This window comes from Phocoena sinus, chromosome 7 (assembly GCF_008692025.1).
Source record: "Phocoena sinus isolate mPhoSin1 chromosome 7, mPhoSin1.pri, whole genome shotgun sequence".
Lineage (NCBI taxonomy): Eukaryota > Metazoa > Chordata > Mammalia > Artiodactyla > Phocoenidae > Phocoena > Phocoena sinus.
In genome coordinates, this window is record NC_045769.1 from 53,992,807 (window position 1) to 54,136,985 (window position 144,179).

Sequence of the window (144,179 nt, forward strand, 5' to 3'; positions counted from 1 at the left end):
AAAAATTGACAATAGCTTAAGGTACTTATGCGACACCATCAAGTGGACCAACGTTCACATTATAGTGGTCACAGAAGGAGAAGGGGGAGAGATAAAGGGGCAGAAAGCTTATTCAAGGAAATAATGGCCAAAAACTTCCCTAATCTGGGGAAAGAAACAGACATTCAGATCCAGGAAGCTCAGAGAGTTCAAAATAAGAAGAATCCAAAGAGATCCACACTGAGACACATTAGAATTAAAATGTCAAAAGTTAAACAGAAGGAGAGAATCTTAAAAGCAGCAAGAGAAAAGTAAATTGTTATGTACAGGGGACCCCCCCCCCCCCGACCATATGACAATCGGCAGATTTTTCAGCAGAAACTTTACAGGTCAGAACAGAGTGAGATGATATATTCAAAGTACTGGAAAAGAAAAAAAACTGTCAACCAAGAATACTCTACCTGGCAAAGTTGTCCTGTAGAATTGAAGGAGAGATAAATGAGTTCCCCAGACTAACAAAAGGTGACAGAGTTTATCACCACTAGACCAGCCTTACAAGAAATGCTAAAGTGACTTCCTCAAGCTGAAACAAACAGATGCTAATTAGTTACATGAAAACATGAAAGATTAAAGTCAATGGTAAGGATATTATTTAGTTATTACAATATTCTAATATTGTAATAGGTAGGTAAATCATTTATAACTCTAGTATGAAGGTTACAGGACAAAAGTATTTAAAAATGACTGCAACTACAATTAGTTGTTAATGGATACAGAATATAAAAAGATCAAAAACATAAAATGGGTGGGTGTAAAAATGTAGAGCTTTCATATGCATTCGAAGCTAAGTTGTTATCAGCTTAAAATAGACTGTTAAAAATATAATATTTTAATGTAAGCCTTATGGTAAGCACAAAGCAAAAGTCATAGTAAATACACAAAAGAGAAAGAAATCAAAGCATACCATTAGAGAAAATCATCAATCCACAAAGGAAGAGAGGAAGAAAAAACCAAAGGATTTACAAAACAACCAGAAAACAACAACATGGAAATAGTAAGCCCATACCTGTCAAATAAAAATGGACTAATATTCTCCAAGAAAAATATATAGAGTGGCTGAATGAATTGAAAAAAATAAAATAAGATCCAACTATACGCTGTCTACAAGAGATTCACTTCAGGTTTAAGGACATTCAGAGCCTGAAACTGAAAGGATGGAAAAAGATATTTCAAAAGAAAGCAGGGGTAGCTATTCTCATATCAGACAAACTAGACTTTAAGCCAAAGACTGCAACAAGAGACAAAGAAGGTCATCATATACAGATAAAAGGGTCAATTCATTAGTAAGTATTTATGTACCCAACATAGAAGCATCTAAATATATTAAGCATATATTAACAGATATTAAGGGAGAAATAGACAGTAATAAAATAATAGCAAGGGACATCAATACTCCACTTTCTATAATGGATAGATCATCCAAACAAAAAATCAACAAGTAAACATTAGAGTTAAACTACACATTAGATCAGATGAACCTAACACACATACACAGAACATTCCAACCACTAACAGTACAATATACCTTCTCTCAAGCACATTTGGAATATTACCCAGGATGGATCATAGGTTAGGCCTATCTAAAAGGTAGACTTACCAAGAAAAAAAGAAAGAGGATTCAAATACATACAATTAGAAATGAAACAGGACAAATCACAACCAACAACCACAGAAATACAAAGTATCAGAGGAGTATCAGAAGAGACTACTATGAAAAATTATACACCAACAAATTAGACAACACATTGGAAATGGATTAACTCCAGAATTTACAACCTACCAAGACTGAATCATGAAGAAATAGAAAAACTGAATAAACTGATTACCAGGAAAAAGATTGGATCAGTAATCAAAAACCTCCCAACAAAGACAAATCCAGCACCAGGTGGCTTCACTGAGTGAATTCTACCACATATTTAAAGAACAGCAACAAAGACCCAACACAGCCAAAAATGAATGAATAAATAAATAAATATATATATATATACACACACACACACACACACACACACATATATATATAATATAAAGGAAACAAAAGAGACATGACAACTGAAAGCAATGTGTGATCTAGGATTTCCTTTTGCCACTGAGGACTCGTAAATTGGCAAAATTTGCCTAAGGTCTGTAGATTAGGTCATAGTATTCCGTCAGTGTTAATTTCCTGATTTTAACTGTGCTGTGGTTATGTAAGAGAATGTCTTTGCTTTTAGAAAATAAATGTTAAAGTATTTAAAGGTAAGGAGACTTTTTTTTTTTTTTTAAACATCTTTATTGGGGTATAATTGCTTTACAATGGTGTGTTAGTTTCTGCTTTATAACAAAGTGAATCAGCTATACATATACATATGTTCCCATATGTCTTCCCTCTTGCGTCTCCCTCCCTCCCACTCTCCCCATCCCACACTTCCAGGCTGTCACAAAGCACCGAGCTAATATCCCTGTGCCTTGCGGCTGCTTCCCCCCAGCTATCTACCTTACTACGTTTGTTAGTGTGTATATGTCCATGACTCTCTCTCGCCCTGTCAAAACTCACCCTTCCCCCTCCCCATATCCTCAAGTCCGTTCTCCGGTAGGTCTGCGTCTTTATTCCTATCTTACCCCTAGGTTCTTCATGACATTTTTTTCCCTTAAATTCCATATATATGTGTTAGCATACGGTATTTGTCTTTTTCTTTCTGACTTACTTCACTCTGTATGACAGACTCTAGGTCTATCCATCTCATTACAAATAGCTCAATTTCATTTCTTTTTAAGGCTGAGTAATATTTAAGGAGACATTTTTACAGCTTCCTTACAATCTTGTATGTGTGTATATGTGTGTGTATATATATATATATTATATATTATATATATATATACACACACACACTCATGTATGAGAGTGGATATGTGGGGGGAGATTGAGGGGGAGGAAGAGACAGAGACAGAGAAAGCAAGAGAAAGAGAATGATAAAGCAGATGTGGTAAAATGTTAAATTCAGGAACTCTTGCTTAAGGGTATAAGAATTCATTGTGTATTCTTATAATTTTCCTGTAAGCCTGAAAGTATATTTACTTAAAATTAAAGTAAAATAAAATTTCAGAATCCATAAATAGCAGCAATAATGAAGATGTTTCTATTAAAATATTCAATTTGCTTAAAATGCAAATGTCATTTTTTGGCTACTGCTTCAAGGTTTAATTATTATTTTTGGAATGCATGATTTGATATCTTATAAATATGTGCATGTAAGAAGAACATCAACTATTTAAAATACAAATGCTCTTTTTTTTCCTCAGGAAGCCAGAAAAACAGATACATAGACACAGTCGTAGAGTGTGAAAAGTGAAAATTTTGTGCTTAATGCATGAAGTCTGAGGTTTTTAAAAATTCCACCCATACTTCCAGAAAATCAACTGAAAGCTTTTTAGAGATAATGTAGACAATTTTAAGAAACCAATCCATTAAAAAAAAATTCAAATTTCCTAGGACCTAGGGCCCTGCAAATGTGCAAGAGTCTTACCCAGAGCATATTTCCTGGAGGAAATAGTAAGTATAGGGGGAAAAAAACCCAAAAAACTTGAGACATCATTTCACATTCAGGAGAGAAGAATCTCTTTTGTTGAAGAGAAAAAAGGAATATTTGTTTAGTAATTTTCCTGATACAGTGTCCTAATTTTGTAACTAGTTGGCCATTTTTAGTTAGCACTGGAATGGAATAGTGCCAGCTACTGTTTTAGGTGGTTGTAGTGAACACTGTTGATAACTTGACCATATCCCCTAGTCTCTGCAGAGGTTACCTGCAGTTTGATGGACACTTCCCCTAATGGCTCTCTAGCATAAGGATTCTTTGCCTGAAAACTTCCTCTGGCTGTAGGCGCAAGCTTGGCTGGAATGCCAGGCTGGCCAGAAGAAGTCAACTTCCCCAGGAGCAGCTCCCAGTCAACGAAGGACCACTGTCCTGTTAGGGGCAATTCCTAGGTATGCTCTCCATGCTGTCCAATATGGCTACTAGAAAATGTAACTATTGAGCACCTGAAAGTAGCTGGTCCAAACAGATATGCATCTTAAGTGAAACATACACATTGCACTTCAAAAACATAGCATGAAAAAAAGGATAAACTATCTCATTAATATTTTTATTGATTATATATTGAAATTATAATATTTTAGACATATTTTGTTAAGTAAAATATAACATCAAAATTAATTTTACTTAATTTTACTTATTAGAAAGTTTAAAATTATATATGTGGCTTGCATTACATTTCTGTGGGACAACATTGTATATAGTTTATTAAAGGATCTCCAGCAGAAATGAGCTGCAATTGCCCCCAGGAACAGCCTGATCATTTTGATTCAATATTTTCCTCATTTTCCTCCATCCTAAAAACATTAATTTAGGAATTGTGAGAGAGATTCTAAAGAGGATTTTTTGGATGGAATTTGGTGAAGGTAAAATCAGATTGAAATTTGTGCCTGTTGTTCTAGGGGTGGCAGAAAATTTATATTTGGGAAAAGGCAGGTCTTTGGTAAAATACATTTTTATGGCCTTTGTGTTGTACAAAGCAAAGGAGAAAGTGGAAACGGAGATACTTGAAACAACGAGAAAGGAAGTGCTCTGTTTTCTTTGTGGGCATGTTGTTTTCTCTGCAGAGATTATGATGTGTTGGCTGGTTTTTGCTTTCTCTTGAGAAAGTTAGAGATAGAGTGGGTGTAGGCCCCGGACTCTGAGAAGAAGGGCAAGATTGAGGGGATATCCACCTGGAGAAAATGAGTCAAGCCCCAGATCATGGTAGCAAGGCAGAGTAAAGGACAGAGTCAGCTTGCCAAGGAGCCCCTTTGGAAGGGCATGACTAACAGATTCCAGGAGAAATGGCACTCAATGCTTTGTCTTAGGCTTTCCTTTTCTAATTGTATTATCTACCCATATATGCGTCAGTGAAGTTTTACAAAATGCCACAGCTGTGCTTTGAACAATTAAGGATTAGGAGCCATGTCTGTCTTTGGGGCATAACTAGAATGGGAAGAAAATAGCAACTAGATGAAGTGCTTATAAGATGGCAATCGCCAGTGAGCAGAAAAGCCTGAAGCAGTCATTTCATGGAGAAAGGTGAACAACCACCACCTAGTAAGAACATGCTCATGTTTATTGAGCCAGACACACTTGGACTAACACGTTCTAAGTGTTTTCACATATTATCTCATTTTGTTCTCACGATAACCATATGACATGAGTCACATTATTACTGCTTTATAGGTAGGAAAACTGAGGTACAGAGATGCTTAAGTAACTTGATTGAGATCCAACAGCTACCAAGTGGCAGAGCCAAGGTACAAATTCTGGCAGTCACCTTTGCTTCAGGGCCAGTCACCTTAACCACTATGATATCCTGTCCCTTGTGACAGGTTTATGGAACAAGGACCTATTCTCTGGGGATTTCTGAAAGTCGGATGGGAAACCTGATAAAAGACACTGTATGTCAGGCCTTTTGCAGAGGTTCTCAACTAGCTTTTAAAAACTCAGCTTTGACAAAAGCTCTCAACAAGATAGAAAATTTGAAAGTAGAGAAAATATTTCACAAACTTCCTATTTCTCACAGTACCTCTTACTGTCACCTGTGCTTGGTAATAATTCCTATTTATTGATCAAACATACCAATATGAGAAATGTCCTTTATTTCTTTTTATCCCTAAATGTCTCAATATATTGAACACTGACTTTTCAGCCATCCAGTCAGCATTTTCCTTAGCACAGGTTTGATTGTATGATAGAATATTTATAGCATTCAAAAATAGTGTTAACTAATTTGCTGACTACAGATATGCAACTTGTAAAATACTGCCAAGTGGTATTAAATACTAACTCAGTCTAAACCTAAACTCCAGGCAGTGAAATCCCCATTATTGCTTTTTCAGGGTACTGTCATTTTATTTAATCCAAGGATTACAGAACACATACTGCAGGATTCAATAAGATTGTAGAGGCCTTCCCTCTGCATAAAATAGTCTGGTCATTTTCCTTCACTGAATTGCTTATTCAAATGTCCATAATTTTCACCAGATTGCTTATTCAAAGAATTAGAAAACAAAGACCTATCGATAACATGTGACGCCTGACTGAAGAAAGAGAAAGCTCAGCACTCGCTCCATTCTTCCTTCCCAGGACCTGCTCTTTCCCTAATGATTTTCCCAGTTATTTGGTCTCCACCCCAAACTTTCTGTTTCCATAAGGTTCTAGGCTTTTGGAAACCAAATTGGGAAGACCTGCAGGCCTCAGCTTCCCATGTGGCCGTATCTCCCTCTGGAGGAATGAGCAAAGGAAACCAATTACTTGCATGGGAGAAAGGAAAAGGAAATCCCTAGGAGGAAACATGGTCACTATTTCAAAAGTAAGTGTGTAAGGCACCACCTTTGGCATTTTACATACATTATCTTAGTCCATTCTCAAATAACGTAGGCCAAATATATGTTCTTTATTGTATTGTTTAATGTTGTAAATGCTATTATTCATCCTCATTTTAGAGTGAAGGAAACTGAAGGTAGGTTGGGTTACTTAGCAGTAAGATAAACCAGCCTCTCAGATGACCTCCTGGTCTTCATGTCCTTGGGTCATCCCCTCCCCCTGAGTGTGGAATGATCCTAGTGACTTGATTCTAACAAAAGGAATAGACAAAATGATGAGATGTCACTTTCAAGATTAGACTGTGCCCTCTCTGATGCCTTCTCACTTGTTCGCTCTGATGGAAGCCAGGTGCCATATTGTGAGCTGCCCTATGGAGAGGTCCACATCAGTGGCAAGGAACTGATGTCTCCGGCCAATGGACAGCAAGGACATGAGGCCACCAACAGCTATGTGAGTGAGCATGGAAGTGGATCCTCTCCCAGTTGGCCTCTGAGATGACTGAAGCCCTGACCAGCACCTTGACTGAAACCTTGTGAGGGACCCTGAACCCCAGGACTAGGCTAAGCTGCCCTTGATTCCTAACTCCCAGAAAATGTGAGATAATAAGTGTACTTTTTAAGCACTAAGCTTTAGAGTAATTTGTTATGTGACAATAAATAATACATCCGGTAAATTTAAACTTGGCCGATCTGGCTCTGGACATCATGTTTTAGCCAGTATGCTCTACTGCTCCCTGGTACTTGGGATTGGTTATCTCAGCATCCCTCTCAGAGGCCAGCATTTGCAGCCAGGCTCAGTGTGCTCCTTCCTGCTGCCCAATGGCCCCCAGGTAGTGCTGAGATTCCAGCACAAAGCACAGGCCATAATCAACTCCTTCTCTTACACTAAAGAAGAGTCTGTGTCCTCTCGCTTGCACCACAAAGTCATTATCGATCAGTCCTGTTGGATTATGACTCAAAAATACCCACTCTTATTACCATTTCATGAATTTCTCTGCGTTTCTCTACTTTCTCTTTTTTCACTGCTTCTATGCTACTTTTTGTTCTTCTTTACTCTTAGAACCAATTTTCCTCTGCATCTCCACTTTCTCCTGTAAACAGTTTCCTCCTGCCTCTGCTTTCACTTACAGAAAAAGGCACAATTTGCCTTCTGGAAACTTTAACATTTGTCTAAAAAGGACAGCTTTCTGGAAGCATCATCAGAAAGAAAAACACAGGTGGGGGGGGTGGGCAAGGGAACCCTCTTCTTTAGTGGATTTTTGTTCCCACCCACTTCCCATATCAAAACATCCCCTGTGGCAGTTAAAAGCTGTTGGTCACCCCAATTAAAGTGTTTTTGTAGAAACTGTCAGAAATAGTTCCAAGAGCACTTTTAAGTTATTACATGTGGGTTACATAAGCACAAGAGGCTTATTAAAACTTTCAGAATATGATATGAATTGAGTCACACAACAGTGGTTCAAAGCTTTGGCTTTTTAGTGTGACTAACATGATCATTTGAGAATGAGGCACTCTGGACAAAAACATATCTTAAAGAAAATCAATTAAAGAATATCTTTTGTTCCTTCCACGAATCTATACTCCCACCTTTTAAAAATATGACTATAATTACTTTGCATTTGGATTAACTCTGTTTTAAGTAGAGCTGTAACAGGACCAATCACGTTGTAAATATGGGAAGGAAAAGTAATTCTTTATTTGCTTCAAACTAATCCTACCTTCCTCAAGAGCTCTCCCCACTGGATTGTGTGCAGAAACCAAACCAGACCAAACTCTTAAGCCACTCCTCTAAACCCAAACGGATAGTATGATTTAACCTCCCCCTCTCTCTGTTTCTCATGATAACTCAAGTGGTATGCTGGGGAGACAGTTCTTCCTAGAGCTCTGCAAACATTTAGCACCCCTGCCCCTCTTCATCCCTACTTCCTTCTTCTACAGAATGCCAAAGCAGCCTTTCCTGGCACGATGACAAACTTCACCACCCTTACACATTTCCAAACAGCCCCTTGCAGGTAAGTATGGCCCACGTCCCTAAAAAAGAAAGAAAAAAACCAAAGAAACCTAAGTAATGCTCGTGTATTTAGGTAAATCTTTTAGCATGCCAGATCCATCCCTCCCCCACCTCCTCTCCAAGGTGGCATCTGGTCTTTATAGGAAAAAGTATTAGTGACGATCCTTAGATTAGTGCAATGTTCCCAGGTTCTCTGGTCTCCAAGACAATGGTCATTACTCAGCTGGCTGGCCTTCACAGCTAAAGTCAACAGCTGGTGCCATTCATGAGCTGATCTTGACATATAAAATTAACCCTGGTTGATACACAATTAAATGAGACTTATTCTCAAATGTGACACTTCAGGTGTGACTTTTGCACCACTGATTTGTCCAATTACACCCTGGTAAAAAGGAGAAAATATTCTTATTGAAAAAAAGTTATGAAAGTAAGGAGCCTCAGTGAAAATATCTGTTTCTCAATGTATATGTATCAGTAAGAATCAAATCCCAAAGGCAGAGTTCATTAAATTGAAGATCTGAAATAGCTTCAGAAGAAAAGGAAAAGGCTTTTTCATATATCTACAAAAAATAGAACATTAAAATAATACCAAAAATATTCTGAATAAACTACCACATTAAAATTTCCCTTAATAGTTTCTTAACTCCACTGAAATTAATTCGTATTTCATTGGGCCTTGGATCAAGTAGTTAGTTTTGTTGAAGTATGTCTGCTTTTGGACAGAAAAGAGTCCTGGGAATCCTGACTTGGTACACTGTACAGTCTAAAAGTTTCCTAAGCAATTTTACCTTGGAAGATTGTACCCAAGACTCTATTCTTTGGAATAACCATAGTTCAGAGTACCTAGTGCAATCTTGAGGGCTCTGAGACAGTTTTTTTTGTTAATGACACAATCACTAGCCTGTTGCCTAAACTAGAGTCTCAGGCAAGCTTCAGAGAGAAGCAGAAACCTGTTTAATAATGAGACTGAATTGCTGTGGTCAATTTAGTACAGTACCAATAATATCAAAATGAAGGAGAGTAAAATTCTCTATTAGCTATTTTGTAAGGTTTTAATCAATGTTCCCATGAACTAAGAACCTACTATGGACAGTGAGGGCAAATTTCCAGGTCTTTCCCTTAAAACCTACAATCTCTGAAATGCTTACATGAACTTAACTCAGGGAAGGCTGAGACCTCTTCTGATTTGTCAGTTCCTCCAATGCAATTCTTATAATAGCAGTGAGCTAATTAAGAAATATAGAACATACCAAACAAACCTAATTATTTCTAGTGCTAGTACCTATTGTGGCAGATACAGAAATGCAACCTTCAGATGTTCAGATCCTTCTTCAAGAAAGGACTTATAGCCTCCAGCTATTAACTCTTTCAGGTCCAACTGGCCTCAGCTTCTGAGTCCAGGTCATGCTCTTCTTTAGGTGGCCTCAGCCAAAGACCAAGCAAGATGTGCTACAAGGGTCTAGACTTTCATCCAATGCAAGACTCTTCTAAGAGCTAATCCTCACTCTGGGCCTCTCTGTTGGGCTTTCAGGTACTTTGTCAGATCTGCATTATGGTCTGTTGACTCTTTCTGCTCAATCTTTTTTCCTGCCCTTTCCTTTCACAGGTGTTACTCCCCAACAAACCTTTATTCTCCTGTCTCCATCTCAGAGGCCACTTCTCAGAGGACCCAACTGACACAGTGGTTCCAGGAAAGACCCAAAAAAGCAAGTGATAAGTTGGGAGCTTAAAACTGGATCCCTCACTTCCTGACTGGCAAAGAAAAGCCCATCTCAGGTGGTATATGGGGAACAATTAGTACGTGGCACAATATGGCAGTGTGATTGCTAAAACTTTTCACTGATAGAGAGCACTGGCATATAATACTAGATAGGTAGAGTTTATTGACTTTGGGGCACTCTCTTGGAATATAGAATTAAACGCTCTGGAAAGAATCTGAGTGGGCAGAGCGAATGTGCTGGTAGGGTGATTCCCAGACATCTGGAGAAAGTAATGGCTCATGGCGAGAGAAATGAAATGCGTGAATTGCCATAGCTGACCCTGGAGAAAAGACACAAAAAGCTCAGGAAAGTGGACATTCTGGAGTAAATATATTATGTGAGGCCAGAAAACCTACCACAAATTTATTTTGCACAAGAAGACCAGAGGACATATCATTCTTCAAGGCCAACAGGAATGTGCTAGTAAGAGGGGCACCAGCATCACAAAGAAAGACATCCGATGCTGACTCCTCAAGGGCTGACTACAGGAGAGCCTGCCATGGAGCTTGGTTTATTAGTAGCAGTGAGGATAATGGGGCCCTGAAGCAATAGAGGATGAGCAACACTTAACCCCCAGAAGCTAGGAGGTCATAATTATAGTGACCAGAATATAGGAGCAGCAGCCCAGAGGGAGTTGTGAAGAGGGCTGACAGAATAAGGTGTCACTAGGGGCAAAATATATGGGCAGCCAATGAGACTGTTGCTCACTATACATGATTAAAAGAAGAAGGAATGGATGAGCAGGAGGCTGAAGGTGGTTGCCCCAATAAAAAGTCACCATCTCTTGCCCAGTGCCTGAACCTGGACCAGTTTTCAAACCATTGGCTGAAGACTTAGCTGGGTCTCAGGAAGAAGCACCCTGAAACACCATATCAAGTATATATTGTAGAGATTCCCCGGACCCTTTCCCAAAGGGACCCACTTGTACTTAGTTGAATGACTGTACACAGGGAAAGGGGAGTATCCACATATTTGAGCACTATTAGATGCAAGTCAGAGTTGACATTGATACCTGAAGATCTGAAGCAACATCATGGCTCTGCTATTGGAACGGAGGTATACGGAGGCCAGGTAATAAATGGAGTTATGGCCAGAGTCTGGCCCACAATGGTCCCCTGGATTAACAGATCCTTTACCCAGTCCTTTACCCAGTCTCAAGTGTATAATAGTCCTTTACCCAGTCTCAAGTGTATAATAGTCCTTTACCCAGTCTCAAGTGTATAATTGGGATTGACAGACTTCACAGTTGGAGCCATTTCCATATATTGTCCTTGGCCTGTGGAGTGAGAGGCACCATAGTGGGGGAAAGTCAAGCAGAAGTCTTTGAACCTGTCTCTCCCAGACAAGAGAGCAAATCTAAAGCATTAAATCACAATGCCTGGGGTATGGTGGAGATAAAGGATCCAGGAATAGTTCCCAGCATATCTCCATTTAATTTGACAGTCTGGCACCTGCAGAAACCAGATGAATTAGCAGAATGACTGTAGACTACTGCAAGTTCAACCAAGAAGCAGCCCCAGTTGCAGCTGCCATGCCAAGCATAGTATCATGGCTAAAGCAGGATAATAGGACCTCAGGTACATGGTATGCAGCCATTGATTTGGAGTAAGCATTCTTTTCTATCCCAGTCAAGAAAGACAATTAGAAATAGTTAATGTCCATATGAAATAAACTGACAACAACATGCACTGACACTCTAGCCCCAGGGCTATGTTAACTCTCCTCTTTCATAATACAGTCCATAGAGATCTAGTTCATCTGGAAATTTTGTCGAAGGTCATATAGATCCATTATAACAATGACATCATGCTGATCAAACAGGTTGAGCAAGAGGCGGATTGCATGCTGGAGGAAATAACCCTATGAAGGATCAGGGACCTGTTCCCTCGCTAAAGGTTTTAGAGTGCAGTGTTCTGGGAAATGATAGAACATCCTCTTCAAAGTAAAAGACAAATTGCTGCCTCTTGCATCCCCTACAAGAAGGAAGAAAGCACACGGCCAAGAGGATGCTTTGGGTTCTGTAAACAACGTACTCCAGACCTAGGAATATATCTGGCCTATAATACCAGGTGCAACCTGGCACAAGAAAGGGCTCTGCACCAGGTATGAGCTATAGTGCAAGCAGCCTTGATACTTGGGCTAAAGGATCTGGCAGATCCTATGGTGTTAGAGTTGTCAGTTTTGGGAAAAGATGCAGTATGGAGTTTATGGAAATCTTAGTAGGAGGATCACAGTTCAGGTTCATAGAGTTCTGGATCAAGGTTGTACAACTTTTGAAAAATAGCTCTCGGCATGCTACTGCTAAAAAGGGAACGATTGATCACGAGACACTTAGTGGTACAAAATGAAACGTGCCTTACTGAACCCACCATGTCATAAATTCTGGGGGCCCAGTCACAAGATGAAAGCATTATATTTGGGATAAAGCATGAAGAAGACCAGACATAGTGCAGACCTTGACATCACCCATCACAGTTTTATCGATACTCTTCTCTCAGCTCATATTAATGGCCATGTGGGGTAGGAGGTGGGGTCTTGAACAACAAGCTGAAGGAAGAAAAAAGGGCCAAACGTAGTTCACAGGTGGGTTGGCTAAGTATGTGGATGAAGGCTTAAACTGGACAACAGCTACATTAAAGCCTTAGTCAGGAAGAGCCCTGAAGACAGAGGAGAGGGAAAATCTTCCTAATGGGCAGAGCTTTGGGTGGTACACATGGTATGGAGGGAAAAGTGGCCTGACTTTCGAATATTATCTAATAGGCAATGGCAAATAGCCTGGCTGGCTGGTCAGAGGTCTGAAAAGAAAGAGATTTAGAAGGTTGCAGACAAGGAGGTCTTAGAGGCTTAGAGATATGTGGATATAAATACTGGTGTGGGCAAAAAGTGTGAAGATCTTTTTGTCGCATGTCAATGTCCACCAGAAAGTATACATTATAGAAGAAGAACTAAACAGCCAAGTAGACAAAATTACTCAGCTAGTTGATGTTAGCCTGTCTTTGTTAGCGGCCACCCCAGTGCTGGCATAATGGACACATGAATGAAATGGCCACGGTGACAAGAATGGAGTCTATGAAATGGGCCTATCAGCATGGAGCCCACTTACCAGAGCTGAGCTGCCTACTGCCTCATCTGAAAATTCAACCTGCCAGCAGGAGAGACCAATGCTGAGCTCCTAATATGTCATCACTCCTACTCAAGTAGCCCTTGGCAGCAAGTTGACTACATTGAGGTCATTGCATCCTGGAAGGTGCAGCATAGGAATAGATTACTTATTTTGGGTATGCATTTGCAGCCCACCAATCTTCACCGAGCACAACCATCTGGGGACTTACACAATGCCTGATCCACAGGGACGGAATACAATACAATATAGCATCCAAACAGGGCAATCAGTTTACAGGAACTGATTTACAGTTTTCAGGTGCAGGAAGGTGCCTGTGGCCATGGGTTCCACTGGTTGCACCACATGCTGCACGTCCCAGAATCTGGTGGCCTAGTATAGCACTGGAATGGTCTGCTCAGGGTGAAGTTCAAGTACTTTCTAAAAGACAATACTCTGCAAGAATGAGGTACTGTTCCCCAGGATGCAGTAGACCTCGATATGGCTCAGGATCCCAGATAGAAACGTAAGTGAGGCCATAAACAATGGCTTCAAACAGGAATAGCCCCATTTACCATCATTCCCAATGACCCACTAAGGGACATAGTACTTCCCATTCCTGCAACTCTGAACTTTGTGAATTAGAGGTTCTAGTCCCCAAAGGTGTTATATTCTTGCTAGGGGACACAGGAAGGGTCCCACTGAACTAAGCTTCATCTGCTGCCTAGGAACTTTGGAATTCTTGAGTTCAGGGACAAGTAGGCAAGGAGTCAACACCCTGTCAGGGAAGCTAACTCATCACCAGGAGGAGACAGGCTTGATGTTATTCGACAGAGGCAAGTAGGAATACACTTGGTACTCAGGTGATCCACTTGTACACCTCTACCTTCTCCAATAGTGACTGTAAACGGACAAGTGCAGCAACACCTGCCTGAGAAGGGGATTGTTACCAGGGGCTCAAATTTCTCAGGAATCAGGGTTTTCACACCACAAGTTTAATTATTGAGACCAGCAGAAGTGGTAGCTGAGAGAGAGAGGAAAATTTAGGATGAATAGTGGAGGAGAGAGTCAATGAGTTCAGTTGTGGCTCAAGACCAACTGCAAAGATGGGGACTGTAGTTTGTCCCACTAACTTCTGTCTTTGAAGTTTCTCTTCAGGAAGACAACAGTTCCCTGAATGTGTAGGGAGAGTGAATCTACATGGTGCAATGGGTGGACTGTGACAGACACAGAGATGTGCTGCTCAGATACCTCTTCAATAAATGGCTTTTTGCCTGATTACAAGGAGTGCGGTTAGGTGACAGCCTTTAACTGTTATCACTTTCAAGTTCACCTCAGGTTTTGAGTTGAGGCCACACTCTTCTCGGGGAGGCTCTGGCCAATGACCAAGCAAGACAGTGTTGTAAAGGCCTCGCCATTGTATTCCAGGGAGGGACTTCATCTTTGCTCTGGAGCTACCCCTACCCCATCTAGTTTTCTCCCTTTTCCTTTCATCTTTTTTACATTCTTAATTTTATCACTGTTTACTTCCTTGAGGACTCAAAAGACAAACCTAGTCTCTCCCAGTTCCACCCAGCCCCGCTAGGTTCAACTCCAACTTTCCTATTTCTGTTGACAATTGTAGAGGTGGTATTGTGCTTTTTTTCAGGTATGGATACAAATGCTTACCAGATTCATCTCCTATTATTGCAACTAAAATCTATCCACTTAAATATTTTAAGACACCAAAATGCACCTTAAGCTATGGCCAAATATCTTACATATGAAAAAGGATAGATAATACTATCATATGGTAGGAATTATCACAAATGCATCAAGCGTATCAAAACTAATTCAGTCTTAAAACTATTCTGTGGGGTGGGTACTATTATCAGTCCCATCTAACGAATTAGGAAATGGGCACACAGTGTGAAGTAACCTGCCTAAGGTCAATCGTGCATGAGTATATCAATAGATTCATGATTTAAACATAAGTTGTGCTCCAGTGTCTTTATCCGTAATCACTTGACTCTTCTGACTCTAGGAAGGGTTTAGCAGTACCCTAACATTGTAATAAATCAGTGTTTGGAGAAAGCAGGACTGGTTTATACACTTGTTTTGAGGAACATAAAGAAAGATACAGCTGTTTTAGGAAAAGAGTTTCCAAAACAGTAACAAGCAGTTAACTTTTAGGTTTTGTTACTGTTGAAAAGTAATGTTTAAGAAAATACTTCGACGGATTACCTCTGATTTGCGTACAGACTGTTGTTTCCAAGTCGGTCAGGCAATCTCCTTCTCCTCAGCATATCTCGCCAGCTGGTACCTTAACCTAAAATAGAGGCACCATCTTCTCTACAGAATTAGTTTCTCCTCATTACTTCACTCTGTGGCCCAATATTCTCCCATTCACTTGGGCTGGAAATCTTGGAATTTAGTAGGCACTTAACATTTGGTAACATTTTTGCTTTTTTTGGTTCCTGGTTTAAATATTGTAAAAAGTCTGAAGAAGGTGTCTGCTCTCCTTAAGATTTTCACGGAAAAGTGACTACACTAAGGTCTACTTTCCTGCCAACTGCAGAGAAATAATTATAGATTAAAGTAATTTTAAAAACTCTTAAACACAACCAGGTTTCTCGCGGGCCTCCAGCACGCTCTCTCTGGCGCTTATCCGGAAGAACTACAATTCCCGTCGTGCTTTGCTGCCTTCTCAGCCTACAATTGCAACGTAATTTCCGTCCTCATTGGCGGTGGGTGCTGGATTTTGTAGTTTGTGTCATCTTCTCTTTTTTCGGCGTCTTGGGACGGGAAAAATGTGGCCGGGTCGACGGCTCTGTATCTGGTATTACAAGGTGCTACTTTAAATAAATTAATAGGATAAGGTATCAAAGTCAGTTTAGCGTCAGGTTTTTATGTATTTCACGTTCCGCCTTCCTCTTACCGCCGGGCCGGGAAGGGGAAGTGACGTACGTCCGGTGTAATGGCGGCGCGGTGGAGCGCCAGGTAATTACCGAACTCCGTAGACTAGCTACAGGCAGCGAACTGAAGTGGGGGTGGTGGGTTGCCAGACCGGGTGGGAAGTGAAGGGGAACCAGGAGTGGGTGCGGACTCGCTGGTACGGCCGTGGGCGACTCTGGGGTGCGCTTGGGTTTCCCGCCGCGCGCTGGCCCGTGAGGTTGGGCTGTGAGTGTCTGTCGGGCCGAGGAGTCCCAGCGGGTGGGGTGGGGAGGGGGCGGCGGTGAACTCCCGCCCCGCCTGCGCGAACAGAGTAGCTTCCTCGAGAGGTTCCTGGGCCTGTCTCTCCGCAGTGGCTTTATTGTGGAATCCAGCACCAGTGCTGGTACTCTCGCCTTTCGTGTGCATGTGTTTTGGGCGCGGATCACTTAGAGCCTCCCGAGTCGTTTGGGCTTCCCAAGGCCCTTTTCTTAGTGCCCCGGCCTCGGGCCACGATTGTGGGGTCCATGAATGGTAGTTAATTAAAGAACAGTGGAAGTTTCACTCTCATTCCTCTTTGCGGCGTAATGTGACTGATTCTTTAAAATTTCATTAGTCGTTTCTTTTTCATTCATTTGCCGCGTAATTTTTGACGCTTACTAGTATTTATTACTGTAGACTGTTCGTTCCTCGTTACATGTGTTCTTTCTCTGTCATCCTTTATCCTTCCATAACCTGAACTACCACCAATAAGGTGATAACTCCCAAACTTGGGTCTCCAGTCTCCACATCTCTATCGAGCTCCAGTCCTATAGTACGTACATTTGCACGTAACGGTAATATAATATCATAGTTAATTTTACTGACTCCAACTGCAATCATCAGTTTACCGATTTTCGCTTAATTCTTAAAACAATTCTTTGAGATAAATGGAGAACGAAAAAAATGGGGAAAGCCTATTCCAGATGCAAGAATTAAGTGATTGAAAGTGTGGTAAGAGTTTGCTTTTTTAGGTTTCCACAGACTAGGAATTGCAGATAGAGAAACAAGCAAACTTGGGCTTCAGAAAACCAGTTAACTGGCCTCCTCCTTATCTGTATTTAAACTTGTTTTAGGATTGCCAGTTCACCTCAGTTAACATCCTACTGTGGAAAAGTGGATTTAGAATTGGCATTAAAAGTGTGATCTTGATTACAAGAAGCGTCTAGTATCTGTAGGAGGAGGAGGCCTACTTGAATTGGTACTGGATGAAAGACTAGTAAACCAAAGATTCCAGTCTTGTTTCAGAACTTATTAGGTCTGTCACTTGGGGCAGATTACCTAACATCTCTAGTCTCAGCTTCCTCGTCTAAAAATTACAGGTGGTTTTGAAGTTGAAGAAAAATAATGCATGTAAGGCACTGAGACTTCAGAGGCCAAGAACCTTTAATATCCTGCCTGACCCAGTGGTTCTGAAAATGTGGTGTTCTGAATCAGGAGAATTAGTAGCGTCAGTATCTCCATGGAACTTGTTAGAAATGTAAATTACTGAGCTTCACCCCAATCCTGTTGAATCAGAAGCTGGGGAATGAGGGACCCTTCACTCTCTTTTTTGCCAGAGCATCCCCGAGATTCTCATGCCGGTTAGTTTGAGAGCCACTGTTCTAGCCCATCTGCTAGGTATCGGCTGTGGTTCACCCCTACTCCCAGAATCAGGTTTGCTGCCTTCTTTGCTCCAAAGTGTTTGATCTGTGGCCAGCCAGTATTTTCCTTATTATGCCGCCACATCCTTCGTCATGTTGCATAGCTTAGTTCCAATCACTTCTGGAGTTCTGACACTTCCTAGATTGCTCAACTGTCTTTCCTAAACCAGTCTTCTTAGCTCTGTCCTTTTTCCCAGCTGCTGCATTGTTAGAGGTTAAGTCTCCTCCCTGATGATTGTGCATTGCCAAGAGTTCTGCAGTGGCTCCTTGTATCTGAGACCACCTAAGAGTGTACAGAGTGATACATTGTGTATTTATAATGCCCATGCCTTAACTTGAACATTATTTTTTTTTTATGGTTTACTTGTATTTGGACTGAATCTTGTACTACCTGGTATATCCTTAACTTGATATAAGTCATGACTGGCCTAGAGCTAGTTCAAGAAAGAAGTGGCTCTTGGTAATATAGCTGATCCCACTAATGACTTGGAGGGCTTCCTTGCTGCAGTTCTCTACTTCTCTGTTTAAATCTGAGAATCCTAGCATGGGAGGATAATGGAACAAAAAGGCCTCTGGCGTATTAGCTTTAGCAAACTTCCAGACGTAATAAACCTGTAGCCTGAATATTTTATCTCAATATATACATTTCCCAAGTGGACATTGGAAGAGACATTTCAAGGCCTACAACAGAGTACAAACTTTCAAAGCATTTTCTTCAGAAATAATATATCTGGAGAGGAAGCAATGATTAAAGCAAGCGTTTGCTATTTGTAGCTAAGTTAATAAATCTTTCCCAGTGAACGGATACCAAAAAGATGGTGTGAGCTGCCTTGACCTGGGGACATAAGGGCTCCTGGAATTATCGAATAGTTTGGCTAATGGGAGGGAGAGACCCAGTGGAGGTTCATGTTTAACTTGACTTTGATCCTAACTCATAAATGGATCAGACTAGAATTCAGTACTTCCATCTCAAAAGCTACTCTCTGAGTCCTTTCCTGAATTAGTTTACCAGGACAGCTTTCTTCTAAACCTGGGGACAGGAGCCTCTGGAGTAGAATGTAGTGCTGTGTGTCTAGGGGATAGTTCATAAACTTCTCTGTGGAGGGCACGGCATCCAAGTTTTCTTTAAAACTTAGAATGTGATTTCCTAAATGGCGCTTTCATTAAATCTTCAGCAAGCCCACTTATAAAGCTGTGCAGTGAGAGTTGGTGAACACATCCGGCCCATATACTTAGTTAGGCAAGCTGATGAACAGATTTGGAGTGAGGGGAGACAAAGTGGTATGAATGTGTGAAAGCATGCAGCATCCTCAATAATCAGACTTGTTTTGGTAAGTTGAAGTAACTGCACCTCCAGGATCAGATTTCCTCTTGCAGTGCCTTCAAAGGAACTGGGTTTTTTTGTTTTGTTTTATTTTTTGTTCTTGTTTCTTTTTTTCATGGCAATAGGGAGGTATATTCAAGCTGCTCTCCAGGTTAATGTGAGATGAAGACAGATAAGGAATGGCACCTGATAGGACTGTCATGATGCAATTGATGACATATAGCTTGGCTGTTCCTAGAAATAGGGGTTGATATGTGGGACAAGGCTGCTGTGGTATTCCTTGGTAAAGAAGTTGTCAAAATATCATTATAGGGATTTAAGAAACAGGAGCAATAATCAAAAGTCCACATACCTCTTTTTATATTTGATATTAGAATTGGAACCTATTAAGTAGCAGGCACTGTCCTAAGTTCTGGATATATAACAGTGACCAAGAACTTCAAGGATCCAGTGTTCTTCTACAAGGTCTTTCATCTCTCTGAGTCCTTACTGATGCTGTCTCATTGCTGGAATGACCTTTTCTCCCTTTCCTACTAGTCCTTCAAAATTCAGCTTCTAAACCCATTTCTTTGTATATGCCCCAGACCCATCTAGTTGCACTTCCTTTTTTCCAGTAGTATTGAGTTTATAACCTTTCTATAGCACTTCTCTGCTCTGCCTGATGATAGGAACTCTCATCTCTCAGACCTCAATGCCTCCTGTGCAGCTTAACATATATCTCCCCTCACTATACAACAGACAATGCCTTTAACCCTCTATTCTTAATTTGTTTCCGAAGAATAGGGGGTAAGGTAAGAAAGTAGAAAAAGACCATCTGGCTTTTTCTCTTAACCTTATACTTCCTCATTTTCTCAGCAAGTGCTTTTCTGAACCACTTTTTTTTTTTTTTAGGAGTGTGTAAGCTTTTTGTCTTTTTTAACTTTTACTGGAGTATAGTTGATTTACAGTGTTGTGTTAGTTTCTGCTGTACAGCAAAGTGAATCAGTTATACATATATCCACTCTTTATAGATTCTGTTCCCATATAGGTCATTACAGAGTGAACCACTTTTTAATATAATTATCAATTATGGTACCAGCCTCATTATTATTATTTTTTTAGTTCTGTTTTCTCATCTGTACAAAATTTTTCAGTTTTTATGACCTCACAAAGGAGACTCCCCTGCACAAATACAAACTTTAAGACAAAATGAAAAAGGAGCTATTCAGTGGGTGATTAGAAGCACTAGAGCTACTTCTTTGCCATAAGATATATATTAAGTAAAGTGGTGAGGGTTGTGATATAGGTTTGAAATGTAAGGTTTTATCTCTTTGTTATCTTGAAAATGGGTATAAATCGAGCTTAATCGCAGACCAGTAAAACCCATAATGGTGATATTTGTCCAGTGAATGAGGTGCTAGGGTTAATGAGGAGAGTTAAATTCTCTTGCCAGCCAGTTGAGCTGTGAACCAAGTGAAGTGTGGGGAAACTGAGGCGAGACGAGGTGGGCTTGTGGGAGGTGGGGTCAAGTACAAGTGATTGAGGGTACAGGAGCAGTAACGATGTCCCTTAGGGTTTATTTTATTCAGCAATTAGAGGGATTGCTACCCCAAGAACTCTTTTCTGTCGAAGAGTAATATAAGGATATAGATTGTTGATACATTGAGACAGAATTTTCATTTTTGAAGTATAGAAGGAAATTTAGAAAGTGTGGAATGATTGAATATATCGTAGTGAGATGTTTCTTTTTTTAACATCTTTTTTTTTTTGCGGTACGCGGGCCTCTCACTGTTGTGGCCTCTCCCGTTGTGGAGCACAGGCTCCGGACGCGCAGGCTCAGCGGCCATGGCTCACGGGCCTAGCCGCTCCGCGGCATGTGGGATCTTCCTGGACCGGGGCACGAACCCGTGTCCCCTGCATTGGCAGGCGGACTCTCAACCACTGCACCACTGAAGCCCTTTTTTTAACATCTTGATTAGAGTATAATTGCTTTAAAGTGTTGTATTAGTTTCTGCTGTATAACAAAGTGAATCAGCTATATGCATACGTATATCGCCATATCCCCTCCCTCTTGCGTCTCCCTCCCACCCTCCCTATGCCACCCTGCTAGGTGGTCAAAAAGCACCAAACTGATCTCCCTGTGCTATGCAGCTGCTTCCCACTAGCTATCTATTTGACCTTTGGTAGTGTATATATGTCAGTGCTACTCTCTTACTTCATCCCAGCTTACCCTTCCCCCTCCCCGTGTCCTCCGTGTCCTCAAGTCCATTCTCTACGTCTGTGTCTTTATTCCTTTCCTGCCCCAGGTTCATCAGACGCTTTTTTTTTAGATTCCATATATATGTGTTACCCTACAGTATTTGTTTTTCTCTTTCTGACTTACTTCACTCTGTATGACAGACTCTAGGTCCATCCACCTCACTACAAATAACTCAATTTCGTTTCTTTTGATGGCTGAGTAATATTCCATTGTATATATGTGCCACATCTTCTTTATCCATTCATCTGTCGATGGAAACTTAGGTTGCTTCCGTGTCCTGGCTGTTGTAAAGAGAGCTGCAGTGAACATTGTGATACATGACTCTTTTTGCATTATGGTTTTCTTAGGGTATATGCCCAGTAATGGGATTGCTGGGTCGTATGGTAGTTCTATTTTTAGTCTTTTAAGGACCCTCCATACTGTTCTCCGTAGTGGCTGTATCAATTTACATCCCCACCAACGGGGCAAGAGGGTTCCCTTTTCTCCACACCCTCTCCAGCATTTATTGTTTGTAGATTTTTTGATGATGGCCATTCTGACCAGTGTGAGGTGATACCTCATTGTAGTTTTGATTTGCATTTCTCTAGTGATTGGTGATGTTGAGCATCTTTTCATGTGTTTGTTGGCAATCTGTATATCTTCTTTGGAGAAATATCTATTTAGGTCTTCTGCCCATTTTTGGATTGGGTTGTTTGTTTTTCTGATATTGAGCTGTATGAGCTGCTTGTATATTTTGGAGATTAATCCCTTGTCCATTGCTTCGTTTGCAAATATTTTCTCCAATTCTGAGGGTTGTCCTTTCGACTTGTTTATGGTTTCCTTTGCTGTGCAAAAACTTTTAAGTTTCATTAGGCCCCATTTGTTTATTTTTGTTTTTACTTCCATTTCTCTAGGAGGTGGGTCAAAAAGGATCTTGCTGTGATTTATGTCATAGAGTGTTCTGCCTATGTTTTCTTCTAAGAGTCTTATAGTGTCTGGCCTTACATTTAGGTCTTTAATCCATTTTGAGTTTATTTTTGTGTATTATGTTAGGGAGTGTTCTAATTTCATTCTTTTACATGTAGCTGTCCAGTTTTCCCAGCACCACTTATTGAAGAGGCTGTCTTTTCTCCATTGTATACTTTTGCCTCCTTTATCAAAGATAAGGTGACCATATGTGCGTGGGTTTATCTCTGGGCTTTCTGTCCTGTTCCATTGATCTATATTTCTGTTTTTGTGCCAGTACCATACTGTCATGATTACTGTAGCTTTGTAGTATAGTCTGACGTCTGGGAGCCTGATTCCTACAGTTCTGGTTTTCTTTCTCAAGATTGCTTTGGCTATTTGGGATTTTTTTGTGTTTCCATACAAATTGTTGTAGTTCTGTGAAAAATGTCGTTGGTAGTTTGATAGGGATTGCACTGAATCTGTAGATTGCTTTGGGTAGTATAGTCATTTTCACAAAGTTGATTCTTCCAGTCCAAGAACATAGTATATCTCTCCATCTGTTTGTATCATCTTTAATTTCTTTCATCAGTGTCTTATAATTTTCTGCATACAGGTCTTTTGTTCCCTTAGGTAGGTTTATTCCTAGGTATTTTATTCTTTTTGTTGCAGTGGTAAATGGGAGTGTTTCCTTAATTTCTCTGTCGGATTTTTCATCATTAGAGTATAGGAATGCAAGAGATTTCTGTGCATTAATTTTGTATCCTGCTACTTTACCAAATTCATTGATTAGCTCTGGTAGTTTTCTGGTAGCATCTTTAGGATTCTCTATGTATGGTATCATGTCATCTGCAAACAGTGACAGTTTTACTTCTTCTTTTCAGATTTAGATTCCTTTTATTTCTTTTTCTTCTCTGATTGCCATGGCTAAAACTTACAAAACTATGTTGAATAATAGTGGTGAGAGTGGGCAACCTTGTTCATGATCTGAGGGGAAATGGTTTCAGTTTTTCACCATTGAGAATGATGTTGGCTGTGGGTTTTTCATATTATGTTGAGGTAGATTCCCTCTATGCCAACTTTCTGAGAGAGTTTTTATCATAAATGGGTGTTGAAGTTTGTCAAAAGCTTTTTCTGCATCTGTTGAGATTATCATATGGTTTTTCTCCTTCAGTTTGTTAATATGGTGTATCACATTGATTGATTTGCGTATATTGAAGAATCCTTGCATTCCTGTGATAAACCCCACTTTGTCATGGTGTATGATCCTTTTAATGTGCTGTTGGATTCTGTTTACTAGTATTTTGTTGAGGATTTTTGCATCTATGTTTATCAGAGATATTGGCCTATAGTTTTCCTTTTTTGTGACATCTTTGTTTCGTTTCGGTATCGAGATGATGGTGGCCTCGTAGAATGAGTTAGGGAGTGTTCCTCCTTCTGCTATATTTTGGAAGAGTTTGAGAAGGATAGGTGTTAGCTCTTCTCTAAATGTTTGATAGTATTTGTCTGTGAAGCCATCTGGTCCTGGGCTTTTGTTTGCTGGAAGATTTTTAATCACAGTTTCAATTTCAGTGCTTGTGATTGGTCTATTTATATTTTCTGTTTCTTCCTGGTTCAGTCTGGGAAGATTGTGCTTTTCTAAGAATTTGTCCATTTCTTCCAGGTTGTCCATTTTGTTGGCATATAGTTGCTTGTAGTGATCTCTCATGACCCTTTGTATTTCTGCAGTGTCCGTTGTTACTTCTCCTTTTTCATTTCTAATTCTGTTGATTTGAGTCTTCTCCCTTTTTTTCCTTGATGAGTCTGACTAATGATTTATCAATTTTGTTTATCTTCTCAAAATACCAACTTTTAGTTTTATTGATCTTGCTATTGTTTCTTTCATATATTTTTCTATTTCTGTTCTGATCTTTATGATTTCTTTCCTTCTGCTAACTTTGGGGTTCTTTTGTTCTTCTTTCTCTGATTGCTTTAGGTGTAAGGTTAGGTTGTTTATTTGAGATGTTTCTTGTTTCTTGACATAGGATTGTATTGCTATAAACTTACTTCTTAGAACTGCTTTTGCTACATCCCATAGGTTTTATATCATCATATTTTCATTGTCATTTGTTTGTAGGTATATTTTGATTTCCTCTTTGATTTCTTCAGTGAGCTCTTGGTTATTTAGTAGTGTATTGTTTAGCCCTCATGTGTTTGTATTTTTTACAGTTTTTATCATAGTGAGATGTGCTTTTAATTTAAGGCCTGATTTCTCTGTGGGTAGCTTTGCAGATATTTAAATGATCTTTTTACCCTGCTTGGGTAGAATGCAGTGGAACCCTACAGGTTAGTAGTATGCATATATTTTTTAGAGGCAAGTTGGGCAAGTTCTTATAGCCAAGAGATGAAGACCTTGTGAGAAACCTTGTTAGGTCAAAACCGACTTGCCTTCTTCTAAAATGAAATGAGGATTATCTTATTATGGGATCTTCCCTAAATAGAGCCTTCCCCCTAACTTTCTCTTGTATACAGTGGCAGAGAGAATGGGGAGATTTGATTTTATCTCCTATTAACTGAGAAAGCAAAATCAGTGGGATTTGATGACTGACTGGTAGTGAGGAAAAGGAAACTGTCACTTGGCTAGCTTTACAGGTAATATCTTAGAGGAAGGGCTGGTTTGAGGAGAGGAGGAAATGAGTTCCAGTTTGGACTCCCCTAGTTCAGAGGGCCTTTGGGACATCCACATGGAGGTTTCTATAGGCATTTGGCGATAAAGATTTGGAACACTGTAGAAAAGATTGAGCTGAAATAAAGTCATTCTTATGAATATGAGTTGAAGATGTGAGGGTGGAGATGGTCTTCCAGAAAGAATATGGAGAAAGAAAAGATAAGCACTATTCATTTGTTCATTTAACAAATATTGAGACTTCTATTTTGGGATTACAGCAATGAACAAAACAGATAAAAATCCATGAGCAAAGATTAAACTCTATGGGATAGTAAAATGTTAGAGGGGTGGACAGAAGAAGAGACAAGAGCAACACCAGATGAACTTGGCACCCCCGTAAGCTGAGAAGTGAGAACTTCAAGAAGTACCAAGTAGCAGTACCAAGTGCTAGAAACAACGTCATAAAATAAGGAAGTGGCCCCTGGATTTAGCAACAAGGAGGTCATTATGTAACCTTGACAAGTACTACGTAATAGTGGGAGTGGAAAACCAGATTGTGGTGCGTAAGAGGGCTTAACGGGAGATTAAGAATTAGAGGCAGCCAGTGTGGACTCATCTACCAAAGATGAGAAAGAGACTGGAAGTAGAAAGGGGGTAGGATCCAGGGCATTTGCCCCATAAATGACATAATTTATATTTAAATGAATCAGTAAAGAAGTTCAACATATAGAATTTTTCTTTAAAACCAATTCATGTGGAAATCAATACTATAAATCAAGAAATAGCTGATAGAAATTTGGAAACAAACAAAAATTGACAACTTCCCTGCTGTCATAGAGCCTGCATTCTGGTGAAAAGCAGCACATTACAGGATGGATCTTCCTATGTACCAACAGAAGAATGCTACTTAAAAAATGTTTAAGTAGCATATCCAAATGATCATATCACTTTAATTTCTTTGGTAACTTAAACACAGACTAATTTGGACTGGTTTCATTGTGTAGGAAATGAATGGGGGGGTAATACCTCCTCCCAGTTTATAATGAGTAATTTTCAATATGAATGTTGGTATTACTGATTCCTTAAAATGATAAGAACTTTTAGATTTTTGTCATTTTTTTAACTCATCTGAGTCTCACTGTCTTAAGATGTCCCCAAGTTGGTCCTGTCTCCCCTACATAGGGTCAGAGGCCAGTCAAAGGTTTTTATATTGTTTATTCCTCATCACTTAAAAACCCAAACAATATCCAATACTATCTGCACAGTTTTTAACCCTGTACTTCAACATGGTAACCTTCAGTTATTCAAATGTTTATGCATCAGAGCGCATACCTGATGTACAGTGGTGTACCAGGAAGCAAACAGGGAGGACAGGTCTGCAGTTCTTTATTTGTAATTCTGATTTGACGTTCAGAATTTTGTTCAGATTATAGAGAAGAAATACAGTGCAGATATATTTATTAAGTAGTTCCCCTTTGGGGATCCAGGGCAACATCCTGTAATCAAATACATGTAATATTTCCACAGTGCATCAAGTGAAGAATCACATTAAGTCTCAAGTTAGTGCATGTCAGATTTTGCTGCCAAATGAGTTTGGCACAAGCTAAAGAAAAATCTGAATTTCAAGGCTTTTCAGATTTCAGAATTGCAGATAAGGGATTGTCACCCTGGTGACTTTTCCTAAAAAGTTTTGGCCCTTTTATTTTCTTGAAATTGTGAACCTGTGCTGAATTCAAATTACAGTATCATTTTTTTCTTATGTGGCATATCATGGGGCAAATTTCTCACTAATATGTATATATTCAAAAAACAGCAAGAAAAACTAAGGAATCACTTTTCTTAAACAATGGAGTTTTCCTTCAGTACAAATAGGGAAAAGCCATATCAATTTTGTCATTAATGCTTAAGGACTATGGCCAGGGAATTCCCTGGTGGTCCAGTGGTTAGGACTCTGCACTTTCACTGTGGAGGGCGTGGGTTCAGTCCCTGGTCGGGAAACTAATATCCCACAAGCTATGCTGTGCGGCCAAAAAAAAAACAAGAACAAAGAACTGTGGCCCATCTGTTACTCCTATCTGTTCCCTGAACAGGAAAATCACTATTTGGAAGGGTCAGGAGCTTGGGTCCTATTAGTAGATTTTCCCGAGGATACCATCGCCTTTTTTTATTAAGAACAGATTTAAACTAGCTTTTATTTTGAATACTATTTAATATTCTGTCTTCCCCACTGGGCAACTAAAGTTTGTTTTTAACTCTGTTATAATTGTTTGGAGTTTGCCACACCTACTGTTACTATTTAGAATGCAGAAGAGCAAACTAAAGGAAATCCACTTCTTTGACTGTTTTTTTTTTTTAATTTAATTTATTTTTGGCTGCAGTAGGTCTTTCTTACTGCGCGCAGGCTTTCTCTAGTTGTGGCGAGTGGGGGCTACTCTTTGTTGTGGTGCGTGGGCTTCTCATTGCAGTGGCTTCTCTTGTTATAGAACACGGGCTCTAGGTGCACAGACTTCAGTAGTTGTGGCTCACGGGCTCTAGAGCGCAGGCTCAGTAGTTGTGGCACACGGGCTTAGTTGCTACGAGGCATGTGGGATCTTCCTGGACCAGGGCTCAAACCTGTGTCCCCTGCACTGGCAGGCAGATTCTTAACCACTGCACCACCAGGGAAGTCCTTCTTTGACTTCTTTTAACAATTTTAGGACAGTATGCTTCCACAAGTTCCTCCAACATAGGTTGAGGACACCTAAGGGACAATGATAGATGTGTTATACTGAAATGATTGAGAAAGCATTGCATTTCAGCCATTACTTGAATATTTTCTCATTTTCTGAATATTTGAGATAACTGTGGAATTTATAATTTCAGAGTTTCCAGTTAACAGTCTAAAGCATTTCTTACAAATCTTATTGAATATTTTGCTCTCTGATGCTTGCTGAAACTACATCTTTATTATAAAATATCCTCCTTGCTCAGGAGAGCAGGTGTGGTTTTGCTGAGTTGCTTACTTGTGACAAGGAGAGAGAAATTTAATAATTCATCATAAAATCCACACAGTGATGCTAAGAAGAGCAGTGAGAGCTATAAACTCTAGATAAATTGCTCTCATTGCAGGAATTTCCAATTAGTCTATGTATCAAGCATGCACATGTTGAACTCTCATTATTTCCCTACAGGCATATTCTATATAAGGATGATGATAGTACTTCATGCATTTTTTGTTGGAACTGCGGTAGCAGTCTGCAGTATTGTCAATTTCACACTTACCTTTTGGGAGGTAGAAATGTAACAGGTTGTACTTGATTGCCAGAAAAATGTTTGGTGATGATGGTTAAACGGAAGAAAGGTGAAAGATGACACTGATCAGAAAAGTCATTAAATTTAAATGGATGAGATAATTTGAAATAAAAGGCATTAAAAATTGCCCTGTGTCTGTGTGTAGGTAGGTTGAGGAGAGAAACCAGGTTTAAGACCCAAGAGGGATAGTCAAGGAAAATACTAGGTCTTGCACAATAGAGTCAAGTGATTTATTTTTTCATATTGTACCTACCTGGTCACAGTGAATTCTAGGTATGCAAATTAAACAAGGGAATCCTTAAAATTATTCATGTTTAAAAAGAAGTAGTGCCTCATTATATTAACATCAAAACCTTTACTATCTGGAACTTAAGAAGAATGGATCAGTTTAGAAAAGAAAAATTTTCCGGATAATAGAGATCATATCTGTTTACATTTTATAATTTACCAATTTGGCATCAATTTATTAATGTTGGCATTTTCATTGGGATGCAATATCAGATGGTTTTAGCATCAGATAAACTTTTTTGAATTTTAATGCTGTTTACTAGCTGTGATTTACTTGTACACATTGCTTCAACTCTGTACCTCAATTCTCTCACTGAAAAATAAGACTTAAAAAAATCACAAAAGCAGGGTAATCATGAAGGTTGAATTAAGAATATATAAATGAAGTGCCTGGCATAGTGTCTTTGTGGCTATAATAATGTATTATTATTTGTTATTGTTATCTTACTCTAAATTACATGTTTCTGACTTCTAACACAGGAAATGTAATTAGTTCATCTTTGGATATCTCAGAAACATCATTGTAATGTGCTATAGAATCTGTTAGTGTGGATGGCAAATTAGTTTGTTGGGAGCTACTGTATACATTGGCATTTCTTCCATTGGCTGGTTTTGAACGGTGTTGGGCCGCCTGCGTACACCATTGCACTATTCCTATCAGCTTTGGGACACTGATCATTGTATTATTTTAAATATTTATTTATTTATTTATTTATTTGGCTGCACCGGGTCTTAGTTGCAGCACGCGGGATCTTCATTGCGACATGCGAGATCTTTTTTCAGTTGCGGCATGCGGGCTCTTAGTTGTGGCATGTGGGATCTAGTTCCCCAACCAGGGATTGAACCCGGGCGCTCTGCATTGGGAACACGGAGTCTTAACCGCTGGACCACCAGGGCAGTCCCATCATCGTATCATTTTAAAATGACTTGTCTCATTGGAGAACTGTAATATAGTTGAGGAAAATGCTATTTTAAAGTTTGTATATTATTGGCACTAAAGCTTAAACTATCTCCTTTATTATCAATTTGGGCACACTATATAGGTAACAGCTGATTTTGAAATGAGTCTTATTTTGGGTACATGCTGAGATAAGTTCTCTTGGGTAGAAAATATGTATCTAAGGATTTAAGTAATTCTGAGAGTCCAGATCCCACCCTTTTCTCATTCTTCTACCCAGAAAACCATGATGTGAATATAATAATTGTCAGCAAGTTCACAGTCTTAGTGGACTAGAAAGTGTTTTCTTCCATTATTTTGTCTCCCATGAAGAGAAAAGACCTTCAGTCCATCTCCTTTTTTAGAAGAAAGGCTCCATAGAGGAGTTAGTGCTGAATTCAAGTTAGCATGAGTCCTGCTATATAAACAAATCCCATTTTAGAGCAGGGCAAATTGTTCAACTTCGGATCTAAGCAGGGTCTACATATGACATATGTTAAGTCTGTTAGGCCTCTTTTATTCTTCAACAGCTGTGCCATTCGTTTCTTTTTTTGTCCCCCATGCTATTGAATTGTTGGAGAAAGTGCTTCAGTTGTCTTATATGTTAAAGCCCATCAATGAAAAATCCCCAGTAACGTACCTAGTAGTCATCAGATGGTCTTGGCAGGAATTTGTAGACTAGAGAAAATTTGTAAGCTAAGGAGTTGCTGGAACAGTAAGTGGTCGTATCTTTAGAACACACGAGTCCATGCAGACACCATTTTGTGTGGGTTAGATGGGTCTGGACTAACTAGAAATAAGAATTTGACCCTAAATAATCCATGTTGTATATCATGACTTAGATTGGTTTAATTTTTCTCTTTTGCAAATGAGTGGAAATCCATTTTACAAATTGTGGTTTCTGTTGTCAGTTGTCAATTCTTGGCTGTCATCAAGGCAGTTTTTTTGTTTTGTTTTTTTCATTTTATTAATACCCCTTCTGGTTACTCAATCTAAGCTGAAGGATAGACCATTATCTTCTGGAGATGTGATCAATCCCTATCTGCACTGTTATTCAGTGGGTCATGATTGTATATCAAGTTTGTGATGGTAGTAGTATCTCTAGTGCCAGGTTTTTCTTGTTGTTTATGTAAAATGATCATTTGGCATCATAGTAGCTGCAGAGCAGCATTTAAGACTCTGGAGATCACACATTGATGATTGCAACATAGACAAACTCTAAGATGAGCATTATTATATTATCCCTTATTTTCCATAATCTGAATCTGCCATGGAAAATAACCAAACAACTCTTCCCATTAATTTGGATATGAGGTTTTTTTTTTTTAACTTTGCCAGTATCTGAAGAATTAATTAGTATCATATCTGGAGATTGTCAAAAAACAAGGATCTTGGGAGTACCATGACTAAAAGGCCCCAGTATCTGCTAATCATTTAGAATTGTGTTGTTCAGTATGGTAACCAGTAGCCACATGTGGCTATTCATGTTTAACTATAAACTTAATTAAAATCAAATAAAATTAATTTTCTCAGTCCCACTAGGTACATTTGAAGTGCTCAGTAGCCACACGTGACTATTGTATTGGTATGATGGCTACTGACAGGGCAGAATATGAACCTTTCCATCAGTGCAGAAAGTTCTGTTATACAGTGCTGATTTAGAAGTGTTAGCCAGCAGAGAGGGAAAAAAGTAACCAAGAGGATCAAGGACAAAAATATGCAAAGAAGTGCATGACAGTCACTGCTGTCTAGCATCAGGCGAAGGAGGCCCTTGTTCTGTCTTCAGTGTTTTCTCCTTCAGGATCAGAAAAGTCCTGGAAATCAGTCACAGGTGATGATGGCAGCAGTATCCATCGGCATATTCCCTGAAAAAAGTAAAGAGTACTAGGTAGAGGCTTTTACTTGGATTCTTTTGAGGTTCCTTGTGGACGATTCAATTCCTGAGGCTCATTCATTAGAGGAGTGAATGTAAGGAATGAGCAAAAACTATTAATTTATATAACAACATTATTAGAGGAGAGTGGAATCCTTTATTGAGGTATAATACAGTATCATCCTGGGAGTAAGAACAAATTATGGATAGTAAGGACATTGAGAGTTCTCTAGACTTAATTTTTACATAAAGTATGTTCCAGATCTCACCAGTTAATAAGCATATTTAAACCTACAGGCAAAATAAAATTTATAGAATTTATTTCAGTCTATGTATATGAATTTTTTTTAACTTGAGAAGTTCATTGAAACATTTATTGTTATCAGATACATATCTCGTATATATAGGAAGACTGAACTCAATGCAGGTTTTTTCCTCTCTCAATTTTTCATGTTTTGTTTTCATTTTAAGGATAATAAAAGTGTTTTATGAACATTTAATCATCTGGATGACTGCATTTCAGTGCTTAAATTTGTGTTTGTGATCGTGTTATAGTAGATAGTGTTACTTTAATTATCATGGCTGATTTTTTTTTTTTTTTTTTTTTTTTTAAGGGCTGCATTAGGTTTTCGTTGCTGCGCATCGGCTTTCTCTGGTTGTGGCGAAGCTTTCTCTAGTTGTGGCAAGCGGGGGCTACTCTTTGTTGCGGTGCACAGGCTTCTCATTGCGGTGGCTTCTCTTGTTGCAGAGCACGGGCTCTAGGCACGCAGGCTCAGTAGTTGCAGCACGTGGGCTCAGTAGTTGTGGCTCATGGGCTCTAGAGCACAGGCTCAGTAGTTGTGGCACACGGGCTTAGTAGCTCTGAGGCATGTGGGATCTTCCCAGAACAGGGATCTAACGCATGTCCCCTGTGTTGGCAGGCAGATTCTTAACCACTGCGCCACCAGGCAAGTCCCATGACTGATATCTTAAGCTCCAGAAAACCTGCGCTGTGGTCGTCAGTGCATTATGAGTGAGAATTTTCTCCCTATAAATTGTGCCCAGAATTTCTCAGATTTAAAAAGCACTGATACTGATTTTTTTTTTACATGCATGTATGTGCTTCTTACCAGTGAGTTAAGGATTAATATTTGGAATTTATGTTTCCCTTTCCAAATGATTTATGACTAAGTTCTTCATTATAAAGTAGGTAAGCTGTGGAGTCTCTGTATTTTACCTTAAGTGGCTCATGGTTTAAGACAAATTGAGAACCAGTTTCTCATCCAGAATTGGAAAACTGAGCAGTCTTGAGGAAGAGTTGAATGTTGGAATTACCTTGGGGATGCTTTCATAAAACCAGCATGCCTAGGTATTCCCCCCACCCCCACATACGTATCTTCTGCTGTGGTAAGTCAGGTGGGCCCCAGTAGATGTACGCGTAATTTTCTGATCATGCAAGTTTTCTTACTTCAAATTATTTTTAACATAGTGACTTAGGGATCTGGTTTTACAATATTAAGTAATGATCTGAAACTGGTGTGTGTGAAAAAAGCCCAACCAGCCACTTTGCTTTATTAGTAGCTTAGTGCTTTGCTTATCATTATAGATTTACTTTTTATAAGCAGAACATAAGCTCCATATGGGCAGGGGATTTTGTTATGGTTGTTCATTGCTGTCTACCCAGTTCCTAGAAAAATGCCTGACAAAATAATACAAGTGCAATAAATATTTGTTGTTGTTGAACAAGTATATATATAAATAATAGTAGGTGATAAGGATATGCTAGACTATAACAATTGTGCTAGTAGAAGTAAAAAACAAAAATACCATTGCCTTTGAGCAAGTTAGTTGAGTAAAATTTTGAGTTTTATAGCTCTATACATTTATAGCCATAAAAACAGGATCTTTGAAAAGAATCATGTGATTTGTGTCTGGCACATACACATTGTGTAAGTCATCTTGAGGCAACTGGGACGTAAAATCCATCCAAGACAAGGTGCCTTCAGGGTTGTATCACCTGAGGTGAGGGAGGAGTAGCTTCTGTTTTTTAATTTAAAATGTTTGTGCATTAATATTTGATATAATTAATAGAGTTAGATTTAGGTTTGCCATCTTATTTTATTTCATTTTGTCCCCTTTGATTTTTGTTCTTCTGTTCCTTCTCTCCTGCCTTTATAAGTTAAATATTTTTTTTAATTCCATTTTAACTTGTCTGTAGAGTTTTTAGCTATTTTTATTTATGTTATTTTTTTGGTCATTGCTCTAGAGAACACACTATATAACCTTAACTTTTCACAGGCCTCTTAGAGTTCATATTGTTCTGCTTCAGAAAAAAATGCAGAAACCTTGCCTCATGTAGGTCCATTTTAGTCCATATATATCCCATCTGCATACACTATGCCCTCTCAAGACATTGTAGTTTTTGCTTTAAAACAAACCTGTGTATTTTAGATAAGGGAAAAAGTTGTCATTTATATTTCTCGAGAAAGTTACCATTTCCAGTGTTACTCATTCCTTTTTGAAAATCCAGACTTCCATCTCCTATCATTTCCAATAAGCCTGAGGAGCTTCCTTTAGCATTTCTTATAGTGCAGGTCTGCTGGTGATACATTCTCTTGGTTTCTCTTCGTTGTTTTTGTTTGCTTTGTTCAATCAGTAAATGTTTTTATTTCATCTTCATTCTTAAGATTATTTTTGCTGGAATTCTAGGTTAATTTAGTTTCTTACTCTTTCAGCACTTTAAAAATTATTCTGGGGGCTTCCCTGGTGGCGCAGTGGTTGAGAGTCCGCCTGCTGATGCAGGGGACACGGGTTCGTGCCCCGGTCTGGGAAGATCCCACATGCTGCAGAGCAGCTAGGCCCGTGAGCCATGGCCGCTGAGCCTGCGCGCCTGGAGCCTGTGCTCCACAACGGGAGAGGCCACAACAGTGAGAGGCCCGCATACTGGGAAAAAAAAAAAAAAAAAAAGTTATTCTGCTGTCTTCTGGTCGCCTTAGTTCCTGATAAGAAGTCATCAGTAATTTGAATGATTTCCTTTTACATAATGTGTTGTTTTTTTCCTCTTGCTGCTTTCAGGATTTTCTCTTTATCTTTGATTTTCAGCAACATTGTTTCACACATATATCAAACAGGCCAAAAATAAATAAATAGCAACTTCATAGATGGGGAAAAAAGGAAAAAAAAGAAACCTTTTATCTTTGGCCTTTTTAACCGTCTCATACAAACCAACTTCTTACAGTACAGCTAAGTACATACACAAAAAGGTTACTGGAATGCTCGGAATAAGACTTTTTGTTGCGGTGGTTTTTGGTTTTTTTTACAAGGTTTTTTTTCTCCTTTGAGATTATAATGAACATAATCACACCACAAGTAAAGTGAGAAGTAGGACAGAGAATGCTCGGAAGGCTGGTTTGGTCATCTGAGATCATTAAAAATGGCTGACCCCCAACAATATGTACAAAAATATAAAATGTAAATAAAAAATACAAATTTTCCTTATTAAGTACTTTAAGAAAAAAGTCAGGGCCTTGGAAGTTTTGGTTCTTTTTTCTCCCCTGTTGCAAATTTGCATTGTGGCTAACTACTGACTACTATATATGACTATGTGTATAAGTGTGGTTTTCTTTATGTGTATCCTGCCGGGGATTCTCCAAGCTTTGTGAATCTGTAAATTTGTGCCTTTCACCAAATTTGGAGAAATTTTGGCTGTAATTTCCTGAAATATTTTTTCTATCCCATTCTTTCTCTCTTTCCTTCTTGGACTTTAATTACACATGCACTAGGCCTTTTTTTTTTTAACATCTTTATTGGGGTATAATTGCTTTACAATGGTGTGTTAGTTTCTGATTTATAACAAAGTGAATCAGCTATACATATACATGTGCTCCCATGTGTCTTCCCTCTTGCGTCTCCCTCCATCCCACTCTCCCCCTCCCACCCCTCCAGGCGGTCCCAAAGCCCCGAGCTAATATCCCTGTGCCTTGCGGCTGCTTCCCCCTAGCTATCTACCTTACTACGTTTGTTAGTGTGTATATGTCCATGACTCTCTCTCGCCCTGTCAAAACTCACCCTTCCCCCTCCCCATAATTGTCCCACATGTCCCTGATACTGTTCATTAAATTTCTTTATCTGTTCTTTAGATTGGATAATTTCTAATGATCTTACATCAAGCTTACTGACTTTCCTTTGTCTCCATTTTGAATTTTTTGCTTCATATATTTTTTAGTTCTAGGATTTCAGTTTGGTTCATTTTTTGTTTTGGGTTTTTGGTTTTTTTCCTCTTCCTGAAATTTTCTATATTTTTATTCCTTGCAAGCATGTTTTCCTTTGCACTTTTGAGTATGCTTTAAAAACCTCGTATACTAGTTTCAGCATTTGGGTTGGTGTCTCATTGTAGGTTTCCTTTGATTGTCTTTTTTCTTAAGATTGGGCCACAGTTTTCTGATAACTTGAGTTATTTTTTAATTGTATCCTGGACATTTTACTATTATGTTAAGGCTTTGGATTCTGGTGCATTCCTCTGAGGAATAGTGACCCTTCAGGCAATTAATTTGATTAGGCTTAAATTGCAAATTCTGTCTCTTAAGCAGTTGTTCACATCTCAGTTCAGTCCTGTGATCCTGAGTAGGACACTATTTAGTACATGTATTGGTTCAGCGGTGGTCAGAAATTTGGGAGAGTATATCTAGCCCGTGGGGCTTCCTTTCTTTGGCTCTCTCCACTTTGGGAGCCGCTGAGCAATGATGTGCTTTAGATTGCAGTTATATTTTATAGACTGACAAATTAATCTGGTGTATATTATTTTTACTAACCTAGATAGCATGCTAACCATTGTAATGGAAATTTTTCTTGACTTAGTGATTTGTGTACATCCCCATCTGCATTAAATGATAGCAACTCTGTATCACTTTATAGTATCTAGATTATTTGTGTTTGTGGTCCAGTGAAAAGAATACTTAATTGGGTGTCCTTAAGCTAGGTTTCTAGTCCACCACTAGCTTGTTTTATAGCTTAGGACATGATTATAGCTTAGGACATTGAAATGATTTATCTGACCATCAGTGTTCTTATCCTTAAAAAGAAGGAATTGGACCAGATAATCTGTAACATCCTTTCTCACATTCAAATTAGAAATTTTCTTAATTGTATTTGGTTATTTTGATACTGAGCACAGTTTTTTCTCTATATTCTCTACTTCTTTTAATTTTTAAATTTTTTTATGTTTCATTTTACTTTTGTGATTTCGTTACCTTATACCATACCATAAACTATAAACTATTTAGATATGCAATTCCAGTAAAATACTTGAATGGCAGTTGTGTGCGAACATAACTATCAGTTCAGCATTTTTCAAAATTACTAAATTTTACTTAATAGATGGCTACTGAAAGGCATTTTATTTAGCATCTAACATTGATGACTAGGTTTATTGTGACCAAATATTAGTTCTCATATGTGCACGTATCTGAGGCCCTGTGCCTTTAATAGATCATTATTAAGACTTGATTATTCTGGTTTAGCACCTTATATTTCCATGTGGTGTATATTTCTGAATGATCATTACTACAAGAACACTGGCTATTTCATTCTTAGTTTAAATCGGAACATTGGATGTTTTGTATTAGAATACTTTATGGTGTTTAATAAGCCTTTGTTATTATTGCTCTTTTGTTCCGAGTCTTTTCTACTAATACATGTTTTTTATACATTGTTATATGGAACTATTTAAAGAGTTTTTGAACTTACATTTAATTATTGATTATATCTTTGCCTATTAAGAAAAATAAGGTAGTCAAATGTCCATTGTGTGGAAATAATATGTTGTTATTTTACACACATTTTATAAGTGTTAACAAAGGTTTCTTTGGCATATTTTATAGGTGTCATTTGCAGACAGTAAAACTAAACTGTCAAGGAATTCATACCGTTCGGTACTTGTTATTTGGACCAGCTTAAGGAGTCTTTGACATATCAGATCAACTGGCAACAGAAAATGAAAAGTAGCGTGGCACAAATAAAGGTAAGTGTTTGAAACTTATAATAAAGAACATAAGCTTGTAGTCAATTATCTACCCTTAAACCAAAATGCATTTATATAATTAGGACATTAGAACCAGACAGTAGAATTGCGTCATACGCACATTTAACTTAACACAATTTCAAATGTAGATACTTGGCCAGATGTGCAGGTGGGCAGTTGAGAGAACATACAGGGTGTGTGTGTGTGTGTTAATCAAGAAAGTGCATGTGAGTGAACACATGCAAAAGAAAAATAAACAGCGAGAAATTCCACCATTCTTCTCAAAGGCTCAGATCCTCTCTTGATATTCTGAGACCTCATCTCTAAGGTTCAGGAGGCTTTAGCTGAGGATCCCTTATTTTTCTATTGAGCCTTCCCGTAGCTTCCTTGGCCAGCTGGAAGCAAGCTCCCTAACTCTTCCAGCCCCTCCTCCCTCTGGCTCTTGAAGACTTGGTCCCTGAGCCTAATGGATGCTCAGAGCCTCTGAACACAGGCTGTCTGCTCCACTCACCTCCTCATATTGCTCTCTACATCGTCAGAGACTACAGGTGACTGCACTGTGTACCATATTTGCTTCGCTGAATGAACAATTTAGAGAATTTTTAAAGGTAATCTCAACAATATGTTACTTTCAACTACTGCTCTTAGAATCTAAACTCTGTGACAAGGGAAATAGGGAAATTAGGTTATTATTATTTGGATCACACTTCGAAATTGTTTTGCACTTAGTAAAACCTACTGAAGCCCAGTTCAGGTTCCCCTTTACTCACTGTCACCCTCAGTACTCTGTACCACAGTGCTTGTTCCTACTCAAGATCTCCTGTTAGCACTGACTAGTGTGCCAGTCATTTGTTAACTTGATCATATTTACAAAATCCTGATTCACGATCTCGGTATTTTTGGTTTCTCCCTCTTACCCACAACAGATACTGTGTAGACGTGTTAAAAATCATTAGCACAGAATTGAGGCCTGCTCCCTAATGTAGTCAAAATAATTGTCATACCTTGTAAAAGAAAAAGTAGACAGTGCAATTTTATTGTTCTTTCTCTCTCCCCTCCCTTCCCTCCTTCCCCTTCTCCTCCCCCTTCTCTGTCTCTCTCATATATACTCTGATGTGTTTAATTGTAGAAATCTTTATAACCATCTCTCTCCCATAAGATCTTAAGTTTCTTGAAGGTTTTTCCTATCTTTTGTATCCCCCAGAGTGTCTAGACAGGAAGGGCTGTGTCTTATAATAAATAAGTAAATATTGTGTTTAGCATTACCATGAATTGAATGAATCTTGTGCTCTATATTTGGTTTAGAATCTAGATGTCAAGTGTTATGAAAACCTATATCATATATATTGAACAGTTCTACTTAATTTAATGCTGCCCAGTGAAATAATTTTTAAAAGTTATACACATTAGAAACAGGATTTTAAGATGTTTGCATTCAGTGTGAAATACAGCCAGACTGACTTCTTTAAATTATAAATTTGATCACATGTTTATTCACCAACATGCATTAGTCTAATTAGTGTATGCTATTCAAAAAATTCAATACTTAAGAAGATTGTATTGGCAATTTACTTGTGATAATGTTATACTCACACTGCTGGTAATTAGATAGTCATAACATAAGAGGAAGTTGGAGCTTGCTTACGTTTCTTTGCAGTATAATTTTCAATTTTTAAATGTATTTTTTTGCCATTAAGGAGGGAAGCATGTAAGTATGTGGAACAAGTTAGTCATTATTTGAATTATTTTTTCTTAGATTTCAAGATTAAGATACTTTGAAAACATACTGTTTTTCCTTTCTTACAGTTCAGTTAATTAAAATTACTTTAATTCTTAAAAATAAGCTTGTCAATATGAATGTTTTTATACCAATGGTTTAAAAAATTTACCTATTTATAGAGATAAATATTTTGGCTTCTTAACTATATTTGGACTTTTAAATTAGGATATGTTCTTAAACTGGATGGTTCATATCTCTGTCTCAGTGTGACATATCTTCAATCTCATGTTAAATTGAAGTTACTTATTTGTATGTCTATTATTTTTCAAAGGATTTGGCTTAGGAGCTATATTTTACAAGTCATATTTTTTAAATCCTTACAGCCTACCATATTACCATACATGCCATATCAGATACTCAAATATTGTTTGCTGAAAACAAAAATGAATTTTCATAAATACATTGGAGTCAGTTTCTTCTAGCTATTTATTTTATCCAGAGTTAGTAACCTGGACTAATGTTGTGGTTTCTGTAAGCTAATGGAGATAAGAAAGTAAGTTCAGTGTTATAAAAGACTTGGGCATAACTACAGAAGTGAGCTCTTGCTAGAAAATCTCTGGCCCTTGGTCGTGTTTTTCACCAAAGGAAAGCTTTGGTCTTGGTTTTCACCAGGAAAGGCCTTTATAAAAATGATGTTCTAGGGGCTTCCCTGGTGGCGCAGTGGTTAAGAATCTGCCTGCCAATGCAGGGGACACGGGTTCAAGCCCTGGTCCGCGAAGATCCCACATGCCGTGGAGCAACTAAGCCCGTGTGCCACAACTACTGAACCTGCATTCTAGAGCCTGTGAGCCACAGCTACTGAAGCCTGCGCACCTAGAGCCTGTGCTCCGCAACAAGAGAAGCCACCACAGTGAGAAGCCTGCGCACCACAACAGAGTAGCCCCCTCTGGCCGCAACTAGAGAAAAGCCCCATGCATAGCAACGAAGACCCAACGCAGCCAAAAATAAATAAAATAAATTAATAAAAAAATTATGTTCTGTAAATTTATATATTATTACATAGGAATAAAATATTAACTAAGTGCCATCAAAAATTAGAGAATTTTCTTCTAACTTGAGTTTTTTTGTTAAAAACAGTATTTGATCTATAGTGAAAACCACAAACATTTACCTTGGATGACCTGAAAATTTTGTTTTATCTTATATACTATTTAGGTAATACAAATTATTCTTATGGTTAAAAAAATATTTTGAAATAATTTTTTAAAGCACTTCCAACTTTCCAAGATACATTTGTCATTGTCTATATGTTTTTTAACAGAATTTTTAAATGCCCCCTTCCCCTCTTTTGTTCCTTTGAAAGCATTCTTCTAGTCATGACAGAAGGGAAAACTATAATTCATATCAGAGGACCTCCTCTCCAGAAGACAGGTAAACAGTTTTATGTGTTCCAAATACCATTTAAATTTTTTATAATGAGTTTAAGAAATTATCTAGCTCTTAGATTTCTAATTTTAGGGTAAGCAACTTCTTTTTGATGGTTTTACAGGCAATATTATTGAGTGAGCTTGAGAACAGATCATCCTTGAATGGCTGTTCTAGGAATTTCTAGTAAATAATTCTAGATTTTATGAAATTTTTTAGGTGAAAGGGAATAATTTTAATATCTCAGATACTAAATAGAATGAAAGTTTATAAAATGGAAAGGTGAGTTGAAATCACATTATTTTGAAGTGCTTTTACTGTTAATACTATCCTTTATATTTACATAGCTCTTTATATAAGTTTTCAAAATGTTTTTATATATATCTTACCATAATTATGTTAAGATCAAAGATCCAGAAATATTACCATTAATGTTCATCATGCATTCATAGTAGGACTTTAGTTATTTCACTTAGTAAGCTATAACCATTAAAAATAACTTGTGAAAGGAGAAGCATCCTCTAACCTTTGTTTCATTTGTCTAATTTCTTATTCCCTATGTACTTTGTTCATATTCCACTCTGCTGTCTCTAAAAACCTTTGCTTTATGGGCATCACGTTAATCACTGTGGTATGCATCTACGATCACCTCCTCTCTCTCTATATATATTTTTAAATCTCTCTACAGACGTACACACATGTACGTGTGTGTGTATAAACTAATTGTAGATATGTATATAAAACATGGATTATGTTACTGTGTCTATTTATCATCTGTGTATGTATTTAACTTCTCTTAAGGTTCTCTGATTTTATTACTTCTAAGATTCAAATAGCAGATTTATACTGTCTATCCCTGTTTGCTAATAATTTCAATCCATTCTCACAGATATCTAATAATATAACTTCAAGAATAGCAGCTGATAAAAATAGTGTTTTGGAGTAGAGTTAAACTGGTCTTTATGGAGGCCAACCAATGACACTAATGTCATTTGTTCAGTACTTTGGTAAAATGAGCCGACTCAGCAAAAGGAATCATTTGGAGGATAGCCTTTTTCATGTTAAACTATATATGATATGCAGATATATATCTTTTACTAAGGACAGTACAAATCAGGGTATCCTGTTTGGTTAAGTGAATTCCAGGAGTTGTTTTGTTGCACACCAGCTTGAAAGCCTTTATAATCATGACTAAATGAATAGGTGTCAACAAAATAAGCTGTTTGTTAAAATCCACTTGATAAGACTTTGTTCAGTCATAGAGTTATGTTGCCATTACCAATATATGATCTTCCTAAGTATAACATCATTATTTTCAACTTAAAACTTTGGTTTTCTTCTTTTATGTGTTAGATACACGGAACAAGAAAGATCCCCTCGGGATAGAGATTACTTTGATTACAGCAGGTCAGACTACGAGCATTCAAGAAGAGGACGTTCTTATGATGATAGCATGGAGTCACGGTTAGTATGGGATATTTTAACTGTAGAAACATATATTTGTTTAAATTTTCTTTATGCTTAATAATAATCGTGGCTAGTATTAAATGGATGTTTTTAGGAGCTAAGCTTTCTAACAAGGACTTAATGTGAATTAACTCCTAATTGCAGTAAATATATGTCTCTTATAGATGAAGAAAATGAGACTTAGAGAAGTTAAGTCATTTGTTTGTGTTTTAGAAGTGTGTCAGTGGCAAGTCCTGGTCTGTCTGACTAGAGCCCAAGCTTTTATTCATTATACTGTACTACATGAGGAATTGGCTTATGTGAGTTTTTGAGATTGTTTACTGAATGAAAGCCATTTATATTATATGACATAGAGTGATCTTAATTTACTTTCCTACATAATGGCAGAGGGACATTGAGAATGAAGTTACCAGTCTGCAGTTTTTATCTAAGTGTAAATTATTCTTACTTGAGTCTTGAAGAACTTGATTTCCCACCTTATTAGTCATCCAGTTTCAAAAACTTGCCTACCATGTTTTATTGTTCACCTAGTTCTATATCCTTTTTGATGTCTCTCTCACATTATCCACTCCATGACTACTGAGACTATAACCCACTAGAATTTTTGATCAAATTTCTCCGCAGTTTGGAGTAGAGAAATAATATCTCCAGTTTGGACATATCAAACACGTTATTTGATATCTGCAGCCAAAATTTCCTTCTCACTACTTACTTTCTAATATGTAACCAATCCTTAAATGTCAGATTAACCTCAAAAGCCAGGCTCTTCTGCTGTTACCCTAATGACACCTTAATAAGAGCAGCTACTACCACCATAATTGGTGAGCTAGGCATTCCTATACCTTCTCAAATACTGTCAAAACTCTTACACACTAGGTACTGTATCTCACAATTTAACATGTAAGGGATTGGGGTCTGAACTGATTAACTAACCTGAGGTTGCCATTACCCATCTAGTAGATGATGACACTGAGATTTGAGCTCAATTCTGGCTCCAAAACCCATGTTTATTTCCATATGCCCTAACTGTATTACTTCACTCTAACTCTGTGTTTGGTCCATTGTATGTATATAAAGTCTCACTTGATCCACACAGTCACACTGTGAAGAAAGCAGGTTGTGTATTATGCAGAATATAAAGGCTGTAGTACAAAAACACTTGAAGAGAAATACTTCTGTTTAGACTCAGAAGAATATTACTTCTGCACTCTAAAGGAACAAACACTATAATCATGTAAGGACATGCTTTTACCAGCCAGTGAGAGTCTTACCTGGCGTTTCTCAGAAGAATCATAACCAGTGTCAGTAAATCCCTTCTGTTGCTATTCTCTTGGAACATTTTACATGTACAGTAAGAAGCAACTCAATTACAAATCTCTGGCTAGATTTCAGAGGACCTGCCTTTGACGAATTGGGGTTTCTGTTTGGAACCACTTTTTTCCCTCACTGTTCACGTTGTCTTAGTAGGTACAGACTCTGTCTTCATGGGGCAGTCACTCAGGTCTCTTTATACTTCGGTTTTAAAGAGTTCCTCCACAGCTGCCTGAGTAGGTGACTGCTTCTGTCTCTCCATTTATTAAGACATATAATCTCAAATATACCCTCTAGATTTAGCTAAAATCTGTTGAGTGGTTTCCTGGTAATGCAGTGATAATATGAAACTTGTTTTTATTTATTGTATTCATATAACTCATGGTTGCACAAAGCATGAGCAGAATAATCTGAGTTTCCAGGCAGTATAAGTAAAAAACAGCCAAGTGGACAAACTCTTCTCTGGGGAAAGATAGCAAAAAGCAAGGCAAAGCATTATTTCTTGCTCATTCTTGATAGTTTGGGAACATTAAATACCCTAATCACTTTAAAAGTGCTAACTTAAAAAGGGATAGTCACCTGCATTAATAGGGAAAAGTTATTGTGCTAGAAAATGGTTTATTTTTTCACATTGTCTCAACCAGAAGCTTCTGATATTTTGAGATTTATAATAAATTACGAGTTCTATCAAGAAACAATTTCAAATGTTACAGTTTATTATAACATTCTTACTCCTAAATTGCCATTATTGGAGATAAACTCTGGTTTCTCCTTTATACAACTTACCATGTACATCACAGGCCAATTTGTCATCTTAAAACACTATTTTCACGTCACTCTTCCACTCAGAAACTAATATTAAAGATTCCTCATCAGTTCCAGGATAAACAACCTAAAGTCTTTGCTTGTCTTTTAAGATTTCATAGTCTGACTTGAACTTACCTTTCCAACTACTGTTATATATGATTCGTTATTGTTTCTACTTATTCTGGCCCAAGTACCCTTGCTCAGCTTTTCAGTAGTTATTCTGTCTTCTACTAGTTGCAGAATGCCAACCTCCATTCCCCCTCCCACCTTCCTACCTTGCCCCCAATGTAAATCCTGTTAAGCCTTGATGACCTAGTTTGTTACATTTTCTCTGTGAGGCACTTCCTTAACCACTTTTCCTTGTCTGAATTTGTGGCCCCCAAATAGTCTCACTCATTTGGTATGCAGTTCATTTAAGAATGTAATTTGTATTGTCTTTTCTCCATTAAAAAAATATATTACAGAAGTAGAGACCGAGAAAAACGCAGAGAAAGAGATGTGGATCGGAAAAGGTCCCGGAAATCTCCATCTCCTGGGAGAAGAAGCCCAGAACCATTGGTAACCCAGAGTTCCTCTGTTCAGGATGAACCTACTGCAAAGAAGAAGAAAGAGGAGCTGGATCCTCTTCTTACTCGCACTGGTGGAGCATATATTCCTCCTGCAAAGCTCAGGATGATGCAAGAACAGATTACAGATAAAAACAGGCATGTCAATATCACTAAGTATACAAGGAAGTGATACCCTCATTTTAAAAAATCATCTGTGCTCTAATTAACCTTGGCTGCTGAGAATTTGCATGAGTCCACAATGATAGAGACTTCAAATTAGACTTCTTTCCTTCCTACCTTCAGAAGCTCCACTGGAGCTCTGCTTACTATTTTCCCTAGCTCATAAGCTCTTTACTTTTTGCATGAATGAATGGAAAAGTTTGAGGAAAGATCGCTTATCTTTTTTTTCTTTCCTGGTTTCAAGCTATTCCTTTTGTAGTTGCATGCATGCCTATTAGTAATGTCCATTCTTCGTCGATAATCAAGAGTAATATTGATATTTCAGAACTAAAATGGATCTTTCCAGTTGTACCAAACCAGGAGTCAGCAGACTTTTCCATAAAAGGCCAGATAATATCAATAAGTATTTTAGGCTTTGTGTATAAGGCCAGATAGTAAATATTTTAGACTTTGTGCATTATTCTGTCTGTTATAGCTACTCCTCTTCACCATTGTAGTGAATACAGTCATAGATAAAATATGTAAACAATTGAGAATGGCTTTGTTCCAATAAAGCTTTATTTGCAAAAAACAGGCTGTAGGCTAAATTTGGCTCATGGGTGTAGTTTGCCTGTACTAAACTCTGAAACAATTGACAGTTTTCTCTTTTCCCTCCTTTTCTTAGACCATAACATCTTAGACTATAGTTTTTTGCTACACTAAGGCAAACAATCAAAATTCATATATGACCATTCACCCTTTAAGTACCTTTTCTTCCCTTTGCAAAATAATTGGGATGAAGAGGAACTATGTAGGAAAGTGCAGCTGAGTTTTCAAGGTCTTTTTCTCTAGTGGAATGAGATAACCGGGAAAACTGTGGTCCAAGATTGAAGTGATCACTCAATTGCCAGGTAGTCAGGAAAAAGATTGGGATAGAAGATAGCTATGCTTTAAGAAAAACAGATTCCAGGTGAGTCAAGAAAATCTTCCCACATCTTTCTTGGGTATTTTCATGGCAACTTGAAAGTACTTGAGAACCTTATATAAATGAAATCTAAATTTGTTGCAAGAATTAGCTTGGAGTAGAAATGTCATTTATATAAAATAAAGTATAAATATTTGAAATAAAGTTTAAAAAATTTATGAGCTAGAAGGGAGACATTTAAATGACATTAAATTTAAAACTAATAAGTGAGTTTTTCTCTATGCGTCATATTCTGGCACTTGGTAGTGATGCCTGGAGTGGTATGTTGAGAAGGGATTGGGAAATGCTTTCTGTGGTTTGTGGGAGCTTCATGATCATGTCAGAATTCTGCTCTTACTGGAGGCAGTAGTGACGGCATTAGTGAGAAGTGCAAATCCAGTCCAAATCCAGTCCAAAGCAATCCTAATTGTAAAAGACCGGGTACATTGTTGTTAATCCCCAAGTCTGGCTTCCTTATAAAGTGGGCAGAGAAGAGTCCACAGTATATGCAATTTTAAACAGATTCTTGGAAGATAATTTTATATACAGTTGAACTCTGCTTATAGGCTATAAAAGGGACAGGAGAAGTAGAAGTGTAGTCTTTGCTTTCAGTAGATACGAAATCAGGTTAAGTGTAGGTTTCCTAATTAAGAAATACAAGTGTACTTGATTATCATCTGTTGACCAAAGTTTAATAGGAGAGTTTGTGATTATGTATCAGCAATATCTTATTGATCAGGCTAATTGTTAAGCCATAGATGTTATTACTCTAGACAGCAGCATACTAAACGGTTGGGGTTAGGGGGCCGGAGGAGTCTTCCACCTTGGATGCAGGCAGTAAAGGAGTCTGTAATCTATAGAGAATTTAGCAACAGTAATGAAATTAACTGCAAGTCAGTCTGCTTTTTATCTTCAGTGTCTGCTGAGGACAATGTCAGTGATAAAATACTCTTCCTCACCACCCCTCCTTGGTATACCTGGTATATACCACTCCAGAACAGGGATTCTTTTTTTTCTCTTTTTTTTCTTTTTTTCCATTGAAGTATGGAAATGATGCAAGAACAGATTACAGATAAAAACAGGCATGTCAATATCACTAAGTATACAAGGAAGTGATATCCTCATTTTAAAAAATCATCTGAAGTGTGGTTGATTAATATAAATTATGTTAGTTTCAGGTATACAGCAAAGCAATTCAGTTACATATTCTTTTTCAGATTCTTCTCCATTATATATTACAAATTAGTGAATATAGTTCCCTGTGCTATACAGTAAATCCTTGTTATCTATTTAATATACAGTAGTATGTATCTGTTAATCCCATAATCCTAATTTATCTGTTTCCCGCCTTCCCCTTGGTAACCATAAGTGTGTTTTCTATGTCTGTGAATCTGTTTCTGTTTTGTAGATAAGTTTATTTGCATTATTTTTTAGATTCCACATATAAGTGATATCATAATATTATGATACTATGATAATAATATCTTATTTGTCCTTCTCAGTCTGACTTATTTCACTTAGTATAATAATCTCTAGGTCCATCCATGTTGCTGCAAATGGCAATGTTTCATTCTTTTTTATGGCTGAGTAATATTCCACGGTATAGATATACTACATCTTTTTTATACATTCATCTGTGGATGGACACTTAGGTTGCTTCCATGTCTTGACTATTGTAAATAGTGCTGCTATGAACATTGGGGTGCATGTATCTTTTCGAATTAGAGTTTTCATCTTTTTTGTATATATGTCCAGGAGTGGGATTGCTGGATCATGTGGTAACTCCGTTTTTAGTTTTTTAAGGAACCTCCATACTGTTCTCCATAGTGGCTGTACCAGTTTACATTCCCATCAGCATGTAGGAGGGTTCAGAACAGGGATTCTTAACCTACAAACTTTCAAGAGGTCCATGGATAGAATTCAGACAGTCCATGAATGTGAATGGGAAGAAAATTGCATCTTTTAAAATTGATCTAATTTAGCATTTCTTTCTATCAGGAATGTAGGCAACAGACCATAATATTAATAGACTATTAGTTGCAAATACCTCAAAATACTGTTTATGCTACTTGCAAATTAAAGAAGTTATCATGCCTACCACCACTTCTTGTTATTAATGTGTTAAGAAGCACATAGAATACTATATCAAACTTCTGTTCTTTTCATGCTTTGAAAACTCTGTTTCAATATGATTGGTATCCTTTGTAATCCTATGTATTTATATATATTATTCTAAGAAGTTCATTCCCTTCACCAGACTACCAGAGAAGTATAAGGAAAAAGAAAAGTTAAGACTTTCTTCAGTTGAAATCATATTCCACAGACAAATAATTATAAAAACCATAGAATTTTAGAGCTTTGAAAGACCTTAGATACTACCAAGTTCATTGTAAAGAAACCCAGTTAGACTAAATAATTTACCTAAGCTCTAAGTTAAAAAACAGTGTAACCATCTAAGATTCAGCTGATAAACCTGTGGGTACTGCCTAAATATAGAGATGTTCTTTAAGATACTTTGAACGGTCTTGCAGCCCCATGATTTCGTATGACTCTCCCTTTTTCTGTAATTAATACTAGTTCTTTATGGTTTACAACACTTAATTTTGTTTTCTTGTCATGCTTTTGATAAGGGACATAATAATAATTTCTTTTTCATGGCTTATATTTAGGTATTTCATATTGTAATTTAAAATAAGAAATAGTTGCTTTTATTTTAAAACATTTCCTTTGAAGACAAGTTTAAGTAAATTGTTATAATGTAAAATAAGCATGTACTGAATCTAACTAATAAGTATTATAAACTACAATATTCATGGACATAAGAACAAAATGTTATCCTTACATATCCTTGTATTACTTTATTATGTTATTAAAAGGAATTAGTCTGTACCTGAGTATCACATGTACAGAGAGTAACATACGGTTTAGGATATAATCTGTGTATCTACATGGTCATATATTTTACTGCACTTTGGGGTCACTTTGTGAAAATGTTGAAAGTAAAGGAACGCTAAGTTTTTTATGTTATTATAACCTCTTGGTATTGTAATTGTTGAGTAAGTTTTCCTCTTTATTAAAATCAATTCTTTTTAGCTTAGCATACCAGAGGATGAGCTGGGAAGCCCTAAAGAAGTCCATCAATGGTCTGATCAACAAAGTCAACATTTCCAATATTGGAATTATTATTCAAGAACTTCTTCAAGAAAATATAGTTAGAGGAAGGTAAGCATCAGCTATTTTATTTGTAGTATTTCATAGCACTTTTTCAAAGGAACATAATATCTACATGAATAATAATCATTGATTTATTATGCTACTTCATTTCAAAGGAAGTTTCAAGGAATATTTAAAATGCAGTTCCTGTAAAAATGTAAGCTACTAACAGATAACATACTCCACTGTTAGAGATTATGTGGAATTTTTACTTTTTAAGAAGCTTTGATGTCACATAATGATTTTTACACGTATATTTGTTTACTGAATACTTTCAATAATTTTAAGCTCATGAGTAATAATAAACATTTAATTTTTTTATATATACGTAAAGGGCTACCTCAGACCAGTTTAATTTCTGATGAAAGCAAAGTGGGAATGTGAACGAAATGAGGAAGATTAGTAATAAATTTTAGAAAAGCAGAAGGGAATAACAACCATTTTCTGTGTGGTTTTTAAGTAGTTGTGATATTTTAAAGGGTCAGGAAATAGACATATTCTGTATTCTATTTATTATTTTAAAATCTGAGGGCTGTTTTCCTATGTCATTTCATAGGACCTTGATTCATCATCTCAAAACACTGGGGATATAAAGTAAGGTGTAGCAGGTTGTGGGAGTTAGTAAGGTGACCAGGAGGCAGCCACTGTCCTCCAAGGTAGGGAAGAGCTCTCACATTTTACTCAGAAAGAACAGACTCAGAGAAGGGTAGATTAAGATCTTACAGTTTATAAGCTGAATTCTCTTTTCTCATTTTCTACTCTAGTGATTCAGATGTCATACCTAAACCTGATAACTATAAAGACATTGTTTTTGTTATTTTGACAATCCAATAATTATTTGTCATTACATTTCTAAAAATAACTCTTCATTTAGCCCACTTTGTATCTCTCCTCTTATCAAATATATGTAGAAACATGCCCATTTCAAAATGAGTTAGAAGGTAGAACCTTTTATTTTCCTGTCCTTGATTTAGCGTTATTTTTGCAGTGCTTTGATTATGTCTTTATCTCTCTTAGGAGAATTCCATATTTCCACTTTTATTTTCAAGAAAAATAGACTTACACCTATCTTTAAAGATGGAAACCGCCCAGATTTGTCTTTAATCCCAGAATTAACTTATACGAATGATGGGCCCATAGTGGAAATTTTACTTTAAGTTCAGTACTTTTGAAGCAGGTTTTTCTCCCTTTATTTTTTTGATAAAGTTAAGCAAATTAATACAAGAAGTTAAAAACTCAAATTCATGTTTAGGTGTAATGAACAGGAGCTAGAAAAGAGAAATTATACTTAGAAAAATTTTTGAAAACAATATTGTATTAAATCTGTCTATTTTATATATATACAAGTTGAAAATTGTTTCCTCAAAACCAGTTTTTATTTATTAGTAAGATAAACTCTTCCCCTAGATAAGAGCGGTGAAAATTTAGTCCTGATTTAGCTTTTATGATGATTTACAGAGGAGTAGTATAGCTGGATTTTAACTGAGTTTTTTTTCTTTCTAATTAAACTGGTGATTATTATTGACTCCCTTTCTTTTCTCTTTTAATCAGAGGCCTGCTATCCAGATCTGTTTTGCAAGCACAGAGTGCTTCTCCAATCTTCACCCATGTTTATGCAGCATTAGTGGCAATTATCAACTCAAAATTTCCACAAATTGGAGAATTAATCCTCAAAAGGTTAATTCTTAATTTTCGAAAAGGCTATCGGAGAAATGATAAGGTATATATAATGGACTTGTAAGTAGACTGCTACACATGGCAGACTAATAAACCAGTATCAACTGTAGTGAGCAATGTTGATTTCTATGTAGAAATTCTTTTTAAAATTGCATGTTTCATGAGAACTTTTTTCTAGTAAATATTCCTGGCCTCTGATAATGAGCAGCAAAAATGATGGCTGTTAACTGTTGAATTATAACTGTTGATCCAGAAATGGCACCTTTTCATATGTATTAGTTTTTATTTTATAACTTTCTTACAAGTTAAAATTACCTTGCGTGTTACATATTTTAAGGAGAGTATGTAAGTGAACTGTAGACTCTGTAGATAAATGAAAATTGGTTTTAGTTTATAGATTAACTTTGTCCCTACTTTCTCTTTTCAGCCACTTTGTCTGACAGCTTCAAAATTTGTGGCACATCTTATTAACCAAAATGTGGTAAGTAATTAATTTCAAAATTTGGTTCCATTCAGTGGCATTAGACCACAGGCTTGATGCCACTTCAGTGACATCTTTGTTTTGATTTATAGTCCTTTGGAAAAGTATGTTGAATATTTTAATTTTAGAACTATAATAAGTGCATTTTTTAATATAAAGAGGAACCCAGAACAAGTGTTTTATCAAATTTATCTAACTCTTAATACTGTACATGGTTACTACATATTTTTCCTTCAAAGAGTGTAATGTGTTGGGTTTTTCTTTTTTTTTACTTATTATTTATTTTTGGCTGCATTGGGTCTTTGTTGCTGCATGCGGGCTTTCTCTAGTTGCAGCAAGTGCAGGCTACTCTTCGTTGTGGTGCGTGGGCTTCTCAACTGCAGTGTCTTTTCTTGTTGCGGAGCACGGGCTGTAGGTGCACGGGCTTCAGTAGTTGTGGCTCACGGGCTCTAGAGCGCAGGCTCAGTAGTTGTGGTGCACTGGCTTAGTTGCTCCGTGGCATGTGGGATCTTCCCGGACCAGGGATTGAACCTGTGTCCCCTGCATCGGCCGGCGGATTCTTGTCCACTGTGCCACCAGGGAAGCCCGTGTAATGTGTTTTTATTTAAAAAGTTGCTATTTCTTCTTTTCCCTGTACCTAAGTGTTCATGAAAACCTAATAGCTGATATTCTTTAAAAAGAATGCTGTTTCCCACAACTGCATAGTATATGTGTATATTCATATATATAACTACATAGTATATGCATATATTCATATATTCTTAGAGTCAGTTTATAAAATATTGTAGATTAAATAATTTTAATCTATTTTAAATGCAGAAATTTATCATTTTATTATTTAGTTTTTGTGTTTATTTTGTATTCTTCCACTGTTTGAGAGTTTTGATTTAGCTCCATTTTAAACGTTAAAATAGTAAAATTGCTCTTGTTCATACTCACAGTTTTCATTCAGATATATACTGTTTTTTTTAAAATTATATCTATACATAAGGAAGAATTTTGAAGTCACACTTAATCTTATTTCTCTAACATTTAATAATATTTTAATTTTTTCCTATATGAAATTCTTTCCACTATTCACTTTAAGAAACCTTTTAGATTTTAACCTAGTCATATTATTACAGTGATAATTTTCTACTTAAGACCATGGAAACTTAATTTCACATGTCTGTAAACCTAATTTCATAATGTGTAACAGCATAGATATTATGTTTCAGTTTTTGAATGTATATTACACTTATATTGGAGATATTTTTGGCATTGACATAAACCAGTTAAAATGATAAATATTTTAAATCTTCCAAACTGTGGTACTGGGCAATGTTTTCCTGTCCCTAACGTAAGACTTCAGCCTCGCCTGCCTTTCCAAAATAAAAGCAGTATGTAATTTTGATGTTGTGCTAAATGTAAGAGGATATTTTCCTGTGTTGAGATTTGGATTTTGTTTCTCTCCATCTCAAATAAGAGTCTAGTTTTAAAAAGGCATATATATGGTCTTTTGAACATGCTTCCTAAGTCCATTTTCTTTTACAGCAAAGTTTGTCAGTAGACCTTTATTCCCTCTCTACCTGGCATTGTTTATAAAATTCTAAATTTTGACCATGGCCAGTGTAGAGTTTGATTTAATTAAAAATAGAAGTATTCAAAACTGTTGTTGTATGCTATAAATTACTGGAAAGGTATTTTCTGAGAAAATTAGTATTCATGTAACTTAAGAACTGTTTGCTAACAGTTGCTGAGAGAATGAATTAGGAAATGGATATAGAGTTGTGGTCATGGAGAAGGATATAAAAAGAATCATGTTACTGTTCTTCATATAGTAATTATGAAAATATCTCAGATTAAAAATTAGTAAATGACTTTTTAACTTATATTTTGAGGTTAATTATGGCATTTCCTATAGCTAATATATATTTCCTATATAGAGAGTATAAGAAGACTATTTTCTGGAGATAAATCATATAATTGTATTCAGTGTAGTAAATTAAGACTTTTGGAAAAATCATCAGAAAATTCTTAACAGATGCATAATGGAAGTGAAAGAAAAATTGTATCCCATATTTGGAGTATTTTTATGTACATTATAAATCTTTGCTCATCATCTGTACAATATTATCACTGCAAAAGCTAGATTCACTAATTTTTAAAATGACCATCAGTAGTAGATTAATATATGTAAAAGCATTTTCTCTATTCTATGTGTCTTCATTCTGTTCAAGGCTCATGAAGTTTTATGCTTAGAAATGCTCACTTTGCTCCTGGAAAGACCAACAGATGATAGTGTTGAAGTAGCTATTGGTTTTCTTAAGGAATGTGGTCTCAAATTAACACAAGTGTCACCAAGAGGAATCAATGGTAAGTATATATCCTTGATTTGATATTGAGCTTTTATTTGAGTATTGTAATATGTATTGCTTAGTTTGTTTTCTTTCGGCTTAACTTTAGCTATATTTGAACGTCTTCGAAACATTCTCCATGAGTCTGAAATTGACAAAAGAGTTCAGTATATGATTGAAGTGATGTTTGCTGTAAGGAAGGATGGATTCAAGGACCACCCTGTTGTTCTAGAAGGACTTGACTTAGTGGAAGAAGAAGATCAGTTCACCCATATGCTCCCTCTGGAAGATGACTATAATCCAGAAGATGTTCTTAGTAAGTCAGGGGTGGGTGTTGGGAAGTGGAGTACAAACAAATGTAAATACAGAAAATAAACACTAACTTAACTTTTAATTTTTTTTTGAGATGTTTTCAAGATGGATCCTAATTTTATGGAGAATGAAGAGAAGTACAAAGCTATTAAGAAGGGTATGTAGAATTTTACAAAATAATTTCCTTTGGATGAGTAGAAGCAGTTTATGTAATTATATAGTACTGATAGAATGGTATAGATCACTGACCGCCACCTATTGAAATATTTGCTCTGTGAAGCCATTCTCTTCACTGTTTGCCCATGCATTATTTTTCTCTCTAGTGCTTATCCATGGTATTAGTTCATTCTAAATTATTTAATTTTCCCTTTCCTCTTTCTATTTAATTATGCAGCTCTTAAGCTTCATCCCTCTTAAGAAATATTCATGTATTACCAATGGCCTTTATTTAACTTAAATTGCCACCCAATTTAATATTCAATTCAGTGCTGTACTTTATTATAAAGTTCTATACTTCATTATTTGTTGAGGGCAGGTTGATATTTTTCTGATAAAATCAGTCACAGTGCTAGATATGGTATTGGTATTTAATATACTTAATAAATGGATAAATTGATTATTTTATCATTTGTACAGCATTAGTATATTATAAGCACTAACTTTGTACAGATACTGGTTTGTATTTTGTTTTTGCCATTACTAGCTTAGTCACCTAGAACAAATTGCTTGTTTGATGTAATGTTACTTGTTTGTGTAAGGATAAATAAAACACAGTGTTTTATATTGCCACAGAGCATGTATTTAGACGCTGGTACTGGGGTTTTTTTTTGTTTTTTTTTTCATGTGTGTCATTATTTTTCTTCTAAAGCTAATATCCAGAGCTACTTATATCATTCTATTATATTCTGTTACATAATTATATATATTATTTTATATATTATAATTATATAATAATTTCATCGGTTCTTTTACCTTGAGTTGTGATTTTACCTGACAAATACTTGCAGCTCTGAAAGCTGCCTAGGAAGAGAGAGCAGAGACGTAGAAGTCTTGTCATTGCTGCGTTCTATGCTTTAGTCACACTTAGAAGTAAAATGTTGAAGGGCAAAGGTGTAAGAAGCTTCCAATTTTATACGTTATCCTAAAAATCTGGTACAGCAAATATGTTTCTCTCTTTAGTTGCTGTTTTCCTAGGGGGGGTTTCACTGCAACAGCCAGATTCCTTTTTCTCTAATAAATTTAGTTTTCAAACATGGAGAAACCCCTTAAACCCATTTTCTTCTTTTCTTATGAACTTCTTTTTCTACTGTCTCCCTAAAAGACGGCAAATGATTTTGTGGAATTCTTATTATACCTGGTATGGTTTTGTTTATTTATTTATTTTTTTTTGAACTTGGAAATTCCCCATCCATTTCTTTGGGCTCTTGGCAGTTGGCCAAGAAAGTTGTACTTTTCTTTATTACAACATTTCTTAAACTCTGTGGTCTCAAGATCCCTTTACACTCTTCAAAATTGTTGAGGACTCCAAAGAGCTTTTGTTTATGTGAGTTGTATCTATTGACATTTACTTATTAGAAATTAAAACTGATAACATAAAAAATATTAGATGATTTCGAAATAATAAACATAGTACATATTTGCATGTTACGTGTTTTTATGGAAATAACTACAAAAAGAAATTTAAGAAAAAGAATAGCATGTTTTATATATTTTGTGCAGTTTAATGTTTGGCCTAATAGGAAACAGTTGGATTCTCGTATTGTTTCTGCTTTCAGTCTGTTGCAGTAGGTTGTTTTGATTGAAATATATGATGGAAATTTAGCCTAACCACAGATACGTCGTTGGAAAGGGAGGAGTATTTTAATAGCCTTTTCAGAATTATAATTGTGTATATTTCTGTTTAATACTATTGCAATTAATATTTAGTAGCTTCTTAATGATTTAATTGCATTATGAAACCTGAAACAATATCCACAAATTTTCATACTTTGTTAACATTAAAATCCATTGGCCTGTCACTTTGAATGGATCTTTTACTCATGCGTGATTTCATAACATGTTGCATTGGTCATTTGGAAAATACTGATTCACTGAATTATTCACATCTTCCGAGTATTAACTTGTTAACATTTTCAAAATTAAATTGACACATTAATACAATGTCAAGAAATCACATTTATTCATATTACCACCTATCTTATCAGAAAAGTCTAAGTATTGGGAAGCTATCAAGCTCACAGGGATGGATACAAGTTTTCCAAAATTCTAATTTCCTCTTGAAAACTCTTAATTTGATCATGGTGGCAAATACCTGAAAATACCTGTGTTCATTTTCCTTGAAATGATAGTCTCACTTTGTTTATATTTGAGAAAATGTCTGGTAAATACCTAACAACTCTAGTTTGTCTGCCATTCTTTCAAGTAAAAATGAAAAATATGGCTAATTCATCTTGCAACTCAGTCACACAAGTGCTTTTCCTTGAGATAGCCACCACCGTTGTACATTTGTCTTTAACAGAAGTGCTATATATAAACTCCATATTTTCTTACTCAGACTGTTATAAATGCCAAGACTCAAGGGCTAAGATTTAACAAAATTAATAATTTTATATTTTTTCTTCAAGGGCATTCTTAAATGAAACTGTGTGTGTGTGGTTTTTTTTCCCCCACCTCAATAGTGTGGCAGTAAAGAGTACAATGACTGCTAGTACAGTTCAATACCTTGATTTTGCTCAAGATGCAGCAAGTTTTAACCCTTCTTGCTTTTGCATCATCATTTCAGATGTCAGCACAGTGAAAGGCAGATAATATCTTGGTATTATTATGAAAATAGTTTGACCTCACAGACTACCTGACAAGTCTCAGTGATTCCCCCCAGGACTCACAGACCATGCTTGGAAACCACTGCTTTATTCAGTTAATAAAATCCAGTTGTCATGGCCTAAGTGATTTCAGTAAGTAGATCTTAAAGTGAAGAGATAAGGAGAGGATGATGTAAATGACTAGACAATCCATTTGACCTTAATTCTTTTCAGAAAATGTTCTAGAGTTGGCATTAAAAAATGGCTGCAGCAGGAAGTGGGCACAGCTTTAGTAATTAGCACCTTAGAGTGACCCAGGTGTACTTGTGTTTTAGGTCTTACAGCATTTGGGAAAACAGCAGGAGTGCCTGTCTTCCTACTATTGAATACTAAACAGTTTCCTCTTTTAAAGGTCTGTCTAAGCCACATTATGTCATAAACTAGACACTTAAGATCATTTCTTGAAGTCACAATTTGTTAGAAGTATTCTCAAGGAGACTTGTGTGCCAGCTAAGGGCTGAATGACAACTCTCCATTTTTGTAAAATGATTTGTTTCTCACAGTAGGAAGTTCTCTGCTAACATTAAGTATTACATGTGGCTCCTGATGTATATTACTTGGTTAAATAAAAGGAAATTAGAATTTTCCTAAAACTTAGTTGACCCCCAAACTATATTAAGTCCTGTCTGATTATAATAAAAATGCAAAAGTGAATTGTTGTCTAGGTTTGTAAAATCTTTGTCAGACAGATAGAGCACATACCATTGGGCAAAATACGATTCTAGTTTTTGTCATTTATTACTATTAACATGATGACAGGCCTTATGTAGTCTCTTATTTACATCACTGTTTTCGCCCAGTTCTTAATGTGACATGTATTTTAAGAAATGATATTCCAATGAAGTGCTCATCTTACTAGTTTTTCTTAAAGGCCTTTAAACTTCCATTTCTATTGTACATATGCAAAGTCTATGGATTGTAATGTTCTATTTAATAAGTATATATTTTAATAAAAATCTCACCACTATTTATGTAAAGTGAATGCTAAATTACACAATTTTTTCTTCTCCCTTCTTTGTCTTGCAAAAAACATTCTTAGCCTAAATTCTTGTTTTCTATAGCTAGCCTTAGCTTCTTATGATAAATTATCTTCTTTCTGATGATGAACTAATAATATTTTGACTCCGATATGCTAACTTCTCTTCCTAATTTATTGTTCCAGTGCTCTTGCTCTTTTGGAAAACCTTCATCTGCTTTTTCTTTGTTCTTCTCATCCCTTGCTAGTTTCATGGCCACTTTCTATCTGGCAGAAGAATTACACATATGGCTTTCTCTAGTCAAATTAGTTACAATGCTCTCTGAACACTCAGGCAATAACATACGGCCTGTGTGATCATCTTCACTGGTTGATAAACTGTTACACCACTGTGGGTTGCAGTGAACTGAGAATTATCTTCTTGGAATGAGATGCATTTATATCCCTTGCTCATTCATATTTTCTAAACCTACTTTTTTCTTTTAGAAATTCTTGATGAAGGAGATAGTGACTCAAACACAGACCAAGATGCTGGGAGTAGTGAAGAAGAGGAGGAAGAAGAGGAGGAAGAGGGAGAAGAAGATGAAGAAGGTAAAAGTATAGCTTATTCAAATGAAACCGTAAAATACTCCCAAGGTAGTCTGCTGTACTCCTCTAAAACAGTGTCTCTTAACCTGTGGAGGGTTACAAGCGATGCTGCTGGCATCTAATGGGTGAAGGCTGGAGATGCTGTGAAACATCCTGTGAGTCATAAGACTGCCCCCCACAGCAAAGTATCAGTATTGGCAAGGTTGGAAGACCCTGCTCGGAAAGTATTAAACAAGGAAATTCATTTTTTAATATCAACATAATTTTAACTTGACATTTTATGACTTTGATTATAAACTCTGAAAAGGGTACATTCATGTTGAGGGCATGTGATTTATGTTACCCTGACATGAATATAACAGATGAGAGTGACTAGATATTTGCTCTTTATGTTGGAAAAATAGAGTGGAGAGGCCCAAAGCTATATTTGAACAGAAGCAGGCATGATGTTCTTCCTCTTCAGCTTTGATTATATTATTTCACAGGAAAATAAGCTCAGAACTTGACTTTGGTTAAGTCTCAGTTAAAACATCAGAACATACACTGGTCAATATTTACATACTTTACATATTTGAAAATATTAAAAGTATATCTTTCCCTTTTAGGGCGTAATGTTCTGTCTTAGAGTATAGTAGCTCTTCTACAACATAGTTTATAAAAATGAGTTTGATTTTTTCCAATGTCTTCCTCATTTAAAACATCTCCTAACCGTGTACTACATTTATTTAACTTTAGCATTTCTTTGTTTTAATGTGAAAATACTATTCAAATAAAAACTATTAAATGTTTATAAGGAAAGTTTTCATGCATTAGGTAAGAGAAAATTTTAACAAATATTCATATTATTGTTGGACCCATTAAACCTGTCATGATGATCCAGTGTTCTCTGAAACTGAATTTCTACCCATAAGTTACAGTTCTTTCAAATTATCAAGGTAACGGTTTGTAAATATGGAAATAATGTTTTACCAAACAACAGCATGAGTGCAGCCTTTTATAATGTCTAAATGAGCAGGTGACACAGAAACAAAAATAGTTTTCCTGGCTTGGTTCTGGACTTCTTTGAGGTGAATAAACTTATTAAAATACTCTAAGATATGGCAAAAGACTAGAAATAGTTACTTTGAATTCTGTAAATACTAACTTATACTGTAGAAGAGAGTGTTATTATTATTAAACTCATAGATTCTAAATAGATTATGAAAATATTATACAGGGATACATTTTCAGTTCACATTTATTTGTGTAGTTTTATAATTTTGTTATGTTTAATTTCAGGACAAAAGGTGACTATTCATGACAAAACAGAAATTAATCTAGTCTCATTTCGTCGTACAATTTATCTTGCTATTCAGTCAAGGTAAGGTACTGTAGATCAGTTCATCCTTATTTTTGACAGGGGATGGGCAAGCAGATGGGATTTTTAGAATCTGTTAACAGAAAACTAGATACTGTTGCAGGGAGTCTCAAACTACTTGCCTCTACCCCCATCTCAGGCCCCAGTTAATAGATTCCTACTGTTGGTTCTTCACTTCAAGAGCAAATTGTCTTTACTTACCTGTTGCGTAATTAAATGTTTTTCTTTTTAAAGCTATGTCATTTCTTATGTTTAAATATCACTGATAACCTGAAAACAATTCTACATTACAGAGTTAGCACAGTGTTTAATTGTGTAGTGGAAGTTTAATGTTTTATTTTTTTTTAATTTGGTTTCTAACTCTGGCTCTAAGCAGAGAAACACTGTTATGATGACGTTTGGACACTTGTTGTGCAAATTGAAAGGAATATGAACGGAAGTAGGAATTAGGAAGGTTTTAAGGACCCTTTGAAGTAATGTTAAGCAAGAACTACTGTGATGTCATGAAAACAACCTATTCCCTTTGAAGGCAGTGACTTTGGTTTTAAAGAGAAATAAATGAAAATATTAAATGCTTAGTACATCTGTTGTTTCGAATGGTAATCAGCCTATTGATTTAGTGGGAACCGTGTATATTTTACAGTGGAGAAGGAATATTTTCTCTGTTTTGTTTTGTTACTAGGTTTTGTATATTTCCATTTAGTATGATGTAATAGCAAAAATGATTCATAAGTAGGAGTCGTCTTGTTTTCAGTCTGTCTGAAAACTTTTTGGCTTAGATTCGTCTTCAAAAAGAGAAATGTTAAACAGCAAAACATTGCTAAGAAATTTTTTTGCTTTACCCTTACATGTTTCTTTGCCTTTCACATGAAAGGAAAACCTATTAAATGTTTTTTTATACAAACTTAAAAGTGAGAAATTTTTGTTTTAAGTAGCTATTCTTAGAGTTTGACCTTTTATTTGTTTGTCCTTTTTTTTTAGAAATTCAATAGTAATCAGTTGTAAAGAGCAGATTCACTGCTTTAATATTGCTATTAACACAAGAGTCACAGTGGAGCTCTTTGAATTATTATTTAAAAGAAACTTTGTTTTTTAAGCGATCTAACCTTGATAACCTCTGAATCACACAAAAAGATTTGAAAAACTAAAACATTAGACAAGTGACAGCCACTATTATATAGTGGCACCAATTCTAGTAGCAGTACAATAAGTACTGTCTTATGTGTTATTTGTTAAGAGTCTCAGCCCCTAAATGCCTAGTAAAAATAATTTTAGGAAGTAAACACAACTTTGATAAAAAGGTGTTTAAAGGACTTGGTTGGGAGACTCATGTAATGGGATTATAAAATGTAAAAAAGTTACGAAACAAATATTATTCTAGATAAATAAGTAATGTTGGTCATTAAAACAGCTAAAGTGGTTGTGGTTTACTTTATCTTTTTAAAGCAGCAGTACTTAGTAGTAATGAGTTCAGTTAGATACACGGAAAGATTACTGGTGGAAATTTAAATTGGTGCATTCTTTTTTTTTTTTTTTTTTTTTTAAGTTTTATTTTATTTTGTGGCTACGTTGGGTCTTCGTTGCTGCGCGCGGGCTTCTCATTGCAGTGGCTTCTCTTGTTGCGGAGCATGGGCTCTAGGCACGCGGACTTCGGTAGTTGTGGCGCACGGGCCCAGTTGCTCCACAGCATGTGGGATTTTCCCGGACCAGGTCTCGAACCCATGTCCCCTGCATTAACAGGCGGATTCTTAACCACCGTGCCACCGGGAAGCCCCTGGTGCATTCTTTATGGAAAGCCTTTTGGCAGCATGAATCAGTGGCTTAGTTTGATTGCCATTTGACCCTTCTTTTTCATTGTTTCTTAAAGAAATACATATTGACAGAGAATTATACACAGAATTGTTCAAAGCAAAAAGAGAGGGGGAGAGAGAGAGAGAGAATCTTATTGCCCAGTATGAATAATCAAAATGTTCCATTTATACCACCATTGAAAATTAGGTTAATGGAGCATTGGTACTGATGTGGGCAAGTGGTCTGATTTATTGTTAGGTGGGGATAAAAACTAATAATATAGACTATATAATACCATGCTGGTAGCATTATCTTAAGTATACAAATAGGAAGGCAGATTCTAGAAATAATACATTAACATAACACCAGTGGTTATCTTGAGAGGAGGTTGGATTATTTATATAAACTGTTCACTTTTGGAAATCTTCTGAACAAAACCAAGTTCTGGCAACTGAACTATTTGGGGATTTTATTTTTTTACTTTCTTTCCTTTTAGACTTGTTGACTGACCTCAACAGTACTCTGATCTTAATGTTCTGGCTCCTTAAGCAGTCTTCTTTTATTTATGGAAACATAAAACAACACAACTAGCTTTGCTATTAAAAATTAGACTTTCCTGGTTGTTCTTGCTTTTAAGTGATGTTGAAGCTGTAGCATCAGCGGGAGGTGGGACTTTAATGTCCTCAACAATTTGAAGTTTCTTAAATTGGAGACATCAACAAACCATTTGTAAGCACGGCTTGAAAACTGGCATCATGTAAAGTCTTTTTTCTTTCCCCTTCCCTCAGTCACTATTAATTTGTGTTAAACCTGGAATTCATTTGGTTTAAAACATCAAGCAAATTTAATTCATTTAATATTTGCATTTAGTGCAGCTTCAAAACAGTCATGGTAAGTAGTCACCAAATACTTCTAAAGTAAAACAGGAACAAGGGAAATAGACTGTCATACCTTCTCCCTTATTCTTCACTTACTAGATAAAAGGAAAGTTGTAAAAATTTCCATGACCTACTTGACTTGTTTTTCAGAAATTACAGGATTTTCTTCCTGAGTACTAATTCTTTTTTTTTTTTAAATAAAAACTAGAAAATATCACATCTTTTAAAATACTTTTTGGTATTGCTATATTATTGAAATTTATCAACTCCAGTCAACTATTTTAATCTTAGGGCTAGATTTTGTTTAATATTACCTGTTGTGAAAGCTCTTTCTTGATAGCTTTCTTTTTTTCTTTTTAGTTTTTTTGAAATTCCATTCTACCATCTTGAATTATTACCCCTTTTGTGTTTATGAAACCCAATCAGTAACAGAAGCTGAGGAATAGAGATGAAGTATAAAACTAAATTCATAACTATATTTCAGTGGGTGATTATTTTATACTGCTGTTATCAAAAGATATTAGCATTATTCCTGAATCAAGTTCACACTGAGTTTGATAATTCTCTTAAGTGAAGCATATTGAAGATATTTTTCATGTAATTTATATAAGTGTTGTATAAAAACATTTTTTTCTTTGTAAGTGATTTTGGTTATGTACTGTTTTTATACTTAGTTTTTATATAATGTACAATAGAAGCCCTGTGTTTGGGTATGAATCAAGATAACTTGTAAAGGTGGTGATTAAGCACTGGATGTCATGCTGGGCTCCTGGAACATCTTTTACCTCTTCCTGACTTGGATCAGGAGAAGTGGAAATATTTAGCTTTCCAATATATTGGAAATATTTTGCTTTCTGTGTCTGTGGATTTGCACATTCTGGACATTGTATATAAATGGAATTATACTGTATGTGATCTTTATGCCTGACTTCTTTCACTTAGCATAAGTCAAAGCCCATCCATTTTATACTGTAGTATGTATCAGTACTTCATTTCTTGCAGAGTTAAGAACTATGTCTTTTTTATATATACAATACAGTAATATGAAATTATACTAAAAAAATATTTAAAACAATTATTAAAGTAAGATTTTTATATATGAAAGAGTGCTACAGTTTAAATATGCTGCAGGTTTTTAACCTAATTATTGTGACCATTTTATCTCTACAGTTTAGATTTTGAAGAGTGTGCTCACAAATTGCTGAAAATGGAGTTTCCTGAGGGTCAAACAGTAAGTTAATACTTTTTTTTCTATTAGGAAATATATACTGGCTATAAAAATGGTTAAGAGAGTTAATAGGTTTCATGAATTGAAACAGTAACTCAGTACTGAATACTCCTTTTTTTAAATGTAGGTTTTCTAAAATTTTAAAGTAACTCAAAACTTAGGAGTTCCGAGGTGCTTCATATATGCTACTCATTCCAGTGACTTAAATTGGCTGTTTGATTTGGCTTTGGGAAAAGGAGGAAGTCTCTCTGAACCACCACACTTTACACAAATTTCTGAGTGGTTGCCTATAAATCAAATGGTGGCTTAAATACAATAGGAAGTTCTCTAATGAATTACCTGGTTCATCTACTTTATGCACTAAAACATTCTTTTGTCATAGAAGTTGTGAAGATCACCATACATGTTGTTACATTACTTTAATTGCATACAGAAGAATCTGTACCATTTTTTTCATGCATTAATTCATTTAACAAAATGTATTCAGCATATATTGTATGTCAGGCACTCTGCAAGGTGTCAGGGATTCAACTGGCCATAAAGTACATTTTAGCCCCCTCTTAGCCCATTAGTCTTAAAACTAGTTAGTAAACGTCAGTATTCAAAGATCATAGAACCCTAATACCAAGGATAATAAAGACTAGATGGGTGTTTTTTTCTAGTTGTATTCTTATGTATATTATTCCCTATCCATCTGGATTTTAGATCCTTGGAACCTGAGCCAAGGCTTTCAAGGTTTTGTTTTTCACACCTTCCTTTACATGTAGTAGACAGGTGCAGAGTGAATGTATCAGCTCTACTAGGCTCTTTGGTTTCTAGTTCTTCTAAAAGATCTTCTTGACTATCTGAGCTAAGTTAACGTTAAGTGGAAGTCCTTTGTCTTAAGGCTTTAAATATGTTCTGTTACAGGGATGGGCATACTGTGGCCCAGGCTTACTGCCCATTTTTGTAAATAAAGTTTTATTGGAGTGCAGCTGTGCCCGTTGGTTGATGTATTGTGTATGGCTGCTTTTGCCCTATAGCAGCAGAATTGACTAGTTGCAACAGAGACTATATGGCCACTAAAGCCTAAAATAATTACTGTCTGGCTTTTTTTTTTTTTTTTTTGGCGGTACGCGGTCCTCTCACTGTTATGGCCTCTTCCGTTGCGGAGCACAGGCTCTGGACATGCAGGCTCAGCGGCCATGGCTCACGGGCCTAGCCGCTCCGCAGCATGTGGGATTTTCCCGGACTGGGGCACGAACCCGTGTCCCCTGTCTTGGCAGGCGGACTCTCAACCAGTGCACCACCAGAGAAGCCCTGCTGTCTGGCTTTTTACAGAAAAAGTTTCCCAGCCTTTGTTCAAGAATATAGATTAGTTCTTGAAATGCCATGGTATGGGATTTTGAAAAGAGATTATTCTTTTCAAATTTAAAAAATTATTTTTCCCTCTTAAAGGTTATTTATTGGTATATTAATAATAGTGTACCTATTTGTATTATGGTTCACTTGATGTGTTGTCATTGGAAGGGAATAAATTAGTGAATTAACCTTTAAAATTATAATTGAAACTGAAGTTATAGTATGATCTTGTCACATTATTTGAGGAATACAATTAAGTCATTATAAATTTTATTAATATTAATCCAGAGGATAGTTGTTCTAGAACTTAACTTCAACATATTTTGATAACATTTGGAAGAGTGTCTTAGTGCATCTATTTTCGTGCACTCAAAAGACTCTCCTAAAATCACTATGATATTTAATTAAAATGTTAAAATATTTAATTATTTTATGCCACAGGGAACAACTGTTGTAATTGCACTTAGTCTAAGGAAGAAAGTAATTTGTTTTTCAGGTAGTGCTGACTTTATTAGCAATGCTATCAGCATATTACCATGTTATATTGTTTAAAACCTGATTACCTGTTAGGTTATTATAAAATACAGTGTTGGTAGAAGAAGTTGAAAATGTATTTTAATATATCAAATTAATATTATATGGCAGAACTCAGAAAAGCCTCATTTAAGTTTTTAGTACTATATTAAATTTTGACAAGTACATCTCTTCAGAACTTAGACATTTATAAACATTTTAATTGACGCAACTCGTGACTAATTTTTAAAAAAATTATAATAATCTGGTTATATAATTGCATCTAAAAATAATCTTATATTGTGAAGGGAGGCCTTTGAGTAGATAGTTTTATAAGTGAATTTTCAGCTTCTAGAACAGCACTGTCCAATAGAACTTTCTGCAGTGATGAAAATATTCATATTCTGCACTGTTTAGTACAGTGGCCACTATACTCGTCACATGTCGCTTTTGAGTACTTAAAGTGTGACTGAGAAACTAAAATTTGATGTAATGTTAAGCAATTTAAATTTAAATAGCTATGTGTTGCTAGGGCCTACCATACCGGACAGCACAGTTTTAGAGTGTTCTGTGCTTCTTCAGGGTCCCCTTGCTTCCTCTTGCACATAGATATTTGCAGTAAATGCATATTGACCTCATTTTTTAAATAATTTACAATAATTGCTTAGGTTGTATCTTAGTAATTATTATATCAAGTGACAAAATGTTACAAAATGTTATCAAGTGACAAAAGTGTCAAAATTCTTAATTGAAGATATAAAGGTAAAATTAAATAAAAGTAAAAATGAACTGAAATGTATACATTATATTTTATAGGCTTGGTTTCTGTTTATGGAAAGCAAATACATTGCAGTTACTGTATTTAAAAAAACTAATTTTAAACTTTCTGATAAGAAATGTTTTGTTGAGAAATATATTTAGTTAATTCTACAGCAGTGCTCAGGTTTAGGGGTAGGGTTATGCCTTTTTTCATTTTGTCTCCATTGATTTGTCCACATTTCCTGAGTTTCTTCACTTATGAAATTTCTATAATCAACACATATTTCATTAAGGTTATTTCAGGAATTAGTAAATAATATTTATTTGTTATAAGTCATTTGTGATGATGGTATTTCCTGATCCTGGATTTATTCTTGCATTTCTTAGTTCAACAGAATTTTCACAAAGGAGTTTTCAAGGCCCATAGATAACTGATTGGACAGTGTGTTATTATAGCAGTTATGAACTGATTCCATCTATTTATAGAGATTCATCTATTAACAGATCTATATGTATAACATTTATTTTGAGGCTAAAAAACTTAGCCACAAAGGTCTTTTTTTGTTGTTGCTCTTTTAAATATATTTTCTTCTTTATCAGCCAGAGGGTCATTTACATTAACATTGAAGCTGTGCCCATGTATGCTTCTGTAAAGACTCACCATGTTCTGCCTTCTCCATACTAACAAAATATATTCCTTCATAATTGGGTTTAAATCTTTGGAAGATGTATAACTGAATTGTTATATGTCATATTGGTGATCTATATTTAAAAGACTTCTGTGTAGAATCTTTTTAGAATACAGTATATTCAGTCTCTTTTTGATGTATCTGTTTACTAGGTTTTCATGAAGTGGTTCATACTTATATGAATTTAGAATTTTATAATCAATCTAATTAGCATAAATGACTATGGAATTTCTGTCAGGCAAACAGAAGACTTTAAAAAACTATAGGCTTGAATAGATTGAATTTTTTGTTTTGTCTTCACAACTAAAGTTCACAGAGTTTTGTGTTTTTAAAACCTTATTTAAAAATTCAGGCTGTCTCTATCATATTGATAAATTATCATATAGCATGGATTCACTGTGTTTTGAATCATTAATGTAATTGTTCTCCAAATAGAAAGAACTGTGCAACATGATACTTGACTGCTGTGCCCAACAAAGGACATATGAGAAATTTTTTGGCTTATTAGCTGGGGTGAGTTCCAACCTCATTTTTCTTGTTGGATTTTGATGAAATCACAAGGGTAATTCTTAACATGAGTATTGTGAATTAATGTGTCTGCTTTGTTGCCTGGTCTAATAACATATCTTTGCTGAAAGCAAATTGTTCTTCCCTTCCACAGGTTTCCCACTCTGCAGCTTCCTCCTTTCCCACTTCATTTTTGTAGTACCTTAATATTACGTATTACTCTTCCAGAACTTTGAGAAATTCCACATGCTTTGTAAAATTTCCCAAAGAGGACAGTTAAATGCTGTCTTTTCAAAATTTCACAGCAGTTTCTGAAGTCAAGTACATGCTCAGGCAGCACAAATAAAGCATGAGCTAAAATAATTTTTTGAGTCCAAACTCAACCCACAGAGAAGTATATTTATCTTATACAAATGTGTGTGTCTGTGGTCAGCTACATGTATAACTTTGTTTTAGCATATAAATCCCAGGTAGATAGGGGTGATATATATTAACTTCTATTTTGAGCATCCCATTATACAGCACAAGAAGATTGAGTGATATGATATACAAATATTTATTAACTTTTGATTGAATAAAATTAGTATTTAATATGCTCATAATGGTATTGACATTTTTATTTTCAATTTATTAGCGATTTTGCATGCTAAAAAAAGAATACATGGAATCCTTTGAAAGTATATTCAAAGAACAATATGATACCATCCATCGCTTGGAAACAAACAAATTGAGAAATGTTGCTAAGATGTTTGCTCACCTCTTATACACCGATTCACTTCCATGGAGCGTAAGTAGATAGGTCAATATTTGTACTTCTTTCCTAATCCCCTGTTATTATGAAATAGATATTAAGTATAGCATAGCCATACTTTTCCTATGTAGGAAATGTACTTTAAAATGAAATGTTGAGGGCTTCCCTGGTGGCGCAGTGGTTGAGAGTCCGCCTGCCGATGCAGGGGACACTGGTTCGTGCCCCGGTCCAGGAAGATCCCACATGCCGCGGAGTGGCTAGGCCCATGAGCCATGGCCGCTGAGCCTGCGCGTCCGGAGCCTGTGCTCCGCAACGGGAGAGGCCACAACAGTGAGAGGCCCGCGTACCGCAAAAAAAGAAAAAAAAAAAGATATGTGGAGCAAACTTTTACTATAATGGCAGTCTTTGAGGTTGTGTTCATATAACATGGGATCAAAAAACTAAGTAGGGACTCCCCTGGTGCTGCAGTGGTTAAGAATCCGCCTGCCAATGCAGGGGACACAAGTTCGATCCCTGGTCTAGGAAGGTCCCACATGCCGCTGAGCAATCAAGCCTGTGCTCCACAGCTACTGAGCCCGCACGCCACAACTGCTGAAGCCCGCACACCTAGAGTCCATGCTCCGCAACAAGAGAAGCCACCTCAGTGAGAAGCCCGCGCACCGCAACGAAGAGTAGCCCCCGCTCACCACAACTAGAGAAAGCCCACACACAAGAACAAAGACCCAATGCAGCCAAAAATAAATCAATTGATTAATTAATTAATTATTTTCAAAAAAGAAAAGCTAAGTAAATAATGTGTGAGTGTGAGAAATACCATCCTGGATGATATTAACAGTCCAAACATTACAGTTCTTTCTGATAGTGATGGCTAGGAGTGTTTTCAGAGAAAATGTAGATTTTCATCTTCTCTGTATACACACGTGTGTGCACACTCATATTCACGTACACCAATAGTCTGGTGGCATATGAGCCTCTGAGTTACTGCCTGTTTCCTGACGGAGTAACTGTCAATAGTTCCTCTGGTAAGGACATAAGAGAAAGGACTGTTCTGGCAAGATGTATTTTTCTTAGCAGGCATTGAAGTTGGGTAAGTGATAGGGAGGAAGTTCTGTAGTCATAGTTAGAACAAGGAAAGATACTCTCAATGGGGAAATGTACACTGGGTTGGAATTTGAACTGCATTCATTAAGCTGGCACTTAATTGTACAATTACTGTTCATTCAACAGCCATTTGTTTAGTCACCAACTCTGTGCCCAGAAAGAGACACTGGGCATCCAAAATGAATTGTATATGGTCCCTGCTTTCAAGAAGCTTAGTACCATAAAACAGAAGAGGTAAGATGCCCAAGGTAATAATGCAAAATACAAAGTAGTAGGTTAGGCTGAAGGAACTGAAAAATCAGAAAGAAATTATATCCAAGATGGAAGAAAAAAGAGAATCATATTGTAGAATACCACAACCCAGTGGTAGAATGAAGCAGCATCATTGAGCTTATAAATGTTGGATAGAGTTTTGTAATACTTTAAGTACTAAGTGTGTCCAGCTACTTTAATAGGCATTTATAAGCTAACCCAGCAGGCTAATCATAACTTTTACTTTGTTTTTACTCCCTTCTCTGGGAAAATGAAATCAAAGTTTTAAACAATTGAAATAAGTGAGCTCCTGGAACACATCCATAGAAAACTGGAGGTTGCTTTTATTTTTATTTACCTTAAAATTTCTCTCTGTGAGCTTCAGTAAGCCCAATCTTAACTATTCAGAAAAGCCATCACTCTTCGTCTTTACTCGTCTTGTGTACTCTAGTCCTGGACAAAACCGTAGCTTGATGCTTTAAGTGGCATTTTGCCCCAAACCCTCCTACACCCATGTTTTGATGAGTGAGTTTTAGGAGCTAATAATATTAGCATTATATGCTCAAGACAATATTCCTTCCTGCTATAAAAAGCACATTACTCAGGAAAGAGACTGAACTCTATTTCTGTAGCATCTTAACATTTTGGAAATTTGTATAGAGAAGCAGTCTTAAACTTTCCCAAGTAATAATGCGTATCAGCATAAGGGAAGATATTTAGAGATAATTCTAACTGCAGATGAGAGCAAATCGTTAATTTCAAGGGACACTATAAGTTACAGATATTGGTCACTTTGTCTCATCTTTGAACACCAAGATAAAATTATCGTTTTCTAATTTTAATTTTCAGGTTCTTGAATGCATAAAGCTGAGTGAAGAAACCACTACATCATCCAGTAGAATTTTTGTGAAAATATTTTTCCAAGAACTGTGTGAATACATGGGTCTTCCTAAACTTAATGGAAGATTAAAGGATGAGTAAGTTTATTATTAAGCACTCTTTATTCTTACTGCCCTCGGAGGTTTTCCCCTACTTTAGCAGCCGTAAGTTCACCTTTAGTTGTAAAAATACAAGTTAAGTCCTTAGGACATTCTTTGTCCGTTACACTGTTCTGACTCTGATGCTCTGTGTGGCACAGGACAACGTGAAACTTTTAACGATCGATTAGTTCAAGTAGAGAAAATGCAGAATTAACGCCTCTTTTAGTTTAGTTAGAACATACAAAATTTTTTTTGCATGCTCACTGGAGTTTCCCAGTAATGAGTATTTGTAGTTTTATTTTTATTTTTACCCTAATATTGAGCCAAAGAATGATAATTTTTTTATTATCAGTGGATGATTGTGAACATATACCAGTGAATATCAGTCCTGTAACTGTTGAAATTATTACACTGAACTTGGGCTTTGTTCCAGGACTATTATGGAATCCCTGTCCCAGCTTCCTTACTTCCTATGTATTCAGATTGCCCATTGCCATGCACATTGGCTTCTACTCCATTCACACTCCTGAAATCCTTTCAGATTTTTTTCAGTGACCACCTGCCGAGTCCCACAGTCTTTCTCAGTCCTCATGCCTCGTGACCTCGTGGTCTCACTTACACCGTTGACCACTTGCTCATGAGCTCACTTTCTTATTCTGCCTTGCTCCCCCCAACCTCTCTCTCCTCTTCAGCCTGCCTCTCCGGTGTTCGCTAAAGGTCTGTCCTGGATTCTGCACGCTCTGGGCGGGTTCATCCACTTCTCTTAGCTTCGTATACTTACTTACTGGTCCTTACCTACTTTGCCAGGCTCACGTACTCCCTCCCCAGCAAGCCGCACTGCGGCTGCACTGCACCCACGCTGCGCAGCTGGTTAAGCAAGTCCGGCTCATTCATGCCTCCTTACCTCTGTTTCCAGAGCTGGGAATTCCTTCTCTTGTTCTATCCAGCAAACTCGTATTAATCGTTCCTCTTACATTAAGTTACCTTTTTCTATGAAGAATGGTTTTTCCTAACTCTGCAGCTTAGTGCATTGAATGTAGCACTCAAAACCACATGTCCCGGGCTTCCCTGGTGGCGCAGTGGTTGAGAGTCCGCCTGCCGATGCAGGGGACGCAGGTTCGTTCCCCCGTCCGGGAAGATCCCACATGCCGCGGAGTGGCTGGGCCCATGAGCCATGGCCGCTGAGACTGCGCGTCCGGAGCCTGTGCCCTGCAACGGGAGAGGCCACAACAGTGAGAGGCCCGCGTAACGCAAAAAAAAAAAACAAAACACATGTCCAAAACCACATTATATTGTTAATGTTTCTCTATTTTTCCCCCTGCCTAGAAACAGTGATTCCTACAGTCTTCATCCTTGATTTCTCTTTTGTTGACTGCTCTTCCCCTCCTCCAGTACCTTCCACAGTGCTGTGTATACAGGCGTGTTTGCATGTACAACAGAGCAGGCTTGTTTGGTTTTGTTTTTTACTTTTCTGTACGTACACTCACATATAATAAATATACATATGTATATGTAGGTTTATATGTGTTATATACGTATATCTATTCTGAGTGTTGTGTGTGTATAAGAAAGTTTTTTAAAAACCTCCTCTTGTATAATTCTAGAAATCAATTTAATTTTTTTTTTTTTGACTGCTCCTCATGGCTTGTGGGATCTTAGTTCCCCAACCAGGGCCCATGGCAGTGAAAGCACTGAGTGCTAACCACTGGACTGCCAGGAAAATCCCTAGAAATTAATCTTAGTAAATTATGACTTGACCCTACTCATTTAGATAGCATGCAGCCTGACCAGATAAATGATTTTTAAATCACTTGCTTGTATTTCATTTACTAATTTAATATATAGAAAATCTGAAAAATGACTATATAAGGATTTTGCCTTTTTATATTTAAGCAATCTGTTCTCTTTTGTTCATTTTTCTTTTTCCTTTTTAGAACTCTGCAGCCATTCTTTGAAGGATTATTACCCCGAGATAACCCAAGAAACACTCGATTTGCCATCAACTTCTTTACTTCTATAGGTCTTGGAGGTTTAACGTAAGAATTATTATCAGAATTTTATTCAATTTACAGAATTATTTCACAGTTGCCTTCAAGTCAGAATCTAACAGAGATTATGTTTCTTATTAGGGATGAATTGCGTGAGCATCTCAAAAATATACCAAAGGTCATCGTGGCACAAAAACCAGATGTTGAGCCAAATAAATCCCCCGCCTCCTCTTCCTCCCCTGAGTCCTCCTCCTCTGAGTCTGACTCCTCTGCCTCTGATTCGGACAGCAGCGACAGCAGTTCAGAGACTTCTAGTGGAGAAAGCGCTTCTTCATCCGCCAGTAGTCAGAGCTCAGCCTCAGGTACTGAAACTGATGTATAGTTGATCGTGCTCTTTTCTAACAAGTGTATTGCTGCTGGTGTTTACAAGGGAAGAGAATAATTTGATTGCTTATTTATTTTAGAGTTCAGTTGTTTAAAAGCCACAGTTAATAATATAAATGACCATCTATCACTGTTGCAGTCTATACTGAATTCAGCATTTATAATGCTAAGATTATCTTTTGGAATCCTCTTCAACGAAATGAAGATATTCCATTGGCAAATATTTATTTGAGTGCTGACTGAAATGCCATTCATAATGTCTGTAATCTACTTTACAGGAGCTTTCCTGATGGTTATATTTTAAAGAAAATTTAATTTTTTACTTTTAATAGTGAAGCTTTATATTAGTAATTGACGCATACCACACATTCAGTGCACAGATTTTAAGTGAACAGCTGTATAAATTTTCATAAACAGACCACATCCGTGTAGCCAGGACCCAGAACGAGAACGACCAGTACCCCAGAAATCTTCCTTTTTCCCTCTTGTACTTACTACCACTCCTCCCATCCACTGCCTCATGGCAGCTCCTGTTGTGATTTGTAATTCTATAAATTAGTTTTGCCTGCTTTAAACTTTAGAATTATATATTATGAACTTCTTTATGTTTGGTTTATCTTTCAACTTTATGTTTGTGAGATACGTCCATACTATTGGATTTAGTTATAGTTCATTCATTCTCATTGCTGTATAGTTTTTCACTATGCAGATATTCCACAGTATATTTAACATTTGTCCTTTTTACTCAGCGGAAATTTAAATTTATAAGTAGTGTTGCCATGAATGCTCTCATACATATCTTTTGGCGACATACATACATATATATATATATATATATATATGCACATTTCTGTTGGATATGTACCTAGAGGTGGAATCACTGGGCTGTAGGGTGTGTGTAGATACTCCCAAACAGCCTTCCAAGTGGTTATTCTAGTGTACACTCCCACCAGCCATGTATGAGAGTTCCCATAGCTCCCACCTTCACTAACACTTTGACTGTCTTTTTCATTTTAGCCATTTTGGTGGGTGTGTAATGGTACTGCATTGTGGCTTTAATTTTCATTTCCTTGATCAGTAGTGAAGTTGAGCATCGTTTTCTGTATTATCTGCCATTTGGATATTTTCTTTTTGTTAAGCGGCTGTTCAGAATTTTTGCCTCCTCCCCCCCTTTTCATTAAGTTGGCTTTTCTGTTGATTTGTAAGTGCCTTTATGTATTTCAGATATGTATCTTTTGTCACATGTATGTATTGCAAGTAACTAGTCCTGTTCTTATCTCTCGAGCCCTGCAAGGCTGCCAGAGCTCTGCTGGTCTATGTCCCTCAGCAGCAGCCCTGAATCAGCAGATACTCACAGGGAGAAAGTGACATTACCTTACCTCTCTGTGGTTCTGCCTTCTCTTGAGTCTTGGCCCTTCTAGTCCTCATTTTTTTTTTGCCAGCTCTCTGGTGTCTTTATTTTTTAGTTTTTATCTTGAACTTATTTTTGACTTATAAGAAAGTTGCAAAAATAGTACAGAGAATTTCCATATAGTCTTCACCCAACTTCCCCTAATGTTAGCATCTTCCATAACTGTAGTTCACTTATCAAAACCAGGAGATTAACATCAGGAAAATACTATTCACCAAACAACAGGTCTTATTTGAATTTCACTAGTTTTCCCACTAATGTTCTTTTTCTTTTTCCAGGGCCCTCCTTGCCTTTAATTGTATTTCTCTTTAATCTTCTACAACCTGTGGTAGTTCTTCTCAGGCTTTCCTTGTTTTGAATGGCTTTGACCCTTTTTAAGTCCTCTGGTCACTTATTCTGCAGAATGTCCCGCAGTATGGAGATCTGTCTGATGTTTTCTCATGATTAGAATGAGGTTATTCATTTTTAGCCAGAATACTATAGAAACAATATGTTGTTCTTACTGTGCCTTATTGAGGAGTTGGTAATACTGATATTGGTGACATTAAGTTTGACCACTTGGTTAAGGTGGCATCTATTGGGTTTTTTCATGGAAACTGTTTTTCTTTATAAATTAATATCTTGTAGGGAGATAATTCAGTACTATGCAAATCTCCTCTTTCTCCTCTAACTTTCGGTCTTCTATTTTCACATCCATCTGTGGATCTTATCTGCAACACTTACTACTGTAGTGTTTGCCAAATGGTGGTTTTCCTGTTTGTCTCTTTTTTTCCACATTTGGTAATTGAATTTCTCCTGTAAGAAAGAGTTGTGCCCTCCTCCATTTATTTATTAATTCAACTATATATTTATATCAGTGTGGACTCATGAATATTTATCTTATTCGATGGGTTAAAGTCCAATGCTATCATTTATTTTCTTGTTCAGATCATTTCAACTTTGGCAATTAGGAGTTCCTTCAAGTTGACTCCAGTGTTCTTTTGACATACTCCCATCCCTTTTTTTGAGCACTTCCTTATAGCATCTTCAGTTGCTCCAGATCTTTAGTGCCTTTCAAGAGAAGATGTTAAAATTTTATCTGGCATTTCTAGTTGTTTTCAGCAGCATTACTAGTCTTTCACAATTTTCTCTGTCCTCCTTGGGAAGGGGAAGTGCTATAGTAAAGGATATTTTCAAATATGCCATTTTCTGAAAAGGTCTATGTTGTTTTCCCCAGGGCCAATTCTGCTGCTTTCATCATAGTATCTTAGTTTGAATAAGAGATACTCTGATTGTCCAAAATGCATGTCATTTCTTGTATCTTTTAATGCGTATTTCAGAGAGGCAGCACTTTTCCCCACAGCCTTATTAGTAGGTTGGAAGGCTAGTCTTTACATGCTTGTTTCACTTCAAAGTGTTTTACATACTAAGTGGCATGCAGAATTAGGGGACTTTCAGTGTTTTATATTATTAGAGCAAGATTCCATTTGCTCACAGGAAATTTCATTCTTGAATTGAAATACACTAACATTGTTCATTTACCATTCACCTCTAAAGAATTTGTTATTTCATGGTATCTGTTTTGAGAACAGATGATAACACAGCATGAACTGCTGCAATAAGGAAGCTTGCTGATTCAGAATTAATTTGCTTCATCATACTGTTTCAGTAGAGAGCTTTCAGTTTTATCAGTAAAATATTAAATAGCATAAAAGCAATATGAACTTACCCCAAATTAGAAAATTTTAAAGCAAACACCAAAGAGAGAGAAGAGTGCATATTATTATAGGGCTCAGGTTTTAGTGTCAAGAGGCACCAAGAGTGGCATACACCAGGGTCAGAGAGACATCGATTCTGCACGGAGCCAGATGGTTTCTGCTTGGGTAGCTGCAGCTCAGCTGAGCTGCTTGATAGGAACCAGAGAAATAGGTCCTTAGTGGCAAACCAACTGACTGTGCCGGGGTAGGCATTTGGCAGGAGAAACAGAGGCTGGTACACTGACGTTTGGGTGGAGGTAGGACAAGGGTAGGCAACTTTCCACCATTTTTCCTTCTTTTTGTATGTATTTATATGAACTTGACAGAAACTGTGGTCATCTCAGTACCCTTGATTATGTACCCAAACTAAATAACACAGATATCGTGATTGAATGTGTTTTATAGCTTAAAATGGTAAGATATTTCATTGTAATTAATATTTATATTTGTGATCATATCAATAAAATTAAAAGTTTCAAGGCCTTAGAAGAGTTGTCTCAGAAATCAAGCCTTTGTGGCTCTCATAAAGCCTATGATTATATCTCAATATAGCTTCTCTTTGCTAGTACAGTTAGTACTTCTCTGATAGCAGAACTATCATTTCTGTAGGCAGAGGCTTTCATTTGAAAAATACATATTCATATCATTACACAAACCCAGTCATCCCGCTCAGCCCACCTCTTAGGAAGTGATGTTGCTGGCATGTATGATCATTGCATTTTAATTATTACGAGATCTGACATAATATTTCATATGACATAATGCATGTGGGCTAGAATTTATGTTTTGGATAAAATTTGTGAGTGGAAATGTACCACTTTAGTCACTTCATTAAAACTTACATTTGCCATAGTTTACTTAAAGTTCTTGTTTACTCTTTTGAGTTAAGGGTCAAAGCAGTACTTCAGTTAATATATTGTACATTCTTAAAAATTACACTATTTGTATAATGTTCTGTCATCAGACTTTGCATTCAATCGATTTGGCTCTGCATCCAGTTTGTCTGAATTAGTAAACCTATAAGGCATCAATAAGTGTGATTTTTCAGTTGTGAAATTAAGACTAAAATGAAAGCTAACTGTATTTCATTTTACACATACAGATAAAGATGTAAGAAAGAAGGGGCAAGGGAACCACAGAAGGAAAGAAGTAAATAAATTGATCAGGAAACAACACACGAATGATAGGAAACAAGAAGAAAGGAGACCAGAGCAACGGCACCAGGAAACGAGGACCGAGAGAGAAAGGAGGTCAGAGAAACCCAGAGACAGAGATTCAAAAGATCCCGTAACAAAGTACACTTCAGACAGAGGGCTTCCTTCTGAGCGAAACAGCTACAGCAGAGCCATGAAGGACAGAGACCAAGAAATGTACATGGATTTGGAACATAATCTTGGGGATCCCAGAAAGAAAAGAGGAGAGAGAAGAAATTCTTTCTCTGAAAATGAGCACAAATACAGAAATAAGGACAGTGAGAATTTTAGAAGAAAGGATAGGTCCAAGTCAAGAGAAAAGGATAAAAAACATTCAGCCTCTAGAAGTGATGAAGACAGGTATCAGAATGGTGCTGAGAGACGATGGGAAAAATCTAGCCGATACTCTGAACAATCCAGAGAATCAAAGAAAAATCAGGACCGGCGAAGAGAAAAGTCTCCAACAAAGCAAAAAAAATAATTCTGCAAAATTACAGAAACTGAACATGCCTTATATTCAGTTGAAACAAATTATTTTTTACATTGATTGACAAACTTTGTAGCTTGTATAAAGTACTGGTTTGTATTTGTACATTTAAAAAATGTTTTCATTTAAAAAAATGTTTTGTAATTGATACATCTCAAGGCCCTCCACATAAAATTATTTGAAAAGTTTCACCAGAGAGGGATGTAATTCTTGCCCATATTTTGTTAATAAAATGATCAAATGCTCATTGAATCAGTGATTGTTTTCCATTGACAAAATTTTTTTTCTGATAATAATGTTTCCAATTGTTTATAGAATTATTATAGTAAATTGTTAGTGACTTTTTATTTGTAACTGAAGACCAAAATAGATGAACCGTTTCAGGTTAACATTTTTGCTTTGTTAATGAGATGCTATGAACCTTTCTTAGGAGTCACGCTTTTTTTAAAGTAGAGGAATTATTTTAATTTTCATATTATGTCTTGAACAAAATAGGTATGTGTAGTTTTTTTCGGAAGTGTTTTGGTGAAGCTAGGTGTATGTTAGTCTTTAAACAGATACACAGCTATCTCATTTATAATTAGGACTTCTCTTGATAACATCTCTTTCTGGACTGTTAGATGAACGTTTAATTGAAATTCTTTGTGATTAGTGCTTTTTCTCAGCCTTGAAGTTATATCACTGTTGGTAAGTTAATATGTATTTAATTTTTAATTTGGATTAATAGATAACCAGAAAACATACAGTCATGAGAAATGTGGGCAAGACTAACTGTGAAATAATTCTAGTTTTTTTTATAAGAATTTTAAGGGTTTCTATCATTGTAACTCTCACCAGTTAATATGTGACCATATTATTTTTACTTTTGAAATAAAATATTGCCTCTGAAATTTTAGATCTGCTGACAGACATTTAACCTTATTTACTAAATAGACTACTTGTACTTGTTCACCTTAAAAGTACATAAAATCCATTTTAGCCAGTATCCAGGTTCAAGAGTAATGGGACCACCATTTTAATGTTTCTCTTTGAGACGTACTCTGATTCAAAATGTCTTCTATTTTTGTTATTTAAAAACTTGAGTATAAGTAACAATAAAGTCCATGTCAGTAAAGAAGTATTATGCTCTCCTCCTCCTCTCCCTGTGTCCCCCAAAGTATTAAATCGAATATGGCAGCTTGGAAAAATTCTTTTCAACACTTTCTCCATCTGTGGTGGTTGGAAGGTGGTGAGTTGTGATTACAATGGACCGACACAGACGTAGTACATTTCACAGAATTGTGAAGCTCAGCAAATTGGATTTAAGGAACACATAGGCTGTAAGCCAGCCCTAAAGGAAATACATAAGCATTAATTTTTTTTTTAACTAAACATTGATCTTTAGAGGTGGTATCAAGGAAAAAACAGTGGACTAGAAATTTTATTTTCTTCACTTTAACCTTAGTTCATAATTTATTTTCTAAATGTAAAAATGGGAAACCATTCTTTATTGAGTACTTAAGACCTTAAAGAGTTATTAAAGTAGATTTTTTTTTAATGTAACTTTTATGAGCTTCTATGTGCCCACGTCTGTTCTAGGAATTAGAGGTAAAACAATGAAGGAAACAAGTCTCAACTCTTATAGTTGGGAAGCCTGAAAGACAATGAACAAGAAATATAAGTGTACCCAGTGGTAATAAATGATGTGAAGAAGAGAGTGTGATAATGGAGGGGGGTGGGGGGTGATGATTTTACGTAGGAAGGACAGAGAAGATATCTCATAAGGTGGTGTTTGCTATGGGAAGAACCAAGGCAGAAGGAACTACTGAGGCATAGATATTTATTTATAATAAATATTGCCTGGAAAGTTTTGTTAACATTTCCTGTTGTACTTTTATTTTTTAATTGTTAAAATTACTTATATTTTTTCTCTATAAGTATAGTTAAGTCTCTTTAATTGGAATCCCAATAACCTGATAACAGATAATCATTATCAACAGATGATAATAGATATCATTCAACATGGATTGGATATGTTCCTGTATTTTAAAACAGGAAAGGAACTGCTAAGTGAATTAATAATATAAATAAAGTTGTAAGGAGGATGTTTAATATTCTTAAAATAACATACCATTGTTGCATACTGTTAACGGTTTCCTGTTTTACTTAATTCAGCTTTTTTTACTCTTCACGATTTTATTTACTCTTACAAAAGCAGTTAACGGAACACTTAAGTACCTTCAAGCAGAAGTATTTAAAGTGTAAGGCAGTCATATCAGGACATAATACATAAGAGCCTGGGTGGGGAATTGCACTATTTGCCTTCTTGATGCATTTCTATAGCATCAAATATGTGTTCCCGTCCACTGCCTGCCACTCAGGCAGGTTTCTCACTTTCATCCTTTTTAATATGCAGACAAGAAATATGTTTGCTATGTCTAATTTTTTTACTTTTCAGGATTAGCATTTTGTAAGGATCACCTGAGTTCTAGATACTTTGCATGCGTTGCTCATTGTTTTTCAGTTTCGCAACTTCCTTGCCTCCAAGGTTCTCTTCCTCCATCCCTACCTTTTACATCCTTAGCCACCCCCTCCTGTGGTCATCTCCTTCATGTTGACATCAAAATCCACACAACCTCTAAAAACTCTCCTTTAAGCACTATACTTTGACCCCTGCCCATCCAGCTCATCTGCTTTAATGCTGCTATTCTAGCAACCTTTTTTTACTTCCATCACAACTTTAGAGCTATTGACCTTTGTTCTAATGTTACCCCCCCTCCCTCATTTCTTCACTCTCCTTGTTCTGTGATCCAACATTTGATAGATGAACAAATGAATAAACTAATTTCCACAAAATAACCCTTTGAGAAGTGGTTTTGTCTTCCTGTATTGCCAGAAGAAAAGAGTGAAAATCCAGAGTTAATTAGGGTCAGGCCACAAAACTGGTATGTAGCAGGACCAGAATTTTAACCCAGATAAGCTTTATTCCAGCTTAAGAGGAGTAATATTTGAGTACCAGCTCTGCCACCTACCAGCTATGTGGACTTGGGCAAATTATTTTCATCTCTCCAACCTTCACATTCATCTTTAAAATTCAAAATGTTTATTGTGCCCACAGGGAACTATATTCAATATCCTGGGATAAACCATAATGAAAAAGAATATAAAAAAGAATGTATATATGTGTAAAACTGAGTCACTTTGCTGTACAGCAGAGATAACACAACACTGTAAATCAACTATACCTCAAAAAAAATTTTTTTTAAGTTTATGGTGCCCACCTTACACAGTTATAGTGATGATTAAATGAAATAAAGCAGTCAAAGGCCTGTAGTAATACATAGCACAAAGTGGGCATTTAACAAATACTGGTTTTCTTTTCCCCAGCATCTAGCAAAAGGACTAGGAGAAAATTGAGGTTCATTGACTGACTCATGATTGTTCTGTTATATGTCATCTGTGATAGAGTGTTAAAAAAGGATTGTGTTAAAATAGCTACACAGAAAATTAATGGATTTTTCTAAAGTCAATGTGTGACAAAGAGTAATTCTCTATCATTTCTCTCCTATTATAGTACTTCTTTTCCAGATGTATGTATTCTTTTAATTTAAGCGGCCAGCTTCTTATACCCCTGATTTCACATTTCCCAAATGTGTTGTCAGAAAGGGAGAAAAAAAGGTTTTCGTTATCTCTGACAGTTATGAGTGAATTTTTTTTTTATGAGGGAATTTTTGTTCTTGATTTAATACTTTGTTTATTCCACTGTCATTTTGACTCTACTGGTGTGGGGTTTTTTTCCCCCTAATTCATGTCTACTTTATAATTATATGCTTTCATTCATCAAGATCTTTTAGAACCCTGATCCTTTTTTCCTAATCCTTTTCTCACTTTTTTCCAATGTAGTCAGATGTCCTTTCTGACCTTTCACCGTTCTTTCATTCTGTTCATGTTTATTCCACTGGATGTTTCTTCAGTCAAGCAAAACTTTAATGCCGCTGATGTTTTAGGAGGGAACCCAGAGTGCCTGGTGTGACCTTTAGGAAACCGGTTCCTTCCTGTGGACATCTCCGTGTGCACACTTCCAAACCCTAACTGAAACACTTCCACGTGGTTTTCCCGGCTCTCCTTATTCTGATTCTCTTGTGTCCCCTCAGCCTTTCGGCCTTGGATATGTTCCACAACTTCTATTTATACCCACCCACATGTTTCTTTTTAAATGTCCTTAAAACTTTTGAGCACGTTACATATCTCCAGCTAGAACATATGTTTCTTGAAGTTTAGTCCTATCTATGCATTGTATGTTTCCTAGAGATAAATGTGTGGACATCTTACCACTATGACTCACCCCTCCTCACTGCGCAAGACCATGCTTTGTGGGGAGGGATGAAACTGTTGAGTTCACCTTAGGCCAACTTTGCACAGGTAGAAGAAGAACGGAGATACTCAGCTAGCCAAAGTCACATAGGGTGTGCATGTTCTGTGTGTACGTACAGAAGAGCACAGGCTTTCTTTTAGAAAAAGACTCAGGTTCATATAGAGTAATTTATGACCATTTAAATTGAATACTATTTGGCTAACTGCACATGTAAGTCTAACTTTTTACCACTTGCTGGTTGTTGACCTTCATTTCAGGCAGTCTTTTTTTTTAACTTTTCAGACAGGTCCTATAACCTCTAGTCTCAGTTTTCTCATCTGTAATATGGTTTTAATAATTGTAACTCCCTCAAATAGTAAATGATCTCTGTGGCATGCTTAAAACAGTGCCTGGCACTAAGTGCTCATCGTTACAGTTTGTACTATCAGTGTACTGACATGGTACCACTAGACCAAGAACTGCAAACCCAAACACCTACAGGGGCCAGGTGGATCACACAGCTGAAACAATCAAATGCAGCGGTAAACTGGAGTCATTTAAAGGCAGCAATAAGTTCCCAGCTCCCCCAAATTGTGCCGTAGGCTGAGGCTGACAAATCTGCCTGGTTTTCAAGAGGATTAAAGAATAAGAATTTGTATGTAGCTTGTGATTGTTTAATGTTGACAATGACTTTGAGTAAGTTTAAAACAGCCCAAAGTTTATTGAAGGTCCAAAGAAAGCAGTCTCTACAGGTGAATTAGCTTTCGAGTAGCTGGTTTGTGATTCCACTCTAAAACCCTCAAAAACGAATCTTTCACTTAATTTTGAAATAACACTTTCATTATACAAAGAAGATCTTAGCTTTAGTTTCTGCTCTCATAATAGTGGGAAAATCGGCCCTTCATCTTTCTTGAGAAACCTCATTTACTTTGCTAATCTCAGCAATCCCCTCTAGCTAAATTACTCCAAAATTTGTGTCAAGTTTCAGTTCTGCATTTCACTGGCCTATTCCCCATAATGTCATGGATCCAAAATACAATTCATTTTTCCTCAGATCTGCATCTTTTCCAACTTAACTGTGAAATGATTCCACCAATCTCCTGTCACTTTTGCATGTTCAGGACTGTTCCCCTATCCTCAAATTGACAAATTCTATCAATATTGCTTTTGGAAGTCTGCGAATATCCCTATATTCCCACTCTGACACCACCATAGTCTTGGCCCTTTTTACATATGGCTGGACTTGGACAATAGTATATTGGTCATCTATTGTGTGCCAGGTACTGTTCTGAGGATATAGCAAAGAGGACACACAAACAGGGGACCTGTTTTCACTTGAGCCTAAATTTTTGTGGGAAAACAAGATCAAGTTTAAAAAATAAAAACTTATACTTTGAAAAATGTTAGCTATCCAGAAAAATCAGTGCAGTGACCACCTATATACCATCTACCTAGATTCAGGTTAATCTAAAGCATTATTTTCGTCCTTATCCACTGAAGTCCAGTGACTAGCATTTTTTTTTTTTTTACATCTTTATTGGAGTATACTTGCTTTACAATGGTGTGTTAGTTTCTGCTTTATAACAAAGTGAATCAGTTATACATATACATATGTCCCATATCTCTCCCCTCTTGTGTCTCCCTCCCTCCCACCCTCCCTATCCCACCCCTCCAGGTGGTCACAAAGCACCGAGCTGATCTCCCTGTGCTATGCACCTGCTTCCCACTAGCTATCTACCTTACGTTTGGTAGTGTATATATGTCCATGCCTCTCTCTCGCTTTGTCACATCTTACCCTTCCCCCTCCCCATAGCCTCAAGTCCATTCTCTAGTAGGTCTGTGTCTTTATTCCTGTCTTACCCCTAGGATCTTCATGACATTGTTTTTTCTTAAATTCCATATATATGTGTTAGCATACGGTATTTGTCTTTCTCTTTCTGACTTACTTCACTCTGTATGACAGACTCTAGATCTATACACCTCATTACAAATAGCTCAATTTCGTTTCTTTTTATGGCTGAGTAATATTCCATTGTATATATGTGCCACATCTTCTTTACCATTCATCCGATGATGGACACTTGGGTTGTTTCTATCTCCGGGCTATTGTAAATAGAGCTGCAATGAATATTTTGGTACATGACTCTTTTAGAATTATGGTTTTCTCAGGGTATATGCCCAGTAGTGGGATTGCTGGGTCATATGGTAGTTCTATTTGTAGTTTTTTAAGGAACCTCCATACTGTTCTCCACAGTGGCTGTATCAATTTACATTCCCACCAACAGTGCAATAGGGTTCCCTTTTCTCCACACCCTCTCCAGCATTTATTGTTTCTAGATTTTTTGATGATGACCATTCTGACTGGTGTGAGATGATATCTCATTGTAGTTTTGATTTGCATTTCTCTAATGATTAATGAAGTTGAGCATTCTTTCATGTGTTTGTTGGCAGTCTGTATATCTTCCCTGGAGAAATGTCTATTTAGGTCTTCTGCCCATTTTTGGATTGGGTTGTTTGTTTTTTTTGTTATTGAGCTGCATAAGCTGCTTATAAATTTTGGAGATTAATCCTTTGTCAGTTGCTTCATTTACAAATATTTTCTCCCATTCTGAGGGTTGTTGTTTGGTCTTGTTTATGGATTCCTTTGCTGTGCAAAAGCTTTGAAGTTTCATTAGGTCCCATTTGTTTATTTTTGTTTTTATTTCCATTTCTCTATGAGGTGGGTCAAAAAGGATCTTGGTGTGATTTATGTCCTAGAGTGTTCTGCCTATGTTTTCCTCTAAGAGTTCGATAGTTTCTGGCCTTACATTTAGGTCTTTAATCCATTTTGAGCTTATTTTTTTGTGTAGTGTTAGGGAGTGATCTAATCTCATACTTTTACATGTACCTGTCCAGTTTTCCCAGCACCACTTATTGAAGAGGCTGTCCTTTCTCCACTGTACATTCCTGCCTCCTTTATCAAAGATAAGGTGACCATATGTGCGTGGGTTAATCTCTGGTCTTTCTATCCTGTTCCATTGATCTATCTTTCTATTTTTGTGCCAGTACCATACTGTCTTGATTACTATATCTTTCTAGTATAGTCTGAAGTCAGGAAGCCTGATTCCTCCAGCTCCGTTTTTCTTTCTCGAGATTGCTTTGGCTATTCGGGGTCTTTTGTGTTTCCATACTAATTGTGAAATTTTTTGTTCTAGTCCTGTGAAAAATACCAGTGGTAGTTTGATAGGGATTGCATTGAATCTGTGGATTGCTTTGGGTAGTAGAGTCATTTTCAGAATATTGATTCTTCCAATCCGAGAAGATGGTATATCTCTCCATCTATTTGTATCATCTTTAATTTCTTTCATCAGTGTCTTATAATTTTCTGCATACAGATCTTTTGTCTCCATAAGTAGGTTTATTCCTAGATATTTTATTCTTTTTGTTGCAATGGTAAATGGGAGTGTTTTCTTGATTTCATTTTCAGATTTTTTATCATTAGTGTATAGGAATGCCAGAGATTTCTGTGCATTAATTTTGTATCCTGCTACTTTAGCAAATTCATTGATTAGATCTAGTAGTTTTCTGGTATCATCTTTAGGATTCTCTATGTATAGTATCATGTCATCTGAAAACAGTGACAGCTTTACTTCTTCTTTTCCGATTTGGATTCCTTTTATTTCCTTTTCTTCCCTGATTGCTGTGCCTAAAACTTCCAAAACTATGTTGAATAATAGTGGTGAGAGTGGGCAACCTTGTCTTGTTCCTGATCTTAGCGGAAATGCTTTCAGTTTTTCACCATTGAGGACGATGTTGGCTGTGGGTTTGTCATATATGGCCTTGATTATGTTGAGGAAAGTTCCCTCTATGCCTACTTTCTGCAGGGTTTTTATCATAAATGGGTGTTGAATTTTGTCGAAAGCTTTCTCTGCATCTATTGAGATGATCGTATGGTTTTTCTCCTTCAATTTGTTAATATGGTGTATCACATTGTTTTGCGTATATTGAAGAATCCTTGCATTCCTGGAATAAACCCCACTTGATCATGGTGTATGATCCTTTTAATGTGCTGTTGGATTCTGTTTGCCAGTATTTTGTTGCAGATTTTTGCATCTATGTTCATCAGTGATATTGGCCTGTAGTTTTCTTTCTTTGTGACATCCTTGTCTGGTTTTGGTATCAGGGTGATGGTGGCCTCGTAGAATGAGTTTGGGAGTGTTCCTCCCTCTGCTATATTTTGGAAGAGTTTGAGAAGGATAGGTGTTAGCTCTTCTCTAAATGTTTGATAGAATTCGCCTGTGAAGCCATCTGGTCCTGGGCTTTTGTCTGTTGGAAGATTTTTAATCACAGTTTCACTTTCAGTGCTTGTGATTGGTCTGTTCATATTTTCTATTTCTTCCTGATTCAGTGTTGGCTGGTTGTGCATTTCTAAGAATTTGTCCATTTCTTCCAGGTTGTTCATTTTATTGGCATAGAGTTTCTTGTAGTAATCTCTCATGATCGTTTGTATTTCTGCAGTGTCTGCTGTTACTTCTCCTTTTTCATTTCTAATTCTATTGATTTGAGTCTTCTTCCTTTTTTTCTTGATGAGTCTGGCTAATGGTTTATCAATTTTGTTTACCTTCTCAAAGAACCAGCTTTTAGTTTTATTGATCTTTGCTATTGTTTCCTTCATTTCTTTTTCATTTATTTCTGATCTGATTTTTATGATTTCTTGCCTCTGCTAACTCTGGGGTTTCTTTGGTCTTCTATCTCTAATTGCTTTAGGTGGAAGGCTAGGTTGTTTACTCGAGATGTTTCCTATTTCTTAAGGTAGGATTGTGTTGCTATAAACTTCCCTCTTAGAACTGCTTTTGCTGCATCCCATAGATTTTGGATCATCGTGTCTCCATTGTCATTTGCTTGTAGGTATTTTTTGATTTCCTCTTTGATTTCATCAGTGATCACTTCGTTACTAAGTAGTGTATTGTTTAGCCTCCATTGTTTGTATTTTTTACAGATCTTTTCCTGTAATTGATATCGAGTCTCATAGCGTTGTGGTCGGAAAAGATACTTGAAACAATTTCAATTTTCTTAAATTTACCAAGGCTTAACTTTTGACCCAATATATGATCTATCCTGGAGAATGTTCCATGAGCACTTGAGAAAAATGTGTATTCTGTTGTTTTTGGATGGAGTGTCCTATAAATATCAATTAAGTCCATCTTGTTTAATGTATCATTTAAAGCTTGTGTTTCCTTATTTATTTTCATTTTGGATGATCTGTCCATTGGTGAAAGTGGGGTGTTAAAGTCCCCTACTATGAATGTGTTACTGTCGATTTCCCCTTTTATGGCTGTTAGTATTTGCCTTATGTATTGAGGTGCTCCTATGTTGGGTGAATATTTACAATTGTTATATCTTCTTCTTGGATCGATCCCTTGATCATTATGTAGTGTCCTTCTTTGCCTCTTCTAATAGTCCTTATTTTAAAGTCTATTTTGTCTGATATGAGAATTGCTACTGCAGCTTTCTTTTGGTTTCCATTTGCATGAAATATCTTTTTCCATCCCCTTACTTTCAGTCTGTATGTGTCCCTAGGTCTGAAGTGGGTCTCTTGTAGACAGCATATATATGGGTCTTGTTTTTGTATTCATTCAGCCAATCAGTGTCTTTTGGTGGGAGCATTTAGTCCATTTACATTTAAGGTAATTATCGGTATGTATGTTCCTATTTCCATTTTATTAATTGTTTTGGGTTCGTTATTGTAGGTCTTTTCCTTCTGTTGTGCTTCTTGCCTAGAGAAGTTCCTTTAGCAGTTGTTGTAAAGCTGGTTTGGTGGTGCTGAACTCTCTCAGCTTTTGCTTGTCTGTAAAGGTTTTAATTTCTCCATCAAATCTGAATGAGATCCTTGCTGGGTAGAGTAATTTTAGTTGTAGGTTTTTCTCCTTCATCACTTTGAATATGTCCTGCCAGTCCCTTCTGGCTTGCAGAGTTTCTGCTGAAAGATCAGCTGTTAACCTTATGGGGATTCCCTTGTGTGTTATTTGTTGTTATTCCCTTGCTGCTTTTAACATGTTTTCTTTGTATTTAATTTTTGACAGTTTGATTAATATGTGTCTTGGCATATTTCTCTTTGGATTTATCCTGTATGGGACTCTCTGTGCTTCCTGGACTTGATTAACTATTTCCCTTCCCATATTAGGGAAATTTTCAACTATAATCTCTTCAAATATCTTCTCAGTCCCTTTCTTTTTCTCTTCTTCTTCTGGAACCCCTGTAATTCGAATGTTGGTGCATTTAATGTTGTCCCAGAAGTCTCTGAGACTGTCCTCAGTTATTTTCATTCTTTTTTCTTTATTCTGCTCTGTAGTAGTTATTTCCACTATTTTATCTTCCAGGTCACTTATCCATTCTTCCGCCTCAGTTATTCTGCTATTGATCCCTTCTAGAGTATTTTTCATTTCATTCATTGTGTTGTTCATTGTTGTTTGTTTCATCTTTAGTTCTTCTAGGCCCTTTTTAAATGTTTCTTGTATTTTGTCCATTCTATTTCCAAGATTTTGGATCATCTTTACTATCATTATTCTGAATACGTTTTCAGGTAGACTGCCTACTTCCTCTTCATTTGTTAGGTCTGGTGGGTTTTTATCTTGCTCCTTCATCTGCTGTGTGTTTTTCTGTCTTCTCATTTTGCTTATCTTACTGTGTTTGGGGTCTCCTTTTTGCAGGCTGCAGGTTCATAGTTCCTGTTGTTTTTGGTGTCTGTCCCCAGTGGCTAAGGTTAGTTCAGTGGGTTGTGTAGGCTTCCTGGTGGAGGGGACTAGTGCCTGTGTTCTGGTGGATGAGGCTGGATCTTGTCTTTCTGGTGGGCAGGTCCACGTCTGGTGGTGTGTTTTGGGGTGTCTGTGGACTTATTATGATTTTAGGCAGCCTCTCTGCTAATGGGTGGGGTTGTGTTCCTGTGTTGCTAGTTGTTTGGCATAGGATGTCCAGCACTGTAGCTTGCTGGTCGTTGAGTGAAGCTGGGTGCTGGTGTTGAGATGGAGATCTCTGGGAGATTTTCGCCGTTTGATATTACGTGGAGCTGGGAGGTCTCTTGTGGACCAGTGTCCTGAAGTTGGCTCTCCCACCTCAGAGGCACAGCACTGAATTCTGGCTGCAGCACCAAGAGCCTTTCATCCACACGGCTCAGAATAAGAGGGAGAAAAAGTAGAAAGAAAGAATTAGTAGAAGAAAGAAAGAAAGAAAGAAAGAAAGAAAGAAAGAAAGAAAGAAAGAAAAGAGGGAGGGAGGGAAGGAGGAAGGAAGGAAGGAAGGAGGGAAGGAAGGAAAAAAGAAAGAAAGAAAGAAGATAAAGTAAAATAAAGAAAATATAATAAAGTTATTAAAATAAAAAAATAATTTTTAAGAAAAAAAATTGAAAAACAAAAACCAAAAAACGGACGGATAGAACCCTAGGACAAGTGGTGGAAGCAAAGGTATACAGCATAAATCTTACTCTCAAAGCCCACCTCCTCAATTTGGGATGATTGGTTGTCTATTCATGTATTCCACAGACATCAAGTTGATTGTGGAGCTTTAATCCGCTGCTTCTGAGGCTGCTGGGAGACATTTCCCTTTCTCTTCTTTGTTCTCACAGGTCCCAGGGGCTCAGCTTTGGATTTGGCCCCGCCTCTGCGTGTAGGTCGCTGGAGGGCATCTGTTCTTCGCTCAGACAGGATGTGGTTAAAGGAGCCGCTGATTCGGGGGCTCTGGCTCACTCAGGCCGGGGAGAGGGCGGGGCACGGAGTGCGGGGCGAGCCTGTGGCGGCAGAGGCCGGCGTGACGTTGCACCAGCCTGAAGCACGCCGTGCGTTCTCCTGGGTAAGTTGTCCCTGGATCCTGGGACCCTGGCAGTGGCGGGCTGGACAGGCTCCCCGGAAGGGGGTTGTGGATGGTAACCTGTGCTCACACACAGGTTTCTTGGTGGCGGCAGCAGCAGCCTTAGTGTCTCATGCCTGTCTCTGGGGTCCGTGCTTTTAGCCACAGCTCGCGCCTGTCTCTGGAGCTCCTTTAAGCAGCGCTCTTAATCCCCTATCCTCGTGCAGCAGGAAACAAAGAGGGAAGGAAAAGTATCTTGCCTCTTCGGCAGCTCCGGACTTTTCCCCGGACTCCCTCCCGGCCAGCCGTGGCGCACTAACCCCCTGAAGACTGTGTTCACGCCGTCAACCCCAGTCCTCTCCCGGTGCTCCGACGGAAGCCCGAGCCTCAACTCCCAGCCCCGCCCACCCCGGCGGGTGAGCAGACAAGCCTCTCGGGCAGGTGAGTGCCGGTCGGCCCTGATCCTCTGTGCGAGAATCTCTCCGCTTTGCCCCCAGCACCCCTGTGGCTGCGCTCTCCTCCGCGGCTCCGAAGCTTTCCCCCTCTGCCACCCGCAATCTCCGCGCGCGAAGGGGCTTCCTAATGTGTGGAAACCTTTTCTCCTTCACAGCTCCCTCCCACTGGTGCAGGCCCCGTCCCTATCCTTTTGTCTCTGTTTTTTCTTTTTTCTTTTGCCCTAACCTGGTACGTGGGGGGTTTCTTGCCTTTTGGGAGGTCTGAGGTCTTCTGCCAGGGCTCAGTAGGTGTTCTGTAGGAGTTGTCCCACGTGTAGATGTATTTCTGGTGTATATGCTAGTGTTGGAGGGCCTCCTGCCGAGGCGTGGTGTGGCTGTGGCTCACCGTGGGGACAAGAGCACTCTCTAGCATTTTTTTTTTTTTTTTTATGCGTTACGCGGGCCTCTCACTGTTGTGGCCTCTCCCGTTGCGGAGGACAGGCTCCGGACGCGCAGGCTCAGCGGCCATGGCTCACGGGCCCAGCCGCTCCGCGGCATGTGGGATCCTCCCAGACCGGGGCACGAACCCGTGTCCCCTGCATCGGCAGGCGGACTCTCAACCACTGCGCCACCAGGGAAGCCCTCTAGCATTTTTTTAAAGTTCAAGTTCCATTTGTCTTTCTTAATGTTGGTTCTAGCAGCTGACCATCCTCTGAGCACTGCTATGTGGCACATTTTAGAGTACCTAATTTTTACGACAACTAAAAGGTAAGAGCTATCCCAGTTTTACAGCTCACACGCTCATGTCTGCCCAGCTAAGACATGGCAAAGCCAGAACTCTATCCCCCACGTGATCACACGTGACAGGTGAAATCAGTTTTTTCTTAAGGTTACCCTGTCGCACAAACACTGCTATAGCTGAGCTGGTTATTTACTGCCCTGGAAAGATACTACCCTTTCTCCTCTCTGGATTTCTGCCTCCCTCCTACCCTCCTCCTAAAATATCCTTTTCTGTTTGCCCATCCAAATCTTTCAAGATTCAACACACATCCACCTTGCTACTAACTTGACGGTTGCTCTGCTGTAGAACCCAACAATGGCTTTTCCTTCTATAGCGCTTGATGCATTTCAAGGCACACATAGTAAACACCTTGTAATTAGCACAATGAGATCGTTTTTATTTTTTGTCTTAACCCACCTAAGTAGATTATACATTTGTCAGTGGCAGGAGTTTTGTCTTAAACATTGCCTTTCTGTCTGTACCTTGCTATTGACCAGGGTTTCTCTACCTCAGCACTATTGATATTTTGGATTAGTTAATTCTTTGGTTTGGGGGCCTGTCCTGTACATCGTAGAATGTTTAGCAGCATCCCTGGCCTTACCTATTAGATGCCAGTAGTACCAGCCTCCCAGTCCTGAAAATGAAAAATGTCTCCAGACATTACCAAATAGGCCCTTGGAGGCAAAATCATCTCTAGTTGATGACCACGACCATAGATGTAGCACTTAGGAAATACCCTTCAGTGGATCACAATGATAGTGTTTATTGTGGGAACTTCACTGTCTTCCACTCATATAAAGCTGTGTCTACTTATACAGCCCTCTTGTTTTTGTGAGGGCGAGATTTGTTTTAAATGAGGAACTCACCATTTAATAGAGAACAGAACACATTCTGGTTGACATTTTAAAAGGTAGATTTTCTGCAAATGGAAGCATGATTAGCCTGTTCAAATGATTGTCTCATATAGGTTCTGGTTTCTTGTCATAGCTGTTTATTATAACCAACACATTTTAGGAATGGAAAACAACCAGCTGTGACTATTGTATTATTTTTAATCCCATATTAGAGAATTAGATTATCCAATATCCAAATACCTTAATTTTTGATCATACACTTCAGTGACAGTCAAATGGTTGTTAAAGTGAATTAACTAGTCATTTAATCAGTAATTTCGTGCATTACAAGACCTAAATGATTGGGCAAAGGGGATTGAATCTCCTGTGAGTCGGTTTCCCTCCTAGAAAAAATCCTGGAACAGTATCTGGTATGAATTAGGAGTCCTTATGAGTCCCATACTTTATATAGCACCCGTTTTGCTTAACCAGAGAGCTACCCTTCTCTAACACTTTTTTTAAAATATAAATTTAATTTAATTTAATTTATTTTTGGCTGCGTTGGGTCTTCGTTGTTGCGTGTGGGCTTTCTCTAGTCGTGGTGAGCGGGGGCTACTCTTCGTTTCGGTGCGCAGGCTTGTCATTGCAGTGGCTTCTCTTATTGTGGAGCACGGGCTCTAGGCACACAGGCTTCAGTAGTTGTAGCACGTGGGTTCAGTAGTTGTGGCTCGCGGGCTCTCGAGTGCAGGCTCAGTAGGTGTGGCGCACGGGCTTAGTTGCTCTGCGGCATGTGGGATCTTCCCGGACCAGGGCTCGAACCTGTGTCCCCTGCATTGGCAGGCAGATTAGTAACCACTGCGCCACCAGGGAAGGCCCTGTAACACTGTTTTTACGACCGATATATGGTCATAAAAGCCTTATGAGGGCTGTACTGAACATTCGCTGTTTTTGTATGAGGATTATTCCTTCTCTCTGATCAGATAGTTCTGGTAAACCTGCCAAAGAAAGAACTCCCTGGCCTAGCCATACAAAGTACCTGATCCCCCTGGGCAATGCCATTGGTTCACGAGTGAGCATGTGACCTAAGCTGGGCCACTCAGAGCTTCTCCAGTAGTTTTTCAGTTTGGAACATGAAACACAGGGCCATATGTAAGGGCACACAGAGCAAGGAAGGTGTTTATTGAAGCTAGAGCATCCACGGCCACATGGAAAAAGCCAATCTGCAGTACAGAGGATGAGTGCAACTCAAAAGCAAGCAGTGCCCAGATAGAGGAGGAGTCCTAAGAATTTTGAGTTCCTAAATAAATTTAAGTGTGGCTGGCGCTAGACTTCCAAGTTATATGAGCCAATGACTTCGCTTTTCTATTTAAGCTACTTTGATTTGGATTTGTACCACTTGCACTAAAAGCATCTGTATTAATTCAGGGTGATTCCTGTTGTTTGGCAGTTTTGGGTGACAAGGACAGCTCTTCCCACCACACTATACTTTTGCTTACATACTTCTGCATGTAGCCTTTCCTTTTGAGTATAGAGGAAAATAAATATATACTCCATAAAGATAACCTGTGAAAAATATAAAAAAGGACCTTTGGGTGGCTCTTAATACTTCACGGAAATATCTAAATGAGTGATTTTAAATGAGGTTAATTTTATTACTAGTGCTCTATTTTTATAACAACCTCACTTTTCCTACAGCACTCTTCCTGGGCTTTGAAATGTATTGCACAGATGTAAAAATTCAGTTCACAAACAAAAATTGGTTTCATATTACCAGTGAAAAAGACTAACTGCAGCTATTTTGGGAGCTGTAATGCCTCCTTTAAACCACAAAGATACTTGAGCTCATTACCTTTACAACTAATGTATTCTCCTGATCATTTTACAATATGAAATACTGAACAGTAAGAAGACTTCGAACATTTGCAATCTTCTTACAGAATATAAATGCAGCCTGAAAACCCCATGATACACAGAGATGCTTCCTCAAAATATAGAAAAAACGCAGAAAGTAAATATTGCCATTCCTCAAGTTTTGAGAACAATTTTCCTTATGTCCTTAATATTATTTTCTGTCCAAAAAGGAAGAAACAAAATTCTTAATTATAGTTGTCTAAAGTGGGAAAAGAGAGAGGAGGAAAAGTTGTGTTTGTGGTTAATGAAAGACGCTGCATTTCTCGCCTAGGCTGGAGGCAAGTATTGGAGAATCGATAGGAGAGACGGGAGGCACTGGAGAGGAACAAGCAGTACTAATGAAAAAGAGTCTTCTACTACTGTAGACACTCCTTGGAGGTCAGACATTCAATTTACATTCCTTTGTGTCCCCAGGTTCAAATCTATCTCTTATAGGTAGTCAATAAGCATTTGATGAGTGAATGGGCAAACAGATTATTTTGGTTTATTGCTAGGCAGAATGATTTGATACACTTTGGGATCCTCTGGGTTTTATGAAATTTTAAATGCAGGATCAATTATTGTTAACCTAATTGGAGTCCAAATGTAAGTATTTTGTAGTAGAGCAAGAGAAAATAGAAGGTAAGAATGCATTAGCTTCAAACCTAGGACACCAAAATGAAGATAGGGCTTCCCTGGTGGCACAGTGGTTGAGAGTCCGCCTGCCGATGCAGGGGACGCGAGTTCGTGCTCCGGTCCGAGAAGCTTCCACATGCCGCGGAGCGGCTGGGCCCGTGAGCCATGGCCACTGAGCCTGCGTGTCCAGAGCCTGTGGTCCGCAACAGTGAGAGGCCCACGTACCGCAAAAAAAAATAAGAAAGATAAAGATGTATGCATAAAAGTGTGTTAAAGGGAAAAAAAGTACAGAAGTGATGGGAGTGTAAATGAGTAAAGTCAGTTTTTGAAAATTGTTTGACAATATCAGCTAAATTTGAGCATAGGTGCTCCCTATGAGCCAGTAATTTCACTCCTAATTGCTCAACAGGGCAGTGGAATACTGCATGTTGAATAGGGGGAGGGTGGTGAAAGGGTACAAACTTCAATTATAAGATGAATAAGGTCTAAGAACCTAATGTACAGCATGGTGACTATCGTTGATAACATTGTATTATATAAATAAAATTTGCTAAGAGAGCAGAACTTAAATGTTCTCACCAAAAAAAACCAACCAACCAACCAAACAAAAATGATAAATATGTGAGGTAAGAGATAACTCCATGGGGGGATATTCTTACACAGTGTAAATGTATATCAAATCATCACTTTGTACACTTTAAATGTCTTACAATTTTGTCAATTATACCTCAGTAAAGCTGTTAAAGAAACCCCAAAACGCTACATGTTACATACTTAGGTACTTGAACAGTAAGAACACTACAAACATTTCAATCTCCTTTCTTCTCAACAGAACTGTGTACAAATATGCACCAAAAGACGAGTACAAGAATATTCATAATATCATTATCATAATAGCCAAAAATTGGAAACAACCCAACATTCATCAAGAGTAGAATGGATAAATAAACTTGTGGTGTATTCATGCAGTGGGATGCTATACAGAAATGAAAATGATAAAACCACAGCTGTGTTCAACAACATGGATAAATGTAAAGAACATAAATGTTGACGAAAGAACTCAGAGGAACACATGCTATATGATCCCAACTATATGAAATAGGAAAACGGTAAAACTGACCTAATCAGGATAGTGGTTACCTTTGGGGAGGAGAGTGGGACGGTGTTGGGAGAAGAGACAAATGGGACTATTGGGGTACTGCTTTTGTTCTATTTCCAGACATTAGTTATTATTACAAAACTAATTTTGTAACTAGTTACTAAAACTAGTTACTAAAATTAATACATTCCAGGTATTAGTTACAAAATTGTCTTCATTTTGAGCTAATGCATTGACTTTGGATTTGTACACTTTCTGTTCAGTAGCAAAGCCAAAAAACGATACAGATGTGTAAAATCTATAGGTGCTTTTGACCTTCTTTCCAACTCAGATACAGCTGGAATTATTGCCTCGTGATAACTATAAAAAAAGATGCACGATGAAGGAGATTCATGGCCACAAATTTATCTAATCTCTCTCTGCACACCCCTTATCACTGAGTTATACTCTATCACTCCACTGTTGGGACCCAAAGAGATACCCAATACTGAATCTGAGTATTTATCTGAACCCTAGTTAGAATTTCAGCCTTTTTACAACAAGAATATATAATTTACACCTCTGTGAGAGGTTTAAATCTAGGTATGTGACTGGCTTTGGCCAATGGACTATTAGCAAACATGCACAGGGAGGCTTGAGTAGTCTTGTCACTGGGGCATGGCATATCGTGATGCTGGAAATCCTTTTCCCACCAAGTGAATGAGCCCAGGCTAGCTTGCTGGGTGATGAGAGGCTGGGGCCACCCCCCTAGCCTGCATTGAGACAACTGCCACACATATAACTGAGGCCCCCAGACCAACCAGACTGCCAAGCACCAAACATGAGTGAGCCGTGACCTGGCTGTCACCAGAAGAACCACCCATTCAACCCTCAGGACTTTACGAACTAATAAATGTTTGCTCTTTTAAGTCACTGATTTAAGAGTATTTTGCTATACAACAAAACCTAACAGATACATACAACAATGATCTCTGAACTTTTTGCACAGCAACTAGTATAATACCTTTCACATATTATTACACAGTTAACAAATGTTTTAATAATGATGGAGATTTCTCCTTGTTCTTCTAGTCTTTTCTCCTAAGTGGTCAGTTTTACCACATAAACCTCCAATATTTAGCTTTACAAATATTAAAATATTTAAAATATCTATTGCATTGTTTTTATCATTATTTTGTTTTACTATACCAGCCTCTTTGAAAACTCCAAGAATGACCTACAGATATAGTAAGGTTTTTCCCACAAACCATGCTGATCACTGTTTCCTATCTGTTTAGAAAATAATGGTCAAAACTGTTCTTTAGCAACTACATGATTTTTTTTTTAAAGGAATATGTTTCCTGTCAAAGAAATGTTGAACAAATTTACCATGGAGGGTTGTGGAATCTACTTTAAGCTTTCGAAAGAAAGACTTCTCTCCTTTTTGGACATACCTAAAAGTAATCTTTTGATCCCTACCAAACCCATGATTTTAGTTTATGCTACAAATGCAACATAAAGAAGCAAGCTCAGGAAAAGTTGGCATTCATCTCTTTGCAGTGTAGTAGGACAGCCAGTAATTTTTATAATTTTCCTCACTCTGAGAGACTTTTGGCTTGTAATTTGAGTTCTTAGGAGACTTCTATATAATGAATCAGTTCTCTTAGCTGTGCATGGTAGTCCCTATCTCTTAGCCACTGTCTTTCTGATGTGTATTACTAATCAGAGGTGCCGGATGAGGGAGACTGGTGAATAATTAACACAACTGTGTGGCCACAATAAGAAAACCTCCCCAAGTATATGCTCTACTGATAGAGGCTCAATAACACCATCATTAAACGACTGTTCAGGAGTATCGCAGAGAATGCTATCTCTATTCTTGCTATTTCTACTTTCTATTACCCTTTTCAGCATTTAAATCATGAGGCAGGTGACTTATTGTCCTCAATGGGAGTTGCCCCAGTAGAATCAGAGAACAAAGATGTCTTCGCTTTTGAGTTTCAAAAGAGTAAGGCAGAGATATTTGGAAGAATATGTGATTAGGAGGACTTCGTTTTTTATCACTCCCATCTAAGATAAAGATTCTCTGAATCCTAAGGGAGAGCAGATGACCCAGTATAAATTTGAAATTCTCAGAGTTAAAGAGTCCTGTAACCTGCTGCCCTTTTGGGTTTCCTGGGAAGGTGACAAGCGCTGAAGAATTCTTCATATCATCATAGCACTGGAGAATACATTAGAAATGTCTAAATACAATAAATAGACAAAAGAATCTTAGGAAGACTTATAGATTCCTCAAAAAACTCAGCTAGGAGAGGGAACTAGCCAAAAGACTTTCTTGTGAATATGACACTGAGAACCTGTGGATTTGTGGTTTGGGGCATCAAAAGATGGAGAAGGCACAGCAGCAGATACACTGTGAACCCCACAACTGTTTCACACTGTGGGTTCATGAGCACTCAGACATCACAGGATTTGCCAGTGTAGAAGAGTGGTGATAGCTACAATGTTCCAAGATGGACCCAAACACTAAAAAATGAGAGGCCCAATCTAGGGGAGAAAAGAGGGAAGAAGAAAACCATGGCTTCACTGGATTTACCCCAGATTGGCTAGATTAACTTTACTGTCACTAAATAGAGTTCAAAACAGAGGGTTGTTGGATGAAACTAAAACCACATATCTTGTGATCTAAAATGAAGAGGCTGTAGATTTGATGCAGGGCCAGATCATAAGAAGCATTGTAACCTGTGCTGTGGGGAACCATTGAAGGGCTTCAAAACTGGCTACAGGACCACTTCTGTGTTTTAGGAATTAGCAGTGTACAGAGTGCACATGAGAACAAGCAAGATTAGAGGAGAGAGCCTTGGTGACAAAGAAGGATGGTGGAGAGGCACCAATGCGAGGAGACTCCATAGTTGAGGGACTTGCTTACCCTAGTAAGATTCACTTATATTAGATATAATCTCTGTTATAGTACATGAAACTTCTATTATATTGAAAGTAACATCATCAAGAAAAGATTGAGGACCCCTGCTATCAAGTCTAGGTTAATGTAATCATGGTCCTGCTTGGGGAAAGGAGAAGTAACAAAGTAATCTGAAGAACTTAATATTGTATAGGATTTAAGAGAGAGAGTCTTATGTTATTTAAATGCTTCTGTTGGCCCTTTTGCATCCAAGGCTATAGAAAGTCACAAGAGGGCTTCCCTGGTGGCGCAGTAGTTGAGAGTCCGCCTGCCAATGCAGAGAACACGGGTTCAAGCCCTGGTCTGGGAGGATCCCACATGCCGCGGAGCAACTAAGCCCATGCGCCACAACTACTGAGCCCGAGCGCCTAGAGCCCGCGAGCCACAACTACTGAAGCCCAAGTGCCTAGAGCCTGTGCTCCGCAACAAGAGAGGCCACCGCAATGAGAAGCCTGCATCCTACAGCAAAGAGTAGCCCCCGCTCGCCACAACTAGAGAAAGCCCATGCACAGCAACGAAGACCCAACACAGCCAAAAATAAATAAATAAAATAAATAAATTTATAAAAAAAAAAAAAAAAAAAAGAAAGTCACAAGAAAGCATTATTCCTACCTAAACAACAAGAACAACCTGGATAATGTACAAATTCATAGTTTTGTTTTGTTTTTGAGGAGCACAGAAGAGAGCTGGGGATGCAAAGAAACCTAATAAACTACAATTCAGAAAGTGAGAGAGGAGATCTACACATGCTCCATTCTTAGTGGAACAGCTAGAGGAAGAGGAAGATTCCACAAAAGTGAGTAAGAAGAAAATGGCTGGGCTTTTTTTTAACACATTTTGAAAATCTGAGTAAAGGCTAATGTGATGTTTCAGAAATCCTAAGATCCTCATACTCAAAGACAATTTGCTCTCACACATCAGAGTGAGACTCTTTAAAATATCAGACTCTTCAAGACAAAGAATATTCACAGATGGAAGAGGGACATTTCATAATAAAACAGAAAACAATATGTATGCATCTAATAAAGCTCTTAAATGCTTGAAGTTATTAGTATGAAATAGACAAACCTACTGGGAGATTTTAGCACCTCAGTAAATGATAGAGCAAGTAGACAATAAAAATCGGTAAAGATATAGAAGACTGGAAAAACTGGATCAACTAACTTGATCTAATTGTCCCTTTCAAACCAGTACCGCCCAAAACAAGAGAATATAAATTCTTCTCAATTACACATGGCAAATTTATCAAGGTAGACTGTATATTGGGCCATAAAACAAGTCTCAATAAATTCCAAAGGTTGAAATCTTTGGATTATGTTTTCTGACCACAATAGTATTTTTCTTAATTGAAGTATAATTGATTTACAATATTGTATTAGTTTCAGGTGTACAATATAGTGGTTCAATATTTTTATAGATTATACTCCATTTAAAGTTATTATAAAATAATAACTGTATTTCCCTGTACTGTATCATATATCGTTTTTGCTCATTTATTTTACACATAGTAGTCTGCATCTCTTAATCTCCTACCCTATCTTACCCTTCTCCCTGTCCCGCTCCCCACTGGTAACCACTAGTTTGTTTGCTATATTTGTAAATTTGTTTACCTTTTGTTATATTCATTTGTTTGTTCATTTTTAGATTCCACATATTAGTGATAAGGTACAGTATTTGACTTTCTCTTTCTGACTTATTTCACTTAGCATAACACCCTCTAGATACATCCATGTTGTTTCAAATGGCCAAATATAACTTTTTATGGCTGGGTAATATTCCATTGTGTATATATACCACATATTCTTTATCCATTTGTCTGTTGTTGGACACTTAGTTGCTTCCATAATTTGGCTACTGTAAATAATGCTTCTATGAACATTGGGGTGCATGTATCTTTTTGAATTAGTGTTTTCATTTTTTTCAGATATATACCCAGGAGTGGTATTGCTGGATATGGTAGTTCTATTGTTAAGTTTTTTGAGGAACCTCCATACTAATTTCCATAGTGGCTACACCAATTTATATTTCCATCAACATTTCAAGGGTTCCCTTTTCTCCATATCCTCACCAACATTTGTTATTTCACACTAGAATTAAATTAGAAATTAATAACATTAAGATGTCTAGAAAATCCCTAAATATTTGGAAAATAAACAACACATTTCTAAACAACTCATGGACCAAGGAAGAAAGCACAAGAGAAATTAAAAATATTTAGGCCCTAATAACAATTAAAACACAGCATTTCAAAATGTGTGGCATGCAGCTAAAGCTGTGCCTAGAGGTAAATTTATATTTCAAATATAAATACTTATACTAGAAAAAAATATAAACTTGTAAAATATATTTTTTATATTATAAGCTTACATTTTTTCTTAATTTTTTATATTTTTATAATATGTTTCAATATAAGCTTATATTAGGAAAAAAAGATATAGATTAAATGACCTAGGTTTCTAACTTATGAAGCTTGAAAAATCAGAGCAAATTAAGCCAAATATAAGTAAAAGGAATGACCTAATAAAACAGGAATTAAAATCAGTGAAATGGAAAATGGACAAAAACCAAAAAATGAATGATGTCAAAATTTTGTTCTTTGAAAAGATTAATAAAATTGTTAAATATCTAACAGAACTGATCAAGAGAGAGATAAAGCACAAATAGCCAATACTAGGAATGATAGATGGGATATCATTACAAATTCTACAGATATTAAAGGGATATTATAAACAATCTTACGCCAATAAGTTAAAACTTAGATGAAATAGGCAAATTCAATGTAGATACAAATTACAAAAATTAACATGACAATTTGAAGAAAATCTTGATAGACTTATATCTGGTAAAGAACTCAAAACCATCATATAAAGCTTCCCAAAGTTTCAGAAAATACAGAAAGAGGAAATACTTCCCAGCTTGTTTTATGAGGCCAGATTTCCCTGATATCAATCAAGATCAGACAAGTATATTCAAGAAGAGAACATTATAGTCCACTACACACCCACTAGAATGGCTAAAATGAAGGTGGCTGACCATATGAAAGTTGGCAAGGAGTGAATCAGCCAAAACTCTCATACATTCATGGTGGGAGTATAACGTGGAATAACTACTTTGGAGAATGCTTTGGCAGTTAAAGAAAAAAGCAACATATATTTACTTTATAATCCAGCAGTCCCACACCTAAGTATTTAATCCAAAAGAATTTAAAACATATTGTTCACCAATGCCTTATACAAAAATATTCATAGCAGCTTTATTTGTAATAGCTAAAATCTGGAAACAACCCAGGTGGCCATCAACAGGAAAATGGATAAACAGATTGTGGTATACAATAGAACAAAAAGCATGAAACAATTTTTAAAACATTATGCTGAACAAAAGAAGCCAGACAGGGCTTCCCTGGTGGCGCAGTGGTTGAGAGTCTGCCTGCCGATGCAGGGGACTCAGGTTCGTGCCCCGGTCCGGGAAGATCCCACATGCCGTGGAGTGGCTAGGCCCGTGAGCCATGGCCACTGAGCCTGTGCGTCCAGAGCCTGTGCTCCGCACCTGAGAGGCCACTGCTGAGTGAGAGGCCCGCATACCGCAAAAAAAAAAAAAAAAAAAAGAGCCAGACACAAAAGAGTGAATACTACATAATTCTTGAAAAATCAAATCCAGTCAATGGTAATAGATATCAGGGAAGTGGTTGCATGGGGTTATAAGTTGATAGGGTATAGGCACAAGGGAAAGTTCTGGGGTGATGGTAGTAGTCTATATCTTTATAGGTGTTTGGGTTACTCAGGTGTATTCATTTGTTAAATTGGATTGAACTATACATTTAATATCTGTGCATTTCACTGTATATGATTATACCTCAATAAATATGGCTGGAAATTAAAAGAGAACTAAAAACAATTTAGGCCACTTAAAATAAAAATTGCAGGCAAAGCTATACTTTTCAAATAGGAAACAGTATTCACCCTTAAGCATAAATTAGCTTTCTTTTTTATGTTAGAAAAACTGAAGCAGCTTCCAATGAGATTTTTAAAATCTCATTGTCTCCCTTACATGATTTTGCAAACTGTAATTTCTATAGTAAGTTGAATTCAGCATTAAAAAAAGTCTTTTTCTCTTTAGGATTTGATTATTCAACTAGTTATTAAAAATGCTTTGAAACCTAAGCAAATTCTCTATCTAAAAGCCTACCAGTGTCAGTGCTTCTCTTACCAATGGGCCTATTCTAACATTTTCTTTCTATAAACATATTAAGTCAAAATTAAATCAATCTCATCTTTGTCACAGACTGTTTGAAACAAGTTTAATTCTCAGCAGTCATAATTTTATCAGTCCCAGATCTCTAATTAATTTGTCATTAAATATAATCAAGAAACTGAAGTAATTCAGTTTAAAAACCTTCATAAGTTCCAAAGAGTAATAAAGCTTCCTTAATTCATTGGAAACTTGATATTATGTTTTTACTCAGAAAAAACAGAACACAAAGGAGCCTTCCCACTCTATAGTATTTTAGAAATTTGTCTATTTATAAATAAAAGACAAGATTCTAGATAATAGGATTATCTGAGCTTGGTATTGTATGCAAAGAGATTTATCATGTTGTGAAACCATATGCTTCTTTTTTTGTATTAAGTGTGTTCATCATTATATTTTTATTATAAATTTAATACAGTTTCAGGAAAAAAAAATCAAAGTATCAGAAAAGGTGGGAAAATAAAAATACCCATAGTTGCATTATTCAAATGCAATTATAGTTAACAACATGGGGTATTTCCTTTTAGGCTATTTAAAAATAGCTTAATAAAATATTTGGACTAAATATTGACAACATAAAAAAGAGCACTTATGTATTTTAAGGCATAAAGAATAACAATAAAAAGGAACACCTGTGTATCCACTGCTAATCTTAAGAAATAGAATGTTGCTAGTACAATTAACCCTTGAACAATATGGATTTGGACTGTATGGGGTCCACTTAATACAAAAATAGTTTTCAGTAGTAAATACTACAGTACTACACAGTCGGTGGTTGGTTGACCCTAGATGTAGAGGAACCCTGGATATGGAGGGGAGACTATAATTTATATGTGAATTAACCCCCTGTTGTTCAAGGGTCAATTGTATTTTTAAAGCCCTATGTGCCCCACATGAGCCAGTGCTTCACTCCATCCCACAGGTAACTGTTATCCTGAATTTAATATTTATTATTCCCCTGCCTTTATTTATGGATTTACCACATGTGTGTCTCCCTGTCCCCGTCACTCCACCACATTGCTTAACCTCTCTTAGATATTTGTCACTTCTTTGACACTTTTTGCTGCATTCTGGATACTTTCTTTAGATCTGCCTTTTGATTTTTCTAATGTTTTCTTCAGCTCTAACATTCTGTTTAACTTGTTCACTGGGTTTTTGATTTCCATTACTTGATTTTTTTTTCTAGAAGTTCTATTTGTTTCTTTCTTCTATTTTAATAGACTTTTTCTTTCTTCTATTTTAATAGACTCAAGCCTGTTTCTTTCTTCTATTTTAATAGAATCTCACTCTGTTCTCATATTTTTACAATTCTCTGTTTAATTTCTTTAAAATGTTCAACTTGTTTTCTATTTTGTGCCTAGCTTACATATTTTAAATTTTTGCAGATCTGATTTTGCTCTCTGTTGTTTCTTATTGCCTTATTTTCTTGGATGTTTAAAAGTGTGGGCTAATATTTTTTTCTTGTGCTAATTTTTGAGACTTAGTTGTAAGTGTATTCCTACAGAAAGGGTTTGTATTTGTATCAACCAGAAGCCTGGGTATACTACCAACTGGGACCACTTTTGAATTTTGGTTCAAAATAGGTAGTATGAGTTTCAGGCCCTAACATTTTTGTAAGGGTAAGCTTGTGGGTTAAATTTTCAGGGAAGATATTTTATCCCCCGCCTAGCATCAAGTTTGTGTTCTTGATGATCCCTTCTGTGGAATAGGCTTATTTCTACTTCTCTTTTATGCTAAATATGCTGTTCTTTGGGATCCCAGCTTTACATGGGGTCTACAATTGGATTCCCTAAGTTCTATAGACCCTAGGATTTGTCTCCTGAACTTCATGCTCAGTGATGTGTTGGTAAATGCTTAAGGACTGGCTTTCTGGAAAAAGTTCCCTGATTTGTAGCATTTGCTAGTTTCTGTGTTATAAATACTCACATGGCCGATTTCAAGATACCAAGGTGGTATCACTGAATTGAAGTTGGGAAGAGGTGTATATAGTCAGCTCTCGGCTGGTGGTAGGTAGCTATGTCACACCATTGCTACATGGCTCTGAAAACAAGCTCAATTCACCAGAATTTCGCATATCCCTCAAAGTGAAAGACATTTGAGTAATTGCTTACCTCCTTAGAGTTCCTCTTTGACTTTGTTTTAGGCTTCTGTGTATCTCTACCAGCTTAGCAATATGTTTTTTTTGTTTGTTTTTTTGGTTTTTTTTTGTTGTTGTTTCTGCGGTACGCGGGCCTCTCACTGTTGTGGCCCCTCCCCTTGCGGAGCACAGGCTCCGGACGCGCAGGCCCAGCGGCCATGGCTCACGGGCCCAGCCGCTCCGCGGCACGCGGGATCCTCCCGGACCGGGGCACGAACCCGCGTCCCCTGCATCGGCAGGCGGACTCTCAACCACTGCGCCACCAGGGAAGCCCCCAGCAATATGTTTTAAAAGGGGTTTTATTTGTTTGTTTTATTTTTATTTTAGCCCAGAATTTCTTGTTTTCAATAAAAGTGCTATTTAGGGTACCTTGTCAGCTTTATTGCCAAAAATAGAATTCCTTCTCTTTGTTTTCTTCCTTTTAAAAAATACAGTGTATTATTTTTATCCTGAAATTGTAAAGATAACACATGTTAATTATAGAGAATTTGAAAAGTATACAAAAGTACCTAGAAAAATATTAAAACCATCCACAAGTTCATGACCCAGAGCTAAGTACTGATAACATTTTGGTGCTTACCTTTCCCGTCTTTATATTATGTATGAGCATGTGTATAGCTGTGTGTTTCTATCTCATTTCCATCGTGCTGTACCTACCGTTTTGTAGTCTGGTTTTTATTTCTTTATAATCTTTAATGAATTTTTCTCATGTCATTAAATATACCTCTGCAGTCTATTTTTATGGCTACATAGTGTTCTCTCACGTGAGAGTGAGCCACAATGGTGGATCATTTATGTTGTTTCTCAGTCTTCACCATTATAAACAATGCTGAAGTGAACATAGAGGTGTGCTTCTGGTTCGTTCTCCTGGGCAATGCATTTGTTTTTCCCATCTTGGAATTGAGACAATCTCCCTCTCAATGTTGGTGATGTTAAGCCATTTTTCTCTTTTTTTAATTTCTGCCTTCCTCAGGTGTACCTCATTCTGCAGTAACTCACTTTTTCCTAGTGTATCTCTAATTCTTCATCATTAATAATTCTTTAAAGATCTATATTTTTGCATGGTCATCCAACATATTAACCATTAAAAAAATAATACCATGAAGGGGTATATAGTTAAATGCAGTTCTTAAGAAGGCTGAAGGAAAGCTCTGCTAAATCTTTTTTCTATTTCTGTATTCACTAAAATCAAGTTTGCTCGTGGATATTGATGATGCTGTTAACTATTGATACGGATACTTTATCAACTATCAAAAGTATTACTTTCCAGCAAATAAAGATATTGCCAGTCTATTATGGCCATCTTTGGCAAAGGTATAGAGACAGCAGAGCAGAAGCAATCAGTGAAGCCAGTGTTCGCAAAAGAGGTGAGTCATCATTTTATGAGAAATTACAATGGAGGTCAGTGCTTGCTTGCTGAACACACTTTGTGAAAGGACAAAAGCAAGAGGAAGTGAAGGAACGACTCCAGACTGACCCCTGCTAAGAAAATAAAATATTTAACATAACACAGACTTGAAGTAGGAAAAGCAGGTGATGTTTCCCAAGAGATTTGTGGTGAAAGGAGAATATTCGAGATTGTTTTCTTTAGTAATGCAATAACAATGGACTATGGGATACCTCTTATATTAAAGCTAATTCATCTCAAAAAGTCAAGTTGTGGAAATAAAATAAAAGTAGATTTACTTCTCTGATAGAAATAGTTGGCAATCTCATATGAAATCAGAAACTATTTAAATGTCAGGCTTTAGTTCTAGAAGGATTACAGATAATATTTTTGACTAAATTCAATTTTCTGTCCCCCAAGTGAGTGAGATATCTAGAAATGCTCTCTTTCTACCCACCTCCTTCTCCCCTATTCCATAGTAAGTATTAAATTATCAGTCAGTCATATCGCTGATATTCAGTCCCATGTACTCAGACACGTAATATGTAAAAATGATGTATATTGTCTGTTTGATCAATTCTTGTTCACCCTGTACCCAGAAGCAAAAATAATTTTGTTAATATCACTTTCCCTAGCCAAGTCCTAATGTAACAGTGTAGTAGATGATAAGAATATTGATTTTTTTTTAGGTTCTTGGATTTGAATCCCACACTGCCACTAGTTATCTTTGTGACCATGGCCAAATTATTTACTATTTCTTCCATTTCTTTATTTGTAAAATGGGCATGATGAAGCCTACTTTCCAGGTTACCTCCAGGATCCAATGAGATAATATATGTAAAGTACCTAGTACAATACTAAGATAAGTGTGCTAAATACCTTATTAACCATCAACACCTACTTTAAATAGTCACTCTCAATTAAATTCATCTAGTACTTATTTAGTGCCTATCTGGTAAATTGGAATAGTATAGGGCACATTTTTAATATATTTATTTTTAATAAAAGTTGTATACATTTAAGGTGTACAACATGATAAACATATACATAGTGAAATGATTACCACAGTCAAGCTAATTAACATATCCCCTCACATAGTTACTCTTTGTGTGTGTGTTGAGAGTGCCTGAAATCTACTGTCTTAGAAATCTCTATTTTCAATACATTATTATTAACTATACTCATCATTCTGTACATTATCCATCCTAAATAATTGCAACTTTGTACTCGCTGACTAGCATCCCCCTATTTCTCCACCCCACGGTCCCTGGTAAACACCATCCTATTCGCTGCTTCTATGTATTTGACTTTTTTTTTTTTTTGCGGTATGTGGGCCTCTCGCTGTTGTGGCCTCTCCCGTTGTGTAGCACAGGCTCCAGACGCGCAGGCTCAGCTGCCATGGCTCACGGGCCCAGCCGCTCCGCGGCATGTGGAATCTTCCCGGACCGGGGCACGAACCCGTGTCCCCTGCATCGGCAGGCGGACTCTCAACCACTGCGCCACCAGGGAAGCCCTGTATATGACTTTTTAAGTTTGCATATGAGTAAATGCCTGGCTTACTTCACTTAGTATAACATTTTCCAGGTTCATTACAAATGGCAGGCTCTCTTTCTTTTTTTAAAGCTGAATAATATTCAGTAGGTAGGTAGGATAGATAATCTCAATTTCTTTATTCATTCATTCATCGACACTTAGGTTGTTTCCATATCTTGCCTATTGTGAATTATGCTGCAGTGAACATGGGAGTGCAGATATCTCTTTGAGGTGTCAATTTCATTTCCTTTGGGTGTATACCTAAAGGAGAGATTGCTGGATCATATGACAGTTCTAATTTTAGTTTCTTAAGGAACTACCATACTGTTCCTTAATAGCTTTACCCATTTACATACCCACCAACAGTGTACAAGGGTTCTCTTCTCTCCATACCCTCATCAACAGTTGTTGTCTTTTGTTTTCTGATAGTAGTATGGCACATACTAGACATAAGCCTACCTTCATGAAGTTTACAGTCTAGTTGAAGAACAAATTTTACACACTTTAAACATGTACATAACAATATAAAGCAGTATATAATCAAAATATGGAAAAAAGTTTGATTTAGAAAAGGGAGTGAAATTTGTGTGGACTGGAGAAGCAGCAGGTCTTTTGAAGGAGATTTAACATTCTTAATCACTCTCATAGTAGAATGATAAGAGCTCAGGCTTTGGAGTCAAAGAGGTACGATTTGAATTCTGGCTCTACCACCTCTAACTGTGTGAACTGGGACAAATTACTTAACTTCTTTGTGCCTCAGTTTCCCCTTCTGTGCCATGTTGAGTAATTAGCCATAGGATTGTCTGGAATGGTAAGCGAGATTGTGCATTAGAGTGATGGGTGCAGTACTTGACCTGTGGTGGGTACCTAATAAATGTTGTGGTGGTATAGAAAATGCTGTAAATAAAAACAGGAGAATGAACGTAGAAGCTGCACGAAGATCAATTTTTAATGAGCCCCTATTTTGTTATTTATGTACTGGATATGATTTTAAAGGAAGAAGATGGGAGCTTAATAAATACCACTTGAAGATTGTGATGATCATACTTTATTTGTTATTCTTTATTGAACTTTAAAATAAAATACCAAGGGTTTTTCAGGCTAAATTATTAAATTTAAATAAGTTTCAGAGCCAAAAGCCATCCATGAATCATCTTAATTCTTTGTAGGGTATACAGATTTTTAAAAACCTTCTGTACCATAATGTTAATTTTAAAATCAATTTATTTCCTATAGCTCTGTTTCTATTAATTTTTACTTTATTCCATTCCCTTTAGATACCATTCTACTTTATATAATTTTGTGTCTTTTCTAAAATTATTGTTCTCATAATAACAAATATATAGTTGAATACAGAACACAAAAGCCATGAACAGTACAGTTATTAATATACTTAAAAGATAAACATGATTGAATTAGAGGCATTTACATCTCTGATGGATAATCCAGAGGCAGATATGTTGAATAATAAAAACCTGCTTTGGTGTTCCATTAAATTATTGAAAATCCAAATGGTAAATGTTAGTGTATTAAAAGACTTGAATATTCATTATATGCCTTCCACTTTTGTATTTTCCTCTCACTTGACAAAAATGTTATCATTTCCATAACACTGGATATATCAAATATCATAAAGAAGTAGTTTTGAAGGATAATTTCATCATCAGAATTTTGGCTCCTTTCTTTTAAAAAGAACAGTGGTAGGTAAAGCTACATTTATCTCAAAAAAAAAAATCAGTGAATTCCTCTTTTGAAAGTGTGGGTAATATCAGCATTTACTTTTCTATTAATAAAACTCCTACTCTGGAAACTGAGAAGGAATTAATTAATCACAAGTTCATTAGTGATACTTAAATGGATGAAAGGAAATTCATCCAGGAGACATAAACCAGTCAGTCAGGGTTAAGACACAGCATGGGTAAAGGAAAATGAAGAGAATTAAGCCAGTCATGGGCAGGGCTGGAGCTAAGAGGCTTGTATCCCAGAGGGTAAAGGTGACTCTTCACGTCAGTGTGCAGACTGGGAGCATCAAGAGCAAGATGCATGGAGCCGTCCTGGGGAGAAGAGTCAGCACTGGCCACCAAGCAGACTGTAGCTGGACATTGTAGGTGTTGTTTCGACAGGAATTCACAGTGGAGATCTCCCCTTTCACTGTGGCAGTCCAGATATTTTTTAGGTAGCCTCATCATTTTTTTTAAACATCCTTATTGGAGTATAATTGCTTTACAATGGTGTGTTAGTTTCTCCTGTATAACAGAGTGAATCAGCTGTACATAGACATATATCTCCATATCTCCTCCCTCCTGCATCTCTCTCCCACCCTCCCTATCCCACCCCTCTAGGTGGTCACAAAGCACTGAGCTGATCTCCCTGTGCTATGTGGCTGCTTCCCACTAGCTATCTATTTTACATTTGGTAGTGTATGTATGTCCATACCATCCTCTCACTTCATCCCAGCTTACCCTTACCCTTCCCTGTGTCCTCAAGTCCATTCTCTACATCTGCGTTTTTATTTCTGCCCTGCCCTTAGGTTCTTCAGAACCATTTTGTTTGCCCATATATATGTGTTAGCATATGGTATTTGTTTTTCTCTTTCTCACTTACTTCACTCTGTATGACAGTCTCTAGGTCCATCCACCCCTCTACAAATAACTGAATTTCATTTTTTTGATGGCTGAGTAATATTCCATTGTATATATGTGCCAAATCTTCTTTATCTATTCATCTGTCAACGGACACTTAGGTTGCTTCCATGTCCTGGCTACTGTACATAGAGCTGCAATGAAATTGTGGTACATGACTCCTTTTGAATTACGGTTTTCTCAGGGTATATGCCCAGTAATGGGATTGCTGGGTCGTATGATAGTTCTATTTTTAGTTTTTTAAGGAACCTCCATACTGTTCTCCATAGCGGCTGTATCAATTTACATTCCCACCAGCAGTGCAAGAGGGTTCCCCTTTCTCCACACCCTCTCTAGCATTTATTGTTTCTAGATTTTTTGGTGATGGCCATTCTGACCAGTGTGAGGTGATACCTCATTGCAGTTTTGATTTGCATTTCTCTAATCATTAGTGATGTTGAGCATCCTTTCATGTGTTTGTTGGTAATCTGTATATCTTTTTGGGAGAAATATCTATTTAGGTGTTCTGCCCATTTGTGGATTGGGTTGTTTGTTTTTTTGATATTGAGCTGCGTGAGCTGCTTGTATATTTTCGAGATTAATCCTTTGTCGGTTGCTTCATTGGCAAATATTTTCTCCCATTCTGAGGGTTGTGTTTTCATCTTGTTTATGGTTTCCCTTGTTGTGCAAAAGCTTTTAAGTTTCACTAGGTCCCATTTGTTTATTTTTGTTTTTATTTCCATTTCTCTAGGAGGTGTGTCAAAATGGATCTTGCTGTGATTTATGTCATAGAGTGTTCTGCCTATGTTTTCCTCTAAGAGTTTCATAGTGTCTGGCCTTACATTTAGGTCTTTAATCCATTTTGAGTTTATTTTTGTGTATGGTGTTAGGGAGTGTTCTAATTTCATTGTTTTACATGTAGCTGTCCTGTTTTCCCAGCACCATTTATTGAAGAGGCTGTCTTTTCTCCATTGTATATTCTTGCCTCCTTTGTCAAAAATAAGGTGACCATATGTCCGTGGGTTTATCTCTGGTCTTTCTATCCTGTTCCATTGATCTATATTTCTGTTTTTGTGCCAGTACCATAGTGTCATGATTACTGTATCTTTGTAGTATAGTCTGAAGTCCAGGAGCCTGATTCCTCCACCTCCATTTTTCTTTCTCAGGATTGCTTTGGCTATTTGGGGTCTTTGTGTTTCCATACAAATTGCGAAATTTTTTGTTTTAGTTCTGTGAAAAATGCCATTGGTAGTTTGATAGGGATTGCATTGAATCAGTAGATTGCTTTGGGTAGTATAGTCATTTTCAGAATGTTGATTCTTCCAATCCAAGAACATGGTATATCTCTCTATCTGTTTGTACCACCTTTAATTTCTTTCACCAGTGTCTTATAGTTTTCTGCATATAGGTCTTTTGTCTCCTTAGGTAGGTTTATTCCTAGGTATTTTATTCTTTGTTGCAATGGTAAATGGGAGTGATTCCTTAATTTCTCTTTCAGATTTTTCATCATTAATGTATAGGAATGCAAGATATTTCTGTGCATTAATTTTATATCTTGCTACTTACCAAATTCATTGATTAGCTCTAGTAGTCTTCTGGTATCATCTTTGGGATTCTCTATGTATACTGTCATGTCATCTGCAAACAGTGACAGCTTTACTTCTTCTTTTCCGATTTGGATTCCTTTTATTTCTTTTTCTTCTCTGATTGCTGTGGCTAAAACTTCCAAATCTATGTTGAATAATAGTGGTGAGAGTGGGCAACCTTGTCTTGTTCCTGATCTTAGAGGAAATGGTTTCAGTTTTTCACCACTGAGAACAAAGTTGGCTGTGGGTTTGTCATATTTGGCCTCTATTATGTTGAGGTAAGTTCCCTCTATGCCTACTTTCTGGAGAGTTTTTATCGAAAATGGGTGTTGAGTTTTGTCAAAAGCTTTTTCTGCATCTATTGAGATGATCGTATGGTTTTTCTCCTTCAGTTTTTTAATATGGTGTATCACATTGATTGATTTGCATATATTGAAGAATCCTTGCATTCCTGAGATAAACCCCACTTGATCATGGTGTATGATCCTTTTAATGTGTTGTTGGATTCTGTTTGCTAGTATTTTGTTGAGGATTTTTGCATCTATTTTCATCAGTGATATTGACCTGTAGTTTTCTTTTATTGTGACATCTTTGTCTGCTTTTGGTATCAGGGTGATGGTGGCCTCGTTTGGGAGTGTTCCTCCTTCTGCTATATTTTGGAAGAGTTTGAGAAGGATAGGGGTTAACTCTTCTCTAAATGTTTGATAGAATTTGCCTGTGAAGCTATCTGGGACTGGGCTTTTGTTTGATGGAAGATTTTTAATCCAGTTTCAATTTCAGTGAATGTTAATATTTTCTATTTCTCCTGGTTCAGCCTCGGGAGGTTGTGCTTTTCTAAGAATTTGTCCATTTCTTCCAGGTTGTCCATTTTATTGGCATAGAGTTGCTTTTAGTAATCTCTCATGATCCTTTTTATTTGTGCAGTGTCAGTTGTTACTTCTCCTTTTTATTTCTAAGTCTGTTGATTTGAGTCTTCTCTCTTTTTTTCTTGGTAAGTCTGGCTAGTGGTTTATCAATTTTGTTTATCTTCTCAAAGAACCATCTTTTAGTTTTATTGATCTCAGCTCTTGTTTCCTTCATTTATTTCTGATCTGATCTTTATGATTTCTTTCCTTCTGCTAACTTTGGGGGTTTTTTTGTTCTTCTTTCTCTAATTGCTTTAGGTATAAGGTTAGGTTGTTCATTTGAAATGTTTCTTGTTTCTTGAGGTAAGACTGTATTGCTCTAAACTTCCCTCTTTGAACTGCTTTTGCTGCATCCCATAGGTTTTGAGTCATCATGTTTTCATTGTCATTTGTTTCTAGGTATTTTTTGATTTTCTCTTTGATTTCTTCAGTGATCTCTTGGTTATTTAGTAGTGTATTGTTTAGCCTCCATGTGTTTGTATGTTTTACAGGTTTTTTCCTGTAATTGATATCTAGACTCATAGCATTGTGGTTGGAAAAGGTACTTGATACATATTCAATTTTCTTAAATTTACCAAGGCTTGATTTGTGACCCAAGATATGATCTATCCTGTAGAATGTTTCATGAGTGCTTGAGAAGAAAGTGTATTCTGTTGTTTTTAGATGGAATGTCCTATAAATATCAATTAAGTCCATCTTGTTTAATGTATCATTTACAGCTTGTGTTTCCTTATTTATTTTCATTTTGGATGATCTGTCCATTGGTGAAAGTGAGGTGTTAAATTCCCTTACTATGATTGTGTTACTGTTGATTTCCCCTTTTATGGTTGTTAACATTTGCCTTATGTATTGAGATGCTCCTGTGTTGGGTGCATAAATATTTACAGTTGTTATACCTTCTTCTTGGTTTGATCCCTTGATCATTATGTAGTGTTCTTCTTTGTCTCCTGTAATAGTCTTTATTTTAAAGTCTATTTTGTCTGATATGAGAATTGCTACTCCAGCTTTCTTTTGATTTCCATTTGCATGGAATATCTTTTTCCATCCCCTTACTTTCAGTCTGTATGTGTCCCTAGGTCTGAAGTGGGTCTCTTGTAGACAGCATGGGGTTTTTTTTTTATGGGTTTTGTTTTTGTACCCATTCAGTCAGTCTATGTCTTTTGGTTGGAGCATTTGGTCATTATCAATATGTATGTTCCTATTACCATTTTCTTAGTTGTTTTGGGTTTGTTACTGTAGATCTTTTCCTTCTCTTGTGTTTCTTGCCTAGAGAAGTTCCTTTAGCATTTGTTGTAAAGCTGGTTTGGTTGTGCTGAATTCTCTTAGCTTTTGCTTGTCTGTAAAGGTTTTGATTTCTCCATCAAATCTGAATGAGATCCTTGCTGGGTAGAGTAATCTTGATTGTTGGTTTTTCTCTTTCATCACTTTAAATATGTCCTGCTACTCCCTTCTGGCTTGCAGAGTTTCTGCTGAAAGATCAGCTGTTAACCTTATGTGGACTCCCTTGTATGTTATTTGTTATTTTTCCCTTGCTGCTTTCAATATTTTTTCTTTGTATTTAATTTTTGATAGTTTGATTAATACGTGTCTTGGTGTGTTTCTCCTTTCATTTATTCTGTATGGGACTCTCTGTTCTTCCTGGACTTGATTGATTATTTCCTCTGACATATTAAGGAATTTTTCACCTATAATCTCTTCAAATATTTTCTCAGTCCCTTTCTTCTCCTCTTCTTCTTCTGGGACCCCTGTAATTTGAATGTTGGTGCATTTAATGTTGTCACAGAGGTCTTTGAGACTGTCCTCAATTCTTTTCTTTCTTTTTTCTTTATTCTGCTCTGCAGTAGTTGTTTCCACTATTTTACCTTCCAGGTCACTTATCCGTTCTTCTGCCTCAGTAATTCTGCTATTTATTCCTTCTAGAGAATTTTTTATTTCATTTACTGTGCTGTTCATCATTGTTTGTTTGCTCTTTAGTTCTTCTAGGTCCTTGTTAAACGTTTCTTGTATTTTCTCCATTCTGTTTCCAAGATTTTGGATCATCTTGACTGTCATTACTCTGAATCCTTTTTCAGGTATACTGCCTATTTCCTCTTCATTTGTTTGGTTTGGTGGGTTTTTACCTTGCTCCTTCATCTGCTGAGTTTCTCTGTCTTCTCATTTTGCTTAAATTACTGTGTTTTTGGTCTCCTTTTCACAGGCTGCAGGTTCGTAATTCCTGTTGTTTTTGGTGTCTGACCCCAGTGGTTAAGGTTGGTTCAGTGGGTTGTGTAGGCTTCCTGGTAGAGTGGACTGGTGCCTGTGTTTGGTGGGTGAGGCTGGATCTTGTCTTTCTGGTGGGCAGGACCACATCCAGTGGTGTGTTTTGGGGTGTCTGTGAAGTTATTATGATTTTAGGCAGCCTCTCTGCTAATGGGTGCGGTTGTGTTCCTGTCTTGCTAGTTGTTTGGCATAGGGTTTCCAGCACTGTAGGTTGCTGGTCGTTGAGTGGAGCTGGGTCTTCGTGTTGAGATGGAGATCTCTGAGATAGCTTTTGCTGTTTGATATTACATGGGGCCAGGAGGTCTCTGGTGGACAATGTCCTGAACTCTGCTCTCCCACCTGAGAGGCTCAGGCCTGACACTCGGCTGGAGCTCCAAGACCCTGTCAGCCACACAGCTCAGAAGAAAAGGGAGACAATAAAAGAAAGAGGAAAATAAATATAAAATAAAATGAAGTTATTAAAATTTAAAATATATTATTAAAAGTAAAAAAGTAATAAGAAAAAAGATAGAAAGAAAGAAGAGAGCAACCAAACCAAAAAACAAATCCAGCAATGATAACAAGCGCCTAAAACTGTACTAGAAAACAACAACAACAACAAAAATGGACCAACAGAACCCTAGGACAAATGGTAAAAGCAAAGCTATACAGACAGAATCAAACAAAGAAGCATACACATACACACTCACAAAAGGAGAAAAAGGAAAAAAACATATATATATATAAAAAGGAAGAGAGCAACCAAATCAATAAACAAATCTACCAATGATAGTAAGCTCTAAATACTAAACTAAGATAAACATAAAACTAGAAACAAATTAGATGCAGAAAGCAAACCCCAAGTCTACAGTTGCTCCCAAGGCCACTGCCTCAATTTTGGGATGATTCATTGTCTATTCAGTTATTCCACAGATGCAGGATACATGAAGTTGATTGTGGAGATTTAATCCGCTGCTCCTGAGGCTGCAGAGATTTCCCTTTCTCTTCTTTGTTTGCACAGCTCCTGAGGTTCAGCTGTGGATTTGGCCCCACCTCTGCGTGTAGGTCGCCTGAGAGTGTCTTTTAGGAAGACTGAAGTCTTCTGCCAGCATTCAGTAGGTGTTCTGTAGGAGCTGTTCCTCATGTAGATGTATTTTTGATGTATTTGTGGGGAGGAGGTTGATCTCCACGTCTTACTCCTCCACCATCTTGAAGCTCAAAAACCGTCATCATTAATGTTGACTTCTAGGCTGACCTAGGATGGGATATTAACTCTCCTCAAAGGAAATCTTTGATTTCTGCGTGGGTGTATAGGTCAGAGGAAGTCTTTTTTTTTGAGAAAAGCAAATAGCGTATATTAATGCATATATGTGGAATCTAGAAAAATGGTACAGATGAACCTATTTGCAGGGCAGGAATAGAGACACAGACAGAGAATGGACAGTGGACACGGGGCAGGGGAAGGGAGGGTGGGACAAAGTGGGAGACTAGGATTGACATATATACACTACCATGCATAAAATAGATAGCTAGCAGGAATTTGCTATAAAGCACAGGAAGCTCAGCTCAGTGCTCTGTGATGACCTAGATGGGTAGGATCGGGGTGGGTTGGGAGGGAGCTCCAAGAGGGGGGAGACATAGGTATACATATAGCTGATTCACTTCGTTGTATGGCAGAAACATACAATGTTTCTTTACTTCACGTCTTTTCCAATATGCATAATCTCCTGGTTGCAGGTCATGGGCATCTGATCCATTTCAGCAGTATGACCTGAAAGCTATCAGAGACCTGTACTTGTCAAAAAGTCCTTTCTATGAATCTTCTTGAAGATGAAGCATTTTCGCAAAAGTATCAGAGTAAAACAACTGTCGGAACATCTGAGGAGTACTGAGAAGTCAGTGGGGCTCAAACGGCCCATGCTGGTACCAAACACCGGTTCAGGGTAGAATACAGGTGTCCTCTGGTGGGTATCTCTGATATCCTGCCAACTATGTTATGCAAATGTTGATGAAACAATAATCAATAAGCAATCTGTTTTGTTGTAGTTCCTTCCTTATATGTTTAGTTGTGGAATATCTTTTCTGCTAGTCTTCAGGTCGTTCTCATCAATAGTTCCTCAAAATTAAAAATATACACATCTAATTTCTGAATTTCAAGATACATAATGCAAAGTTCTGGTCCAAGATGGCAACATAGGAGGCTCCTGAATTCACCTCCTTCAGTGGACACACTGAATGTACAGCTACACACAGAACACTTCCCTAGAAAGCTTGACCTCTCTGTATACCAGTGCCAAATTAAATCCCAGAGACAGAGTTTTGGGTGAAGTAGAAAAGGATGGCTTTATTGCTTTGTCAGGCAAGAGGCATGCTGGGCTTCTGCCTCGGAAAACTATGTGTCTCCCAGAGGGAGTCTTTTACATCTAAGGAATCTAAGTTTTTATGGACCAAGTACAGGCTGATTTCTTAAGCTCTTTATTATTCTTTGGGAATTATCTTTCTCTGAGGCAGGCCCTTTCTGGTGATAGTTGTGTCCTTGAGTTTGGCATTGACAATTGTTTCTAAAATCCTAGTTCTAAGATACTCCTTGGTAATCCATTAGACACACAAGGAGAAACATCACTCTTTCAGGTCACTGGTACTACACTTATTGAATTTCTGTTTTAAGGTATTAAATGCTTAGTCAACCTTTATTGAGCACACATTGTGTATCCAGCACTATATTAGATACTGTAGGCAGGCAGAAAAGATATCATAGATGAGGTTCATTCTCTGGTCTAATTTCAATACAGGAAATGTAAAAGACGAAAGAGCTCTTGAAATGAAACATTAAAATGTAAAAATTAATGTAGCATATTTTATGTATGTACCACACTCTATCATTCATTTAACAAATATTTATTGTACACATATGATGTATAAGACCCTAGGCTAGTGCTATGATATTATAATTGCTCATAATCTAGGAATAATTGTGACAAATAGACAAGTAATTGTAATACTTGAAATGTACCAAGTAATTGGAACAGATCTGAGATTGATATAACTAAGAAAAGCATTAGAATAGGTGATATTTGTGCTGTGCCTTAAAATGTAAGGGAGCTGCAATGGGAGAACATATACAGAGGGAGTCTGTCTACACAGAAGGAAAGCTCATAACAAAAGACAAAAGTATAGCCTATCTGTATTAGTTATCTAATACTGTGTAACAAATTTCCCCCAAACTTACTTGCTTATATGTCTCATGGTATTTATGGGTGAGGAATTTGGGACTGGCTTGGCTGGCTGGTTCTGGTTTGGGGTCGCTCATGAGGTTGTAGTCACATCCTGACGAGGGTTGCACTCACCTGCAGGTTCTCCTAGGGCTAAAGTATGTTTGCTTGCAATGTGGTCAAATCATGTGACTGGTAGGTTGATGCTAGCTATGGCCAGGGTTCTTAATTCCTTTTCGAGTAGTCTTTCCATGGGCCACTTTATAAGTGGCTGTCTAGTGAGCAATCCAAGAGACCAAGGTGGAAGCAGTAATACCTTTTATAACCTCAGAAGTCACTTCTGATATATTTTATTGGTCACACAGACTGGCATTGATTTAATGTGGGAAGTGACCTTATAAGAGGATAAAGATCAGGTGAGGACATTGGAAGTCATCTTGGAGATTGATACAACAGTACCCAAAATGAGGATGATTCTAAATATATAGCAATTTGCAAAATCAGGTTTTACACAGGTATGTGATTCAAAACATAATTTAAAAAATAATATACAATATAGCATATAGTTGGGTTTGGACACATTTGCAGATGTCTATCAAGGATTTCTCTGTCTACCGTCCCAACTGACATGTGGATGCCTTTAAGGTAAAAATGGTGTCTTTTTTCTCTGTTGTCTGCCTCAGTGCCTAGAACACTGCTTGGTAAATTATAACCATTTCATACACGTTCTTGAAGAAGTGAATTAATAAATATATGAATGATTATGATCCAAGAGATAAATTTTAAATATCAAAAACACAGGGTGAAGTCTTGATTCAGGAGAATGTGAGAAGCTACATAAATGAGCCAGGGTCTGCATGGGATCTAGAAAAGGAGATAAGACAGAGAATTAGAATTGTAGGTGTCATCCACGACTAGCCAAGGCTCCCTCTGGCGTACATTATTATTCCAAAAGTCCCTCAAAAAGCCTACTTTGTAATGTAGATGAGGGAGTGGTTGGATCAAATAGTCTTCAGAAAAACCAGAGAGTTTAGATTATCAAGACAGATCTCTGAATTGCATCTCTGAATTAGCCATCAAATAAACCTTGCCTCTAAATGTTTTCACAGGGGACACTGAACCGAGGTTTTTACTGAACAGATTGCTACTCTTCACCTTAGAATGTCTTTGGTGGAAATGCCAAAGAATTTGGAGTCAATTATTTATCATATTATTTGTTCTTCATAATCACGATAGGCCATGGCCAGGCCAGTTGCACTGAAGTCCCAAGTAACCCTATAGCTCAACAAGGAGTGAAGGAGCGCATAGGTGATAATGCAGTTGCAATGCATCCAGAAATCCTGAACCTGGAGCCTGGACATGAGGCCTGGGTGATGTAGGCTGCTAGGCCCTGCAGCCGCCACGCATCCCTTCCCCTTTTATTGAAAGTATGAAGGCAGCGAGCTCACCTATGGGAAATTCTGACCTGGAGTGTTCCTCACTCTGCACGGCTCTCAGGACTCCAGATTTTGGGAACACGTCCTAAAGAACAAAGGAGCCCTGGGAGCCAAATCTACTCACACCATCGTGTGTCTTTCATCTTGCCCAGCCCGTTTGCTTGTTCCTAAAACAAGGGGAAGACAGCCTTAATGGGGCTGAGTCAGCATTTGCCCAGCCTTCAAACCTGGACCAGCTGTTGTGGTCTGCCCTCACTCCACCCCTGAGCCCAGGACTAACTAAATTAAACCCATTTAGGAACAAACAGAACTGTAAAGGTATCGGAAACACAGAAGGCTACATATCATCCTTTTGTTTCCTCTTAGTTTATCTGAAGGAAGTGTTTATCGTTCTAAATAACTCCATTAAAACACGAGAGGTGAAATACTTTCCTTCTATACACAAGCTGCTATGGGGAAGCTGGCAGGATGGCATTTGACAGGTGAAACCCCACTTCCCACTCATATGCTTCCTTCCTGAGGTGTGCTAAGGAACTGCCTCCTCTCAGAGATGCAGCATAACTGAGCAGAGGCAAGACGGAGAGACCACAAATACAGCCGTTATGCTGGGGAGGAACGGGTCTAGGTTAGAGGAAATGGGTACAATAGCTAAAACTGAAGCTGTGTTTTCTTTTATTGCTAACAAGATTACTGAAAACTTTTCAAAGGAAAGGGCTGAAATTTGGTTTTGACAGCATTATTATCACTTATTGAAAGAAGCGTGTCCAAAACCAGTGCTAAGCGAGTGCATGCTCAGACTCGGGGACCAGGTCAGAAACGGCTGCCTCTGAGACTGAAATGAACAGAATCAGCGTCTATTCATATACGCCCTCACCCCACACCCACACACCCTTGCTCAACTCTTCCCTGCAGCCCACTCTGCGCTGGAAATAGATCAATAGACCGCTCTGTCAGGCTGATGCAAGGCTCACAGGCTCTCAGACCACTCTCAGACTGATCGGCAGAGTGGGAGTTTACCCAAGGGGTTAAGAGTTGAGGTTTCACAGGGTTTCTCTGTACAGAAGAAAATCTATGAAGTTGAGATGTTAAAAATCAAAGCAGATCTGGTACTGTAACAGTCTTTGGGTTTTCCATTTCCTGAGTCCCCTGTCAGGTGTGTTCCTTTACTGCCTCCCCCCCACAAACTTTGTCCCACAGGTGGGACCCATTTTGTCCTATACAGAATGTTGGGAAGGAACTCCATTTAAATAATGCTGACTCAGCACCACATCAGTGATGCTATTTGTCCTTATCTGAGTTTGGTGACCCAGGCTTGCAGTGACTGAGGTCCCACCACAGAGTCTCAGCATCTCAGTCCTAGGTGTGAGTCTCTGTCCTGGGTCTCCCAGAGTTTCCTGCCCAGCCACTGACAAGTTGGTCTCTTCCATGACTTGCCTGACCTACCGTAGCCTCTTGAACTTGGGCATTGCTTATCCTGTTTCTCAAATCTGTTGCTTATCAGCATTGCCCAGGAAGGGTTTTTGTTTTTGTTCTTTTTGTATTTTTCCCCCTGTTTTATTGAGAAATAATTGACAAATATCACTGTATAAATTTAAGGTGTACAGCATGATGGCTTGGTTTACATATATTGTGAAATGATTTACCACAATAAGTGTAATTAACATCCTTTTTTTGTGTGTGATGGCAATGTATATAACATTAAGATTTACCATTTTAGCCACTTTTAAGTGTACAATTCAGGGACATCAAATATGTTGCTGTGCAACCAGCACCAGCACCTATCTCCAGAGCTTTTTCATCTTCCCAGACTGAAATTCTGTGCCCTCCTCGCCCCAGCTCCTGAAAACCACCATTTTACTTTCTGTCTCTATGAATTTGACTATTGTAGGTACCTCATATAAGCGGAATCATACGATATTTGTCCTTTTGTGTCTGGTGTTTTTTCACTTAGCATAATGTCTTCAAGGTCCATCCATGTTGTAGCACGTGTCAGAATTTCCTTTTTTAAGGCTGAGTAATATTCCATTCTATGTATCTACCACACTTTGTTTATCCACTGATGGACATTTGTATTGTTTCCCCTTTTTGGCTATTGTGAGTAATGCTGCTATGAACATAGGTGTACAGATACCTGTTTTGAGTTCCAGCTTTCAATTCTTTTGTGTATGTAACTAGAAGTGGAATCACTGGATCATGTGGTAATTCTGTGTTGTAGTTTTAAGAAGTGCCATACTGGGCTTCCCTGGTGGCGCAGTGGTTGAGAATCCACCTGCCGATGCAGGAGACACAGGTTAAAGCCCTGGTCTGGGAAGGTCCCACCTGCCGCGGAGCAACTAGGCCCGTGAGCCACACTACTGAGCCTGCGTGTCTGGAGCCTGTGCTCCGCAACAAGAGAGGCCGTGACAGTGAGAGGCCCGCGCACTGCAATGAAGAGTGGCCCTGCTCGCCGCAACTAGAGAAAGCCCTTGCATAGAAACAAAGACCCAACACAGCCAAAAATAAAATAAATAAATAAATAAATAAATAAGTAAAATTAAAAAAAAAAAAAGAAATGCCATACTGTTTTGCACAGCAGCTTCATCATTTTACATTCCCACCAGCAGTGCGCAAGGTTTCCAGTTTCTCCACATCCTTGTCAACACTTATTATTTTCTGGGGTTTTTTTTTTTTTGATAATAGTTATGCTAGTGGGTGTAAAATGGTGCCCAGGGAGTTTAAAAAGTTACCATTGTCCATGGCTCAGTCCCAGAGATTCTGATTTAATTGAGGTGAGGCCTAGTAAACAATATTTTTTAGAACTTCCCCAGGTGATATTAACATGCAGCCAGGGTCGATAACCTCTAATACATTCTTGGCTTATGCTATGTGACTTCTGTCTCGTATCCTCAGGCTGCCTTCCTAATCTCACACGAAGAGACAAAAGCCTAGAGGGACTTGCCAAGTACACACAGCAGTAATTAACAAAGGTCTGTCCAACTCCAAACACTGTGTTCTGTCCACTGTTCCCCAACTGTGCCCTAAAGAGTGATTTTCACAGGATTCCCAATGCAATCTGCCAGAACAGATCACACTGACTCATTGGATCTGGATTGTGGGGTATATTAGTTTTCTAGGGCCGCCATATTCCTATGGTAATAACAAATTACCATAAACTGGGTGGCTTAAAACAATAGAAATTTAGTCTCTCACATTTCTAGAGGACAAAAGTCTACAATCAAGGCATGTGCAGGGTTGGCTCCTCCTGGATGCTCTGAGAATCCCTTCCATGCCCGTCTCTTAGCTCCTGGTGGCAGCTGGCAACCCTTGGCCTTCCTTGGCTTGTAGATGCATCACTCCAGTCTCTGCCTCCATCTTCACATGACTTTTCCCTCTGTGTCTTTGTGTCTTCTCTCCTTCTGTCTCCTATAAGGACACTGGTCATTTGATTTAGGACCTACCCTGAATCCAGGATGATTTCATCTTGAGAATCTTAACTTTATTATATCTGCAAAGACCCCTTTTTCAAATAAGGTCACATTCACAGGTACCTAGGGTTAGGGGTTGGACATATTTGGCAGGGGGTGGGGAGGCAGGTGGGGGCACATACATCCCATTACAGGGAGTTTTCTGTTGGACTTCCAAATTCTAATCAGTTCCTCTGTGAGTTAGGAGTTCAGCATATACCAAAACTCAATTTGTTAGGATCAAGGCTAGAACTGAACTTGCACTGGAATCAGATTACCCAAGTGGCCACATAAATCCTTGCCTCAGGCCAAAGAGATTGTCTGACTTTTTAGTCCATCTGTAATGGACTCTGGAGCAAAGTCTAGTCCCTAAGATGGATGTGAGGCTGACTTAGAGCTCATGAAGTAGTGCCAAGTCCCTCCAAGATGCCACAGAGGTGCCCAGAGTAGAGCACATGCGTGTTTTCTCTCCCATGATAAAAGGACATTCCAGAGCACAGGGCATTGAGGTTGCTCTAGGATGGAAGTGTCTGGGGCAAAAAGCTCCAATCATTGGAAGTAGTAACTCTACTGGTAGTGCCTACTGCATCCCGGGTAGAGCTCCAAACTGACCATGCTTCCATGATGTCCTCTCTCCCTGTCTCCTTGCTTAAACTTACATCATCTAATCTTTGGTCCACACTGCCCCATGGTGATTTCAAGTCTTCTTGGAAAGGAAACAACAACAACAACATAAGCCTCCTTCTCATGGAAGGGGTCGTGGCTGCCTATGGTAAGATGAGAGGGCTCCTTACCAGGCTGTCTCACTCTTCAGCTAATTTACTGTCCTGTTTGCATCAAAAAGGTCCATCCCTAATGGTCAATCTCTCCAGACCCTGTATAATCTTTGGGCAGTTTGGGAGGAAGAAAGTTGCTTTTTGTCTCATAAACACCTCCACTATGTGCCAGAATCAGGACAGCCCCACTTTTCCAACTGCGCAGGCATCTGGGATGTTGAGTGTAAAATCCTGAGCTGAATTATTTTCAGTTTTGGCGCATTTAATAAGGTGTCTAAAGTGAAAGCATTATGTTTCTCTGCTTTGCAGAGAATTGTACTCATGGTTCTCACTCTCATTTTCTTTTAATATTTGGAATGATTTTATTACAAGCTATGACTTCTCTATGAGTGAATACATCTGAGAAACCGAACGCAGTCTCCCAGTGGAAGCAGCCATTTGTAAAACCGTCAGAGATTCTATAAGCAGAGGTATTAAGAAGTGAGAGAGGTGATTCATCAACTCTTCATGCATATTCTCCTGACTGCCAAGGAAATTAAATTTGTTTTCACCTCCTGAAACCTCAGCACATTTTTATTATATAAATCTCTGTTTAATGCTAACGTGCCATCAATTTACCCATGATGGTGAAAACCTCGTCCTTTTTCTTCATTAGCGGTTTTGCCTTAACATATCCATTGATGATCTAATTTGTGGGTCTGTATCCTAAAAGTTTTTATTATATGGAGGCACAAAACTGGTCATTTTTATATTTTAATTTCCCCTGTTAGCATGCTTAGTTAATTGTATAGAAACAGTACAAGTTCAGGGGCAGAATCATATTAATCTTTGCCTCACTGGAGTACTTAGAGGAGTGCCTGCTTCATAGTAAGTATCTCGTAAATGTTTATTGAAATGCACATATGCAAAGTGGGTTTGTGCCTCATATAAAACACAGAAGTTTCATCTCCCCGAACATCTCATTTTATCCATTTTTAATAGTTCTATATGTGTTTTATTATAAGCCTTCTCAAATCTTAGTAGGATATTTTTGTTATACATACACAAAACAACACGAATATAAAAGTTGCAGAGTACAAATGACCAATGAATAAATGTAAAGATGTTCTATCTCATTGATAATTAAATAAATACAAATTAAAACTGCAAGATAATTTTGTCTGGCACACACGTAAAAGTCTGATAACATTTTGAGCATTTTGAGGGGATGAGAGCAATGCCATACATTGTTGATAAGAATTGAAATAGGTAGGTACATGAATTCAGGAGTGAAAATGTTCATTTCACTTAAGAAAGTCATCTCAATTTTGGGAATCTAGCCTACAAAAATAATTGCACAAGTCTGTAAATACACATGTACAAAGGACTTTGTATTAATGAATAATTTTAAACAATCTCAATGCTCTCTGTAGAAGCACGAATAAGGAAACTGTGGTTCAGACAATGGAATATAATTCAACCTTTAAAGAACAAGGTAGGTCTACATAGCCCAGAACAAATGGTCAGGGTATACTTCTATGTGAGAAAATTAATTATGAAGCAATACGTGTATAGAACAATCCTGTTTTTTATTAGAAAAAAGAGGGTGTTCATGTATATGTATAAATGTGTGTGTAAGTGTATAGGTATAAAGGTGAAAAGTAGTGGAAAATTGGGATAGTACAACTCCTTTCAATTTTTATTTTGTTAGAGTACTATATTTACACTTTTCAATTTCAATGTTAGAGAAATAGAAATAATTCAGAGCACATGGCTAATTTGATATAGTGATTATTAGAAGATCATATGTTTTCTTATACTTTTTCTCTTCTTTTTTTGGCTTTGTCAGGTCTTAGTTGCAGCACACGGGCTCTTTGTTGCAGCGCACGGACTTCTCTCTAGTTGTGGCTTGCGGGTTTTGTTCTCTCTCTAGTTGTGGCGCACGGGCTCCAGGGTGTGTGGGCTCTGTAGTTTGTGGCACGCAGGCTCTCTAGTTGTGGCACGCAGGCTCAGTTGCCCTGTGACATGTGGGATCTTAGCTCCCTGACAAGGGATCTTACCCCCATCCCCTGCATTTGAAGGTGGATTCTTTACCAGTGGACCACCAGGGAAGTCTGTGTTTTCCTATACACTTTTTTTTTTTTTTTTTTTTTGCGGTACACGGGCCTCTCACTGTTGTGGCCTCTCACGTTGCGGAGCACAGGCTCCGGACGCACAGGCTCAGTGGCCATGGCTCACGGGCCTAGCCGCTCCACGGCATGTGGGATCTTCCCGGACCGGGGCATGAACCCATGTCCCCTGCATCGGCAGGCGGACTCTCAACCACTGCGCCACCAGGGAAGCCCTCCTATACACTTTTAATGTAAGTTTCTAGTCACTTACTCTTTAAATCATCTTTAGAATCATTGAGATCTGGAAGGCTGGAAGTTATACAGTCATTAAGAAAGAGAGGAAAAAATGAGTATTTTAGGGAGGGAAGGACTTCTTGGGAAGTAGCTAGCCCTGAGAAGATTGGAGAGAAGAGCATTCTAGGCAGAAGGAAAAATGTAAGAGCCCTGATATTGTTGTAGTTGGATGATATGGGCTGAATTGTGCCCCCTCCCTCCCCCAAATTCATATTTGAAGCCCTAACCCTCAATGTGACTGAATTTGAAGACAAGGCCTAGAAGGAGGTAATTACAGTTAAGTGAAGTCATAAGGGTGAGGCCCTGATAGGCTGGGGTTAGTGTCCTTTTTAATGCTTTCTGTCTCTTTCCCAGCTATGTGAGAAGGTGGTTTCCTGTAAGCGAGGAAGAGAACTCTCACTAGAAACCAAAGTGGCTAGCACCTTGATCTTGGGCTTCCCAGCCTCAAGGACTATGAAAAAATAAATTTCTGTCATTCAGTCCACTTAGTATATGGTATTTTGTTATGGCAGCCCAAGCTAAGACATCATGTTTAGGATAACTTTAAATTGGAGCTTACAGGACTTCCTGACAAGTTGAATGCACAGAATAGGGGAAAAAAGATCAAAGATAAATTTGGGTCTCTTTGCCTGAGGGACTGGGGGAATGGTGATGCAATAGTTAAGATGAGAATTTGGAGTAGGGCCAGGCGATTATGTGAAGGGGAGGAAGCAGGACCGGGAGTTTCTTTGTACACTTATTAATTTTAAGATCTCTGCCTGTTAGACATTGCGATGGAGTTGGACATACAAGTTGGGGCTCAGGGATGGGAGCACCAAGTTGGGCACCACCAGCATTTAGACTGGATTTAAAGCTGTGGAACTGAGTGAGATGACCTAGCAAAATGTGTTAATAGGGAGCCTGGAGGCATTGCAACAGTTTGAGGGGATTTGGAGGCAGAGAAACCAGTGAAATTAGTCTTCTAATTTCATGTGAGACAGGGAGAGCACCAGAAACCAAGGATGGTCACATTACTGTCAAGGAGGTCAAGTGAGATGAGAACAGAGGTTGAAGGTTCGATTGGCAGATGGAGGCCATAGGGCATCTGGATGATAGGAGTTTTAGTGGAGTAGTGGGAAGCAAAGAGTTAAAAGGCTGAAAGAAGAGCATGGGAGGTAAAGAAGTAGAGATGAGTCTTATGTGGAATTTTGCTCCAATGGGGAGCAGAGGAATGAGAATGTACCTAAAAAGAGATGCAGGTTCAAGAGACAATTTTGAAAAATATTTTTATGATGGAAAATTTTAAACATATAAAAAGGTAGACCCACTAGTACGATAGACCTCTTATACCTATCAACAGCTTTAAGAATTAACAATCTTGTTAATCTGTACTGCCGTGTACTTACCTACCCCTGTATTATTTGTAAGCAAATCCTAGATATCATTATTTCATCTATAATATTTGAGAGTGTATCTCTAAAAGATGAGGACTCTTTGCAAAGAAATGTAATCAGAATAGCTTTATGAGACCTAAAAACAACTGATCATTATCCCTTAGTATCAGATATCAAATATCCAGTGTTCCAAGTTCTAATTATGTCATGAATGTCATATTTTTGTATGATTTGTTTGAATTAGTTTCCAAACAAGATTCACACTTTACAATTTCTTTTGGTTCAGCATTGTTATGTTTTTTAAATTTCTTTTAGTCTAAAGATTCTCTCTCCGTCTTTTATCCCTCTTGCAACTTATTTTCAAAGAAACTGGGTTGTTTGTCCAGTTTGATTGAACTTCTGTGGTTTTGTTTAACATATTCTTCTTTTGTATTTTATAAAAATGGATAGATCCAAAAGTTTTATCAGATTCGGGTTTAAATTTTTTGGCAAGATTATTTCATAGTATGCTTATCCATCAAGAAGAATATAATGCCTGGTTGTCTCTTTTTGTGATGTTAGCAGCCATTGATGCTCTGTGCCTAGATTTGTTAATTCATTAGGGATTGCAAAATGGTGACATTCTAATTCTATCCTTGCTTCTGTATTTATTAGCTGGAATACTTCCCTCATCCCTTATTTGGTTACCTACTGTTACAGTTTATATAGGAAAGATAGAATAAATGTTTGATTCTTTCTCTTTAACAGTTTTAAAAATAATAAGTTGTTTAGTATCCCTAACAATGAATAATTTTAAAAATAATATGAACTCATGGATTTAACTATAATGTATTTTAATACGTTGTAGTTATTATCCTTATTGATGCTCAAATTGTTCCCATTTGTATCCAAGGGGAGGTTCTTCAGTTGGCCCCAGAATTCTTTTGCCATGCCCTGGTAGTTTTGTTTTTTTTAATAGTTTCCTTGCTATGTGGTATAACATGGTATTCTAGACTCACCTTGCACAATACATTGAAGCGTATTCGTACATGAATGAGGATAACCTGGATGAGAGGAGATAACTGCAGGAACACAATCTTTGATTAGGTAAGAAGGTATGGGGTAGGTGGAAAGCTTCGTCTTAGACTGGAACAGTTAATTCATTGTAATGGTACATTGGGCAAAGCAAAATGCTGTGGAAGTATAGGAGCCATATGGATGATTAGGAAATAAAACTTTGCCTTTAGATTCTGGGTTAAATGCCACATTTCCCACTTGTAAATTCTACACTTATAGGCATAAAATTCAGCTAGTAATTTCCTCAATCAGCAAATATGTTGAACACTTTTGTTTTTCTATAAATAACTTCCACAATCAAGAAATCACAAAATATATGACTAGCAAAACACTAAACTTTGGGGATCTTCCATAGATTGTTAAGAAAAGTACTCAACCTCATTATTTTTCTTTTAGTTTCCAAGCTGGGTATTTATTTACTCCTAATGTATTTGAAAAAGTGAAAAATATTGATCTTGTGGTTTATTTGCTTTTGCTGCCAATAGGAGGGTCTCTTAAAAGGCACACAGTTTCCAACTAATGAATGTCCCTGACATACAAATGGCTCTCCTATCTTGTCTGACTTGACTAAAGATTCCCCCCCACCTACCATCACCTTTTCCTTTATACTCATTGCTGCTGGTAGATCTATGCCATTCCTGTCTTTGCAGGGGCTGTAACATCATCTCTTCTCCCCATTTCCTTCTCATGCTTGTTTCACTATGTTATTAATGCTGTCAAGGAATGTCCAGATACTGTTTTAAAAAATGTGAACTCAATTCTGTCACCTTTAGGCCTGTTTTAGATGGGCTGCATGAGACTGGCACTCTCTCTCTTCTCCCCGTCAGAGTCCCTGCTCCCTACATTCTTGGTCCACCTGGATGGGGAGAACTTTGGATGAGATAAGATGGGTTTAAGTCATTTTGAAGGCTGAGATATACACTTTAATGCCATTCAAGCAAGAGGCTACAAAAAGGAAACCTTAGAGCAAGACCCTGAGGATAGAAATAGATAGGAAAGACAAAGAAAATTAGAAGTGAAAGAATACCAATAACAGAGCTTGCAGGTTTGAAATAGTGCTTTGAACAACCAGGACTGAAAGAGGAAACTCTTCTCCATTCTCTTCTTTCTTCCTATGACAGCAAATGCTCTCTGGTCCCAGAATCCTGAAATTGAACTACTTATGAATGGTGCTAATGTGCTACAGGTCACCAGCATTAGAGTTAAAACGTATCGTTTTGGGGAATTTAACTAAAATGATTTGTTAAATAAATTTAAGATAAAATTTTATTCCCATGTTTCATTAATCAATTTTCACACTGTCTTTGAAATTATCAAACTGTCTTATGAGCTGTTGATGCAAAGTTGAATTTTCAAAGTACAAATTAGAATCCAATCACTCAGTTTTCAGAAGCATTCACCCTAGGATTCCTTTAAAATAGGAATTTCTTTACTGTTTGTTTCCAGACCATTAACTACTTGACAGAGAATCTATGGGTGGGTTAAGCAGCCCAATGTACCAAAGTTGGGAATTGTTAAACAAAGATGGATGAGAAATGAGTGTTAAATCAATTATAGGGAGATAGGAGAATAGAACTGATTTATTGATCTATACATCTTAGGAATAAATCTATTTTTGAAAGTGAGGTAGAGCCTTAATTGCTGCTTACCAGGCACGTAGTATAATTTTGTTGTAGTTGTTACAAGGAGTAATCAAGTATGTCCTTCTTACAACATGAAATATTTACCATTATTTCCTTGTCCCATCCTATTGATTTACCTGCATACTATTTGACACACTTAAGTGAAATGTTTATATATCTGCATGTTGCTTGTGAAAGTGCAGTGTCACTGTCACATATATCCCAGAGAGTTATTAAAATTTAATGAGCATCAGTTAGTGATAAATCTTAGAGCGATAACGTAAAACAAGTTGGTGAAGTAAGGCAATTATCTAGGTAAACTGGGAAAATGCAGACTTGCTTTGCTTGATATTTCTAGATATTTTAAAAATATCCCTCCATAATTTAATATTTACACCACTGAGTGATTTGAGTGGGGGAGAATTTTAGCATCTCTGTCCATGAGAGCCTTTGTTCTAAGCTGGCGACTGAATCACACGTATTGAAGGAAACCTCTCTCATTTTACATGACTCTTTGGCTAAAGATTGAAAGCCAATAACTATTTCATAATGCTTATTCAATTCAACTCAAAAGTACTGAGTTCTTAGCAACTATGCTAGATGCTGAGATTACCGAGTCTCTAGTCTCTTGGGGTTTATGAACTAGTGAGGAACACTAAATAATAACATATTAAAACTTATAATGTGATATGCTCTGAAAGCCATGTCTAAACAAAATTCCGTGGGTATAAAGCAAGTGGAGTGATTTTCCTAACTGGGAAGTCTTTGTGGAAAGTGTAGCTTTTAAGGCTGGCCTTAAAGGATGAGGAAGTTTTTGATAGACAAAAATGATGGAGGTTAATTTTCTGAAGGAAGAGTACAGAGGCAGGAAAACACAAGATATCTTTAGAGAATTGTGAAATGTCCTGTGGGACTAAAACCTAAGCTATGGGAATTTGCTGTGGTACTTGGAAATATGGTTTGAGACCAGGATTATAGGATTTGGCAAAATAAGACAAGACTGAACTTGCCTAACTGGCAATAGGTAGCTGGGGAAAGGTTTTGAGCATAGACTGTTCTGTTTAAGGAAGATAACTCTTACACCGGTTTGTAGGATAGGAAGGGGCAGAAACTGGAGTGTTGGAGATCAAACAGAAGACGTTTGCATTTGCCTAATGAGGAGCAAAGGAGGCTCTGAATTGTGTAGGAGAAATGGGAATGGAAAGAGGGGGTGGTTTCTAGATTTTACTAGGGTAGGATTGTGATAACCTAGTGACAGACTGGGTGGCATGGGAGTAGGGGTGATGCAGAAGCCTCCTACATTTATGCAGAGGAAGAGAAAGAAAAATATTAAGAAGGAGGAAGTTTGGAGGAGAGCTCCACAATGTCTCAGAAACCAGATGGGGAGAGGATTTCAAGAAGGAGGTCAACAGAAACAAAAGATTCAGAGAAATACAGTAAGATGAGGACAAAGAAGAAATATGTAGATTTAACAATTAGAACGTTGCTACTAGTTTTTAATAAGGTGATGAGATTGGAAGCCAGATTGCAGTGGGTTGAAGAGTAATGAAGAGGTGTTACTTTGGAGGAAATAAGAGTAGAGAATTATTATTTGAAAAGTGGTGGTGAAGTGTAAAGGAGAGAGGATTATAACTCTTTGAGGAGAATAAAGTTGGAAAGAAAATTATATTAGGATAAGGAAAGCTGATTCTAGGGAGAATCGGTGAGACCCAATGAGCTATGTCTCTCAGTATTCATGTCCTTGTGTAGTCCCTTCTCCTCGAATCTGGGAGGGTCCTGTGACCAACTGAACGTGATGTCCTTGGACAGGCTTACAAGTCAAGGCATTAAGAAGACCTGGCAGCTTCTGCTTTTATACTCTGGAGGAGCGAGCCTGCCACGTAAGAGGTCTGAATCTGACACCATCCTGCTGTGGGGGAAACCCACGGTACCCACACGGAAATGTCACGGGAGACAGAGAAAGAGAGATGTCCAGCCAGTTCCCGGCTGGTCTAGGCATCTCAGCTGAGGCACCAAATATGAGTATAGAAACCATTTTGGGCTTTCCTGCCCCAGAATATGCCACTTGGATCACTGAGGAGCCCTGTTCTACCCAAACTGCAGACTTGTGAGTGAGTAAATGACATATTTTAAGCCACTAAAGTTTTTTGGTGCTTATTTTGCAGCAATAGATGACTGGAACGGGTGTGGGTTTTTTTGTTTGTTTTGTTTTTGGTTTTGCTTTTTTAATGTTAGACAGAGAGGTCTGAGGGATGGAATAAGGCCCTAAAGAAGATGAGGGGAGATGGGATCAAGTGGAAGAATTGGTCTTGGAAGTGAGTGAGGACACTGCTTTTTTGAGGCAGAAAGTGTTGAGGAAAGGACAGATAAAATTAGATTAAATTTCGACATGAATGGGAAGGAAATGGAACCAATTCAACTTAGGCAGTAAGGTACCATGTTGAGAATGAGGGCTGCACAAGGGAGCTGAAAGCTAAAGAGGGGGAGAAAAAAGTTTGTAAGTGGGAAAGGGATTTATCCTTGGAGAAGCAGACCAATGGCAGAGTGGCTATAGGAGCCCTGACAAGTGTGGTGGTCATGAATTTGTAGTGAGGCCAACAGCTCTGTGGTATTTTGTATCCACCCTTATTGAGATTGTCTTCCTCCAGTGATCAAAACTTACTGTTTAGGTAGGTAAACAGTCATTCCTATTTGCTTTGGGAGATTTGGACTCCAATTGTAAACAAATGGAAGAATTTTTTTTACCCCAAACTGGAATTTGTTTCAAGTGTTTTAAAATCTTTCAAAGACCCTCCCCACTTTTATAAGAGAATCCATGAACCTGCTGCTTGCCCATTTGCAATACTGGAAATGATTTCACATTAGTGATTGCTGAATCATATACCTGAGATTACAGACAATGCTATTTATACTAAAGAAGTTGAGTACACATCTATTTTAGCTTCCTGTCCTATTTTCATACTTCCATCCATTTGGATTTTTGTCCCATATGTTGTCCTCAGTACTCTGTCTTAAACTGCTGTCTAGTTATAGCTCAAAAAAAGCTGCTGTTCCAAATGGGATTTTATTTCAATAGGGGGCTCTACTTTCTTTCAGTCTATTACTTAACTGACAGATGCTGTGAAGCTTAATTAGTCAATTTTTAAAAGCTCTCTGTGATGGCAAAAAGAAATAAAAATGAGTTTTTATACCCTTGAATGGTACAGAGTGACTCTTCTTTGTAGCTCCTTATACAAAAGGTAAACTACTGGAGGGGTCTGGAATATGACTAGTTGTAGAAGCCAAAGCTAAACAATCCAGTGACTTTGAGACACTAAAGGGAGTTTATGACATGCTTGTGTCATTACTGAGTAAAGTCCAGTTGCTTCCACCTGGTCCCTCACCTCGCCTTGACCTCCAGGGGCTCCTTGCTCCCTGACCTCTCATTTCTCTAAGCCTCATATTCCTAGTTGGCTTGATGGCTGGCTTTGAACTCCTGATCCTACTTATTTTTGTGCCAGGACCGAACTGCGTTGCTTCTCTTAGTTCTAGCTGCTCAGTCTGACTCAGTGACACACTGCAATCAGTGGGCCTGGAGTTTCACACTTTAACATCCCTCCCTCTGACTAGGATGTGGCCGCACAATAGGGAAAGAACTTGCCAAGATGCAATATCCATTGACTTGTGCCAGGCAATGCCTAGTGTTATGGCTGGCCAGGGAGGGTACCCAATGACATTCAGGTAATTCTAGCAGCTCCTAAATAGGTTTGTTCACCAGAAAGTTCCAAACGGGCCCTTTAAAACGTGATAAGATGGTGTGGGTTGCCAAGTCAGGGTTGATAAATAAAGTTAGCATTCATGGTTCTTTCAGTCATTAGCTAGGCAGTGATTTAGGACTACTTTATGTTCATACCTATGTGCTGGAAGTTAATACGTATTAGGACAAGCATGGACTCACTACCGAGTTAAATGAATATCAGGCTGAAGGAAATTGAGGTTAGGTATCATGGTATATGTACCATGGACAAGTAAAGGAAGTATTTCAACTGAAACAAAAATTCATTTTTGCTATCCCAGTCAAACTACATGCTAAATAGATTGGGAAGGAGAAAATAGAATCAAACAAATCTACGACTTGGAAACAGTATTGGCATCAACATAGCTGGGGAAATTCAAGCCAGATTGGAGATGTGCTGAAAACCAGCTTTTCTAAAGGCCCAGGAGATTTTGGCAGTTAAATTCTAGAGCTGTTTCATCCGGGCCAGCTACTTACCATCACCAACATCAAACTTGCATAATGACACTGCAGTTTTACTGCTGAAAATGAACTTTTCTTGGCTTGAAAATGTGCAGAGGGTAAATGGCAAAAAAGAGATCCGAACTGCTATGCAAAAAGCTAAAGGGAAACATTTACAGGAGGCTTGAGCGTAAAGAGCTTCTCAAAGACATTTGGCAGAACGATTTCCATGTAAGGGATAGCCATTACCTAGTTTGAAACAACAGACTAAGCAAACTCATTTCATATGACGCCTTCCAAAAGAATCATTGGGAACAGAGATGTCCCAAAGATCATAACGTGAAGAGTGATGATCATAGAAAGCCACGTGGGGACAGATAATTCCTGTTATCTGGTACAAAAAGACAGCTTTTAATACAATGCTTGTAGTGGATACTCTTATGCAACACCTAGATGCCCCCTTCAGGGCTGAGGTGTTCTTTCCCTCAGCTGCATGGGACATTGGCTGCTGTTGGCTTATAGTTGATTTCCTAACCCTCTGCTGAAGAAAGCTGCTTTTCCCCAGGTCATGCTGGGGCAGCCCACATCTACCTGACTGTCCATTAGGCCAGTGGTCCCAACCTTTTTGGCACCAGGGGATGGTTTCGTGGAAGACAATTTTTCACGGACGGGAGAGGGAGGGGGATGGTTCAGGCGGTAATGGGAGCGACGGGGAGCGATGGCGAGCGGCAGATGGAGCTTCGCTCGCTCGCCCACCACTCGCCTCCTGCTGTGCAGGCCCGGTTCCTAGCAGGGCCGCAGACTGTACTGGTACCGCCCCTGGCCTGGGGTTGGGGACCCCCTGCATTAGCGGGTCCGAAAGGCCTGGGCCCCCTTGCCCTGATTCAGGACAACTCTGAAGGGCCATCCACACTTTTAATCTCCCCTGTAGGACGATGGGAGGCCTCTATTCACATTGCTTCACTATGCCCTGATACCCTGCCTCTCCTCATTCTCTAACAGGGGGTTGTTTCCAAAGAGCTCTCCTCAATAAACCTCTTCCAGTCAAATCTTTGTCTCAGTCTCTTTCCCCAGGAACCCAACCTAAGATGATGCTAATCGGATACCAACACTGTGTGATGGGACAAAAATTGCCGACATATACTTGTTCCCAGCCTTCCTTTCCCCTGTTTCTCTAAAGAGGAGTCAGACCTTGCCTGTTTCATTTCTCCCCCTTTAGCCTCCTCCAGGCACCATACTGCTTTATGGAGTTTTGATAAACGGGGAAAGTGGTGGAGAGAAGGATTAGGGTGTTGATGGGAACAGATGTAGGAGAAGCTGTGGCAAATAATGAAAGTATTGGATATGGAAAAGGGATTTCAAGAAATATCACTATGTTCAACATGGCCCCTTTATGGTACTTAGAGTAATACAAGAAAAGACATTGGGGGGAAATTCATTTTTGTGGCTTGACTGCCATTCCACTCTCAGCTGGGATTACATGGGTCATAATTTTTAAGCTTTTCATTTGAATATAGGCATCTTTGGATGTCATGTGATTATGTCAACAAAACCATAATTTTAGGAGTGTTTTTCAGATTGAGGTATAGTTTTACTGTAGCCCAATCCATATTTCTTTGAATCCTATGAAGTTAGATCAACAAAAGTTGATTTATAAGGGCCCAGGGGCTTTAAGCAAAAGGGTTTGTGATAATATAAAAATAATTAGACTATTGTTTCAGCCTTCATCATGAGAGACATCCAAAGAACTAACTATTAAAACATTCTTCAAAAACATCTATAAATGTCAGCCACACGCCTATGTGAGCTAAGGACAGCAGACTCTAATGATACAATGGTCTCTGGGAACTTATGGGCAAGAGGCTTGAGACACTCTAGCAATAAGCATTTTAGATATTCTGTAAGTAGCAAGTTTTATTCTAATGCCCAATACCAATGACACATCAGTAGAATTTATGGGGAATCTGGTCAGGCTGGAGTTCACACAAGAGCATCTGCAGAGATGACAAGCAGGGGTCCCTCTCCTCTTAGGCTCTCTCAGGCCAGGCACTGTGTCCTAACTAGACTCTCTTGAAGTGGTTTTGGGTTGATTGTGAATCAGAGCATCCTGAATTACAGGATGGATCTTCTATTTCTTTCTTTTTTCAATTAAGAAAGAATTGTCAGTAATTTTTCTCAAGGATAAAAATTTCTCAGGAATAAGCTTTAACAATACAAGTAAGTATCTTTAATGATAAACTTAGGACAATATTTTCCAAACGTAAATATTTTCCATTGGGATGTAGTTCAAAACTTGGTAGTGATGGTGAGCTGTTAGCAGTCCTAGGAATCAGAGGTACTTATGTTCCAAATCTACTAAGATGCTCCAATTTGTCATTAACTTGTTCTCTCAAGGCTAATAGACGAGCTTTCCTCTTGAGAATCTCTGTCTCTTAAGTTCAGTTGGTTGCAAAGACTCTAAATCCAGGGGTGCAGGGCAAATTGGGAAAACTCAGGACAAGAATATTGAATATTCTTCAGAGGAAAGCAGAGCATGTGGTGGTTTGTCCATGTCCCTTCTATGTCCAATCACACATAGAGCTATTAGGTTGTTCCTGAGCCTGGTTGGTCCCATTTCTGTCCTGTGCTCATGCCCCTGGCCACCTTTGAAGCTGATCTTCAGAACCAATACCTATGAGCTTTGATTTTACTTTTCTAATTTATTTTGGAATCCAAAGTTTTAAAAAATTAGGTCGGAAGCACTGACATCTCTTTTTTATAATATGATATGGTACATGTTATGTGTTTATGTTCCAGAACAGAAATGTGTAGAGATTTAATACTTTGAATTTTACCTTTCTTTAAAAATTTTCTTACATTGAGGCATGACATATTTAATGACAAATAAATATTTTATAAGAGTATGGCTCAATGAATTTTCAATAAGTGAAATGTATCCAGGCCAAGAACAGGAACGTGACCACCACCCAAAAGCTACCCCTGCCCTCCCTTCCAGTCACTGCCCCCTACCAAGGGTACTCCATATCCTGACATTTGTACTCCTTGGGTTTTTGCCTGCTTTTTTGTAGTGTATGTAACTGGATGCATAAACTATGTACCTTTTGTATCTGGTTTCTTTCACTGAATGTTATGTTTGTATGATTCATCCTTATTGTTGCATGTATTTGTAGACCATTCATTCTTATTGCATAGTATTCCATCATAGGAATACGCCACAACTTACGTATACCTTCTTTTGCAAACATTGCCACTATGACCCATAAAAATCTAATTTCCATTGCTTTGTCTGAATCTCTGGGGCCAAACAGTGCTCTCTGGAGGCAGAGGCTACCCTTTCCCAGGCTTTTCATCCCTTTGTTGCCAAAAAGCCATCTTGGCCCACTTTGATAGCCCAGAGCTACACTGTTAATAAAGTAGCTCCTAGCCATGCGTGACTACTGAGCATTCAAAACGTGGCTGGTACAGACTGAGATGTGCTGCACATGTAAAATACATATCAGATTTCAAAGATTTGGCCTGAAAAAATAATTTAACATATTTCAGTGGTTTCTGTATTGATCACGTGTTGAAATAATTTTGATTTGGACTGAACGAAATATACCATTAGAATTTTGCTGTATTTTTTTTTACTTTTAAAAATGTGTCTATTAGAAAATATAAAATCCTGTGAATGCCTTTCATTATATTTTTATTGAGTTATGGGGATCTAGATCACTATCTTACACAGGTAGCTCCATTACTCTTCTGCCTGAAGTCAGATGTTGGACCAAGTGATCTTCCAAGTATTTTTGCTCAAAAAATTCTCCAAAGGTCTAGGTGCCCATTGGAGCCAGTATATGGATGCTCAAGTCCTGTCAGCAGTTTGAGGTTGGTCCATGTGAGAGCCAATGCTTGCCTGCCTCAGGATGTGAGTTCTGTGTCTATGCCTTGGTAGCCAACGAGCTCGGGTATTGCATTAAGCACTGATACCACTTTAATTAAAAACATGACAAGAGAGGTTGACTATGAAAGTATATGAGGCTAAAAATCATAAGAGACTTCACATTTCCTGCCTCCATAGGGAAACCACTTTTTGCTTAATTTAACACTGTTTATGGCTGCTGTTGGTTTATACGGAAGATGTGGCAGCCAAAGTTCAAATGATTTATATATGGCAATATAATTTATATGGAGTTATTTTGGAGGCCAGCTGAATAATGAAAATGTCAATTAATTTTAAAGTTTTTAATCACGTGTTTAGGTTTTATCATCCACAGACCGCAGTTTAGATCAAGTCCAAGCGTTCAGATTAAGATGGTCCCACAAGTCCCAGAGCCATAAAGAAATTATGATGATCCTAGTGAAATAAGAATATAATATGTAAGAATTTTTTTTTTGTGGAGATACAGTTCCTAACAACTTTACTGAATTACACATCTACTTATACGTGAAGTTTTATTTGGACTTATTGCTTTTAACCTGGAAGAATTCAGGACTGGTGAACATTTCACTGGGCCGATAGATTTTTAAATTTCTCAGCACATCTGAGTTTTCATATTTTTTACCCACATCTTCCTATTCTTCTCCAGTGTCATTATTACTCATTGTTGGTAAATACACCCCATACCTCCGTCTTTAAAGTCATAAGTGTTTTAAATTATTAAAAACCTATAGGATTATGACTTCTTGATTGTGCATTGTATTATGTTTCTAATGTCAAATTGCCCTAATCTCTTAATTAAAACTGGAGCCATTTAAGTCATTGCAATGATGTTTCTGTGATTCTATATTTTAATTGAATTTAAATGATGAATCCTTGATGCTGTATGTTTGTCAGACAAATAGGAATAAGCATGCTGATTCCCCCCAAAACACTTAACTGTGATTTAAAACTAGGAAAGCCTTGATTAAAAGAATTAAGACATTAGACACAACATGTAAATGTGTCCAAGGGGCAAATTCAAGAACTTCATTCTAAATACCTTGATGAGAAAAAGAAAAACCATGCTGATTTCAGAAAGGATTAAAAATTGAACAGGCCTAGACTTTTCATCAGGAAATGATCTGGTTTTAGAATCTCCATTATTTTTTAAGCTACTCTGGGGACTATTTTAGCAACAGCTCAGCTTCTGTGGAATGATCCTCTGAGTAAAAGCACTGACTAGAATCTGCTTTGCTATCGTTGGGTCCTCACACAAAATCAGCCTATTAAAGCCCCCGTCACATAATCTTAAGGAGGAATATAAAGTATTTCTTCAGAGCAAGACTGGGAGGCAAGGAATGGACGTCCAGGATGCTGTGCGCCGTCTCCCCATAGAGCAGCCTAGTGGGTTCACACAAGGCCGCTGAAGACAGCAGAGGATGAAGGCATTTGGCATCCTTGTGCAGGCACGAAATGACTGTCAACATAGAATCCAGAAATGTTAGAGCTGCCAAGGGGCCTTAGAGATCACCGAATCCAGCTCCCTCTCTTTATGAGGAAGCCGAGGTCCAAAGGGGAGGTCGCACGCTTGGTACTGGCAGAGCGTGCACCTCTGCAGAGTCCTTCAGACAAAGACAGGAAAATCTGGACACACACACACACACACACACACACACACACACACACACACTATCAGACTCTCACACACGTGCTCACACACTCCTGGCCCTCTGACCTCAATAAATTCTCCCAGGGTGATATTCTCATCTGGAGAGGAGGAAGCTCTTCTCTTTATTTTTTGTATTTTATTTTATCTTATTTTTTTCCAGCTTCGTTGAAGTCTGATTGACAAAAGCTGTGTATATACTTCAGGTGTACCACATGATGTGTTGATATACATATACGTTGTGAAATGATTACAGTCAAGCTAATTATCACATCCAACAGCTCACAGTTACTTTTCTGTGTGTGTGTGTGTGGTGAGAACACTTAAGGTGTACTCTTTTAGCAAATGTCAAGTGTATAATGCATTATTATTAGCTGTAGTCACCATGCCATACATTAGGTCTCCAAACCTTATTCATCTTATAACCGAAAATCTGTATCCTTCGATTGGGGGAAATCTCATTTCTTCACCCCCCATTAACCACTCTTCTACTCTCTGTTTCTGAGTTTGGATTTTTAAATTTCGCATATAAGTGAGATCACACAGTATTTACCTTTTTTGTGTCAGGCTTATTTCACTTAGCATATTGTCCTCCAGGTTCATCCATATTGCCACAAATGGCATGATTTCCTTCTTTCTTAAGGGTAAATAATATCCTATTGTATATAACCACATTGTTGGCAAGGATGTAGAGAAAAGCAAACCCTTTTAAAGTGCTGGTGGGAATATAAATTGGTACAGACATTACGGAAAACAGTATGGAGGTTCCTCAAAAAATTGAAGTTTGACCCAGGAATTCCACCTTTGGGTATATATACAAAAGAAATAAAATCACTTAGATATCTGCATTGTCATGTTCACTGAAGCATTATTCACAACAGCCAAGGTATGGCAACAACATAAGTGTCCGTTGATGAAGGAGAGAGCTCTTTACATGGACCTGCACCCATCCTTGAAAAGTCACTCCTGAGAAATCCTTCAGAGGCAATTTTCCAGGTCCAGTGTTTCAGTCTTGAGGGACAGGAGACAGCTCGTTTATCTTAAGCCCACGGTTGTCAACAATGTGTTGTACGCTAAGAAGGGACGGCGCAAAGGACCTAGGTTGTGTTCATTTACTACTTACCTACTGCCTCCTTACAGGTGGGCGTGTCTGCGTTTGTGTTGCCCTTCTCTTTACACATATGAGTACACACAGAAAATGAAGGACTCACAGGAGGGCGAGGTTGTTCACGTCAAGCAGCCATAGGAGAATACTCCTGTTTGATACTCTTGTCTGATTCTGAAGTGAAATATCCAGCCAAAAATATTCCACCCTATTTTGAAGTCTTGAAAGACTTTGAGGTTTGATTGAAAAGTCCAAGCTGCCGCCACCTATAGGGCCCTCTGCTGTATTCGCCTTTCCTGTCTCCCAGAGCTTCATGCCCTCATTCCCACTAGCACTGGGTTTCTCAGCCTAGGCACTACGGACACTTTGGGCCAAATCAGTCTTTGCTGGGGGTGGGGTGGAGGATGGAGCCGTCCCGAGCATTAGAGGGTGTTTAGTGGGATTCCTGGCCTCTACCGCTAGATGCACCCCCTGTCTGAGTCACACTAATCAAAACTGTCTCCACACATGGTCCCTACTCGAGAACTATTGCTCTAGCATGATTGCTCTGAGGACAGGGGCTGACTGTATAATCCATAATGTCTGCCTGCTCTTACCCTGTCCCCAGGTAGAGTACCTGTGCCACACCTTACAGGGGTCTGCAGCAACCTCAGACCCTCTCAGTATGCTCAGTGCGGAACTTAGCAAGTTCCTTACCTGGTCTCTGTGGCCACTGTGTTCTTCTGTAGCGTGCTAAGAATTTCTCTGATTGACTTTGCCCTTATTAAAAACAAGAAGATTCTCCACAGAGCTGGAGAGTATCGAAGACTGGAGCACTGGTTGCCCTCCTCAGAGGATCCCCTTCTCTTTTGCCACTGACAGAGCACTTTTCTAGAAGGCTGAGCCCTGGCTCCCAATCAGAGCAGAGGGAGACTTCTTTTCACCTAAGAGCCCAGTCTTCGATTCACAGGGGGCTGCCCCACTTCCCTGGTGATGACAGTTCACTCCCAGAAGGCACAGGGGACACATTAATAAAAACACAAAATGTCCCTACACCCCCAAGGCCATGGATTACAAATGTGTCTCACACTGAATGAGTTAGTTAGGTCTAGGGACACTGCTTTGGTAAAGCAGTGTTGATTTCAATCGTCCTCAACAGATGATCATTTCTTTCTTGGGTAACTCCTTTGGGGTGAACAACAAGTTCACAAACCAGTGGGGCTAGCGAGGAGTGTGTGGAACCAGAAAAGAGTGGGAGAAGCGTTTGGCACTTTATTAAAATAAGGATAGCAGCACCTCTTTTTTTTTTAATACAAAACCAAAAAGCAATGCATACATGCCTGCTTAAACTCTTCCTTCTTCTGGACCATTTCCTAGCAGTCAAGATGTATCATTTTATAGTTTTGGGTTTTTTTTTTTTAACCTCAGTGTTTATACCCAAATTCATAGGGCCGTTGGTAGGTTAACAGGTACACAGATGAGAAAAATATCAGCAGGCAGAATATTTATCTTCCTCTCTCCTTAATATCCTCCTTTACAGGCCGGAACAGAGCTTAGTGCTTACAAAGAGATGTAGAGGCCATCCCAGGTGAGTGCAGTGAGTAAATGTAGAGGACAGAGGAATACCCACTGATACTTAGAAGAGGGGAAAAAAGCTTCTTTCTAAGATTGCTAAATCTGTTTGCATAACTCAGTGTTTCTCCTGGGACTAGGGCTCCTAGTAGGGTCACAGAGATGCTGCCACGGGGTCACAGAGCCCAGGCCCAGAGGATACCTCCTGCAGCTGTTTGATGGTGGCATCTCCAAAGGCAGATGGTTGAACTGGATGAACCCTCTCCCTGATACTGAATTCTTGTTGCTAGCTGCTTTCCCCAGCTCCAGCCTTATGTCTGCTCTAATGTCAGAAGGGAGATTAGATTCTGATTACTGAATTGTAAACTACAGTGTGTTTATAGTAAATGGAGATGGTCGAGCTGGAACTCTGTAGTTTTAAGGAATGTTAATGAATTTAAATATGAGAAATGTTTTTGAAAAAGAAAGGATTTTTCCTTTCAAAGCAGATATTCTGAATCCCAGCTCTATGGAGTGATCCATGGCTAGGTTTCATGGGGTTTATAAACCCCTTGCCATTGAATGCGTATCCATTTTCCTGAGACAGATTCTGCATCTTTCATCAGATTCTATAAGGGATCCATAATTGATGAAAGGTTAAGTAGCATTGCCTCAGAGGCAGTCATGAAGGTGCTGTTTTTTGTTTTGCCTAGAATTTGGACTTGTTTTTTTAGCGTGTGTGTGTGTTTGATTTTGAATTTTAAGACCAGATAATTTCACTGGTGTTTCTCTATGAGATGTTTTCCCAGATGGTGAGCCAATTTGGGGTTGAAAGATCTCTGGAGAATCAATTCTTAACCGTAATTTATTTAGGTCTCGTAGAAGGTTGTTCCACTGAAATTTAATGGTGACTTTCTGTGCCAGATGATGTCAGGCTGAGGAAGGACCCTGGCGGGGGGCCGGGGGGTGGCACAGGGAAGAGGAGGAAAGCTAAATACTCGGGATGCACAATTTTTGTACTTTTACTTAAATATGCCTGAGGTAATTGAGTTCCTTCTTGTTTTCTGTTAAGATTACTGCCCCCATTCATCTTCTGGAAGAAGTGTGTACATCAAATGCTGTACCCAGAGCAAGGAGTGAGGGCTGAAGGTTACAAGGGTGACTCCAGGCCAGGGAAACAGTGCTTTGCCCTCCCACACTGCTGCCCTTTTAATAATCACTTTACTACTTCCTTCTCCAAATGTTGCATCTTCTCATGAAGTCCTGAAACTGGACTGGGAAGCTAGTTCATCTCCTCTTCTTTAAAAGGAGAGTGATTTCTCACCAACCCAGTTTCTGATCTTAAGCCACCATGGCTTCCTTACTGTTTTTAGACACACCAGACACTTTCCTGCCACAAGCCCTTTTGCATTTGCTGTTCCCTTTGTCTAGAAT

The 144,179-nt window shown here is 37.7% G+C and overlaps 1 protein-coding gene across 3 annotated transcripts; it reads left to right on the plus strand.

Moving 5' to 3' along the window:
• Positions 1-16,107: 16,107 nt before the first annotated feature.
• Positions 16,108-78,497, plus strand: CWC22 (CWC22 spliceosome associated protein homolog). 3 transcript variants are annotated; one of them, XM_032637901.1, is made up of 20 exons: positions 16,108-16,126; positions 37,272-37,411; positions 40,495-40,562; positions 41,910-42,020; positions 44,606-44,845; positions 48,906-49,034; positions 50,577-50,745; positions 51,130-51,183; positions 53,403-53,538; positions 53,629-53,835; positions 53,926-53,988; positions 58,155-58,259; positions 59,535-59,616; positions 63,453-63,513; positions 67,248-67,325; positions 67,954-68,106; positions 70,273-70,400; positions 72,338-72,439; positions 72,533-72,753; positions 77,025-78,497. In XM_032637901.1, exons 2-20 carry the CDS (start codon positions 37,385-37,387, stop codon positions 77,594-77,596), a joined length of 2,706 nt encoding a protein of 901 aa, XP_032493792.1. In that variant the 5' UTR covers positions 16,108-16,126; positions 37,272-37,384; the 3' UTR covers positions 77,597-78,497. The 3 variants fall into 3 exon arrangements, with proteins under 3 accessions (XP_032493792.1, XP_032493791.1, XP_032493793.1); XM_032637900.1 differs by lacking the exon at positions 16,108-16,126 and adding an exon at positions 16,235-16,277; XM_032637902.1 differs by lacking the exons at positions 16,108-16,126; positions 37,272-37,411; positions 40,495-40,562; positions 41,910-42,020; positions 44,606-44,845 and adding an exon at positions 46,842-46,894.
• Positions 78,498-144,179: the final 65,682 nt, after the last annotated feature.

What these genes read in the sequence shown, in the direction of transcription:
- CWC22 (XM_032637901.1), top strand. Translation starts at nt 37,385, where the DNA reads ATGAAAAGTAGCGTGGCACAAATAAAG. An exon ending in GTAGCGTGGCACAAATAAAG is followed by an intron (nt 37,412 to 40,494) that starts GTAAGTGTTTGA and finishes TTCCTTTGAAAG; the next exon opens with CATTCTTCTAGTCATGACAG. An exon ending in GAAAATATAGTTAGAGGAAG is followed by an intron (nt 49,035 to 50,576) that starts GTAAGCATCAGC and finishes TCTTTTAATCAG; the next exon opens with AGGCCTGCTATCCAGATCTG.